This window comes from Marmota flaviventris, chromosome 14 (genome assembly GCF_047511675.1).
Source record: "Marmota flaviventris isolate mMarFla1 chromosome 14, mMarFla1.hap1, whole genome shotgun sequence".
NCBI classification, from domain to species: Eukaryota; Metazoa; Chordata; class Mammalia; order Rodentia; family Sciuridae; genus Marmota; species Marmota flaviventris.
This window is the reverse complement of record NC_092511.1, coordinates 6,997,482-7,140,571: the sequence shown is the minus strand read 5'-3', so window position 1 is coordinate 7,140,571 and position 143,090 is coordinate 6,997,482. Positions and strand designations below refer to the sequence as shown.

Genomic DNA, 143,090 nt, shown 5'->3' with positions numbered 1-143,090 from the left:
ATTTGCTAGTGTGGCGTCTGCACAGGATTGTCCCCACCCCCATTTTAGAGGAGGCCAGACTGAGTCATTCACACCATCCTCTAGGCATCCCCTTGTCATTATTGTTTTGCAGAAAGGAAAGTGACCCATCTCAAGCCACCCTGGGAACTTCCCTAGCCCTGGTGATAAGGAGTGCACAGGACTCCCGTTGCTCTAACCACAAGCATAACAAAAGATTTCTGTTGAGGCAGGAGGAACTCCTGACCTCCTGGGTATAGACAAGGACTTTCTCTGGGAGATGTTGGTGTTCATCCTGCAACCACGAGAGTCAGGCTTCAAATAAAACTGACATAGCCAAAAGCAGAACAAAGACACACACAGATGTGGTCTCTGTATCCCCGAAATACTTGATCAGGTTGATCCTGAAGGCTGAACCACACTTGGCTTTTCCAACCAGGAGAGCCACTGTGCCCCATTATTGCATAAACCACTTTGGTCTGCAACGCTCAGTATCCCCATTACCAAATTTTGTGCAAAGAAATATAATCATGGCGATAAAACTTAAAATCTGGCTGAATCAAAGCTGGCCAGTAAGCAGGATGCCAGGTTGATGTGCTGCATTCATATGTTTCAGACCAAGCAGTGTTTAAGTTGTCTGTGGTGAATACGCTTCACCATGGCTGTCGCATCAGGGAACATAGAAAGGAAACGTCAGAATATGGAGGTGGGGGCTGGGAATGTGGCTCAAGCGCGCACTCGCCTGGCATGCGTGCGGCCTGGGTTCGATCCTCGGCACCACGTACAAAAACAAAGATGTTGTGTACGCCGAAAATATTTTTTAATATTTATTAAAAAATAAATATTAAAATTCTCTCTCTCTCTCTCTGTAAAAAAAAAAAAAAAAAAACAATATGGAGGTGAGTTGGCAGCTTCCTGCAGGTTTCTGTGAGTTCCAGCCAGGGAAGAGGCTGGGGCTCAAGGGAGCCCATCCCAAAATCAGAGAGAAGAATGTGTGACTTTGATAGAAGAGGTATAGAGTGTCCCTTCCCTCTGTCCACTTCAAGAGTTTCCCCAGCGCTCAGGAACTCAGCGGCCACAGGCTCAGAGAGAACCTCTGGAAGGAGAAGGCACACCTGTCTGCGCATTCCCCACCTGGTGCATCCACTCCAAGGTGCATGGCCTGGTGTGCAGAGTGTCCAGGTGAACGCAGAGCTGCCCCAGGCTGCCCGAGGGCTGTCCTGCCTCAGGGAACCTGGCGTGGCCAGGGAAGCGTGACTGGTCCAGTGCCCTGTGAGCTCCCCTGCTCTCCCTTCAACAAGGACAACTGAGCAGAGGTTCAGCCTGTCCGAGTGCACACCTGCCTGCTCGGCTGTTCCAAAAAGCCTGTGATCAACTTGGCACATTCAAAGTATTCACAAATAGAAGGCAGGGGGTGTCAGCAACCTGAATAAGGGCTTCCAAAATAGAGTCCGACATTTAGAGACTGACTCAGTCCCTGTCTGCCCCTCCAGATTCGCCCAGCCTCTAGCTCTGGGCCATTTGTACAGCTGCATCCAGAATGCCCATCTCCTCCAGCCTCTGCCATGCCTCCCCGGTTAGCAACCTGGCTGGGCGCCTGGGGTGCTCGGCTGGTCCCCTGGGCAGCCTCAGACCATCCTGCTCAGACTCAGCCCGGGGGGTGTGGGGGGGGTGCCTTCCTGAGCCCACCATGGGAGCTGCTTCTTGCTCTGTAGCAGGACATGACCTGGCTCTTCCTGCAGCTTCCGGGCTCAGGTGGGCACAGTATGTGGTCTGGGCTCTCTGGGGACAGTCAGGCAGCCCAGAGGGACCCTAATGACAACCCAGCATCAGAGGAGTTAAAGACCACGAGGGTTAGCTTAAACCAGGGACAGGAGGCCAGGAGAGGTCGGCTGAATTTCTTGCCCTGCCCCCAGCCCGGGCGGGTGCACAGCTGCAAGACTTTGAGCTCACTTTTGAGCTCACTGCCGTTTCCTTGGGTGGCCATGGCCTGCCTGGTGGAGCATGGCTTTGTATTTGCCTTCCCTCCTTTCTGGTCCCACATCACTCTCCCTTCACCCCTGCTGAGCTGGAATTGCAATACCCACTCCCACCCTTCCCCAGAACTCTCCCCCAGGCTGTTTTCTGAGAGCCTGAACAGGCCAGCATCCCAGCAGCAAACACAGCCCAGCAGGACACAGACTCCAGACTTCCTCTTCTGTCTTCAGGCTGTGTCTCAGGTGGTCATCACGCAGCTATTGGACTCTGCAGCTCCACAGGGCACGGGGCCATGGTGGCCTCGAAACACTCATTATGCACAGTGTTGTGGGTTTCATCTGCACCCACCCCCACAAAATCAGGTTGAAGCCTCAGCCTCTGGCACCTCTGTTTGGAGTAATCTCTGCAGGTGTAACCAAATCAGGATGAAAATTATGGGTTATGGTGGACCTTAATCCAAACAACCAGTGTCTTTTTTTTAATATTTATTTTTTAGTTGTAGTTGGACACAACACCTTTATTTCACTTATTTATTTTTTTATGAGGTGCTGAGGATCGAACCCAGGGTCTCATGCGTGCAGGGCAAGCACTCTACCGCTGAGCCACAACCCCAGCCCCAGTGTCTTTTTTTTAGAGATTTTTTTCAAATTTTTTATTTGTTCTTTTTAGTTGTACATGGCAGTAGGATGTATTTTGACATATTGTGCATGCGTGGAGTACAACTTCCCCTTCTTTCAGTTGTACATGACGTGGAGTTACACTGTATTCCCATATGGACGTGGGAACTAACGTCTGATTCACTGTACTCGCTTTCCTGTTGCCATCCCCTGTCCCTTCCCTTCATTCTCTTTTGTCTGATCCAATGAACTTCTATTCCCCACCCCATATGCTGCTTATTGTGAGTTAGCAACCCTATCAGAGAGAGCATTCTGCCTTTGGTTTTGGGGGATTGGCTTATTCACTTAGCATGACAGTCTCCAGTTCCAACCATTTAACTGCAAATACCATCCTTTAATTCTTCTTTACGGTTAAGTGATGTTCCCTTGTGTATATGTAGCACAATTTCTTTATCCACTCATCTGTTGAAGGGCACCTAGGTTGGTTCTGTAGTCTAGCTATTGTGCACTGAGCTGCTATAAACATTGATGTGGCTGTGTCACTAGAGTAGGCTGATTCTAAGTCCTTGGGGTATAAACCGAGGAGTGGGAGAGCTGGGTCAAGTGGTGGTTCCATTCCAAGTTTTCTGAGGACTCTCCATGGTGCTTTCCAGAGTTGACTGGTGTCTTCATAAGGCTATGTCACCCCATCTCCTAAGGCAGGAGAAGGGAGGATTCATCTCTAGGAAAATGTATGGCGTCTGAAGTCACATCCTCCCTTATTCTGCCAAGTTGTTCAACCCCCTAAGTCTATAGGAATCTAAAAACTGATGCATCAGAATGAAACTCATCATAAGGACGTTGCAAGACCCACAGGAGACAGTGATGTGAAATCGTCAAGTCCAGAGCACAGGGTGTGGTGCAGCCTTACTGATGTGGCCAGTCCCCTCACCTACAGATGTGCAACTTCAGCACCCTTCAAACTTGAAATAAAAAGCCCTGGGGACATGTGCAACCATGTCCCACAAAACCACAGGTTTCTCAGCAATTCACTTGCTACAGGGCCTTTACTTGATGGCAGAGTTCCCTAAAATACGGCATCATAAACAGAACGTTGAACTTATCTCTCCTTGTTTTACTTTATGTGAAATAACTATGGAGATGGAGGCACCTGGTAACAAACAACCTCCTGCTACCCATAGGGAGTAAAGGAAAATGTCATCCCTGGATTTTTGGCATTAACATGTGGGGCTATGGGTCCATTAGTGAACAAAATAAGCCTCTGTCGCTCCTTGGGCATCTGTCGGTGTGCTCGTGGAACTAAACACGTAAACTCAGAAGCATTGGCCCAGATAAACACCACCTGCCTCTGCACCTTACAATAATATCACTTTTCATCCCTCCAAGTCCTAGACACTGGACAGCCTTTGCCGGGAAGATGGGACCCCCCTCCAGGCCCAGCCCAGTGCAGTGGCAGGTGTTAATTACACCCTGATTAGAGAGAAACATCTGCACTCCGTGAGTGGGGGTGGCAATTTGCAGCTCAGTGGGCGGTGGATGGGAAGTTGCTGGGGAGGCTTTCTGGTCGTGCATGGAGGGGCAGATGGGCTCTTTCCCTCAGAAGGGAACCCAAACCCTCTCTGTGGCTCCCTGCCTCAGCAACAGACTGGCCCAGGAGACCCTGGGACTGGTCAGCTTCCTGCTCTCTCATTAAGTGACTGTTTTCTTCTGCCACCATGAGTCTCCTCTGTTGAAATGTTGGCACACACAATGCCTTGTGGGCCACTCTGAACACAGGAGCTGTCTCCATAGGTTTGTGGTAGCAGTCCTAGACCTGACCTCTCCCACCTGGGGTGCCTCTGCTTGGACTGCTCCACAGAGTTTATGTTTGGTTACAGGGTGCCACCAGCCCTCTCAACCTGCTGGAGGTGTGTGATACATAAAACATAGGCTGTATGACTTTCTTTTTAACTGGTGGGGGGTTGATTCCAATATGCATCAGGCCTGAGGAAATGTAGACTGTACTCAGGTGACACTGGAGACCTCATGACTCTCCTCCCACACTCAGATGACCACTACCAGGACACCAAGAGTGTGTCCTGGAGTTTTCCTGATGCCCCTCTGAGTTGTCGGGGTTCTCCAGAGAGACCAACAAGAGCGTATACAGCACAACTCCAGGAGGGGGGTAGACTGACAAGAGAGAGGCCCAGGAGCCTCTCGGTGGCTGGCTGCAGGCTGCAGAGCGGGGAACCAGCCCGAGAAGCTGAACTTCAGAACAAGAGGGACAGATGACGCAGCCCTAGTCCGAGGCCAAAGCTCCTGGAAGGCCCTGGAGAGCCTCTATCTCAAGTCCACGTTCAGGAGCTGAAGAACCCGGAATCCGATGGCCACAGCAACAGCAGAGAAACATGGGCCCACTGAATTCAGAGTCGGGCGTGTGCCTGCCTGAGCTCCCTCCTCTGCTTTGCTCCCTCCAGGCCCCAAGCCACTGGACTGTGCCTGCTCAAGTTCAGGACAGTCCCTCCCCACTCGGTTAGCTGATCCACAGGCCAGTCATCCTTGGAAACCCGCTCACAGACACACCCAGGAGCATGTGTGACCTAAGCCAGCTAAGTCCATGGTCAAGAGTAGCCATCACACCCCAAGCTCTGCTCTGTGAGAGGGCTGAGTCCCACCTGAGGACACCACTGTGACAACTCTCACGTTTGTATCACCCCCCACCTGGGGCTCAGTTCCCTATCTACCTAACGAAGTTCTCTACTTCCTAACATCTAGTCCCAAAAGGTGCTTTGGGGGCTGTGAATTCCAGTGTTATGGATTAACTGTCTGGGTCTCCCCAAAATTCATGTTGAAACCCTACCCCCAGTGTGCTGTATTTGGCCTCCAAGGAAATAAAGGTAAACGAGGTCCTTCATGTGGGCCCTTCACCTGGTAGGACAGTGGTCCTTATAGGAGGACGAGACACCAGCATGAGCAAGCAGAGAAAGGACCGTGGGCAGCAGCAACTGCAAAGCCAGAGACAGAGGCTTCATGGCACCTCATCAGCCACACCGCTGACCTTGCACTTGAACTTCTGTTTCTTTCAGCAACCCGGTCTAGCAGGTTTTGTTATGCAGCTCAAGCTGACTGATACACCCAATGTGCTTGCTTGTCTAAGGAAAGAAAACTATAAAACACTGGAAAGATTTTAGCAAACACAACAAACAAAACCTAGGAACTAGCCTGTATTTCCTGGCTAAAGGAAAATGAAATTAAAAGTTAAGGGAGGTCTAAGAAGAGCCTAAACCCTGGCACTGAAGATGGCTGCACCCTCAGCACTGGCTGGGCCCAGGATCTCTCAGCAGCACTTGGAAGGGCGGGCCATGGCTGGAAGGGGACCTGCTAGGGACAGAGACACATCACACCTCAGCTTGGGCCCTGGGATGGTCTCTGTGGAACTTCCCGAGATGCAGTGGATTTGCTGCTAACACAGAAATGGTACAAAGAAGAAAAGGATTCCCACACTCGGTGCCAACTGGAAGAGATCAGTGTAAACAGTAGGCACTGCTGCCTCTGTACTCCTTTCTCTCTGTGTGGTTCAGCCATCCACTGAGTTTCCTTGTTCCAAAGGCCTTGGAATTTTCTGCCCTTGAATCAATACATGAAGGGACAGCTCTCCTCCAGGGCAGGAGGGTGCCTCTATTCCCCAGGGCAGCGACCGCCAGAATCTGAAGTTTGGGGATTAGAAGAAAATGTCATCTGAGCTGATTCTCTAAAAGATTCATTCGCCCATCACAAACCGCCCCTTACATGATCATTGCTGATTGCCTCCTGTTGAAGACCACCCACCCCCATTAGCCTCCCAGGCAGCCGGACTTGAAACTGTCTGCGGATTGCCTCCCTGGGGCTCACTCCTTAATTAATATCCCCTGCATTATTGCGCATGTGCGTGTGCACACATACCCTAAACCCACAAGTACTTGTTGAACACTTGTGCAGGGTGATGAGGCCTTGGAGAAAACAGTCCTGATTTCTGCCCTCAGGCAGTGACAGTTTGTTAGAGAATGTGTAAATAGTCTGTGTAAATATTAAAAAAAAAAAAAAAAAAAAAACCACTTGGCAGGCAAGAGTTAAATATTAGCAGCAAGGGAAGAGTTTCTCCATTAGACAGAGGCAGCTAATCTGGGATGCTGCTGCCACCCCCCTGTCCCCCCCAGGGGTCTCCCAACAGCTCTGAGAAATGCTGAGGGCACAGGCCACAGACCCCTGAAGGGTTAAGTCTCAGTGAGCAGAAATATTGCCCCCCAAAGCCATCAGCAGGTATAAGGACAAACCAAGCAAGGGCTCCTTTGTAGTCCTGGCAGCTCATCTGTACCAAATAAACAGCTTAACAAAGAGACCTTGATTTTGAGGGTTTTTAAATGGGAGTGGTTTGATTTACCCAGTGGCAGACTTTTACAAAAAGCCATTTGAGCTCTCAAGAGCTGGGGGGCAAATTGACTTTTAAATGAATGCAGCTACATCCCCAAATCTCAGTTAACCAGGAGGAAGGCTAAAAAGTGCAGCTCCCTCCCACACAAGCCTCCCAGTTGGTTTCTGAAGATTTCTCTGTGATGCCCTCGGTCCCTAGGGACCTTCCTACCCCAGCAAGCCCGAGAAAGCCCCTCTGCAGTCCAGCTACGGTGCAAGAATCCTAACCATGGCCACCTGCTCTGGGCAGGGGGTGCATGTGGCTAAATGGAGTCTCACGTAATGAAGAGACATAATTTGAGATCCCTTTCTGGAAAGTCCTGTGTAGAGCCGCCGTGAGCACGGTGACACTGAAGGAGGTGAGAGATGAAGCCCAGACCCAAGGGGCTCAGAAGGTGAGGTGGGCTGACATCCCAGGTCGGAGCTGTGGTCCTCCAGGCACCAAGGGAAACCAGGAGGGTGTGAAGGGGCGAGGCTGAGTCCTCCCGGCTGAGGCCGTCTGTTGATCAGGGACGGCAGACAGAGACGCTGGACCCCCAGGGCCTAATACTCAAGGGTATTAGACATTAGGAGAAAAGAATACCAAAGACCAACATCTCTCGTAAGCACATATGCAAAAATCCACAACCAAGTGGGGTGTACTCCTGGTGTGCAAGGCTAGCTCCACGTTTGAAAATTAGCGAATGTAATTCACTGCAACCTCGCGCTAAGGAAGAGAATCACACGATCACACCAATAGATGCCTACGGGTCGGTCGGGACGTTGCCTGAAGCATTCCCCTAGCACCCGGAACCAGACAAGGACAAGACAGCCCTTCTCCCCTCCTAATCAACATTTTACTAGACATGCTAGCTTCAGGACAGGACAAGGAACCGCTGCAGCTCTCCAGGCAGTGTGGCTCTGACGAAAGAGCGGATAGGTCAACGGGACAAAATTAAGATGGCGAAGCAAATTTTAGAAAGAGAAACAAAGTTGGAAGGATCACAATATTAGATTTTAAAACTAATATAAAGCACAATAGTCAAGACCGTGTGGCCTTGGCAAAAGATGTTGAGAGCCACAGCCGAAGGGGCCCCAGCAAACTTCCAGCTGCCAGCAATCCAGCTGCCCCCTGATGATTGGCTCACAGCGGCCAGCAACATCTAGCTGATTGGCTCCTCGGCCCCAGCAACATCTAGCTGATTGGCTCCTCTGCGGTGATGCTCATTGGACTGTTTCCCTGCCCTTTCAGACCACGGAGCTGCTCATTGGGGGACTTTTTGGCTCTGCCCACGTGACCCAGCCAATCGGCCTCAAGAGCAGGAGGATTGTGGGAGGTGAAAAGAAGCTTGTGGTGGGAGAGAGAGGCTTGTAAAAAGCCGGTGGTGGCAGTTGAGGCTCTGAGGGGTTTTCCTGAGGAGCTGTGTGGTTTGGTGTGTGGTTCTAAAAATAAAGTTAGATTCTTTTGACAAGTGGCTCCTGATTGTGCCCAGCCAGACTGCGGCAAAAAGAAAAGACAGAGACCACTTGAACAGAATAGAGAATAAAGAAGTAGAAGTGACCTCTGTGGCCCATTGACTGTAACTGAGGCAAGATGCTGATCCTTGGAGAAGACGAGTCTGGTCCACAGATGGTACGAGACCAGGATGTCGGCATGAGAAAGACCCTCGGCTGCAGACCCCCACCACAGACAGAAGTCAAACTGCACAGAGGCCTAGCTATAAGGACCCAGACTACAAGGCTGAGACCAAAGCATACTGCAAAATCTTTCCAACCTAGGAGTCAGGCAAAGGTTTCTTAGCTAAGACATTAAAAAAAAAAAAAAAAAAAAAGCCAGAATCCAAAGAGAAACTGGACTTCATCAAAATTAAAAACTACTCTCTGAGGAGCACCTAAGAAAATGAAAACAAGCCACAGACTAGAAGAAAATATTTGCAAAACATGTATTTGGTAAAACAGTGTATCCCAAATATTTTTTTTCAATCTCAAAATTCAAGAAAACAAGCCAATTTTTAAATTGTGCGGAACATTTGAACAGATACTTCACCAAAGAAGAAATATGAATGGAAATTAAGTGCATGAAAAGATGCTAAACATCATCAGGCGGTAGGAAAATACGGCTCAAAACCACAATCAGACACCGCGGCATACCCATAAGAACAGACAGACAAACAGATACTGACAACGATAAGTGCTCTGAAAGATATGGAGCAACCAGAACTCACACACTCCAGTGGGCTGACTCCTTGGGAAATAATGTGGCAAGTTTGTTAAAAAGTTAAACAAACTTCTAAATTATGATCCAGCCACTTCACATGTCCATAGAAAGACTTGTACATGAATAGCCATAAAACCGAATTTACGATGGTCCCAAAGTGAAAACAACCAAATGCCCTTCAACAGGTGAATGAATAAAGGCACTGTGGCACATCCATACAGTGGAGTACCACTCAACAAGGAAAAGGGATGAACCACTGACATGCTCAACATCATGGACGGATCCTGAAAACATGACACCCAGTGAGAGACATCAGCCATAAATGGCTACTGTGATCCCATTCATGTGCCATTCAGAAGGACGCAACCATCACGATCTGAAATCCAATCAGTGGTTGCCAGGAACTAGATGTGGGAGGAGTGATTGCCTTTAAAGGACTAAGAGGGTATTTGGGGGGACTGTGGAATATTCTGTCACATTCTGGTGATGCTCATACACTGTGTGGACGTGGCCAACCTCCCACAACAGCACACAGACCTTTCCCAGCAATAAATCCACTTTAATAAACGGACCTTAAAACTTTTTAAGTACCACCCCAATATTCATGGACTGTTTCCTCCTTTTTTTAACAAAAGTCTACCGTTCACGAGGGAGAAAGGGAGCGTCATTTGTGCTGATCTCTTCTGATCAGGACGTGACTGCATTCCATAGTTCACAGAGCCATGAACACCCACGCTCACCACAGGCCCTTGGAACGTGACGCACATCGCAGCTGAGAGGGACGTTCAGAGCCCTCTCTGTAGCAGTCCCCGGCCCAGCACAAAAGGAGGAAAGTGGCGGTTTGGTGATTCTTATTCTGCTTCTCACCCGTGACTCACTGCGCCACGGCCACGGGAGGGAGGCACGGCAGACTGATCGTTGCTTCAGTTCCTTTAAGGCAGAGAGGGGCTAAGGAGCTCATGCAGGACCCTCAGCAGGCGGGCAGCAAGCCCTGAACTCGAGTCCGTGTCTTTGGCCACAGAGAACCTTGAAGATTTTCCTTGATCTCTCCAAGAGCAACGGAGTGGGAGGCGGGAGGCGGAGGTTCGCTCCTCGGGGAACCCGGTTGAGGGGAAAATCCAGGAGCAGGAAGAACACGTGTGTACAGACCCGCGGTCTATTTGGGGCATTTTCCAGGAACCTGAAAAGGCCACCTACACTGGGCCCTGTTGGCCGTGAGGGCGGGCCCAGGTATGACTGGAACAGGAGCAGTCAGGGCCTCCGGGCTGGGCCAGGTGGGCTCCCAACCCGTGCCCACCCCTCACCTGCTGCTGCCCCAGGGCTCAGGAGGCCCAGGAGCAGGAACGGCCTCCTGGGCAGGTGGGAGGCCTCTCTGCAGAGGCCTTGGTGGAGCCTGAGCCTCCTTCTGCCCGAGAGGCTCCTCTACATCCCGTGTCACCCAGGGCTGGGTCCGTTCATCAGGTCCCAAAGGGAGCTGCTGTATCCATGAGGGGTGAGGGGCTGGGGCTGCGGCTGGGGCATCTTGGAGAGAGAGAATAACACCGTGGAAATGCTGGCCAAACAAAGTGTCCTGATTGAGTTGTTCCCCCCAAAAACGTGGCGGTGCCCCCAACTATGACCTTATTTGGAAACAGGAATTTTAAAGATATAATCAAATTATGATGAAGTCCTTCAGCGTAGGGTGTGCCTTAATCTAGTGTGACCAGTGTCCTGCTAAGGGAGACACCAGGAGGACACCACGTGAACTCCAGGCAGAGACAGGTGCGGCCACAGGAGCCAAGGAACACCAGGACGCACGCACCCCGAGAGGCTGGGAGAGGCAGGAAGGACCCCCCACACAGAGCCTGCGGAGGCCCCACCAACACTGGGTCTCCAGAGTTCCGTTGGTAGAAGTCACCCAGGCTTGGGCCGCTTTGTCAGGGCAGCCCTGGGAAGTGCGCTGGAAGCCCAAAGGCAGCCTCTACTCCCGAGACTGTCCTAGCTCACCTGAAAGAATCCCCCCCAAAAAAGAGGAAAAACCCTGTTTTCTCTGTTATGTCACAGAACTGTTTCCCTCAAACATGTTAGTGCTCCGTGAAAGGTACTTTGGGAAATGAGGATGCCCCGGGGGGTGCATGGCATGGGGGTTCAGGAGGGTGCCCCCTCCCACAGAGACCTATGCCCAAGCTCAGTGAGTGAACAAGCCACTGCCTGGCAGAGATGTCGTCCCATCGACGCACGTCTGTCCCTCTGCCTTCAGGACCAGCTCAGGGGCTCATTCCAAAGGGAGGCCCCAGAGACATCTGCTTGTCCCTCTGACCTAGTCTCCCACGCCTTGGCTACCCCTCGCCCACCCAGGGCTTTCTGAATACCCAACTACCCACGCCACGCTCTCTCCCCTCTGGGCCTTGGCAACGCTGCTCCTGTCTGTCTAGAAACAGCCCCAAACCCACCCAAACCCACCCTTTGTCTGCTTGCTGGATTATCACTCCTTCTCCAAGGCCAAGTTCAGGGTCTCTGGACAGCCCTGGCAGACCTCACCACAGCCCCACCCTCATGTGGGAAGGGCCCACTGTAGTCCTCACCCTGTGTCTCCCGCCAGTGTCCCTGGCTGCTGTGGGCACAGTGAAGAGAAAATGGACTTTGATGCCCCAAGACTAGGATCGGCCTGGCCTCCTCCCTTTGGCCCTGGGCAACCTGCCTCTCCTCTTCAAGTCGCTCTTTTCTCATCCATAAACAATTCCTATTAGCAAGCTGTTTGCACAAATAAAATAATGAAGGGGACCTTTGCTATCCCCCCTGAGCGATTCCCCAGGGCCAGCAGGGCAGCACACACTGGCACACGCCCTCCTGAGCCACCCATTGGCTCTTCACCACCACCGAGGTGGTGCCAGCTGAGCCCTCCGATTCTGAGTCACGGGGAAATCAGCATGGGGGGTCTCCTCTGAGCACCTCTACGAAGACACCCAGCAGAGCGGCTACCATGTCCTGCCTCAGAATGTCCTTGTCATTTGTGTAAGCAAGTTGGAAATTCCAGGACCAGATCCCACGAGGAAGAAGCAGGTGGGCTGGGAGCTGCACTGACCACGCTGGCTGCTGTCGCCAGGAGGGGAGAGCCTTCCCTGTGCAGGTTGTGGCCTTCCCGCTTTCCAGGTTGATTTGAACTGCACGTCCTAGGGTGTGACCACAGCCACGAGAGCTATGTGTTCCCCGGACAAAAGTCAAGTACCTTCCATTCACAAGCTCGTAGGAACTCAGGAGGCTCTATTCTAAGAGGAAGAAGGAAAGAATGGAGACCAGGTGTGTCAAGTAGATGGGATGGACACAGGCCGGTCCTCTGGGACCCGCTCACTGGAGGAGGTTCCTGGAGCAGCAGGTAGGCTGTCTTCTGTCATCTGTTGCACACTCCAGATCACACACATCTCTGATAGGTCCAGACTTTAGAATCTCTGCTATTTATTGCTACCCCTACCCCTGCTTATGTGATCAATGGCAGAATGTTGATGAGGCCACGTCAGGCTGGGTCCTCTTCCTGGGTGAGTTATGGCTTCTGGAAAGAAATTTCATCGCAAATCGCTCATTGGTTCACTCCTGGAATGCTGAACCCCGTGTGCCTGGCACGGGAACAGCAGCCAACAGAAGTGAACAAACCCCGCTCCCCTGGAGAGAGGTAGTGAGCATTTGCATTCTAATGAAGGAGACAGCATCCATCAAAGAATCCGTGAACATGCGATTTCCTGTTCCGATGGGAAAGGATCCCCGTAGAGCAAGACCCAGGGTCCTGGGTAGACAATGCCTGTGGCCGCTCAGCAGAGAAGCAAAGAGGCCAGCCACGGGGTGCTGGCCGTCAGCCTTGCCCGCTGCCATTTCTGCAGATGAGGGTCGCTGCCATCGTCGCCTTCTCCCTCCTGCCTGGCCATTCCACCAGCCTGCAGCAGCGACAGGGGAGGAGGCCCCCATGGCACAGAGGTGCCATCCAAAGCCCGCAGGTCCAAGAAAGGTAGAGAGGCAACGGGATGCCTGACTCCTCTGACAGACGCTGCAAGCCAAGGGACAGCACCATTCCCAAGTCAAAGTCTGTGTGACCTGATGAAGATGCCCCTCCTCCCCAAAGCCTCCAGCCTTTGACAAGAGGAAGGGATTGTCCGTGCTTGGGCCCCCGGGGGGGGCACAGGGCACTTTCAGCCACTATCTTAGTCTGTTTATCCTTCTCCCCTCTGGTTAGGAGCACCCGTCTGGCTCAGAGAGGTAAGCTAAGCAGGTGTTGCTATTTTGCAGGTGAAGAATGTGAGGGTCAAAGAGATTCTGGCCACATTCACTATGAGACGGACACTTCCGGGATCCACCAGATTTCATCGCCTCAAACACTTGGTTTTAGCCAGGTGGTTTGTGTGAACCACGCCAAGTGATGAAATGAAGTTTGTCTGATCCCAAAATTCAGGCCCTTGCTGTAGCACATGTCTTTAGATCAATAGAAAGTCTTAGTTGAAAGAATAATGATTTTTTTAAAAGTCATACAAGTCCAAACTCCTCATGCATTATGGAAATTTATGTGACATCTTTAGCTCTTTAAGCATCAAAAAGTTATTGAGAAAATACTTGCATATATATACATGACTCATGCCCACATCTATATTGAGAATACTTAAGCCATTGGCTTCACAGTAATAGCTTCAAGTTCTGTAGAGAGAGATTCAAAAACAATTAAGCCCTTGATATGAAAATTGCTGGGAGAAGTTTCCATTTCCAGCAGGGCAGCCTGAGGAGCTTGTGAACTGTTGCCCGTGAAACTGGCGAAAATAACTTCTTAAGAAAACACCACTCAAATACTCAACAAGAGTCCTAAGGGCACAGAGCAAATAGGGAAAAGTCATTGGAGGAAATCTACAGGAACTTAGAGAAGTGACTGTCTGTGGCATTTGGGCCACGACAGATACCCTCCTGTCCCAGCTCAGGGTGGAAACTCTGCTGCAGACAGGTGCAGCCCAGGGTGCGGTGCTCTGACTCCCCTCCCCCAGCCACAGCTTCCCCCTGGGAGAAGCAGGATGTCGGATGTCGGGGTTTCTCAAGTTGCCCTCACCCCTGTTCAGGGTGAATATAGTGGGGAGATGGGGGGGTCTCTTTAAGACCCAGGGCACTCTCTCAACACAAAGGAGGCTGAGATGAACAATGGAGGCTACCATGAAGGGCCATTAGGAGACCATTCCATTCATTAGCGATGGCAGTAAACCTCAGGCTGCCTCCTGTACCAGAGGGGCCAGGGAAAGACAGCCGAGAAGACCCCTCCACAATCAGAACAAGCCTCAAAGCAAGACCTCAAAAGCCATCTCTCAAAGGTTCCCAAGTTCATGGAATCAGCCAGTGGAGCACTGTATACCCAGGGACTGTTAAAAACAATTGAGAAACAGCCAGAAATTTGTGAGTTTAACACATGGGTGTGATCAGGGAAAGAGAGCAGAGCCCTGCCAAACCCACGGTGGCTGTGCATGTGCCCAGGGCTGAGCCCCTGCTGAGCAGCATGACGAGTTTAAACTATGTGGGCCGAGGAGGAGACTTCACTAAGACAGCACAGCCAGTCAGCACACACACACACACCACCCAAGACCAATAACACGCCCCAGAGGAGAGGGGACCACACCCAGAGTTGCCACAGTATGTTTTCTAAAATGTCTGGTTTCCAACAAAAAAACTAAATCATGGAAAGAAACAAGACAATCTGACCCATACATAAGGGGGAAAGGAGGCAGGAGATACTGAGGAAAGATTTAACAGACGAACTGCAAGGCATTGTTACAAATATGTCCCAAAAAATTGGGGTCAGTGGCACACGCCTGTAATCCCAGTGGCTCAGCTGGCTGAGGCAGGAGGATCATGCGTTCAAAGCCAGCCTCAGCAAAAAAGTGAGGCACTGAGCAACTCGGTGAGACCCTATTTCTAAATAAAGTATTTTAAAAAGGGCTGTGGGATGTGGCTCAGTGGTTAAGCACCCCTGGGACCAACACCCAGTACCAAAAAAAAAAAAAATGTTCCAACAACTAAAGGAAGTTGTGATTACAGCAAAGCGAACCACGTCACTTTGTGAGGGCATCGTCTCATCAAATATGACCATCAATAAAGAGAGAAATTCTGAAAGAGCATTCCAAATGGAAATTCTGGAGTTGAAACACATGATTCATGGAAATAAAATCTTCACTGGGCTCAACAGGTTTCGATGGGCAAAAGAATTACCAGATGTAAGGTCTGGGTGTGGCAGAGTGGCTGCTCATCAGTGAGTCCCATCCCGAGCACCAAAGCACAAAACAAACCACAACAAAACAAACTTGAAGTCGGAGCCGCAGAGACGGCCACTTGAAGAACAGAGAAACAGAAAATGGAGGAGGAAAGATGACGAGAACTTAGAAAAATGCTGGGTCCCACGAGCAGCCACAACCAGCCTATGTGCAGTGGGGTTACCGGAGGAAGAGGAGTGGGAACAATGACCAGAATCCCCAAGTTCATGGAACACCTCCATCGACACATCCAAGAAGCTCGGCAAACTCCACTGTAGGATGAACACAGAAACCCACAGACACTTCCTAGCACAAAGGAGCAAGAAATGAATCCTCACTCACAAGGGGACCATGATATGACCAATTGCGCCTTCTCATCCAAGCATCAGAGTCCAGGACACCAAGGACAACATTCAAAGCACACAAAACAGCACCAACAAAGACGTCAAATGACAATCGTGGAGAGAGAAAAACTATTTCTAGTTAGCAGGCCTGCTACACGCAATGCCAGTGTAAGTTCTTTAGACTGAAGCTACCCCGAGAAGGTCATTCAGAGCCACAGGAAAAACAAAGAACACAAGCATAGATAATTATGTCATTATAAATGACATTTTAAATGTACATTTCTTTTCCGTTCTTCCATTCACTGATTTTAAAAGCCAGGATGGAAGACCATATGTACTGACTTGTATTTTTGGCCTCTACCATATAGAAATGAACCGCATTCATCAATAGCAGCACAAACGTGGTGGGCGGGGACAAAGCTATATTGAGCTGAGCAAAAGACTCCATATGGCAACACAATCACCACGAACAAACCAAGAGCACCAGAAATAGGAACTCTGGGATCTAATATTCAAAAAGCTCTAAGCATATACTTGCTTTCCCCTCATCTTTCAACTTATTTCAAAGACATAAGATTACATAACATAAAACATAACAATGTACCGTTGGGCGTGTGACATGTGTAGCTGTAGTATGTTAAGCAATTATCCCACAGAAGGATGGGAAGTGGGAGAGAACTGTACAGGAATAAGGTTCCTCAATCTCACTGGAGTGAAGTCAGCATCATTCTAAACAGACTCTGATCAGGTCTCTATGGAGAAGCCTGGAGTAACCACCGAGAACGTGACTCCAAGATATCCAGGAAGAAGCACTGGGGTCATTCAGGTGCTACCTAGGAGAATGTTAACTGAATGTAAAAGGAGGACATCAGACGGGTAGGAGATGAAAAGAGGCAGAGCACACCATTGTTTCATTCAACAACAGCCCATATGTATAAAAAAAAAAAAAACAGCCCACAGGGACAATAGGGGTCCCCTAGGTCACAGAGGAGCGGAAGAGTTCCTGGTGCCTGGTGACTCCACAGCCATTGAAATGCTGCAGCCCGGCTTATGCTAGTGTTTGCATAAAGATGCAGCTTGATTTAATAAGAGTACAGTACAAATGATTACGTGTAGTTCACAATATTTGAGGATAATAAAGGGCCACGTTCCTGCCGGGCATTAGCGAGACCACTGTTGTTAGAGCGAGCTCCTGCCTGTGAAGAGAGTTGGCGGGGAAGCTGCGCGCCACACTAAGCCAGCAGCAGCCTCCGGCGTCTCACTGTCCACCGTGTCTGTGGACGTCACCAAGAGTAATTGACCCACACCATCATTCACTCTATGATGTTCACGCAACAATGGAAGCCCCCAGTGACGCACGCTGGGAACGTCTCCTGTCATTAAGAGACATGAGACTGTCCGAAAAGAGCAGCGTCAACTGAGGACGGGTTGGACAATCCAGGTGAGACCCAGGGAGGGCCAGTCCCACCACGGTGTCCGCTGCCTGGGGAGACACAGCTGAGATTCTCAGGCACAGGTTGACTGGATGCACTCTGCGGCACACAGGGAGGCCCGTGGCCCACACAGCTCTGCGCCTTTCCTCCCACGGTTCTCAGCCACCCCTTACGCCTGCCACTCGGGTTCCAGGATGGAGATCAAGGCCTCTGAGGTATGATTCCTCAACCCCCAGGAAAGCAGTGTTAGCCACTGCCCACCTGTTACCCAGGCCCCAGAACAGGCCAGAGAGAGGAGGTGAGGCCAAGCCCTCTGGCTCTGGCCCTTCGGTCCCTCCTGGGGGCGCAGAAGAGCAGGCTTCCTCCTGCCCCCAACCCTGCCTCACTCAGGAGTCCCTGTGTATTCAGTGAGCGCTCCCTGCAACTGCACATTTCTTTTATAATTGGGCCATTAAACTGAGAAAGTCCTCAAATTTCAACTTGGGAAGGGAATCAGGAGAGCTTACTCATTCCCGGAGTCCACCCCAACCAATCACCGCAAACTAGGTGGCTTACAACAGAAGTGTGTTCCCTCCAGTGCCGGGCTGCAAGCCCTGCATGAAGGTGTTAGCAGGCCGCGTCCCTAGGAGATGGAACATCGTCCTCCCTTGCCTCCTCCTGAGAGGTCCCTGGCTCAGCCACTTCACTCCAACCCCTGCCTGTCCCCAATGCCCTTCTCCTGTGTCTCCCTATGGCTCAGGAGTCGGGGCTCAAAATCTGCCTCCTCGAAGGATGCCAATCAGTAGATCCCCGGGATCCACTATGACCATCTCAACTTCATCACACCTGCCAAGATCCTATTTCCAGAGGTCACTTTCACAGGTACTGGGGTAGGACTTCAACCTGTCTTCCTGGGGAACACGACACAGCCCCTTCGGCAGGAGAGGGGACAGGTTCTCTGACCACTCACTACAGCTCACACTGCTCCAGCGTGTTCTCAAGACAGCCTCCCAACAACCCAGTGCCCCAGGGAGTATCTCTTCAGTTAAAAGGTGAGGAAACCAAGGTTCAAAGAGGGCAAGTGACAGTCTTGCCCTGTGACACTAATCAATCCACCTTGCTTGCTTTTTCGGGTTTAAACACAGCCTGCCTCCCATCCCAAACCCATACCATGCATTTTCTAGACTACAAACTCAACACCCCCAAGAGGAGCAGAGGCTTGCCCCCGTCATCCAGCAAGTGCAGGCAAAGCTGAAACCAGGGGGGACAGCTCTCAGCGCCCCGTGCAGAGCACCTTCAGTCACGGTGCAGACAGTACGGCTCCAGGTGGCTCCTGAACTCCCGTGACGTGTTTGTTATAAGTGGAACTCTCTTCCCCACTGAGAGTGGGACCAGGGTTAGGAAGCATCCCCATGACTCATGGAGACCTGCTGCTGGCTGCCCAGCGGACACCAAAACAGGAGATGGTCTAACAGACGCATAGCTGCAAGCTGAGCTGGCACTTGGCGAGGTGCCAGCGCCTGCAGCAGGAATGTCAGCACCCTCACCCAGGGCACCTCTCTCAAAGGGTTGGCTGGCAGGCCCTGAGGGGCCCCTCTAGGGGACACCTTCTATCAGCAGTAGGAGATGCAGAGGTCCCAGGCAGGTGGTCAGGGACCCAAGACCATGGACTTGAGACCATAGGAAGAACCCTGCTTCCTATGCCACACTGGCCCCAGAGGTCAGGGTACTGGGCCAGGTGAGGGCCTGGGGACCTGCATGCAGGTTGGGCCTTGGCTTAGACACCGGCCAGCTCACGCAGACGGAGATCAAGTGTCCTTCACTGGGACAAATCAATGAGACCAAGCCCTGAAGCCTGGCAGGGCGCTGGGCAGAGCCATGGACAACAGCATCACTGCTCTCCTCGTTGGAAGCAGGGGTGAGAGAACTGGGCCCAGCCTGCTCCCTCAGAGCCTCCTGCATGCACAGCAGGCCCAGTGCCTAAAAGCTGACCGTGTCTTGGTCCAGCCAGGGCCACTGTCCCTCAGAGTTGGCAAGGGAGACCGAGGGAGCTAACGGTTCCTGAGCACACGCGACAGATACCTTTGCCCAGCTTCATACTCAGCTGCCACATTTTGTCACTTTTCCTCAGATCAAGGGCAGGATGAAGAGTGTGGCCAACAGTTCTGTCCCTGCCTCCCACTATGTGAGCCCAGGAAAACCCCCTCCCTCTCTGGTGAAATGAGAGGGCAGCTGAGGGCCCTCCTCATGTCACATTTTCTGATCCTACTTGCAGCTTTATTTGAAAGGCAAAGAGGCCTTGCTCTTACTGTTCTTCACAGTGATCTTTCAAATGCCTCCCTTCTTCCCTAAGACTTGCGGTTCCATAAGGCCTGTGCCCGTCTGCTCTGTCATGTCCCTGGTACCTGGCACCTAGGGGAGGCTCCACAAATCTTTGTTGACTGACAGCCTCCCAACACAGGTGTCCTCTGCAGGCAGAGTGCAAGAACACGGCTTGAATATCCACGGCACACCAGCACTTCCCCACACAGGGTCGTACTGATGACCTTGGAAGCTAGGAATGATTCTCCATGACTGCTATGACTGGACTGCTATGCTGTGGTCTCAACATGACCGAGTTCCAGAATGCAGGAGCAGAAATATAGTGACACCCCCACCTGCCAAGAGCACAATGCCAGGAGGTGGCATCTCGGTGCAGGACAGGAAGGGAAGGCCTGCTGCTGCCTGCCACAGGGGCTAAGGGGGTGAACAGGGGCTAGCAGGGTGGACCAGTACCTCTGTGATTCTGTGACCCCCGTGCTACAGAGGAGGAATTAGCAGGATGTTAGCCTGCCCAAGCCCCACGGCTGCAGCAGGGCAGGGTGTGGTCATGGTCAGTATCATTCCCAGACCCTGGCTCCATCCACCTCTGCAGGCCACTCTGGACTGGATGGGGTGCCCTAAATTCATATAATGAAGTCTTAACACCCCCAGCAGGTGGCTAAATTGGATCTGGGCCCGTTGGGAGGAGATTGCATTGAGTGGGGTGATGAGAGGTGGAGCCCTGATCAAGTAGAACCTGGGTCCTCCTAGAAAGGGACACTGAGCGGAGCTCACAGTGAGAGGCAGCAACTGCCAGCCAGGAAGAGCCCCCATCAGAACCAGCCACACCCGCACCCTGGTCTCAAGACTTCCAGCCTCCAGGACTGTGGGAAGATACATTTCTGCCGTCTAAGCCACCCCCCTGTTATGGTGGCTGAGCTGACAGGCGCAAGACTGTCACACAGCATCCAGTGCTGCATGAACAGCTCTCAAACACTCTTTTCTCCACTGCTCAGTCTTTTGGAGGAAGAAAATAGCTTTAATATCTCCCAAGGGCATCGTAGAGTTTATAGAGCAGCTGGGAACTGGAGCCTATCGGTTAACTTCCTGATAAAGAACTTATGGGCAGATTGAGGAGCCTAAACATGGACACGCACCTGAGGAACTACTGGATCCGGGGGCTTAAACATGGACGTGTGCCTGAGGAACTTCCGGATCTGGGGGCCTAAACATGGACGCCTGAGGCATTCGGATCCTGGGGCGTAAACATGGATGTGCGCCTGAGGAACTTCCGGATGCTACGGCCTAAACATGGAGGACTGAGGAACTTCCGGATCCTAGAGCCTAAACATGGACATGACTTGAGGAACTTCCAGACCCGGGGGCCTAAACATGGATACCTGAAGCACTTCCAGATCCAGGGGCTTAAACATGGATGTGCACCTAAGGAACTTCCGGATCCTGGGGCCTAAACATGGACACCTGAGGCACTTCCAGATCCAAGAGCCTAAACATGGATGCCTGAGGAACTTCTGGACCCGGGGGCTTAAACATGGACGTGCGCCTGACGAACTTCCGGATCCTGGGGCTTAAACATGGGCATGAGCCTGAGGAACTTCTGGATCTGGGGGTCTAAACATGGATGCCTTAAGACTTCCAGATCTGGGGACTTAAACATGGATGTGCGCCTGAGGAAATTCTGGATTCTAGAGCCTAAACATGGATGCCTGAGGAACTTCCAGATCCGGGGGCCTAAACATGGACACCTGAAGCACTTCCGGATCCAGGGGCTCAAACATGGACGTGAGCCTGAGGAACTTCCGGATCTGGGGGACTAAAAATGGACGTGCACCTGAGGAACTTACTGATCCAGGGCCCTAAACATGAACGCCTGAGGAACTTCCAGATCCTAGATTCTCAACATGGACATGCAACTAAGGAACTTCCAGATCTGGGGCCTAAACGTGGACATGTGCCTGAGGAACTTCTGGATCCTGGGGCCTAAACATGGATGTCTGATGAACTTCCGGACCCGGGGGCTTAAACATGGACGTGCACCCAAGGAACTTCCGGATCCGGGGGCCTAAACATGGACACCTGAGGCACTTCCGGATGCTACGGCCTAAACATGGACACCTGAGGAACTTCCAGATCCTAGAGCCTAAACATGGATGTGTGCCCGAGGAACTTCCGGATCTGGGCACCTAAACATGGACGTGCACCTTTGGAACTTCCAGATCCAGATCCTAAACAAGGATGTCTGAGGCACTTCCGGATCCGAGGGCCTAAACATGGACGTGTCCCTGGAATTTCTGGGTACTTGTGCCTATAAAGGGCAGGGTGTGACTCTCAGAAGGGACATGGCCCATGAAGGGGAGCTGAGTATGGGGCCTGTTGGGGGGCAGACTAAGCTGTCGCACCCTGAACTTGAATGTGACGGTGGCCTCACTTCCCGGCCTTCCCCTGGGTGTCACTTCCTCCCCTTCTAGGCGGTGCCGGGAAGGAAGTGAGACCAGACACAGGGGCCAGGCCCTGAGGAGGGACACTGTCTTTCTCCTCACTTAGCCAGGTGCCCGGCCTGGCTGGGGACGGGGATGTCTTGGCTGCCTTCTGTCTCCCTGCCCCAGGACCTCAGGGACCACAAGCGGGGACAGTCGTTGACATGGATTCTCCCCTGGCCGCTGACCCTCAGCCCTGGGGTCTGCCCAGGGAAAGCGCTGTCTCCCAGAGGGTCAGGGGGCCCCTGTGACCTGCTGCTCCTTACCCACCATCATCCTGGGCGAGCAAAGGTCAGGACACCAGACACTACTGACAGTGACATCTCCTGGATAGGCGGCTGGGGACTTTGCCTCTGTCCCAGGCCTTGGACGCCGGATAATCCCCCCAGAGACAGAAAATAACCCCACACTGCCACTTATTTTTAAGCTTTAGATTCTGAAATTTTCCTGCTGCCACCTTCTTTGTGAAGCCAGTTTTTCAACAGAGACAATATTCCAGGGGGAAAAAACAACAACAACAACATGGAGTCAATCAAACCAAGCTGACACATCTGGTCCTCCAAGAGAACTCTGGATTGGAGGGAGAACAGCCATTCTCAACTGGCGAAACAGTGAAGCTCCCTTGTCCTTATTTTGTGTAAGCAAAATAAATAATCTGATGTTAACTCATCAAATTATTTTTGGTGAGTGCTTGGCTCATAGGAAAACTGATTCTGTTTTATGGAATGAAGTGTTACCTGGTTTTAAAATTAAAAATGAAGCCAATAAAAAAAAAAGAACTTCTGGGGTGCAGGTGCTCCACGGGAGCTTCAGAATCCCTTAAAGCCATTCCCTCTGGTCTGAAGACCCTGACGTACCCTGCTGTAAGACGACCTGCCCTCATCACCCTCTCTCTGAGGGCAGCTGTCTTGTCCCCTCTGGATGCTCCTGGTCTGCAAAGAACTCCTCATCTCTTGCACCATAACAATGAGCTTTGGGGGTCATGGTAAGGACCTGGGGGTGCATAATAGGAGTCCTTGAACCCTGTTCCTGGTTCTCACATCAATGCCACAGCCCAAAATTCCCATTTTGTGTAATGTAAGCCTGAACGTTAAAATAAACTTTGTTAAATAAGTGAATTAATTTATGGGCAAACAATTAAATGCAAAGTGACAACTAAATAATTAGAGCTATTTGAAGATCAGCCAGAGACAGAAAGAACACGAAAAATAAGAAGGTGGAAAGGGAAAGAAAAGGAGGGAAATAGGGAGGAAGAAGCATGTTCTTCGTCTCCCTGTTCATCTGAGGTTCCTAGTGACCATCATTCAGTTTCCGTCTACTCTTGGGCTTCTGCAAAGGGCCGTATGCCAGGCACTGGCTACTGCCAAGACTTGGAGATGACTCAGTTGAAGTCCCCTTGGTCACAGCTCCATTGCCTTGTGCTAACTAACCAAGCAGAACCTGAGGGTGGGCATCTTCTCCGGGGCTAAGCCCTGCCGGCTTTTCCACCACCAACATGCAACCTGATCCTGGTCCCCTGACATTCTCCTCACCCACTCCTTGGAACACACTAGGTTTGCTGGCACACTCCAAGGTGGTGTATTTGTAGGATTCTTCATCATTTATAAAGTACATCTACATTCCATGCTTCATCTGGGCCTCTAAGTGCCCTTGAGAGAAGGTATTAAAACCTACAGTGACTATAGGTCTCATAGTGTAGAATAAATTGCCCGAGGCCATGTAACCAGACCAAGCTCAGGTCTGAACTCACACTTTCCTGGCTCCAAATATAGTGCTCTTTGCACCCTTCCAAGTTGCTGCTAGGTCCCCTGCCAGACACCTCATTTATACACAAATACATATGTCTAGCTTGGCACATAGTATCTGGACAAATTTGGGTGCTGGACTCAACTCAAATTTGCCTTGACTCTGAGCAAGCAGTGTGTGCCCTTTGAAGGAAACTATTTGCACCTGTTTCTGAGGGTGATCTGAAACTCATGAAGTAATGCTTAAGATGAGCCCTGTAAATTGATAACCCATACAAATGTGGGTCAACGTCAAGGTCAAAGTCTTATCATCAGCAGGAAATAGAATTAGGGGTATACAGCTCCTGCTGCAAGGCCTCTGGGGCTCTCTCCAGACTCCATGAATCCCCACCCCAGTTCCTTCTACATCCTCACCATATTCTAAAACAGCCCCTTCTCCCTCGACAAAAATGTAACTTAAACTGTATTTGATAATTCTCAGCAACTAATAGAATGGCACCCCAGCCTCTTAGCAGATACCCGTTCTGCCAAAGCAGCCCCTCATGGCTTCCAGCAGTGCCAGGCACCACTTCAAAAGTGAAAAGTGATCTTAACCTTCTCAGCAGACGTGAAAGCAGAAATGGAGTTTCAGATCTATATTTTGAAGTGTTTCGCAAAGCGGTCCCCTGGAAATAGAATTGCTTTTGCTTTTTACCAACACGCATGAAGTGGCTCGCTTCTGAGCTCGGTAAGGGATCCTATTCTGCAGAGAGATGTGGTACCAGGGGACAACGCTGAGATTTATATGGAGCTCTCTTACAAATGCTTTTTCCCCAATATCTAATTATCCCATTCAAACCCCAGTACATTGTCTTCTAAATTCCTAAGTGGTTTAATAATAGAATTGCTTCATTAACTCCGATACACACTTGGGAATCAGACAGAGAAATTAAACAACGGGCAAAAAAACAAGCCACTGCAGACACGTGCGTTCCTGATTCCAAATGCTTATGAACTTGGCAGTGGAGACTGTTCTGTCAAAAACAGTGGACTTAGCCCGTGGCCATGTGGTCACAGAAGATTGTCCTAACCTCTCTGTGCCCCCAAGCCAGCCCCTGCTTCCTCACAGAGATGGGGCTTCTCCCCATCCACCTCCCCATCTCACCCCACACATGCTCTGGGCCCTCTTCCAGCCCTGAGTGGCCCAAGGTCCCTCCTGCTAATGCCCTGAGTGGCCTGAGGTCCCTCCTGCTGTTCCAAGCCCTTCCCAGGCACAGCGAGCAGGACAGTTGCTGCTCATTTCACAGAACAGCTCCGGCCTTCTCTCATTCCTCCTTCCTCTGGATAAGGTTCAAGAGCCCAATCCACCGGCTTGTAGGAAGCATCCAATCAGAGAAGGAAAACTGCACTTCTTTAAAGCTCACCCAGTGGCCTGACTCAAGGCCCAGGGGGCAGGCCCTTCCCAGCCCCCTGGCATAGCCCCCATGGTGTGCAGTGAAGGGCTTGTTCAGGGGTGGAAGTGTGGCGAGGGGCTGACCAACAGGGTCCCTCTCTGAAGAGGTTCCATATCATACCCACTTTGTGGAAGTCACAGGGTTTGTTTTTTTTTCAATTTTATTTCTTTTATTCTGATTTGGTATATATGACAACGAAATGCATTACGAATCACATTACATATAGAGTGCACAATTTTTCATATCACACCATTCGTGTCTTCATACCTGGACTTTGGATAATCCTGTCCATCACGTTCCACCATCATTTCTCACCCCATGCCTCCTCCCTTCCCTCCCACTCCTTTGCCCCATCTAGAGTTTATCTAATCCTCCCATGCTCCCCCTCCCTACCCCACTATGAAACAGCTTGATGCTGGTTATTCTAATGAATCATAATAATAGCCATTATTTATCAGGTGGTGAGTATGTGTCCAATACTGTTAAAACACTTCATGAACTACATCTCTTTTTAAAGTCATGTTTGTTGAGATATAATTTATATATGGTACAATTTACCCCATTTAGTTTTATAGTTATATGAATTTTGGTAACATAAATATAAAAAATGACATTATATATATGGATATATATATAATGCTATATAATGATATATAATGCTACCGTCAAGATACAGAATATGTTAGCTTGTTCTTCTTTTTTTAAACAAATAGAGAAATTAATTTTAATATATTTTCACTTAACCCACTGGATTACCAAAATAATTTGCAAAGAAAATAATTGTTAGTAAGATATTTCATGTTCATTTTCTTTGTCCTTGTAATTCTTTGGAATCTAATGTCTATTTAACACACAGCACACCTCAATTCAGACTAGACACGTTTCAAATACTCAGTGGCCTCATATAACCAATGGCTGCCATATTGGCTCCCTTCTCCATCTTTCACCTTTTGGAGAGACATATGCTGTAGGCTGCATGATAAGTCCCCTTGTTATGTGGTGTCTTGTTGAGTTCCATCAGAGAGGGACACCAAAGAGATGAACTTAGAATATACAAGAGTAGAGCAAAGTGTTTTATTCCTCCCTATAACACTCTATTAGACTGTGAGTTGGTTTCTACATGCTTTTGGTGGGAATAACTTGCAGTCAGGTCACCTTCTCCTACAACTTTTTCATAATGGCTCTCTTATTTCACTTCCTACCTCTCCAAGTTTATAGAAGGAAAGATGCTTCACAAAATTTGTTAGTTACCTTCAACCTTGCCCTTACCTTTATAAATACCTTATTAAACAATTTTTACTCTGATTGATCTTTTTCATCCTTGAATCTTGAATGAATTTTAAATTATAAGAGAGTAAAATATATCTCATCTCATAACACAGGCAATGTATATACACAAACCAGATTAATTATATATTAAAATATAACATATAAAATGCTAAACTTTGAAAGAATATATTTATGTAGCTTTGTGAAGAGAAATGGAAAACAAAAAAAAATATGAAATAAAGAAAAACCTGAAAAATTAGATGATATTGTAGTTAAAATTTTTATGTGTAAAAATTTATCAAAAAGAGTTCAAAGGGACATGAATTGTATTATAGGTTATTTTTGTTTATTTTTGATATTTAGCTTGACTTGGTTTCTCCTTTAGTTGGCTTTTCCTTTATTGTAGTTCTTCCCTTTGCAGATTTTCATTGTTGTTTTTTATTTCTTCCTCATGGAATATTTTGCCAAGAATGTTCTGTAGTACAGGCTTTCTTTTAGCTTTTGTTTATCATGGAAGGTTTTTATTTCATCGAATTTGAAGCTTAGTTTTGCTGGATATAAGATTCCTGGTTGGCATCCATTGTCTTTTAGGGCTTGGTATATGTTGTTCCAGGATCTCCTGGCTTTGAGAGTCTGGGTTGAAAAATCTGCTGAGATCCGAATTGGTCTCCCCTTATAGGTAATCTGATTTTTCTGTCTTGCGGCCGTTAAAATTCTATCCTTATTCTGTATGCTGGGCATTTTCATTATAATGTGCCTTAGTGTAGATCTGTTGTAGTTTTGTACATTTGGTGTCCTATAGGCCTCTTGTATTTGATTTTTCCAGTTCATTCTTCATGCTTGGGAAATTTCCTGCTATTATTTCATTGAAGAGATTGTGCATTCTTTTAGTTTGAATCTTTGAACCTTCTCAATAAATCTTTGAACCTTTCCCAATAAATCCTAAATTTGGTCTTTTGGTGGTATCCCATAGTTATTGGATATTCTGTTCATGGTTTCTCACTATCTTCACTGTGAGGTCAACTTTATTTTCAAGATTGTATATTTTGTCTTCATTGTCTGAGGTCCTGACTTCCAAGTGATCTAATCTGTTGGTGATGCTATCTTTTGAGTTTTTTTTTACTGGCTTATAATTTCTTTCATTTTGAGGATTTCTTTCTTTTTTTTTTCCCCCCAGTATCTCTCTTTCTTGAAGTAATCTCTTGCAACCTATATTTGCTCTCTTATCTCTTTGTTGGAGTGATCAATTTTTGCCTGTATCTGCTCCCATAGGTTGTTCTTTTTTTTTTTTTAAGAGAGAGAGAGAGAGAATTTTTTTTAATATTTATTTTTTAGTTTTCGGCGGACACAACGTCTTTGTTTGTATGTGATGCTGAGGATTTAACCCGGGCTACACGCATGCCAGGTGAGCGCGCTACCGCTTGAGCCACATCCCCAGCCCCCATAGGTTGTTCTTTAATTCCCAAATCATTTTAGTTATGTATGTTCTGAACTCCTTCTCTGACATTTCACCTACTGCGCTATCTATGGATCCTATTGTTGTGGTATCTTGGTTTGTTTGGGGCACTTTCCTCCCTTGTTTTTTCATGATGTCTATGAGTCTTCCTCTCTTGCAGTGTAGATCTGAGGTATTACGGCTTCTGCCCTATTGTCTTACAGTGTCCCTATAGGTTACCAATACCTCACTTTTAAGGGGAAGATCAATATTACAGCACTCAGTGTGCCCAAATGCAGCCATATATCAGTTAGCTTCTATTTTTGCATTTACAGTTTTGTCACTATAATCAGAAATGAAGATTTTGGTTATCTTCAACCTTACAATCAATAGGTTTGCATAATGGTTTACAGTTTCTGATGGTGCCTGAGATGTTTATGAGGTAGGATGTGAGAATATGTAGTACTAGACTATATGACTAGTGAGAGGGTGATCACAAGAAGTCGGCTGTTAGTAGGAGGAACAAGAGAGAGGCCACCCCATGAAAGACTCCCTGTGACCTCAGCAACAGGATAACTGTTAGCACCCCTAGCAGAGATACCTTTGGTGCAGCCAGGCCACAGGGACCTTGATGATGTTTACCAGGTCCTTATTGTTGTCCCTTGATATAAGCAGTGATATCCCAGTTTTGTGGCGGTGACAGCCTCAAGCCTATATGTCCCCTGATGTTGGCGGTGGAGCCATGCTTTGGTGAATAAGGAACCCCAGTGCTGGGTGGCTCACCGTGTATTTCTGGGCCCCAGGACAGGCCTCTCCTCCAGATCTCTGCCACAGGGTTTCTCTATATTATTATTTAATAAACTGTTTTCACTGTGAAATTCCTTTCAATATCATGACCACCTATGTCACCGTCCCTTCTAAATGCCTCCCTCCAGCTCCCTCGTGCTGGCCTGGATTGCTTCTCCCTCTGCTCTCTGCCACTCTCCTCTGCTGTCCCCTGGTCCTGTTTCTCCCGTCTGCAGTCAGCTCTCTCTGCCTGTCAGCTGCCTGGGCTCTCTCACCCCCGCCCACCCTAACCTCTGCCCTCGCACCAAGAACTTCCAAACCTCCTCTCCAGCCCTGACCTCTTCCAACAGCCTGCTGGACCTGGACCCTGCCCCCCTGTCCTGCCAGCATCTCAGTCACCCTACCTGGAGCCAAGCCTGTCACCTCCCCATGGTCCATCTCCCTGCTCTGGCCATGCCTCAGGGCCCCCAGCCCCCACCAGTCAGCCCCAGAGCCTGCATGGATTCCTACAGGTGCCTTTCACAGGACAGGCGCAGGGAATGCTGAGACCCCATGATGAGGAGACCCCGGGGTCTTTCCTCTTGGTTTGCACTGAGAACACAAAGGCCAGAGAAGAATCATGCTGTGGCCAGGTCACATCCCCCCAGAGGTCAACCCAGGACAAAACAACTTGACCAGCTCCTTTCTTCCCTAGGCGACCCCTCCACGCTGAGGGCCAGGTGCCTCCCGACTAGCTCCCTCCCACATCCTCCCTCTGCCAACTGCTTCCCCAGCAGCGCAGCTCCTGAAACCTCCGTCCCCATCTGAACCCTTCAACATCTTCCCCGTCACTGCAGGTCAAACAGGGACCCCAATCTTCTAGAGATTGGCGGCCTTGGGAGTCTAATTTAAAAATCGCTCTGTCCTTTCTACAACTTGGGAAGCAAATGTCCCCAGGGACCTGTCCTGCAATCTCACTTCCTTCCAACTCCGACTGCGGGGCAGCCACCAGCCCTCCACCCTTCTCCGCCCAGTGGTAGCACAGTACCACTGGGCGGCCCCTCTGCGCTGCCTCTCACTGTGCCGGCTGCGGCCTCTGGAACAGGGACCACATCAAACCCTTTCCCTGTAACTTTTCTTTGTGCCCAGATCTTAGCAGGCCCTGACGTCCTACAAGGGGCCCTCGCTTGGGGCTGGATGAGAGGTAAAGGGACACTCCTCTGCGAGGACAGGAGCTCACTGCACAGAAACAAAACCTCCTCCACCCGTCACAGGATCCCGTGTGCACTGTGAAGGGTTTTCAAGTGAAAGAATCCTCAAGGCAGGGAGGGGTGGTGGGGTGTTGTACTGCTACTGCCAGGCGGGAAACCAAGGCCTTCTAACGGGTCATCAGGGTCCCTCACACAGGGGGGTACCTCCCATAGGGAACCAGCTCTACTCTCATGACTTCTCCACCATGAGCCCTGTCATGAGAGTGGCCTGGGGAGGAGGGGAAGGGACAAATGCCCAGCACCAGGAGCTCGCACCCCACGGGAGTGGGGCACATAGGTGGACAGGACTCTGCCACCTGGCAGGAGGCCACAGGTGCAGTGGAGGGGACCCAGCAAGGTGCCACCAGGTGAGAGGCCCAGCTCTGCCTTCCCTGCTTCCACTCCTGTGGCCACCACAGGGAAGCAGACCAGCAGGAGGGGCCTTTCCTCCTGAGACAAGCACCTTCCCCTGCGGTGGCCCCACCCCCAGTGGCTGGGATTGGGTCACAGGTAAAGAACCACTAGCCACAGGAACAGGGTTATCATTACAACGGATCGCCCTCCACCCCCGGGCCAGGGGAAGCCCCCAGAGCTTATAGTCCCCAACACCTGAAGAGAACAGAGGTTCTGTTAGCCAGGAAGAGGGTGGGGGCTGGTGGAACCTCAGCCCAGCACACGCAGACCACTGGGGCCTCCAGTGAGGGGAGGCAGAGTGTGGGAAGGGTTCTGATCCAGGGCTTCAGACCCTGGGGCCTTGACCGTTCTGACACTTGCCAATCATCCAGGGCAAGTCACTTCTCACCCTCCCGGAGCCTGTTTTCTTGTCTATGAAATGGAGGTTGTGACCCTTTGCCCTGCTATGGGAACAACTGGGGGAGGAAGCGTGCTGTGTGCTTTGTATAACCTTATTAGATAGGAAGAGGCCTCCTTTACTTTACTTCCCCTCAAACATGTAATAAATGACGGTGACATGGCACGCAGTTCACTGGCTGCACCAATGGAGGCTATTTTGGGAGGAGTGGTTACTAAGAGACAAGAGGCTCTGGTAACCTTGACAACCATAGGTAAGAAGGAATCATGGTGCATCCACTTTCTGTATTCCATCCCATTGCCTCCCCACAAAGCTCGGTGTGTGCTGGCTTATTTATCCTCTCCAGTGCCCTGCAGGGCCTGGCATCGACCTGGCTAAACTGCTCCTGGCCAAAAGGGTCCAGATGGGCTCTAGAAGGACACAGTCCACCCCTTGCTCCTGAGGTCAGCAAAGTGCAGAGCAGCTTCCCAGGGATCCTGCTTTCTGCCTGCCTACTGGGGTGGGAGGGGGCTTAGGTGGTCTTATAAACACCAAGTGCAGAAATCAGGACGCAACAGCAGACCATGGCCAGCAGCCAGAAGCACAGCACAGTTACAAGGTGCAGCCAGGTCTACCCAAGGCGATGCTACAACAGTGGGCTCTTGCAAACTCAGTGTTTGAACCATCGTCTTAACTGAGTAGATATAAGATATTAGCAAATAGAAATAGAAGGATATTTGAAACCAGGGAATGGGGTGTAAAAACTGCTAGTACTGCAAATACCACGTACCCACAGCCTCGCTTAAGACCGGGAGGATGGCTGGGACCGCCACAGCCTGCCATGCCCTCTATCACACACCACGTGCTGACATTCCCCAGTGCACTCCACAGTCTCACCATGTTTGTACCGTTGAAGACGTAGTTTTGCGTAATTTTTACATAAATGAGATGACACAGACTCACTCTTATGCTTTTTTTTTCTCAATTATGTGTTTGTTTTTTAATGGACACAAACCCTACACTTTTGTGGGGTACCTTGCAAACAACCGTGTCTTCTGAAGCTCCACCTTCTTGAAGCACACAGTCGTGATGCATTTGTTCAGTCTGTTTCGTAGCATCCTGCTGTGTAAATATTCCCCAGCATTAGAAAAAGAAAAAGAAAAAGAAACAACCCTGGGGAAGCAGAGCCAGGGAGAAACCTGTTGGTCTACGTTTCCATTCCTTTGACGGCCATCTGTCTGTTCCCTCGCCACTCTTGCTGTCATCTCCGTGTCTTTGGTGTTCTGCGGTTTCAGCAGGGACGGATATGACCTCTCACTTACCTTTGCAACCATCTTGGGAGGCAGACAGGACAACTGTTATTGTAACTCTTGACAGACTCTAAGAAGCTAAGTCTCAGAGAGATTAAGACTTACAAACAAGTGGAGACGCGGGTGAGCTTTTTCTACTATGAAAATTGTTTCTAACAAAGATCCACTTAGAAGTGGCTTTGTTAGGTCAAGATCTACAAGAACTTATAGCAGAGAACTGAAATGAAGGTGTAGATGTGAGAAATATCCCTTAGGGAGAGAGTGGGCTTGTGGGCTGTGCATTTCTCCAAATAAGACTTTGGAGAATTAATTTGCGATTCAAGTTAGAAAGACCACAGGGATAAGACCCCTAGGGCAGTGGCCCCTGTTGTTTTCATGGGCAGCATATCAGGAAGAACATGTAGAGAACGCATCCTCAATCCAGGCACGGTGTGAGCAGTGAATGCGATTCCACAACCACAATCTGCACAGCCTGTCACATAAGCCCAAACTAGAAGGTTAGAGCAAGATAAGAGACAGATACCAACGGAAGTTTCATTTGTGGGCAATGAATCACGTTGAACACTCCCACGCACAAGTCCGAATCCGGGTCCTGTGAATCGTCTTGTCCTACAGGGAGCAGGACACCGAAAGCTAATGATGATGGTTGGCCGTGAGAGACAGACCCAGGGCCGAGAGGAGGCAGTGTGGGGTCAGCAGCTGGCCCAGCTACTACCATGGCCCAGGCCTGCTGGGGTGCAGAGAGACCAGAGCCCCCTCCCTCAGACAAGACCTGCAGACCTGGGCTTCTCCACTGGCCTCTGCCCTTGTTAACATTAAGTCCCAGGAGGCAGGGCCCTTCCCGTCCGGCTAGAGGCACATTCTCTGTTTTTAGAGACATGTGCAGAGACTGAGCTCATCCATATTCATCTTTCTCCATCATGGTACATTTCTGTGAGCAAATGCCCCTCCTCCGATTTCAAATGATCTGCTCTGCTTTGTAGATGATGGGCTGAGCTGGGTGAGGAAAGACGTTCTGAGTCCATGGTGGTGCAGGTTTCATACAATCACTTTGAAAACCTAAAATGACATCCAGGTCAATCAAGCCAGCAATCCTCCCGTAATCCCATGAGATAGGAATATTTCTATTTATATCTGAGGAGAGTAAAGGATCAGATATCACGAACCTGGACCAGGTCACACATGGTAAGGGACAGAGCGGGGACTTGAACCCAGGCATGCTCTTCTCACCTGTTACAGCCTCACCCCCAGGGTCAGGGTACTGCCGGAGTCTGGCGGAAGACATTGCTAGCGCTATCACAGTCAGGAATTACAAACTGAAACAGGCAAGACTTCAAGACCATATTTAATCTTTGTAGATACTTGGCTTTTTTATTGCCTATGAATAAAAGTGCCCAACACACTAACCAGATACCTAGAATTAGAAAATGGGACATTTTTAAAGCTTTGCAACATCTTCCCATATATAATTACTCACTGCCTACAGACTTCATATTTTTAAAAATAGTCACAAGGAGCAGGAATAATTAATCTGGCAATGATTCCTCCATTATCAGATAACCATTGTGCTTTAGTCCCGCCACTAACAAATTCCCTTCCTGATTGAAACTGAAACGCTGATCAAGATTAGTTAAATTTCAGGGTCAATCACAAAAAAACAGAAAACGTAAGTGGGGTTTTGATTAAACACACTCAGAAATTGGCAGAGAACAGAAGCAGGAACTGGCATGCGGTCCCTGATGTCTACGAGGTAACAAGTGAGTTTTGCTGAGGGCAAGTCGAGACGGAGACCATGGCAGCCTAACGCACACTCCCCAAAACCACCTGCAGAAGGTGCAGAGCCAGAGAAACGGCTGAAGGAAGAGGACAAGAGCCAGCCCTGGCCTCTGGGCACAGCCTGCGGGAAAAGAGAGCTGAGGAGCGGCGTCCCAGAGCTCGGCAGGGTCTAGAAGCCAGTTTCCGGAGAACTGGAAGTTTGATTTAAGGCAGGTCTTTCAAATGGGGGGGGGGTCCTGATAAGGACGGGGTAACTGCCATGATGCCCCGGTCGGGGACTGGGGGCAGAGCAAGGTGGGGATTCTGAAGCTAAGAATCGGAATACTCTCTGTTGATGTTTTCCTTCAAGGAGTTCATGGATCTTTCTGGAAGTTCCTGTAAGAATTATCAAGCTGTTTGCTTCATGTTAGTGAACACAGAGGAAGAGCAGCAACCATGTCATCACCGTCTCTGCTCTATGTCCAGGCCCAGTATGGGGACAGAGACTTCGGTTCTCATTGGTCAGAGGGGGCTGGTGCCCAGGTGTGGCACAGGGGGCTACGGCGTGGATGACAACTGGCAGTAGAAGACAGGTGGGTGAGAGGCCACTGTTCTGCGAGCCTTGGGTTCAGCCATTGCCTGGCCCTCCAGGACAGGCCACTGCTCCTAGCATCTGACATAGTGTCAGAAGAGCAGGAGCCCTGCTGGGGCAGGAACTTAGCATAAAGAGAGCACCCGACCCAGGCTTTCCCAAGAGCACCTGCACACAGGGATCTGGGGGAGGGGTCTCCCAAGACAGCCCTTTCCTGGTGGGTAACAGGGAAATACTGACGAGAGCAGTTGCCAGACAGGGGGACCACACCGAGGAGAGGTCCTCCAGGCCCAGTGTCTCCACCGGGGCCCTACCCCCCCACACCCCTTCCAAGGAACTCTGGGATTCACCCAGGCCCTGCCTTGACTCTTCCCGAGGCCTCAATTCCACGTGGGGTAACTGACATCCTCACAGGCCAAAGTCACCTGAGTGCTGAGAGGGACCCCACCGTGAAGCCAGGAGAGCCAAATAAATACCACTAGCCCCCAAAACAGAACTATCAGAAGAGGAGGACAAAATTTAAAAGAGCATAATAGCAAGTATATATATATATATATATATATATATATATATATATATATATATATATATGAAGATCAAGGAAGAATTGACAAGAATTCTTTGAAAGAACAAGACAACTTAAAGTGGGGGGGGGGGGGGGCAAAGCATGTGAACAGACATCTCTCCAAAGACAGATGAATAGCCAATGAGCACATACAACGATGCTCATGTCATTGGTCACGAGGGAAATGGAAATCAAAATGGCAATGAGATACCACTTCACCCCTTTAGGATGGTTATAAAAAAAAAAAAAAAAAGCCAAAATTGAAAATAAGTGTTGGTGAGGGCGTGGAGAACCTTTTGTGCATTGATGGTAGAAACTAAAACGGTGCAACCTCTATGGAAAGCAATTTGGCAGGTCCTCAAAAAAGCTAAACACGATTACCTTCGGTCCAGCAATTCCACCTGTGGCCATATACCCAACGAACCAAAAGGCAGGATTTGAACAGATATTTGTAAACCATGATCAAAACTTCATTATTCCTAATAGCCAAGAGGTGGAAACAGATGAATGTGACCATCAACAGACGAAGAGCTAAACAAAATGTGGTATGTACACGTACATTATTCAACCTTCTAGAAGAGTCTTTCTCTACTCCCAACACTTCTGACACCCAATTTGTGGATTTTTCCACATCAACAACCAATTCTCCCACTCTCCAGACACCACCTGGACATGCAATTAATCAGTCCTCTTCTGACACAGCCTGGAGTTAGCATGGACCCGACAGGCCACAGACCCAGTCCCACTGCAGACATCAGCCCCCAGCCCCTGTTGTGACTAGCACTTCTGACCTAGCAGCTACAAATTGGAAGTTTCCATAACCTTGTCCCCAGGTTCAATCATTTGCTAGGAAGGCTCACAGAACTCAGGAAGTTGCTTTACTTACCTGGTTTTTTAAAATAAAGGATACAATTCAAGATCAGCCTAATGGCAGAGATGCACCTGTCAGGGCCGGTGGAGGAGGGCCATTTCCATGCCCTCTCAGAACGCACTGCCCACCATACATCAGCCTGCTCCCAAGAGAAGCCTCCCACTCATTCTTCAGGTTTTTATGGAGGTTCCACGCACAGACATGATGACTCAACCATTGACCATTCCTTCCAGAGCCCCCACTGGGGTATGCATGTCCCCTGCTGGGTCTTCCCAGTCCTGAGACCACAGGGTTGACAGGGAAAGCACATGAGGGATTTGGGAAGTGATGGAATGTACACACCTAACTGTGGCAGTGATTACCTGGGGCCACCAGACGCCCTCCTGGACCCTGCTCCAGGCAACTCCTCCAGCCCTCTCCATGAGGTCTCCACCAGGGTCCCTTCCGGCTTCAGCCTGCCTGGCCCAGTCTTAGCAGGGGTCCTGCAAGTCACTTCCCCCACCCTCCCTCCTCTCCCCTTTGGGGACTTTGACCTTGACCTGTTTTCAGCAAGAATCCCCTGCTCTCCTTCACATTCTGCCCATGACCCCTGTGGCTATAAATCCCACTTAAGCTGATCGTGTTAGAAGCTGAGCTCCATCTCTCTCCCCTGTCATGACAGAGGGGACCTCTGGTGCAGGAGTGGTGAATAAAGTCTTCCTTGCTGTTTTAGCAAGTGTCAGACTAATGTTTTCCTTAACAATGTCTAAATTCATCAAAAGTTATATTTAGATGCATTGCTTATGTATAAATTATACCTCTATAAAGTTGATTTTAAAAGGGCGATAGATGAAACATAATTGACCAAATGTTAATTGTTGACATTGATGATGGGTAAGTGCAAGATCATGATCCAATTCTGTCTACTTTCCTCTGTATTTGAAAATCACCATAATACAAATTTTGAAAAAAATCAAAATACCCCTCATCCAAATACCCTCATTCCATCCCCAGAAAGATTCCCCTATGGAACTGAAAAATAGGAGCAGGAATCCCTGGGCAATTTACATACTGTTCACAAAATACAGTCCTGTGGGGCCTAGCCATGGAATGGATGCCTTTGGAGCGTGCGTTGATGTCTGGTTAAGTCCACTCACTAGACATAGGTGGAAGAGCCTCCTCTCCATCCATTGCTCCTAGGCTGCAAACCCATGCAACATGTCACTGCGCTGAATACTGAAGGCAACTGTAACACAATGCAGGTGCCCTGCATCTAAACACACACACACACACACACACACACACACAGAGAGAGAGAGAGAGAGAGAGAGAGAGAGAGAGAGAGAGAAGCAACTACCAGGAACAGGAGTTTCAGCTCCATGAGAATCTCATGGAAACACTGTCACATATGGGGTCATCGTTGACAAAAAAAACATTGTGCAGCGCATGACTGGATGACTCACAGGCTTTAACTCTTCGTCCACACGTCAGAGTCCAGGCAGCCATTAAAGTGGGAACTCTGCAGGACCAGGAGGGACCACTGGGCGGGCAGCTAGGCTGGGACCTGAGCCCAGGCTCTGACCAGAAGGAAGCAGGGCTTTCTCCCAGTGCTGCTATTGTGGTCCCAGTGCCACAGGAATGGCCCCAGAGGACTTCTGCCTCCCACCACAGCCTGTGGGCCACTCCTGAGGAAGCTCAGAAAGGGCTCCAGCAGGGCACCTGAAACCAGCGGCGGCAGCGGTGATTGGCATTAGTGCCTGTTAGTTACCATGGTTATGTCTAACTGGCCCCCTCTGAGCTCAAACAGGAACAAATTCTTGACTGTTCACACACTGACACAGCGGGAGGAAAGCAGCCCGGCCCATCAGACTCGCGCCCTGGGCTCCATCTCAGAACTGGCCCATTATCTCTGTTTCCGAGGAATAGGAAATAGTGGAATAAGTACCAGTTTGCAAGAGGAGCACCATTTCCATGCCCTGGGCCACAAGCTGCGTGTCTGGAGGTGTCACCCTTTAAAGAAGAAGCCAGTGGCAACCTCGTTCCTGGTCAAGGGCCACCTCACAAGTTGCCACAAGGTTTCAACAAGAAAACTGTTGACACACCATCGGCTCTTGGTAGACGCCCAGCGTCAGCGTCTTCATAAACATCACTATTTGAAATGTCTTCACAGGACTTATTTTAAACACTATTTAAAAATAGTTCTTATTTAAAATAGATCTTATTGCAGATCTCTGTCTCTACTTCCCCAGGATCTTATTCATCCACAGGACACAGATGAGGACACTCCTGAGCCCAAGCCTCAGAGCATCTCCAGAGGCTGCCAGGAAGTCACCCTGAGGTGTCGTCTTTACAGCTCACTCAGAACCAAAGACCTGTGTTCACATGACAGTGCTGCCACCGCTGGCTGTATGACCTCGGTGCTTATTAGTGAGCCTCGCAAAACCCCAGTGGGCACTCCCGGAAAGGTGGCTGTACGCAGGGTCAGCACTGAGCGCTTCATGTGTGCTGTTGGGGGGAGGTCAGTGGGTGTCATCACAGATAGGGGATTCAGGCTTGCTCAGTTTAACATGCACACACACCCACACACACATGTACGAGTGTACACCCCCATGCACACCCCCACACATATTGTGTCTGCTCAAGGCATGGTGGAGGTGCCTCCATGAACTACTGGATGGAGACGGCCTCCTAGGCTCCTGGCCAGAAAGTGGCTCTTGTGAATACTCCATCAAGGGCTGAAGACCCTCGGGCACCAACAGGAGGATCCGTGGAGCAGCCCAGGCACCGGACCAGCCGGGGTGAGGCTCAGCAGGCTCCTATGCACCTGGACACAGCAAGGCCCTTGCAGGGGCCTCTCTGGCTCCACCGCTCCATCCTTGGATGACTTCCTGGGACCAGCCCAGCTCCCGAGCCCATCCCAGAGCCCCTGCTACCTCCTCCAGCTCCAGGTTTCTCTCAGCTGCTCTGTTCTCCCACCCCAGCCCACCCCTCCCCAAGTGAACCTTGCTCTTTCACAGAGACCTCAGTGGCCCATTGGAGCCCGAGCAACAAACACAGGTTCCTCTTTCTTCCAAGACACAGAGAGCTAAAATTTCCTGTCTGTGTTATGAGGCAGGGGTTCTCATACTCCGTCTTTCTAGCCCAGCAAAGGGAGACTTTCATATAAAACAGACCTAACATTCCTGGTCTACCATTATTTCAATTCATCATTTTTTTTCAAATGCCTACAGTATGCCAGTTCTGGACGCTCTCATCCTGCTCTACTGGATTAACTTTGAATTTAGGGAGGTGACCCTGGCAAAGCATTTAAGTTCCTTTGCCATCACGAGTGGTCTGTGCTGGTAATTCAACCTCTGTGTTAAGGAGAGCGCCCTCTGGTGGGAAACTAGTGAACAGCTAAGGTGGCTGCGAGCCAGCGGCCCCTGCCTGGACCAGGCCCAAATACTCAGCAGGGCTCAGGACAGTCCTAAGGCAGTTCTTGAGGATGTCGGGGCTGGGCAGAAATCGTACTAGACAAAAGAGGGATGTTCCATGAGCCAGCAGAGGGGAGGACATCAGGGTGGGCTGGAGCCAGCAGGTGCCTAGGTGGCTTTAGGGGAGCCCTTTGGGCTGGGCCCAGCAGCCTGGCTGGAGCACTTGGAGGGCAGGCCTGTCCCCTGAGCAAGATTCCCAACATGGGGATGGGGGGTGGGGTGTCAGCCAGTGCTGTCTAGCGGCTTCAAGTTCCAGCCTTGGTGTGGGAAATGAGCCAGACCCAGAAGGGCCTGAGCCTGCCTGGAAACAACTGGTCCAGCTAGGGACCTGTGGAACTGGACAGTGTCCATCGGCTATATCAGGTGCCCTCTGTGAGGCACACAAGGGGCTGGAGTGCCCAAACAGGAAGAGGAAGAGGCTGAATTAGACCCCCTTCCAATTTTCTCTGCAGCAGCAACATGAATTTGGCTTAAATCTGCCACCAAAGCTGGAGGAGGATCCCCAGAGGGTGGGAAAGGAACGCAGAGTCAGCAAGTCTCCCGAGAACAGAGGTGAAGGGGTGCCACCAGAGCCCGGGCTCGTCTTCCCAGCTGGGGGCGCTCTCATCCTGCGCCCTCACTTAACTCTGAATTTAGGGAGGCGTCCCTGGCAAAGCATTGAAGTTCTATTAGCGTAATAAATGCCTGTCATCAACCACCTGGAAATGTGAGAGGAAAAGAGGGCAATTTTCGCTAATCTCCGCACGAGGGATCGCTGGCAGACTCCCGCAGACATTCTAGAACACCGTGTTCCAGTATAATTTGGTCCCGCATCTAGAACACTTACCCTGTTGAGAACGCACTGCTGCTAGGAGACGACCAATGGGTGGATACCCTGGCTTTCTATTATTGCTTCACAGAAGCCGAGACCATCTGAGCCTCCGGCTCTTTATTAGGACTGCAGGGACCTCCTATCGCATGGCCCTTGCGCCCCACGACACCTCCCTCCCGGCATTCCTTCTCTCCCTTCCCTGGGGCCTGCCCCTGAACACACCATCTTCTGGGCTCCCTCCACTGGGGCCAGGATTGGGACAGGGGAGGCCGGCCAGGGACCACAGTGAGTGGGCCTCACTCCGGGTGCGCTCGTGCAGGGGGTGCCTGGAGGAGGCCTGCTTGCCCCCCTGCCAGGGCCTGTGCCCCAGGGCTGTGCTGTGCCCCAGGACTCCCCTCTGCACTCTCCTGGCTTTGCAAGCAGGTTCTTAGACCCTCGGCCCCTCTCTCCTGGGCTTCCCGGGAACACCCTAACCTCTGTTGCCGCCAGCAAGATCGGCATCTTCCCACACAGCAAAGTGCCTGTGCAAGGCACTCCCTCCACTTGGCCACACTGATCAACGTCCGGAATGTGCATGCCTTTGAACTCGCGATTCCCCTCCAAGGGGCTCCGCCTTGGCATGTTCCTGCGGGTGAGGGTATGAATTGCAGCACTATTTCTAACACCAAGAAATTAGAAACAACCTCAGTGCCCAACAGGAAAGAAGTTGAATACAACACAACTTCTTCCGTGGAACATGGAACATTTTACAGGCAATAAAAAGACAAAGGCAGTTCTAACACTAATATAGAATGACTTTTGAGGCCTATCAATAAAAATCAAGGGATGGAGCAGTACACATCATGTGCTGCAACTTGAGCTAAAAGCAGGGACATATATAATTGGAAATTTATATATACATATATGCTAATTATCTATATGCTCTGATGTTCAGACTATCTCTGGAATAAAACTCTAAATCTGGGGATAATGATGGCTTCTGAGAAGGGGGCCTTTGGGGCAGGGTAAGAAGGGAATCAGCTTGCCACTGTCTACTCCTTTGTACTGGGCAAATTCTTTATGTGAAGCATATTTTACCTTCCAAATAAAAACACACTGAACCCGTCCTGCTCACTGCACCAGCAGCCTCCCAAGGTGCAATCTGGTCATGTCACTCCCCCACTGCCAGTCTCCAGGGGCTCTCTATGAGGTATCCCAGGAGGGTCACAGTGTATGCTTCTAACAGAGCAATTAACACCTATTATTTTTTAGCACCTTTTCCCCATTGAAAGTGTCCTGGTGTGGACAATAAATTATATCCCACTCTGGGTGATCCTAAAAATACAAGTCAGCCTCATCATGGACCACAGCTGTCTGCATCCTGCCTACCTCTGGCCTCAAAGGCCCCTGCCTGACCCTGCAAACTCTGGGAGCACTGCACTCAGAGCTACCCTGCGCACACACTATTTTTGGTCCCAGGGCCTTTGCTGATGCTGTACCCTCAGCTCAGAATGTCTAGCATCCCTACAAACTCCAGCTCAGGGCAGAGCCAGTCAGGCATCTTTCAAGACCCAGCCATGACCACTGCACCTCACGCCTGCACAACTCTGAAACCCACGCACAGCCAGAGCTGTTGTGAACCTATAGCAGCAACACACAATGAGCCACTACGGACCTGTCTTCTCTCCAGAGTCTTAAGGACCAGAACTATCCCTACTTAAAATGAAAGAAAATAGTAACACGTGAAATTCCAGCCAGCTCCAGAGCCAGGAACACTTGGTTCCGAATCCTGGGTCAGATTCTTAATAGCTGTGCAAACTTGAGCCAGTTCCTCAACACCTCTGAGCTTTTCTCAGCCCCCCCCTTTTTTTTTTTAGATCTAAGTGCTGCAGTCAGTATTGTTGGCACAGGAATGTGTGCATACACATAGGCCCATTGGTTTCTTTTGCCTAATATGTAGTAGTAACTGTGTTAACTGCTCAGGTTTCTCTATTTCTGCTCCCAGGGATCTCTGCCCTGACTTTGTAACTCAGTGGGCACAGGTGGCCCTCCTGCTGGGTTCTCTTACTACTCTGCATCTTTCTTTGCCCTGGCTTTCCATTTGCCCACATTTCTTCTCTTTCTGCTTATTACATACCTCATGTGCATTTGGGGATGATACATAAGATACTTGCACACCCCAGGTGGTCCTTCAAGGGTGTTGACAGGGCAGACAGGGACCAAGAGACTGTCATGGGCAAACGAGCATCGAAGGCAAGCGGCCAGAAACTGCCGGAACCCAGTTGTCCATAGTACTGCAGGGTGCTCATTTAACCTCCTGGAGCCTCGGTTTCCTCATCTGTAGACCAGAGACCATAGTGCCTACTTCACCACAGCACGTCGTAGGTGTCATGAATCTGGATAAACAGGATCCAGAGGGTTCCTAAAGTTTCCTAGAGAAATTCGTCCCAGTCACTGGGAGTACCTTCCCCAGAGGGCACAATTGCAACCTTGAACTCGGAGGTGCCTGCAACTCCCAGTCTTTCTCCATGGGGTTCTGACCCCCTCCAAGAAGGTCATCTTACTTCCTGCCAGGGTATGGGGACTCTGACCCAAGCTGGCACTCACTAGGATCCTGTTTATAGAGAAACAGTCTCTGCACCTGCCACACCCTTCCCTAGCCTGCTAGCAAGGAGCCAACAGGGGAGGTGTTCTGTGGAAGGGACACAGGTATGTCCCCAACTCACCCCCTTCAAAGCAGAAATCCTTCTACCTGAAGGAGAAACCAAACCAACTGAAAACAAGATTATACCCTCTTACAGGGGAGACCTACCCCCAGTCCTTCCATGCCCAGTGTGCCCAGAGCCCAGGCCCTCTGAGAGCTGAGATGGGCATTGTTCTAGCACTGGAGCTAAGGGGTCCAGCGCTCAGGCCAGTGTGTCCCCCGAGCCTAGGAGTACCAAAATCAGTGTCCCTGTTGCCAGGAGCCACAGGAGCAGCAGAGGGGCCATGTCACCAAAGAAGCACAAAGTGAGGGCCACACTGAGTCCTCAGGAAGTCCAGCTGTCCACAGGAGAGACAGCAGATGCAATAGAAGGACAGTTTTGGAGGCAGAGGGACACCACTTTTTAGTGGCGTGCCTTCAAGCACGTTTTTCAGCTTTGCTGTGCTTCTGCTTACCACCTATGCATTAGGGACAATAATAATCATGTGAATTAAGAAGGTAAATGACAAGGAGACACAGACTCTGTGATGAAACAGGATACGGTTTCATCCCTATCACAAAAATTTCAATGTTATTTTGTAAAGTCACAGAACCGTGAGGAATATAGGGGAGGCTCAGCTCCGTCCTCTCACTCTAGCCTCTCACCTTTCTTGCTGCCATCTATGCCATTGTGAGTTTACTGTCTCTAGGCTCCAAATACACCCTTCTTTGCCCTGCTTTGGAATATTATGGCCGGACCCTGGGGAAAACGGTTCCCTTTGGCCAGCTGGTGCAATCCCAGAATGTGTCGATAGAGGGCGCTGGAGAGACACCACTGGGTCTCCGCAGAGGGACGAGCTTCTTCAGCCACGACACGCAGTTCCTGCCCTGGTAGAGCTGCCCGCAGGGAGGGTGTCTCTCATTCAGCGAGGGACTTCTGCACCTGCAGACTGCATCAGCTCGGCCTGCTCTCCCTTCCTAGTGAGGTTTGGGGCCTGCCCATGGCCGGGTCCAGCAGGTTGCCCGCCCCCTCCAGAGCAGGTTCCTTCTGCTCCAGCAGCAGCCACGCCCCCTCCAAGAGATGGAGTGTGTTGAGGGTGGAAGCCTCCTCCACAGCCTTCCTTAATTCAGCCCTACAGGGGCTGCTACTTCCTGTGCTGGTCATTCCCAGGCTCCAGAGCCCTCCTGTACCCTTCAGTTGCTCACCACCTGTGAGTGGCCTAGGACAGCCACAGCAAAAGTGCCAAAGCCACTTGTTCTCGCCCCATTCTGGAGCCAGAAATCAAGGTGACCGCCTGCCACAGGGTCCTGGGAGCTGGGCCGCTGCAACCTCTTCCTCTCCTCCCGTGGCCGCCTCCCTGATTCTCCTTCCTCTAAGGACACCAGTTACCTAGATAAGGACCCACCCCCAGTGACCCGCCTTAGTTACATCTGCAAAGTCCCTGTTTCTCAGTCACGGGTACCAGTGGAAAGGACCCTAACATCTTTTCCAGGGACAAGTTCAACTCTAGCACCGCCTTTGGCTAGGTGACCACTCCTTTCATGACGTTTTTCCTGTTCAGGTTACTGGTACAGTCTGTCTCCTGACCAGCCCTAGTTGATTCGCCATCCTGATTCCAGCACTTGACTCCTCCCGGCTACACACCCCTGCGCCCTCACTGCCTCCAGCTCCTGCTTGAAACCCTCCAGAGACTTCCTGGCTCAGATCGGTCCAGGCTGGGCCCAAGGCCTGCAGCCCCCACCTGTCTCACACTGACACCTCTGGTTTTCTGGCTCCCAGACCAACATCATTCTACCCCAGGACCTTTGCTGATGCCACTCCCTCAATTCAGCCTGAATCCCGTGGGATGTTTGCAGGGGCCTCCTCCTCCCTCTGACCAACCCCACCAGCTAAAGCCGCCCCCATGCCATGTGGCTTTATTTTATCATCTTTCCCACAAGCATCTGTACCTAGGATTGTTATGTTTGTTCTGTCTGTGAGCCATCCCCCCCCAATAAAATGTAATCCCCAGAGCAAAACAAACCCACCTTTATTCTTCCCTAGAATCCCCAGCACCCAGAACAGTGCCTGACACATAGTAAATATTTGTTCCCTGTTGACACTTTAAACTTTATTATAATACAGGTGCAAAGAATACTGTCATATACCCAGTATTTTTTAAAAGTCAGATTTTGGAAATAAACAACCACCTGAAAGAAACCTTGTATTGTATGTTTTCTTCTTAAAATTCAGCACTTTTGTTCTCTCCCATGGGTGTTCTGGAAAATCCCTGTCAAGTCAGACTCGATGCTGCCTTAGACGACTTCCTGCTGACCCTCAAATGACCTTGTGTGATTTCTAGTGTGGACAAGGCCAGTCCTGGCACGGAGAGCCTCCACCCAGGCCTGTCCAGAAGCAGAGCCAGGAACCCAGACCTTCTCACTGAGTCCTGGGTTCTGAGGAGCAGCACCAGAGAGCGCAGAGGAGAGGGTCGGGAGCTGGGCTGGGGCTGCTGATAGGCACTGCCCCCCCCCGTTAAATCCTAACACCCAACGTGATGGTGTTAAGGGGGTGACCCGGGGAGGTGGGTTCTGAGGGTGAGACCCTCATGAGTGGGCTGATGAGGGCACAGTGAAAAGATGGCCGTCTTCAAACCAGAAGACAGGTCCTCTCGCATCCTGCCCGTACCTTGGGCCCAGCCTCCAGAACCGTGAAAAATGAATTTCTGCTGTTGATAAACCTTTCAGTCCACTGAACAGACTAAGATAGCTTTGTTTCCCAATTTGTCACCTCCTGGGTCCTTGGGTTTGTCACAGGCTTCCTCCTGGGAAAGAGTCCATATTCTCCATCTGGCCTGGATAGGAGGTCTCCATGATGGGGCCTCCTATCATCTGTAGCTTTCCAAGCTGAAATAAAATTACCACTAATTAATTAGCTGCTTCCCAATACAATGCAATGTGCTCATTAAGAAAACAATCTCAATGGTATTCACATTTGGCTAAACCATTAGGAAATGTTCACACACACACACACACAACCCACAACTCTACATGCTGAGAAAACTACTCAAACCTGCTTCCCTGCGCGCCACCCTGACCGACCCTTCAGAGAGCTTGCGGTCTCCAGGGGAGCCTTCCCCGCCTGGGGCCTCTGAGAACACAGACATAACTCAGGATCATGTCCGATGGCAGCAAAGATGGATCTCAAAGAGATTCCACTCCTTCCTTCTCCATTTTTGGAAACCAAGAGAAGATCATCAGAGTGGCAAGAAGAGGCCAACCCTGAGCAGAAGAGCCCAGTGTGGGCCTGGGCACCCATTCCCGTGGGTTTTCAGGGTGTCCCTGCTTACAGGAGTACATGGATTAGAGGCACGGCATGTGAAGCCCCCCAGCTTGTAGCAGGTGAACCCCTGATACTATTACCCATTCGTCACCTAGGACTGCTGCAGGGGGATCCAGGACAGGACCGCTGTCACTTCCCAAGACCAAGCAGAGCTCCCATCACCACTCCTCATCTGCTGGCCCTTGCTCTGAAGACGTCACCCTCCTGACTAGACTCTAAGGTAACAGAGCAATCTGTGCTGTCCATAGGATGGACTGGACCTCCATAAATGTTTGTTGAATGAATGACTGAGAGAGTAGCACCTCCAACACCACCCTCTTAGCTAGCATGTCACACAGCCTCTTAGCCATCACGCCACAGCCTGTCATGGTGAGAACCTCCTACGGGACTCGACATCAGATCCTGAGTCCCTCTAATTCCAAAGATGCAAGTCAGTCCGTCCAGTGGGTCCCCTGGAGGCCAGCCGGCACTGGGAAGGGAAGTCAGAGAGCACACCCCCAGGCCCTCTGGAGGAATCCCCGCACCGGCCTTGCTGACCACCAAAGCCAGCCTGTCCTTCTCCCCGGAGGCAGGTGACGCCCGGTCCTGACAGAAGCAGACCTAGGCTGCCCCTGAGACACGGCCCACCTAACACCTGCATTTGTCCCGCACCCTCTGGAACCCCAGCTGAACTCAGACAGTGGCGCATCTAATCTTCAACGGTCTGTTGCACGGATACGAACATCGCGGGGCTGAAGCACGGTGCAGAGTCAGGACTTCCTGGGTTTCTTGTTTGCTGTGCTCATGCTCAGACTGCCCCTCTGGGATGGGGTGTTGTGTGGTGCCCTGGAGGGGCAGGGGCAGCTTGGACTCACAGGACCAGGCTCTCCAGGCTCACATCCGGGGTCTCCGCCTGGTAACTGGGAGCCCTTGGGAAAGTTACATAATCCTTCTGTGCCTGGGCCTCGAAGCCTGGGAAACAAGGAATAAAAGGGACTTGTCTCAGAAAGTTGTTGGCTGCATCTTCCTCCCCTCGTTTCTGCTTCTGAGTTCTTTTAATCTTGAGTATTTTTTTTAATCTTGTTATATTGAGTGCATCTTTGCAAACTGCCACAAATACTTTGGGGATCGAAGCAGCGTATAAACAAATGAGGCATTTGGTGCTCTCCTTCCCGGTCATCTCCCTGAATGTGAGAATGCCGGGCCTCCCTACTGGGCGGGGGAATCTAGAGAAGGGGGTTATGCCCACCCCAGGGGCCTGCCTAAGAACAGAGCTGAGGAACAGACACGAGTTCCTCAATCCAGCTGCCGTTAGAAGGCTCTCCTCCTTGCATCAAATCTAGGCAGACTTACTTAACAGAGGTGGGATTTCCTTGTCGTCAGCGGGACACATCAACTGTTATTGATCCTTAAAAATGGGAAGTGAGAGGGATTTTACCACTCCCCTGTCCACCCATCACCCATCCTGGAAGAGTGGGACCCTGTGACCTGTCTGCTGCACCAGGGACTTATATGCAAGATGCATGTCCTTCTTGTTGACAGGAGGTAAGCCATTTTTTAAAATCCTCATTGAACACACACAGGAATAAAAAGACAACAGTATGAAGAAAAGCCCAAGTAGATTAGAGGTTGCTGGGCCTGAGCGGGGATGGCCGGTGCGTTTCTTTATGTCGTGATGAAATGTTCTGGAATCAGTAGTGGCAGTTTGCACACGTGTGATATACTAAAAACCACGGAATTGGACACTTTAAAGAAAGAATTTGGATTGGGGATGTAACTCAGTGGTAGAGAACTTGCCTAGCACATGTGAGGCCCTTAGTTCCATCCCTAACATGGCCAAAAAAAAAAAAAAGACTAAATTTATGGCATATGAATCATCTCTCAATTAGGGAAAAAAAAAAGGCTAAAAGAAAGTGCATTTACACCGTGGAGCCAGGCCCACCCTACACAAGGATGCTGGAGCTGACCGGTGAGTGGGGCGATGGACTTGGACGTGTCCTTGGGGACGGTGGCTTTGTGTAACAGGGCTACAGGGAGCCTGGCTAGAATTTGCTTCCTGCGAGGGACTCTCAAAGGAGGGTCCGTCCCCCCCCCCCCTCGACTCCACTGTGACAGAAGGAGTTTACTTTAGAGACGTGGAGAGAGCCCTTGTTAAGGAGGCCTCACCCTGGAGGAAAGCCGAGACCCGCCCACAGGAAGGTGTCCTCTCGGGGCTCTGGCTGAGTCCCTGGGACTCAGGGCTCTGAAAGAGAGCTAGATGAGGACAGTGGGAAGAAGGTTTCTTTTTCAGCTACTGTTGTCACTGTCCCTATCCTGTCACAGAGAAGTCAGCCAAAATGGGGAGGAGCCCGCCCAGGGCAAGAGATAACTTGCCTACACAGCACCTGGGTTAATGACAGGAACACCTCAGTGGCACTTTACAAGCGTCACCGATCCCACAGCGGCCCTGTGAGCCACAGGGCTGAGGCCACTGTCCCCAGTTGACAGCTGAGGAAAGGCGAAACTGAACCCAGGTGGAGGCCCACGCCGATTGATTTCCTCGTGGGTGTGAGATGTTCACACTTCTCCTACTAACACCTTTTCCTGATGTCTCCCACCTGGCAATGTTGGTACATGTGCCTTCTGGAGCCGCCTCCCTGCCGCCTGCCCGCCCGCCACCCATTGAGGCCTCCAGCAAGCCCCAGCCTGGCCTGCAGCACCCCCTGCTGGACTTGGCAGGCCTTGCCCCCCCCCCCCGCAGGCTGAGGACCGGCCTCCAGAGAGGCCAGGAAGACCAACCTGGACAGGTCAGAGAATGGAACGGTACTCACTCCCTGCAGGGTAGGGTGGCCAGGAAGGCAGGCTCAGGACGTGGCATGTGTCCCACCCTGCCCACCTCCGGCCCTGGGCCCTGTGGGAGTCGAACCTCTCTGCACAGCCAGCTCTGAAACCCCGCTCCTCCCAGAGCGCTTGTGGGGCGAAGCTGAGCAGAGTAAAGGCTCAGTAGGCGCCGAGTGTCCGTGGTGTCTGGGCCGCTGCCCCCTCCACACACGCGGGCTACAACCACATGCCATGAAATTAACCGGCTTCCTAGTGTCCACGTGCCTGCCTCTGGCTTTGGTGTTCCTAAACAAAGAAGACGTGGACACCGCTCGGCCACAGGAGCTCCACCCTGCGTCCCATCAACAAGTGTCTGCTGCGCACCTCCTGGGTCGCCGTCAAGCACGTCAGCCTTTTGGAGTCCCCCCCTGGAGAGGTGAAGAAGGGTGCCATAGGGCGGACACCTGCCCGACTCGTCCAGAGTGGTCTGGGCACAGTGGAGGACCCAGCCTCAGAGAGGGAGGGGAGCCTCTCAGAGGAGGAGGCGCATGAATCTACAAGGTTCCAGAATGTTCCCTCCCCTCAGGGAGTATTTTTCTCTCCAGAGCACACTGCTGCGGGCAGCATCCATGGCTTGCCGTGGCGAGAGCTCGCCTTTGATCCCGCTTGAGATTTTCACCCTTTTAATCTCTGCTCAGAAGTGGAGCTTGAAAGGAGGCCGAGGAGCTGCCTCCCTTTGAAATCGTGCAGCTGCCGCTGCTGCCAAAGCAAAGATAAAAATTCATCCCGGATGTTTTCTTCAGATCCTCATTGCGCTCTCCTATAAGCTGCTGGGATTTCGCAACACTGTTTAGAAAATTCCTAATGCCCCGGTTTTAAGTCTTCAGAAGTGTGTGGGGGTGGAGAGGGAGAGGACTGACTGAAGAAGTTGGTTCCCCTATAGTCTGTAAAAAGTGAGACGGAGAAGCACCCAAGGACCAGAGAAGGCAGACTCCTCCAGAGGTGACCACGTGCCGAGCCGGACACTGGCCACCCCTTCAGGATTCTGGTGCCCGAGTTCTACTTCCAGAGGCTTGGTGGCTTCTAGCCTGGGACATCATTTTCCCTTTCCAGCCTCCACTTCCACCATTTATTCCTTAAAGCTTGTTGGAGCCTGTGCCCCGGGTGCTGTGCCTGGTGATACACAGGCCCAAGTCCCCAGCACTGCCCTCCAGGGGCTCCGATCTGTTCATCCGTGGTGAGAATGACAGGTCACTCTTGGCAATGGCTCACCAGGCCCCAGTCAGGTCCATGGCGTTCTGGGAACTTCTGAGAAGGGGCTCCCACATGTTCCGAAGAGACAGCTTGTCCCTATTTACCCAGCAGAAGTCCAGTATTGGGCCCTCTGACGGTGTTTGAGGTTTGGGGGACTCTCACCCCCTCAACGATGTTGGTACTCACCTGACCAAGACCCAGGGGGAGTTGGGGACAAACTCAGAGAAATACAGCAAAGGAGAGGCTCTGGCCTGCCCTAGTCCAGAAATCCCAGAGGGAAGTGGTGGCCACTGTGGTGACAGGGCAAACCCACCACTGGTAGGAGAAGGACGGGCGCCCTGAAGCCCAGGCTGGGCCCAAGTTGAGACAGGAGGCCCAGCTGACACCTGCCCCTTCTGGGGAGCTGGCCTGCCCATGAGCTGGCTGGGTGCGTGCAACCTCAGCTGTCCCTGAGACCCAGCCAGGGCTCTGCATCTGACCCTTGGAACCAAGAGCAGGGGGGTGCTTGGGGGTGCTCTGGCCCCCGGGGGCAGGCACTCCTGACTTCTTTCTGTGCTCTAATATCCCTGGGGGCTCCCTGCTCTCATGCCCACTCCCTGCCTCACTCCTTTCCCCCCAAGAAAAGGGCTGGTGTTGTGGGAGCCTCCAGGGTTCCGGCTTCTGTGCAGCTGGGGCTCAGTGGGTGGAGGGAGTCAGACCAGTCCAGACTCGGCCTGGCCTTTCCTATGTATTTGTTTCAGGGCCCGTCAACCTTTTAAGGAGCTGAGTGACTGCACAGACTGAGTAGCCCTTAGAAATGAGCCACAAGAGGGCGCCGTTCATGTAAACTCCAAGGGGAACAGGGCCCTGGATTTGGGCAACACTGCAACCTCGGCTGCCAGGGTCAAGGGGAAGGTTAAGCCCATGGGGAGCTGGTGGCTACAGAGTCAATCACCTTAAAATCTAACACACTTGGCCTGCTACAGAGAACTCACCTGCAGCTCCAAGCATTGGGAGTGAAACCCACCCACGCTGTTGCCCTGGAAGGAGTCCTGGTAGGACAGGATTGGTGGAGGGAGCGCCTCCTCGGGGCCTACTGCAGAAGAGCTCCTTCCTCTCCCAAGGTCCTTCCCCAGGAGAGGCTCACAAAGCAAGTTGAAAAGGCCCACCAGAGGCTGGGGACAGCAAGGCTGGACCTAGGTAGGAAGGGGGTCACCCCCAGCCAGATGCTCCTCTGAGAGGTTTGGGTGGCTTCATGCCTAGAGGAGGCCCGGCCAGGCCCCATCTACCTTGTGAACATCCAGCTGGCAAGGTACCTGGGCAGGTGGACCCCAGGTGTGTCCAGGAGCAAAGCCACGCCCTCTCAGGGACTTTGGCTGCAGTAGTGGTGACCAGAGGCCCTATAAGAGTAGCCTGGTCAGCTCTAACTTGAGGTCACCATCTGCAGGTTCACTTGAGCTGACTTCTTTCACAGAATTTATATATCTTTTACAAAATTGCCTTGCAGTGCTGTGGATCAAGCCCAGGGCCTGGCGCATGCTAGGCAAGCATCCTACCCCTGAGCCACGCCCTCAGCCCTGTGAGAGATTTAACATGCTTATTTTAAATAGAATTAATGCTTTAAACTAAAGGATATGATTTTATCTAGTTGTGCTAGTCACACAGTGGCAGTACACACAATATGTGACCTGGTGACAGGACACAAGGTCAGAAGTCCGGGGTGTCAGGCTGGGGATGTGGCTCAAGTGGTAGCGCGCTCGCCTGGCATGCGTGCGGCCCGGGTTTGATCCTCAGCACCACATACAAACAAAGATGTTGTGTCTGCCGAAAACTAAAAAGAAAATAAATATAAAAATTCTGTGTCTTTCCTCTTTAAAAAAAATAAGTCTTGGGTGTGAGGACTTTGTTTTTTTAAAATGATTTCCAGCAAATAATCCAGAAAAATCAGTGGTCTCTTTGCAACGTGCTCCAGGTCCTCCTGAAGAAGGTGGATCACAGCTTTCCAGAAAGTGCACTTGGCGCCACCTGGTGGTACTTGTGATGATGACTCCAGTGCCACAACCTCACCCCCCAGGGACCTTGACCCTTGGGCAGGAACAGCTGTGGTCCTATAAATTTGCAAAGGCTCAAACATTCAGCCCAAACAAACAGAAAACCGATAAGCAGAGAGGTCTGTGACATTTTCTTCATTTCTATTTTCCTGTTCACTTGAGCATTCATTCATTGCCCTGTGCGGTGATAGGTGGGGAACGTAGAGTGGACTGTCGTGGTCATTGACTTCCATGCACACTGAGCACTGGAGGGGGCAGATAGACAAGACTGGAATGGTGCCAGGGCAGCCTCCTGGAAGGGGTGACGTGCTGCGAGGGGGTCAGGCGAGCCGTACTGACAGGATGGAAACCATGCCATGTTCATGAGACTTCTGACCTTGTGTCCTGTCACCAGGTCACATGTTGTGTGAACTGCCACTGTGTGACTAGCACAACTAGATAAAATCATATCCTTTAGTTTAAAGCATTCATTCTATTAAAAATAAGCATGTTAAATCTCTCACAGGGCTGAGGGCGTGGCTCGGGGGTAGGATGCTTGCCTAGCATGCGCCAGGCCCTGGGCTTGATCCACAGCACGGCAAAATAAAATAAAATTATAAAATACCTTGTAACCTTGCTTTGATACATGTTTGTTTTTCAGGATGGTAAAAAAACAAAATAAGGAAGAGCCAGGACCTCTCTCAATCTTCAGAGCCTCTGGGGAAGGAAGGAAGGGAGGGGAGGAAAGAGAAGAGACTGTTGGCAGCACCCAGGTCAAGACGCTCAAACCTGGGCCAGGATCTGTGCACATGGAGAGGAGAAAATGCTACTACGCTTTCAAACTTGGCAGGATTTGGCGGTTTTACGAATGGATGATTTTATGTATAATCCCTCCTTTGCTTCCTGACCAGGCAGATCATGGCGAGGACAGGATCTTTTGTTTGGAGAACACAAAGTCAACATCCTTGGTTTTGTGGGTTTTGGCAAAGTGTCAAGCAACAGAGGCCGCGGGGGTGTGAGGATGGGAGCTTGGAGAAGAGGGACAGCCCAGGTGCCCCGCCAGGAAGGAGGGGGCACTGGCGCTGCACAGGAGCAACTGGGGTCATTTTCCTCTGTGCACTTCAGGGATGGGGGATGAATACTTGGAGCGCAGAGGATCTAAGCAATCCGCAATCTGTCTCCCTGCTTAGGAGCTGCCAGACTGTCCCAGAGAAGCCGCTCACTGCCCCACAGCAGGGGAGGAGGGTTCCTCCGATTGTTCCAGACTTGCTTTCCTCTGACTTCTAAATTCTAGCCACACTAGTAAGTATGCAGTTGCCAAATTGTCTATTTTTTTTCCCCTTTGAGGTTATTGGAGACTTAAATAGGGGAGAAGAGCACGATCTAATTCAAACTTTATCAAGAATTGCTTGTGTACAACCAGAGATAGGAAAAATTGTGCTGTGCTGTATATGTGTAATAAGAATTGTAACGCATTCCACTGTCATATATAAATTAAACAATTAATTAAAAATATTTCGTAATGTAGGAAAAAAATTATAAAAAGAGTTGCTTGCTTGGTGAGACCCCCTCAGAAACCCAGCTAGAAATCTCGATGTTGGTGAAAAGGCCTTGATAGTTCCACTGAGGGCAGCCTGCAGGTGCCACCCAGGGCTTGATCCCCTCTCCCTGTGACCTCCTCAGCTCTGCCCTTCTCAACCTCGGGCTCACTTCAGGTCTGCTCAGGCTGCTGGTGGCTTCTAGGAGCACCTGGGACTCCAGGCTTCCTCCAGACCTGCTCCTCCCCAACGGCCCACCACAGCTTTGCTCTGATTGGCCCAGTCAGGTCACATGCTTACCACTGAACCATTAATATGATCCTGGAACCGTCAGGCCACCTGGCTGGAGTGTGGATGGTTGTTGATGGGCAAAGGTGCAACTTATGCAGTTGAGGGGGAGAAACAAAGAATGGCCACGCGTTTTTGCCCTTTTCAATGTTTTATTCACTCAAAATCACTCAATACAATTCACTCAATAGGTTTCTAATCAAGAAAATGACAATCCTTAATGCTGGGCACTACGACAGCCATAATCAATTCAATGCAAAAAATTCTAAGTTAACTCTAAGCACTGTAAACACACTTAATCATGACAGAGTTATTGCAGACATTCCCTCTGCATGCTAAGATCAAGTGCCAGATCTAAAGTCCAGCAGATGCACACTCACTCAGACCACGGTGATCAGGTCAGGAACAGATGGAGGCTTCTCCTGGTGTGGAGTTGACGGCTGGTTGAGGGGATGGTAATAAGGAGAAGTGGCCGTTCTCACTAGGGTCAGGAGGCTGCTGTAGAGTTCGAGAGTGGTGAGGATGATGCAAAGGATCAGGCAGATGATGAGAAGAGTTGGGCTGTCAGTCCAGGTCCTCGTCAGGCTCTCGGGTGTGTGCATCAGTGTCAGCCGGTCCCAATGTCTGTCCATTTGCAAAGGCTAATGACCTGTGACTTCACCCTGGAAAGTGACTTTTCTTTATCAGGCTATGCCTGATTGACATATTGGAGGGCTCTGTAGGATGGTGCCTGGTGGGACTGCAGGTTTATTTAAAATGGCGTTGCTTAGGCCAATGCCATCCTTACAGTTAGGCTAAGGCCATCCTTACAATTGTGGTGACCGACCCTTTTCTGGGCCAGTCACTGAGGCAAGGGAGTAGAGTCTGGCCAAAGGAATTTAGCTAATAAGACTCCATTCCAGAGCTGTCTGTCCCGTCCACATCCCCTGCTGGCCACACCATGGGGGAAGCCGCAGGAACAAGGCCCTGGAGACGGTCTTGCCTGCAGGGAGTTTATTGGAGCTGGTGCTTGGTGACACTGCAAGGAAATGGGGGACAGACCAGGCAGGAGAAGATGAGCAGGGTCACAGTCCCTACATGGCTTCAGTGGGTCTGCAGGGGACCTGGACCTGGAACTTCAGAATTGTCCCAAATGAAGCCAAGACAGCAGTCCTTCATGTCCCCTATTAACCACCCACTGAAGGAGGACTGTCCCGGGAGCAGGCGTAAGCTTGAGGGAAAGGAGGGACGCAGTTGTGGGGGATCAGCACTCAAGGCTCCCATCTACTGGAGGAGTAGGGCTTCCTCCTGAGGGGTCTGGTGGCCCCGCAGGCGTCCACCACAGTAGGGCGATACAAGCTGCTCTGCTAGGCGACTGTGCAAGTCCCCATGAGCACTGGAACCGGGGTGGTAGTTGTAAAGACGTGGGGAAATGAGGCCAGCCGGCTTTGGCTGTGTGTTGGCAGCAGAGAGAGAATCTGCTGGTGGAGCCGTGCTGGAGAGGAGGCGCATGTATGTGGCTTGAGCCACTGGACGGACAGTGGCGCCATCTGGCGGGAAAGCAGGCCCTGAACGAAGGGCTGCCTCCTGCTTCCCTGTCCCCTCCCTTGTCACTGTGAATCACGTGGGGCCCTGTCAGGGACCTGAAGGATTGGAGCCAGACGGGCTTTGCCAGCAGCAGGGGCGGTGGGGACTAGAAGCATGACAGAGAACCGGAAGCCACTGCTCCTTACAGAGGGCTGGCCCGGAGGGCCTGGTCCGTGGAGGAGAAGGGAGAAACTGGGCTGTGGCTCTGGGCCACACCCCGCTGTTAGAATAAGCCTCAGTTTTTGCTCTGGGGATTCTTCAGCATCAGATTGTAACCTTTGAAACATAGGAAAACTGAGCAAGGGGATCCATACAGACTGTCCCCACTCCTGGGAAAATAAGTCAGAGAGATTATCCATCACAGCCCAGCCCCAGGCTGGTCAGAAGACGCCAGTACAGACACTGGGCGTCTAAGACCAGCCCCAGGGCAGCCATGGGGGTGTGGCCTGTATTGGTGCTCCAGGAGGTAGGTTGGGACAGGTGGGGCCTTGTCACCATGGGCAGGAAGGTTTGCCTCAAGCTGCTCTCCTGAGCCAACTTGAGGGCCACACCCTTAACAGAGGCTCGAGGTCAGGCTTTATTTTTTGGAGAAGGCACCATATCATATTTCTTTTTGGTTTTAGCTTTGCCTAAAAGACGTTTGACTCAGGCTGGGTGGACCGTGGAGGTGTGGTTGTTACTAATGGATCCTAGGAAGGTTCCTGATAAGGGGCCTAAGCCCACTTATCTGTTTGCTGTGTACATTCAAAACACATACCACAATGTCTGGCAATAGTAAGTTCTCAATAAATAAATGCTTAGTACATTTTTAATAAATTCTCAAAAAAAATCTATTATTGCCCTTGACTAGGATCCTTAAAGCCCCAGAGACACCCTGTTGTGGGGGACACGCTGGACTCTCCTACAAAGCTTCCTCTTTCCAAATGTTTGTTTAGCATACATTTAGATAGGGCTAAATAGAAGGCACCCAACCACACAGAGGCCATCAAGGAACATTGGGGACCAGCCTTCCCTGTCCGGGCACGCCACTTCTGCCCTCCTTTCTTGGGCAAGTCCTTGGGCAAACACCAGGTGAACTGGGAGCGCAGCGCAGTAGATAGCCGCAGACCTGGCTGGGATTCTGTCACCCTGCAGGAAGGTCAGCTCGAAGTCTCTGCCACAAACTCTAAAAACTAAAGTCCTTCTCCATATTGGAGCTTGAGACAGTTCTTTGTGCCAATCTAGAAAGAACACACGACTGACCAGGGCTCAGAACTATTCCCTGGGAACCCCGGGAGCTAAGCTAGGAGGTTTGCAGCCAGGCCTCTGCCTACTGCGTCACACGTCACTGGCAGCTCCCAGGTGTGAGGCAAGCGAGTCATTGCTAATAACCCGCAGGACTGATGTCTGCACAGCGTTCACTACTTTATCTAAGTTAGAGTGTGAACAAGTTGGACTGCTAATGACATCGCTGTCACTCACAGGAACCTGTGTGGGCTCCCTGGATGGAAGAGAAAGGTGATAGCTAGGCTGGAGTCACAGTGGCTGCGTTCACACGGGGGTGGGGTGGGGTGGGAGTGGGGGCTGTGTTCATCGTGCATATCACCAAAGGACCTTGAACTTGAAGCAGGGGCAATCCAAGGAGTCCTGCACCAGTAGCAGGCCACATGGAATCAAGGAACTTGGCTTCTGGACTTTACATGCTATAAACTCAAATAAGAACATTTCTAGAACACTGCACCATGCCAAGCACAGACACAGTAAGTGTTCCTGGGCAGGTCACATGGCATCTCTCCCATCCTCTCTACCTTCACCCCTTCCCTCCATAAAGTAGAAGGTTGAATTCAATATCCTCCTTGGAAACCTTCTCAACTCTTCCATGATCTGATCCCACGAAGTAAAGCTCAGCTGCTTGATCTTGGAAAGTGAAGTGGAAGATTCACAATTTTTTTTTTTCAGTAATAGGGACTGAACTCAGGGGTGCTTTACCACTGAGCCGTATCCCCAGCCCTTCTTATTTTTTATTCTGAGACAGGCTGTCACTGAGTTGCTTAGGGCCTGGCTAAGTTGCTGAGGCTGGCTTTGAATTTGTGATCCTCCTGCCTCAGCCTCCCAAGTTGCTGGAATTATAGGCATGCACCACCACCCCTGACTGTTTGAAATTTGTAATATGAAACATTGGGAGGCAGGAGGGGTCATGACTTGCTAAGAATGAAGCCTGAGGAAGTAGTCAAGAGAGGGACGCACTGTGGAAGCATCTAGATTCCAAGGTGTTTGTGGTAGACACAAAGGGCCTCTCTTTCTGAATGATGCCTGGTGTTTGATAGACTGTGGGTGTCACAACTTAAATCCCAGTTCTGGCAAATACCTCACAACCACATACAGCTTAGGAAAACCCCAGGCTGGGGTCGTTCAGTAAGCCATGCTCAGAGCAAAAGCAATATGTTAAATCATGACAGAAGAATCGGTTGGTCTGTGGAGCTAGGTGGGCTGGGTCTCTAAAGCTGTAATGTCCTAGATACGGTGGGGAGCACAAAAGAAATGAAAATGTTCCCACCACCAAAAAGCAGGTTCCTCAGTCCAATAGTTGGGCTGTAATCTAAAAGGGGCTGGCTCCTCCGGAACGAAGGCTTCAAAACTAAGAGCTAAAGTACAGAGAAGTCTTTGGCTATAGGTGCAAATGAAGAAGGGCCCACCGTGGCCACTCATTCACACATTCCGCTTTCCTGCCTTCATTTGACTGAAAACCCATTGATTTCAGGTCCTGTGCTGGATCCTGGGTCTTCAGGGACAATCATAAGACATAGTTGGCCCCTAGGAGCTCACACTCTAAAGTGGGAGCAGGTCAATTAACAACTGCAATCAAGGTCCACATGGAAGTTCTGTGGGATCAGTGTAAAGTCATTCATAAGGGGAGTCTGATGTGGACGAGCCTCCTGGGCAGTGGTGGGCTTATGAACAAAGACGTGGAAGTGGATAGCACTGGTGAATCTGGAGGAGGCACCTGAGGGGGACACAGCCACTCACTGTCTTCACTCCACAGTCAGTTTTAAGGACAGAAGATTAACACATCCTATATATGACCAAAGTTCCTTAGGGTCTAAGACAATATGTTTCTTTGGATGCCCAGGAAATAAGAATGGGCCAGGGTCAAGTGACCAGGATTGGAGACAACTTCAGAAAATCCCCTTGGCCTTGGCTATAAAGTAGGCCACCAAACAGCAGTTCTAGGACATTGTTCCTGGAAAAGACAGAGGACAACCACAATATTTTCTTCCTATTCTTGCCTTTGATGACCAATGAGAAAAGAATAAACCAGGGGATTAAAGTAGGGGAAGGACGACCTGGCAAACCTTTTTTGCTTCTTTCCGCGCTGACCAATGGAAATCCCACCGCACTTCATATCGTCACTAACGGTGATGATACATAATGTTATGACTTTGTGTGCACTCTCCCCAGAGTTTTTCTCACATGGGGGGTGTTGACAAGTAAATTGGAGAGCTCATTTCTGGCAGAGGAGAGGAAGGCAAGAGGGCTGGATTGGAATGAGTACCCCATGTTTGTTACATTTGCTTACATGTCCTTGAGGAAGGAAGTGGCGATGTCCTTGAGGAGGCCCTGCCTACCTCACTTCAGCCAAGGATTTCCCAGGTGGGGAGGGCGGGCAGGAAGGTAGGGTGGACAGGAAGGTAGGGCAGGCAGGAAGGTAGAGTGGGCAGGGAGGGCAGGCAGGAAAGTAGAGTGGGCAGGGGGCGCGGGCAGGAAGGTACGTGGCTTTTTTTTTCCTCAGCGGCTACATTTTTCTTAAAGCAGGTGACTAGAACTCACAGTCACAGGGACCAGCCGTCTAATGCCTCCTATGCATCCAGCCTGAAGCTAAGTTATTACCTCTCAGGATCTACTCCGCCTCCCATCCTCAGGGCTCTGCTTACACCTCGGACCATACTGACTAAGGTTCATTCCTCCCTGGCTCCTGATTTCCTATCACTTCCTGTTCTTATTATTACTTGTGTAAATTTTTTGGCTGTTGCTACAAACGACCACAAATGGAGTGAGTTGGAACAGTGCCAGTTTACCACCTTGCAGTTCCCTAGGCTGAAGTTTCAACACGGGTCTCCTGGGCGCCAGGTGCGGGCTGCTTATGCACCTTCTGGAGGATGAGGGGAGGAACCGCCTCCTGAGCTTTTCCTGCTGCTAGAGGCCACTGCAGTCCCTGGCTCATGGCCCCTCCATCTCCAGCACTGTGTCCTTCTTGTGCCACATCCCTGCTGCCTCTGTCCGACCTGCTCCTCCAGTTTTAAGGACCCTTTATGGGCCACCCAGAGAAGCCAGGCTCATCTCCGTTTTAAGGACAGCTGACTGGCAACCCTTACTTCTGTCAGCCAACAGCACTCCCCTCTGCCCTAGAGTGTCACCTACTCAGCAGTTCTGAGGGTTGGAGGATGGGCCTCTCTTCTGCCTACCCTGGCAATTATCTCAGCTTGTCAATATTTACTTGTCCTTTCCTTTTGTCTTGTTTGTGAGGTACAAGGCACAGTGCCCATGGGGATCTGTGCTGAGCGAAGGAACGAAGCCTATCAGGGAGCTGTGAACACACCCTTTTCTACAGAAGAAAACACAGGCTCAAAGAAGTAGCCCAGAGTCCGGTAGCTTAGATGCTAGAGTCAGGCTGGGCTGGGTTTTGCTGCAGTAACCAAGGGCTCTAATCTCAGCGTTCAGTCCTGAAAGTGTTTCTCACTCACACTGCACATCTACCTTGGGTTGGCCACACTGTTTTTAGTTTATTGTGAAACAAATGAATGCTCTGTTAGCATTTACTGTGATGTTCATTTCATAATAATATCTAACATTCAAGGGGCCAAGTGCCGTGCAGAGTGTTTTTCACGGCTTGTCTCATTGAAACCAGGCAGCCGTGCTGTGACAAAATACAGTCATATCCCTGTTTACAACCAAGGAGACTGAAGCTCAGAGAGATCAAGCCTGAAGACATACAGGAGAGAAAGGCGTTGGGGGATTTCTCCAAAGACTTATCTGCCCCCAGGCCCCTTGGGCTCCCTAACCTTCCCTGAGCTCCTCTCCTGGGTTCCCTGCTGCTCTCAGCAGGCTCCCCACTTGGGCACATCCTCAGGAACTTCCACATCTGGTCTCTCTCTGGTCCTGCAGCCTTGGCCTCCCCATCCTCCACTCCACTTCAAGTTCCCCGGACCCTCAGGGACTTCCTGCCTCTGCAACTGGCTCTCTGGGTGGCTTCTCTCCCTCCCATTCTTTGTTTGCTTCTACAAATCCTTCCCGACTCAACTCAGAGATTGTTCTTCACACCCACTAGGATGGCTAAGATCCCTAACATGGCAAGTTCACACGGGCGAGGCTGGGGAGAAACCGTGTTGCTCATGGGACACGTCGCTGGAGGCGTATAAAATGGGGCCACTGCTATGGAAAACCGACAGCTCCTCAGAAAGTTAAATGTGAAATGGCCACAGGAGCCCACAGTGCCCCTCTTAGATATGTGCCCAAAGGCATTGAAAACGACGACTCAGATTCGTGGGTGCCCACGTTCAACGCAGCATTACTAACAGCCCAAAGGTGAGAACCACACAAATGTCCATCAGCAGATGACGGGAGAAGCAAAGCGTGGTCCACCATAAAACGGAAGAGTATTCAGCCTCTGAAAGAATGAAATTCTGACACCTGCTGCAGCACAGGCTGACCTTGAAACACAAACGTCCTCTGTATTCTGTGCATGCAGTAAATGTTGGACCCACTGTGAAAAAGAAGGGAGGTAGGTTAAAATGACAATTTGTATGCATATTTTACCAGGTCAGCAAACAAACACAGAAGTTATCTTTTCTGGGCTCCATTGTACCAGAGGCTTCTCTTGGTCAGAATGCTGCAGTATAATGTGCCTTTGTCTTCTCTGGCCTCTGCTGGCTGTGTGCTCCCTGAGCCAGTGGCTGTGCCTGGGACAGTACCTGATATAATTAGGCCATTAATATGTGCTTTATTTTAATGAAAAAAAGAAATGAATGACATCCACCCTGGTACGCTTTTGGAAGTCTGACACTGTAGGGGGTGCTTCACAGAGGCACCCAAGGGGTGCTCTGCATTTATCCCACAGCCCAGAATGGCCCTATGCCTGGGAACAATTTAGCAGGTTTGCTTGTGTCTGTTTCTCCAGGACAATGAGCTCTTAGGCAGATTGAGACAGAGACCACCCGACGTCAGGGAAGGCATGAGTGGGCGTTGGCCACTCTATCAGCAGGCCTGTTTTGAGCTGGACTGTGGCCCTAATAGCCACAGTGCAGTTGTGCAAGCTGTGATGTCGGGGGTCCCTGGGGCCCAATTAAGACACTGCCATGAACTTGGAAAAAAGGGAAAGGAGGGGGCCCCTGAACGTGGGAGGACTTAAACTCCCACAGCAGTCAGGAAAGGAACGACTTTCTAAGTGAGAGGAGAAGGGCCTCACTGTCATTCAGTCCTGCAGAGTGGGCACATTTCAAGGGGAAACGTGTAAAGCACAGAAGGGTGTCAGGAAAAATAAGCAGCTTTTCACTCCAGCGCCACCCAGGTGGAGAAGAGAAGCCTGGCTGTGTCGTCACAGACCACAGCCTGTGCTCTGACTCCACAGAGCCCTGGGATGACTACCTGGGCTTCCCTATGACTCCAGTGGGCTGAGTGTGGCTGAGTCTGGTTTGCTGACAGAACTCCAGGGGCAACTGTAGGGCCACTTCCTCCAGGAAGACCACCAGCCAGCCATCACCACTCCCGGACGCCTTTGCCAACGAAAGCTTTGGCCAAAGTTAGAGCCCGTTTATGCAGTAATTACTACAGAGAAACTACTAATACAAAAATAAATTGACCACGTGTCCACCCCAAACACAGGGGAGGGATCAGAACGCAAAGACCCAGGGGTCTCGCTTAACTTTCTAGGTCTAGAATACTTTACTTTTGCACATTTCACAAAACAACTGTCCACGTGAGCGCTGGTCCCGACCCCCACCCCAGGACCAAGAAGGGAGCCTGCGCGGGAAGAATCCTGCGGTTCCAGCGCAGGTTCCAGGTTCCAGGGTGACTGGGGTCCTGCATGGGAAAGGCTTTGTAGTTGTGGGCAGAGGACATCGGAACTCAAAGTAATTCAACAAAATAAAGACGTGTTGAATCACCTGGCACACGGACGTGCTTAGCAAGCGGCTTTAATTAATATACGTGGGCACAAGAGGAATTACTGTCCTTTATTTAATAAGGGTGGGGACACACCGAAGGCCCCGAGTTCTACTCTCCCGTGGTAAACAGGATGAGGACCAGGAGGCGTGAGGACCGGGAGGGTCACGTGAGAGGCAAGGGAGAAAGGAACGAAGAACTGAGAGAAGAAACCCCCAGCGCCGGACTCAAGGCACCCACAGCTCAGGCAGGAGTGAGGCGGCCTCGGAGTCCGGCTGGCCCCGCCCCGCCCCGCCCCGCCCCGCCCCGCCCCCGTCGTTCGTCACCGCCCCGTCGGTCCCGCCCCCTATCGTCCGTCACCGCCCCCTTGAAAAAAAACCGAACCGGTGCCCTCTACCCGGCCGCTTCCCATTGGTCAAGCGAGTGAGCGAAGTCCGCCGGGGCCAATGAGCCGCGGCCACGCGCGGCGAGCCCTTCCGGCCCGCCCCCGCCGGCCGTCCCGCCGCAGCCAGAGCGGCCGAGGGCGGGACGCGATCGCGGGGGCGCGGCGGCAGAGCTGAGGCGGTGGCGGCGCGGACGGACTGACCGGTGCTCGGCATGGCTCGCCTGGGGCTCGGTAGGCGCGGGCCGGGGACTCGACCTGCAGGGCCGCGCGCCCCCTCGGCGGGCTGCGGCCGGGAGCGCGCCTGGCGTGCGGAGACCCGCCCCGCCTCGCGCACGCGGCCTGGCTCCGGGGTGGCGGGCGCGGGGCCGGGAGGGCGGGCGAGGCGCCTGCGGGCCGGGGGCCGCGAGGGGGAAGCGGAGCAGCGCCGGGGCGTCGGGGCCGGGGCCTCGCGGCGAGGCCGGCTCCCGCTGCGGCCTCCGCTCCGGCCCGAGCGTGCGGAGCCCCGTGTGTGCGGTCGTGCCACCTCCCGCGCGGCTCGCGGTTCTGAAGCCGAGGTCCGCGCGGCTGCCGTGCGCGGGGAGCGGAGCTGACGACGCAGGAGCGCTTTCAGGGGGTTGGACCTCTGAGCCGCGCGGCGGAGCCCAGGCTCCGGAATTATGTAAAGGTCCGTTTTAGCCTCGACCGGGCGCGAAGTCGAGGGTCCCGGTCGCCGCCCAGGCGCCCTGACGGTGCCTGCCCAGCTCGGGATCCAGCCCTCCCTAGCCAGGCGACCGCAGCGAGTCACTGGACTGCTCTGTACCGGGGCTTTTCCAACCGTGTCCACCTTTTAGGGTTGGCAGTAGTACCCCACGGGTGTTAATGAGTTTGAACAATCTAAAGAGTAAGATTTTAAAAACTTGCCGTATTAACTGTCGAGAGAGTAGATGAGGGAAAAGATTTTGGGTTCCCACGAGCGAATTCAGACTAGAAATTCTGCTTCTGTTAGTTAATTCATTATTTTAGTAAACGCAGTCAGCCTTTGGAGGGCCCTTTGGTTTCTGATAGTGGGCTGCTTTGGGACCATATACTCTTGCCCTCAGATGGGGGGCAAAGCTGGTCCTGGTGTGAATTTGTACCGCCCTGAGTGCTGGGGAGGAGTGGGAGGCCTCGGCTGCAGAGCCATCCGCTCACAGATTCTCCACACTCACACTTTTCGATCTCCGATGCTGTTCATTATCACTGAGTTGATTGGCCATGTGAATTTTAGAAACAGCATCACTGAACTACTTTGTCATCTTAAATGAGCTCAGTATTTTTGTTTTTAGGGAGGACTGGAGGGGAGCAGTTATTGGCTACTTTTATGCTGTGAGTTTTTACGTGTTCACCGTAATATGTTTGACTTCTTTGTAACCCCATCAGGTTAAGTAGTACGTGTCCTTTTAAGTAGCTTAGGCCTCCACCTTTTACCATTGGATAGCCATGTATAGAGGGGAAACTTAAAATTTAAAGGCAAACAAAACTCCATCACCATTACCAAGGAAAAAAATAATCCAAGACCATATTATGCTGAGTGTCAGTAGTTTGATTGTCTTTGTGTTGAAAAAAATCCCACATGCCTTTGGTGACTCCAGCCTGCAGAGGAGAGTAGGTTGCTTATGGCTGTCCCTGATTGCCATGAGAAGTGGAATAAGGTATTTCTCCTGCTGTGGTCTACCTAGTGATGCTCCAGGGGAAAACACCACTACATTCTCAGGTCCTTTGGTCCAGAGAAATTTGGGTTGCTTACCCCTGTTCTATCTCATTCTAATTATGTGACTGCAGCAAGTTATACTTTCTATGTCTCCGTTTACCAATCTACAAAATGGACAGTATGGTACACACCACATAGAGTTCTTCACTGAATTAATATAAGTAAAATGTTGACAGCATTGCTGGTATACAACAATATAAATGTTATTGCTATTTTTGTCTCATAAAAAAAGTAAAGAACCTAGTTTCTGGCTGGTAGGTAGTTGGTCAGCTCTCAAAATGTTAGCCATACTTACTGATCTCCCTTGCAAAAATTCCTCTTAAGGAAACAGTAATATTTTGGGGGGTGGGGAGTTTAACAGTTTTCAGCGCTGAGCTACTAATAGTGAAAACTTACAGTAGTAGATAGAGGCAGCATGGTTATACCACTGTAGTTGCATGTGTAGTCCATAATTATGGAGTAGAATTCCATGGGGAATTAGCCAGGGCCAGTCTTCATTTTACCCTTATTTAGAGTTAGAACTCTCTCTGCTTGATTTACTTGCTTTGTAAATACATCAAATTCTACTAAAACTTTTTTGTAAACAAAGGAGATTATTTGGAACTAGGTATTGAACTCAGTGGTGCTTCATCACTGAGCTACATCCCACCCCTTTTTATTTTTTATTTTGAGACAGGATCTCCCTAAGTTACTGAGGCTGTTCTGGAACTTGGGATTCTCCTGCCTCAGCCTCCAATCACTGGGATTACAGGTATTCACCACTATACCTGGCACAAAGATTGCTAAATAGCACTTCATAGAAATATAACATAAACTTTGTATGTAATCCAATTTTAAGTTTTCTTGTAGCCACTTTTTTTTTTTTTGAAAGAGGAAACAAAACAGGTAAATTAGTTTTCATGCAGGCATGTGCCACATAAGGATGCTTCAGTTAGTGATGGATCACATCAAGGGTGGTGGTCCCATGGGGTTACACCACCTAATGAAGTCCTAGCTATTGTAGCTTGTATAAATTTGTTCTGTGATATTTGCACAATGGTGACACATTTTAGTATGGTGGCACATTCCAGCTACTCTGGAGACCCAGGCAGGGGGGTCATAAGTTTGAGGCCAGTCTGGGCAATATAGCAACTTATTTCCTATGTAATTGTTTCAAAATAAAATTTAGAAAAGGGCTAGGGATGTAGCTCAGTAGTAGAGCACTTGCCTAGGATGTACAAGTCCCTGGGTTCGGTCCCCAGCACCAGAAAAAATAAATAAATGATGTGTTTCTCAGAAAGCATCCAGTCATTAAGCAACACATACTTTTATTTACCCAGTATTTTTCCCCCGCCAAGTCTTTGAAATGTAGTGTGCTATTTTTACGCTTAGAACACATCTCCGTGTGGGGTAGCCATGTGTGGCTAATGGTACCATTTTGGATAGCACAGTCTTTGAGGGAATCTCAGTGGTTGATTTGATCTCCAAACACCCTCAACCTTGCCCACCTCTTAAAATAGGTGAGAAAGTCATCCTGTGAAAGTCTCCTCCATCACTGACGGGGTTCCCTGTCTCCCCCTGGACGTTCAGGTGTTCCCTCTTAAGCCTCCCCACTTAACATTTTTTTCCTTTCATGCTCAAATCACTTCCATCTTTAAAAAGAAACCCTCCTTTTACCCCACACTTGCTTGCTCTCCCCTGCTCATTGTAATGAAATGTTTCAAGATCATCTATATTTTTCTTTCCAACTCATTCCCTCCACTCTCTCCAGTCCTCTGCGGACTGGCTGCTGATTTTCACTACTCCCTCACACCTGCAGGTGCCCCTGACTTGGTTGTCATTAAACCCAGTTGGCCCTTTCTGTCTTCCTGTGTTATCTCCAGGTAGCATTCATTACTGTTGCCCACTCTGTATTTCTCTTGGTTTAGGGGCTATGGCTTTTGATGAGTAAAGTCTGCAGTTTTATTTCATAAGTTCTTACAGCATTAACTGTATCATTCAAATACAATATTCTTGAATAATATAATTGTTATTCATGCCCAGGCCTACTAAACTATTTTATCTTGAGCACAAAAAGACAGCATGGTTTAATGGGAAAACTTGGAAATTGGAGTCCGAGAGCTGTTTTGCCACTTACTATGTTGCATGACCCCAGGTGGGCATTCTCCTCTTCCTCTCTGTTTATTTGCAAAATGAGCATAATTCCTGCTTTCTAGTAGTAATGCTGTGAAAAAATCAAGTGTTTTAATATATGTGAAGTGATGTGGAAGTTGAAAGTACTGTATGGAGGATTTAGCCACATGAAAATCAACACTAGTATATACTTCTTCCAGAAGACATTAACCATTGGGATTCTGAAAAGTTCTATTTGAAATCTTCCAATTTCTGTTAGGAAGTAAGCATATGAAAACATGACTGAGATGCCATAACCACACTACTTCAAACTACAGGCCAGTATCACTTAATATGCTGAGTCAACAGAGTAAAAGAAAGAAAGAAATGATGATCTTCACACATGCTGAAAAGATGGGAATAGACGTTTTTGTTAAATTTTTCTATTTGTTTTAATTAGTTATACATGACAGTAGAATGCACTTATGCACTTTGATATATCATACATAGATAGGATATAATTTCTCATTTTTCTGAGTGCACATGTTGCAGATTCATATTGGTCATGCAGTCACATATAGACATATAGTAATAATGTCTGTTTCATTCTACTATCTTTCCTATCCCCACATCCCCTCCCCTCCCCTCCCCTCCCATCATTTCCCTCTACCTAATCTAAGGTAACGCTACTCTTCTGTAGTCCTGTCCCCCACCCCCCCATGCCTTATTGTGAATTAGCATCCACATATTAGAGAAAACATTTGGCCTTTGGTTTTGTGGAATTGGCCTATTTTGGTTAGCATGGTATTCTCTTAACTCCAACCATTTACTGGCAAATGCCATAATTTTACTCTTCTTTAAAGCCTAGTAATATTCCATTGAGTATTTCTTTATCCATTCATATTGAGGGACACCTAGGTTGGTTTCATAGTCTAGCTGTTGTGAATTGAGCTGCTATAAACATTGATATGGCTGTGTCACTATAGTATGCTGATTTTAAGTCCTATGGGTATAAGTCAAGAAGTGGGATAGTCTAATGGTGATTCCATTCCCAATTTCTGAGGAATCTCCATACTGCTTTTCATAGTGATTGCACCAATTTGCAGTCCTACCAGCAATGTATGAGTGAGCTTTTTTCACCATATCCTTGCCAACATTTATTGTTGCCTGTATTGGTACAGAATAGAGGACACAGAGACAAACCCACATAAATATGGTTATCATACTAGACAAAGGTGCCAAAAACATTCACTGGGGAAAAGATAGCCTCTTCAACAAATGGTACTGGCCAATCTGGAAATCCATATGTAGCAAAATGAAATTAATCCTCTATCTCTCACCCTGCACAAAAATTAACTCAAAGTGGATCAAAGATTCAGGCACTAGAACAGAGACCCTGCACCTAAAAAGAAAAAATAGGCCCAAATCTGCACCACGTCAGCCTAACAAGACTCCTAAATGCAAGAAGTAAAATCAAGAGTTAATAAATGGGACAGATTCAAATTAAAAAGCTTTTTCACAGCAAAGGAAACAATAAAGTGAGGAGAGATCCTACAGATTGGGAAAAATTTTCACCACTTTCACCTCTGATAAAGCATTAATCTCTAGGATATTATATAAAGAACTTAACACACACAAAAAAAAATCAGTGGGCTAAGGAACTGAACAGACACTTCACAGAAGAAGAAGAACAATCAACAAAACTTAAATGGTGGTGAAACTTTAGTATTGCCAGTTCAAAAACTAAAGTTCTTAATATATTAGTAAGTCAGTTCAGAATGTTTTCCTGTATAATTGTTAAAAATTGCATTTCAGCTCCCAGAGTAGCCAACAAAAATATACTTGATCCACACTGTTGCTAAACTATGCTATTAATAAGAAACCAATATTCTCCCTTTTACATCTTTCACATGAAAATGCTAAGCTCATTCAAGAGTGCTAAACATTTTTCTGAAAAAGTAGAGACAAAAATATTTGCAGTAGGCGCAGTGACGCATGCGTATAATTCCACTGGCTTGGGAGGCTAAGGCAAGAGGGTCACAAGTTCAAAGCCAGCCTTAGCAACTTAGTGAGCCCTTGTCTCAAAAAATAAAAAGGACCAGAGATGTGGCTCACTGGCTAAGCACCCCACAGTCATTAGTGGGAGAGATGATTCTTTTTCACTTCAAAAAATTTAAAAAGTAGGGTGCTAATACTGCAGGTGAATAACATGAGGGATAAATGCTGTGTGGATTATGCAAGATCATGCAGCTAGAGGTGATTTCCTAATGTAGGTCCATGCCCATAGAGTGGTAACAATAGTCATAGGATGGTTGTAAAGGAATGAAAGTTAATTTGTGGAGTGCACTAAAAGTGGTGCTTAAAGTTTTTTCCATTGAAGTTCAAGAAATGTGAATGGAGACTCTCCTTTCACTTCTTTCTCAGCGCAACCCATGGGAGTGAAGTCCAGAGACTCCAGTGACAGTAGGGAGGGCAGAGGGCAGTGTTGAGCCCAGGCCATATTCTGTGAGAAGGGCCTGGGTGGGTTGGAGAGGTCTCTGGTGGCTGTGAACCGTGCCCCATTGGTGTGCTTTTGTCTTTATTCTAGGTCTGGTGAGCTGTACCTTCTTTCTAGCAGTGAATGGTCTGTATTCCTCCAGCGACGATGTCATTGAATTAACTCCATCTAATTTCAACAGAGAAGTTATTCAGAGTAACAGTTTGTGGCTTGTAGAATTCTATGCTCCATGGTAAGTGCAACAAAATGGTGTTATTTACGGTGCTTTACACATTGGTAAAAATTCTGTATAAGTGCCTGGTTTTATTCTGACGTCTAGTTTATATAAATTATTGCTTGCTTAAAAGAAGAAGAGAGGGAAAAGGGAGACTGCAATGTTGAGTCTGTTAAAGGCCCTAGAGTTGAGTCAGTTAAAAAAAAAATGGGTGGGGAGGTTGAGTAGATAATCGTTATAAAAAATAAGAAAGGAAAAATTCTTAATTTAAAGAAAATCTGTCCTTATAAGGAAGCTAGTAAGATAAGGGTGGAAGGGAAACTAATTTTATGAAGAAAGAATCTTGAGCAAAGGGAAAAATAAGTGATGGATTCCTTTTTGTCTCTTGAAGAAGATTGTTTTCTGAATATGTAATTAGAAAATCTGGTTTAATTTAAAAATTCTTTCTTGGGCTGGGGATGTGGCTCAAGCGGTAACGCGCTCGCCTGGCATGCGTGCGGCCCGGGTTCGATCCTCAGCACCACATACAAACAAAGATGTTGTGTCCGCCAAAAACTAAAAAATAAATATTAAAATTCTCTCTCTTCTCTCTCTCTAAAAAAAAAAAAAAATCTTTCTTGCCTTATATTCATTACTGGAAAAGCCCTGTGATGATATAATTATTGTTGAACAAATGGTACATAATTGTATGTGGTCAGAATACAATATTGCACCAATGGTATTGTTTATGTGTTTAATGCCAAAAAAAAAGAATAGAGGCAGATCAATGAAAACTGCAAAATATGCATGAGACAATCGCTGCTGTAAAGCAGCAGGCCACACGAGGGGGAGACGCAAGCCCTGCCACTGCATGTCTGTGAAGATGAACTGTACAGTGAGCTGACGCCCAGAGGGACCTTCACAAATGTGAACAGTGCCTTGAAGCTTGAGGAAGGCATAGCAAAGGAAATTATTACTATAAAATTCTCATAACTTGATGAAAAGTTTTTTTCTGTATTACTTTAATTTTTTTCCTTTGGTAGACCATGAAACTGAGTTTGGGAAGCTCAACACTGATTCTCATGAAGTACTTTACTGATGGTTCAGTGTAGCAAATTGAGATAAAATTTTGCTGCCATATTGTGAATTATATTTGTCTTAATGCCTTATTTTATTTATTTAGGTACCAGGGATTACATTCAGGAGCACTTAACCACTGAGCTACATCCCCAGCTCTTTTTTTTTTTTTTTTGTATTTTATTTAGAGACAGGGTCTCACTGAGTTGCTTAGGGCCTTGCTAAGTTGTTGAAGCTGGCTTTGAACTCACAGTCCTCCTGCCTTAGCCTCCAAGCTGCTGGGATTACAGGCTTGTGCCATCATGTCTGGCCTGCCTTTGCTATATTTTAAAGGCTTCTTTCTTTTTGTTTGTTAAATATAAATGCTAATTTCAATATGGTTATCTTGTATAAATAGTAATTGTATAAACTGCTATGTTGTTTAAAACTTCTATGTAATTTTTGCAAGTTCAACTTTTTAATCATTTGTGTCATGGGTAGTTTATTTTGTTTCTGATAACTGCAATACAAGAGAACATTATTATAAAATTATACCAGACAGCCTAATTGAGAAGGCAGGATTTGGGGTTGTAGGTGTAGCCCAGTGGTAGAGTGCTTGCCTAGCACCACAAAAAATAATAAAGTTGCACTTGAGAAGGCAGAATCTGGATCTGGTGGATTATTATTGATATTACACTGATGAAGTTTTACCGCGTACTGTTCTAAATACGAAAAATGTCTAATTAGAGCAGTTTGGTGTTTGGACTTCTTTGGCAGACTGGTGAAGGATTCCAAAGGATTCCTTCATAAAATAAAGACTTTACATGTGTATCCTATGGGATTGCAAAGGAAAACTAAAATGTTGAAACATGGTTCTCAGAATATTGAAATAAATCTTGACATGGTAATGTAGTACAGATAGAGAATCCCTTATCCAAAATGCTTGAAACCAGAAGTATTTGAGAGAGAGAATTTTTTTTTTTAATATTTACTTTTTAGTATTTGGCAGACGCAACATCTTTGTCTGTATGTGGTGCTGAGGATCGAACCCGGGCCGCACGCATGGCAGGCGAGCGCGCTACCGCTTGAGCCACATCCCCAGCCCAAAACCAGAAGTATTTGAAATTTTGGAGTTTTTCAGGTTTTAGAATATTTGTTTATGCTTCCCTAATCCATAAATCTAAAATTTTGGAGTTTGTGTCAGTGCTCAAAAGTTTTTAGGTTTTGGGATTTTGAAATTGGGGATTAGAGATGCTCAACCTGTACTTCTTTACTAGGACAGTAAATCTGAGCTGTGGTTTTTATTAGTGACAGAGTCATAGTACTCATTGGCTTTGGAATGATATTTACATTCACAATTGAAGGAAATACTCAGTTTCACTTACAGGTTAGTAAAAAATAGATATTTATTTATATAGTGCATTGATTTGTCTGCATATTGCCTAACATTTAAATTGAAAAGGTATTTGCTCTGATAGTCTCTGGTTTGAGTCCTCTTTTCTTATATAATCTGAAGTCTAAGCCCTGTGAAAATTTGACTTCTATATTCTGAATATCTCATCTGAGCAACAAAACATACTGTATATAAATATGTAAAAGCAGCATTTCAAATATATTTCAAATATTAGGGCTGAGATTAGGCCCCTGTAAAGTTATACTGTGTAGTGATTAAGAATGTGATATCTAACTGGATATAATGATATCTGCCTATAATTCCAACTATTTGGGACCTGAGACAGAATGATCACAAGTTCAAGGCCAGCCTCAGCAACTTAGTGAGGTCTTGTTGCAAAATGAAAAGTAAAAAAGACTGGGAATGCTGCTCAGTGATAGATCGTGCCTCTGGGTTCAACCCTGAGTACCACAAAAATAAATAAATGAAGAGGATTGGATCAGGGAGTGTCAAGCTTTAAGAGGTGTAAGATGAGTGGCTTTATTTAAATTCCTGATTTATTGGATCTCTTTTATTAGGATGATATGAAAAATGATTTTTGTAAGTATCATAAGTATTGAAATGTTCTTTAGTGAATTATAAGACATTTCATTACTCGTGACCATCACTGATTCTGTTTTATTAGTGCTAGTCCTCCTCTCCAGCTCCCACCCTGAGTGCATCTTACTCAATAAGACCATTGATGGATGTTGTATGAATTATAGATCAAAGACTTTAACTGTCACCCTATTTGTGTTTTCACCCTAAAGGTGTGGTCATTGCCAAAGATTGACACCAGAATGGAAGAAAGCAGCAACTGCATTAAAAGTAAGTTTCAAGCCAGGCATGGTGGCACATGTCTGTAATCCCAGCAACTCAGAAGGCTGAGAGGAGGATCACAAGTTCAAAGCCCGTCTCACTAACTTAGCAAGGACCTAAGCAACTTAGCAAGACCCTGTCTTAAAATAAAAAAAGGACTTGGGATGTAGCTCAGTGGTTAGGAACCCCTGGTTTCAATTACTAGTACCAAAAAAATAAATAAATAAATTTCTGAGATGCCCACGCTCACCTGTGTGTGTCTAGGTGTACAGATAAGTTTAATGCACAATAGGAAGCTGATTTTCACATCAGAGTTTAAAACACTGGTTCTGCTGCCAGAATCACGTGTGGGGCGTGTAGAAACACACATTTTAGTTTTTATGTCTGTGTTCATTCTGTTTCCCAGGTAATGCATATCATTAATGCTGGCCAGACTAATTCTGGGGGCTACAGAGTTACCTCCCTGAGCTGGGCTTGGATTCGTCCTTCCTGCCATTTAGGTCTCTCGTCTGGTGTTCAGTGCTACAACACTCAGTGACCGTATTTGTCAGCCTCACCCAGCCCTTTACCTGTGTGTGTGAGTCAGATGATGCTCTAGTTGAAAGAAAAACAGATTAGTTCTTTTCTATTTCCACAGGATGTTGTAAAAGTTGGTGCAGTTGATGCAGATAAACATCAGTCCCTAGGAGGACAGTATGGCGTTCAAGGATTTCCTACCATCAAGATTTTTGGATCCAACAAAAACAGACCAGAAGATTATCAGGGTAAATACCTTTTCTCACTACTCCATTCCCCTGTAAGTGAGAACCTGGGATTCTATAACTTGTCAGCCCTGCTACCACAAGTTTCTCAACCTCTTTGTTCCAAGTTTTCTTATCTATAAATGGTGTAAGAGAGATTCCTACCCCCTCTGTGGGGGTTCTGAACATTTAAAGTGTCATGCAGGTAAGCTTTTAAATTATGTGTTTTATTCAGTTGGTTGTTGGTTTTGTTTTGTTTTTTTTCTATTATGACAAAAAGATCTAAAAAGAACAAATTTTAGAGGAGGAAGAGTTTATTTAGGGGCTCATGGTTTCAGAGATCTCAACCCATAGATGGTAGGCTCCATTCCTCAGGGCTCAAGATGAGGCAGAACATTATGGGGGAAGAGGGTGGTGGAGGGAAGCTGCTTACATGATATCAGGAAGCAGAGAAGCTCCACTCACCTGATACAAAGTATATACCCCAAAGGCACGTCCCCAGTGACATACTGACTCCAGCCACACCCTATCTGCTTTCAGCCACCACTCAGTTAATCCCACCAGGAGATTAATTCACCAAAATTGGGTTAAGGTTCTCATAACCCAATCATTTCTCCCTAAACCTTCTTGCATTGTCTCAAACATGAGCTTTGGAGGACACCTGATGTGGTAGAGTGGTCACAGCATGTACACGGCTCTGTGATACATCTCCAGTACCATTGAAAGAAAGAAAGAAGATCACAGATTATTATATTTAAGATCATCAGAATTATTAGGTTGGTCCCAGGTTCGTGGTTTTAATGAAAGTATTGGACATAATGTATTTAAAGCTTAAATTGTGGCTGATTTGATTTAAAAATCCTTTCAAAAATTTGCTCACATGGGACATAAAGTGGCTAAGCTTGTCTGCTACCATAGTTTTACTTTGTGTGAGCATAATGTGCCTGTGGAGCTGAGTAGGAGAGCCAGCATCACAGTAAAACACAGAGTCATTGTGATCCCTGCTGTCCACCTAGCAGAACAGGGAGGCCAGGCATGCAGAATCTGAGAGTACTAGCTCAGAAGGCTTAGCCCTGCCTTGCATGACTGCTGGCCTTGCCACACTTGGGCCTGAAGCTAAATAGGACTTACTCCCTTTGAGCTTGCTCCTTATCTGTAAAATGAAAATCCTATTTTAAGCTGTGAGAAGTTTGATTGAAGTAGTACATAAAAAGCATAGGAGACAAATAGCTGGTGGATATCAGTGTAGTTGGTACATCTCCAATCTGAAGGTTAGAATCCTTGGAGATAAGGTCTTAGACACAGGATTTCTTCTAGACTCTTCAGCTCCAAATCTCAATAAAATGATCAGTTTCATATTTCTGAATAATAAGCATATGTTTTGGAATAATAATTTGTTAAGTTTGGCTATTTTGAATAAAATGTTTAGAGCATTCTACTTGCTGCTATTTTTGTAAATAAGCTTTTTCATAACACACTGCTGTTCTTTATATATTATTCATGGCTGCTTTTACAGCAGGACCCAGGGGTTGCGGTGAAGATACTTATGTCTGGCCCCTTAGAGAATCTGCAGCTGCTCACCTATTGTGGAGAACACCTCCCTTTCCTTAGTCCAGTTCTGGGATTTGGCATATTCCAGATGAAGGATTGGGGAAGGGGCCCTGGTTCAGGTGGTGGAGCTGTCTGAAGTAGGTGAGGGGTGGAAGGCTGTGGTTGTGGTGAGTCTAGCCCTTCTTTATGAAGGTATGAAGGAACCGACTAGGTAGCTGCAACCCAGCGAGCACTACACTACCTAAGCCTCTGGAGTGTCACTGTAGGTGGTCCCTTTTCCTCCCTCTATTTGCAAGGGGTACATTCCAAGACACCCAGTGGATGCCTGCAACCATAGAGCATACTGGGTTTTCCTACACATTCGTGCCTTGATTTATAAATTAGGCACAGTGAGCATTTAACAATAATCACCAATAATAGAATAAAGCAGTTACAATATACAGTAGTAAAACTTATGTAAATGAGGTCTCCCCACTTGAAAGAGGCAAGACAAATATTTTCCTACTATTTGATCACCGTTAACTGAAGCCATTGAAAGTAAAGATGTGGATAAGTGGCTACTGTACTTTATTTTCTTTCTGATGTGAGTTCTGAGGTGTTCTCACATGTTTTTATCTCTTCCTGGGCAGTTTGATTAGAATGCTAAATAAAAGGAAAAAAAGAAACTTTATGAAGAGATTATATTAGAGCTTCAGGCCTTTGAGCTCTGAAGATGGTCTCAAAGCGTTTGTAATCTCTACCCTTCTGGGCCAGTTAATAGCCCTTCACTCCTGAGCACATAGTTCTGGGCAAACTTCTAAGAGCTATTGTTATTTTGTCTCATTGAGTTTTAACAGTGGTCTTTAGTTCTTATAGTAAGTGCAACACAACAGCTGGCTTTTAAGCAGATGGGGAAAAAAGAGGACTCTAGTTACTTGGTTTCAAAGGCACCTTATGTCCTACCTTTTCCACACTTTTATAGAATAGTTTTTTCTCTATTTGGCAATTTTCCTGCTTTCCTAACTAGATTACATTTCTTATTTATCTGTGTACACATTAGTTGTTCAGTAGACATTTGTAGACGGTAGTTACAAGTGACCAAACGGACTTCTTGTATACATTAATAGCCTAAAGCGAAGGATGAAAAATTGGCTTTCCAAGTCTGAAGTGTAGTCGGTGCTGAGCGTGTTCTGGGAGAAAGGTTTGGCATAAATACTTGTGTAGTTTGAGCCTTTTGCCATCAGGTGGAGGTCTTGAGACAGTGATTGAGAGACACTTCCAGGAGTCTGGGCTGAGGATTGCCTGACTCTCCTTTGCTGTCCTGCAGGTGGCAGAACTGGTGAAGCCATTGTGGATGCTGCCCTCAGTGCTCTGCGCCAGCTTGTGAAGGATCGCCTCGGGGGAAAGAGTGGTGGATATAGTTCTGGAAAACAAGTAAGACTGCATAATGTCAGTTTTTAATATGTGTCATGATTCTGTAGCCTCAGTGTGGACTTCTTGTAGAAGGTAGATTTTTCTCCCCTAATATTTTAAAATCAGTGAACTGTCCACTAAAAAATAATAGGGAGCTAGGCACAGTGGCAATCTCCTGTAATCCCAGTGGCTCGGAAGGCTGTGCTTAGGCAGGTGAATTGAAAGCCAGCCTCAGTAAAAGTAAGCAATTCAGTGAGACCCTGTCTCTAAATAAAATACAAAATAGGGCTAGGGGTCTACCTCAGTGGTCGAGTGCCCCTGAGTTCAATCCTTAGTATTCCCCAAAAAATATATAATAGGGGATTAGGTCAGCTGATCTTGGAGGGAGCCATCCCCCAGACTGCTCATTTGGACTCCTTAAAATCACCAGTCTTGCCATAAATCCAGTCACTAAGAATGAGGTCCCATGATGGTATCATAGGCCCAGGGATGAAATGGGAGAATTTGGACTACAGAGGAAGAATAAGCTTTAAGCCAAGGGAGCCGACTCTGGGATCTCCTGGCTGTCACCATTCAGGGGGGAAAGGGATACCAGCTCCTCTCCAGATTGCCTGTGGGCAAACACAATGAAATCTGTGTGAGTTCTTGACCAGTATCTGTGGCATTCCACCTGAAATCCATGGAAAAGTCTACATGAAAGAATTGGAAAGAAAAGGAAGAACTAAGACATTCTTGTTTTAGAGATTATTGTTTTAGATGCCCTTGTATGAAATATGAAGCTTTCCATTTAGAAGACCAATAAAACTAGCTTCTTTATACAGATTGAGAACTACTCAAAGATTCTAAGATCTTGCCTTTTATTTCAGACTTAGACGTTTAAGGAGCACAGTAGCCTGGCAACAGAAAATAACAGCGTTGCTGGCTGCTGCTTAAGTTAAGTGCCAAAAAAAATTCTTGGAAGGGAAAAAAGAAAGAAAGAAACAGGAGGTCTGGCAGTGTGGCTTAGTGGTATAGTACCTGCCTCATCTGTATGAAGTTCCTTTCCTAGGACCACCAAGAAAAAAGAAAGGAAAATGTTCTTTTTAGCTTTCTTGAATGATAGTGACTTTACATATGAAATGTAGTGAATTTTAGTCATGTAGAATATCCTGGGCCAAAGCGGCAACTATGCTTAAGTCTGAGCAAGAACAGTGTTCTTGTGGTTATGTGGACTATCTTGAGGTTTGTCTTTATAAAAATACAGCAGGTGAAAGAGTTTGAGTACAGATTACACGTTACACTGAATGTATTCATAATTATTTGAAAATGAAGACTTTACCAAGCAAAACTAATAATAAGGAATACCCCCAATTTGAATAACAACTCTAAAACTGTTACAATGTAAAGCTGTCATCATGTATATTTATTTAGAATAGGAATGATGTTCTTTGGGGCCAGGTTATAATTAGACAATGTCATAAATTACAGGGCAGAAGTGATAGTTCAAGTAAGAAGGATGTGATTGAGCTGACAGACGACAGCTTTGATAAGAATGTCCTTGACAGTGAAGATGTGTGGATGGTTGAGTTTTATGCCCCTTGGTGTGGACACTGCAAGAAGTAAGTACTTCCCTGGAGCTGTCTGTCCGGCACCATGCTTTCAGTGCATTCTCCCCCTGCTCACTTTGAAGGAGGTGAACTAGAGAGCAGATAATCTCTGAGCTCTCCAGGAAAACTTGGACTCTAGATGAGTGTTTAGCATTGACATCAGTGTCCAGGGTGGGCAGTGAAGGGCTGGGAAGCAGTTGTGAAGGCTAGCATCATTTCTTTTGTGAAGCTCCACAAGATGTTACAGGGATTGGGCAGAAAGGCACTGATCAGTCAAAGTACCTGTGCTGTGAGTTAAAAGCACTTCTAAGATGCAAATTTTTCTACAGCCTAGAGCCTGAGTGGGCTGCTGCAGCCACAGAAGTAAAGGAGCAAACCAAAGGAAAAGTGAAGCTGGCGGCTGTAGACGCCACTGTGAATCAGGTGCTAGCCAGCCGATACGGCGTAAGTGCATAAGGCTTGTTGATTTATTACTTCAGGCCTCCCCACAGGCTGGGAGTGGAGATGTCGAACCATTTTGTAATGAACAGACTTAAGTCCCATTATTACCCTAACTCTTGAGTCTGGCACTCCCGGGGTTGGGGTTCTTCATACCACTTGAACTGAATGAAGCCTAATGGACGACTTCAGCTGCCCCTGCTTTTTCAAGTTGTGTACCTGGCTTTTGGAAGTTAGTCTGTCTGTTTTAGAGCATGTAGACTGTCTTAATCAAATATCAAAGGCTTGAATAAGGTTTGGCTGAACCTTGCAGTCAGATTATTAAAACTCCATAATTGACAGCACTCTTGAGCCTTCCATCTGACATTGATGCAGACTGGGGAATATTTTTGTTACGGTAAATGATATCTTAGAAACCATTAAGATTGCTTGGGTTTATTTGTTTGTTTTTTAATTAAATTTAATTTGATTTTAAAAATAGATTAGAGGATTTCCTACAATCAAGATATTTCAGAAAGACGAGTCTCCTGTGGATTATGATGGAGGGCGGACAAGGTCTGACATAGTGTCCCGGGCCCTTGATTTGTTTTCTGATAACGCCCCACCTCCTGAGCTGCTTGAGGTAAACTACTTGATCCATTGGTAGTAAGGAAAGATTTTCCAGTCTGATAATAAGGAATATTAAAGCAGAAATGACATGGGCTTTTTTTGTTTGTTTTAGGTCTGTTCAATTTAAGCTTTTTTTTACTTCCTTTTAAAAATATTCTAAAGTAGTTTTGAACTTCCAAATGGAAAAAAAATCTGGTAAATTTTGCTTCTTTTTGTAACTTTCAGCATTAAAATAATTGCACTGTGAGCAAAAACATACATTAGTTTCTTAAAAATAGAGTTAATTCAGTTATTTTTATGCTTAAAACAATAGCCAACATTTATTGAGTACCTAATCACAGAAGGGGCACTACGTAGTGCTTTTAGGTAGATTTTTCTCCTTTAACTTTCACATGAATGCTGAGAAGTAGATACTGTTTGTATCTCTTTTACATATAGGGAAACCGAGGCATGGAGCCTCAAGCTTATGAAAATACAGTCCATGTGGGTATAATCTGTTTAAATGAGTGAGTATTCATTGTGATTTCAGATCTGTATGCAGTAGGTGCTCCAGAAATCTTGTATATTGGGTTATTGGTGTTTCTATACAAGGAAGCATTATTTGGGAGGAGTCTCCTCGTCTCTAATGGAAGTGCCAATGCTAAGCCTTTGTTTTCATGCTTACGTGGTGTTGTGTTGTGCAGCCTTCCAACTGTCCCTTGTCTTCTGGGTCCTACAGATAATCAACGAGGACATTGCCAAGAGTACGTGTGAGGAGCACCAGCTCTGCGTTGTGGCCGTGCTGCCCCACATCCTCGACACAGGTGAGCCGAGAGAAGCTGCTTCCCATTGACTGTCCTGTGCCAGGGAGAACACTTTGTAAATGGCTCAGTCTTATTTTTTTACCTTTAACATTATTTTGTTCATTAAAATCAGGAGCTTCAGGGAGAAATTCTTACTTGGAAGTTCTTCTCAAGTTGGCAGACAAATACAAGAAGAAAATGTGGGGGTGAGTTATGCAGCTTCCCAATGTGTGTTGGTAGATAGGGAGTGTGGGACTTCCTGAAAGTGGTGCCCTCTGTGTTTTCTAGGATGTGCTCCTCTCTTTCCTACTGTGTGTTTTATTTAAGATAGAAAAATAATTGGCATTTAGGAGGGGGGAAGTCAAGGAGCTCTTGACTCACAGTATATATTTTATTTTTATCATAGTTATCATATTTTAACTCCAATTGTGACTGGAGTTCTAGGTTATTAACAAGCAAAAATTAGCAATGTAGCTGAATTGTAGTACTGCCTTCAAAGACTAAATAAAGAAGAATACAGGAGTAGGGATGTACTCAGTGGGAGCCCTTGCCAGGGAAGGAATGAGAGAAGGAGGGAGTTTCCTTATCCACCTTTTGTGGGGTTTGGTTTTGGTTTGGCTTGGTTTGGTTTTTGGTACTGGGGTTTGAACCCAGAGGTGCTTTACCACTGAGCTACGTCCCTAGGCCTTTTTATTTTATAAAACAGGGTCTTAATAAGTTGTCCATGTTGGCCTTGAACTTGCAATCCTGCTTCAGCCTCCCAAGTTGTTAGGATTACAGGCATGTACCATCATGCCCAACTTCCTTACCCACTTCTGAGTGGGGGGGTAGATCTAAGCAGATTTACAACAAAGTATGTCTCTGTCTTCCCGTTTCTCTTCTTGCTCCTCATCCTTAGTATCTATTGTTTCCCCCAGGTATCTAGTGCCCTCTGCTGTCCCTGTCACAATGACTTTGCCCCTCCTCCATTTGTTCAGCATACATGTCATACACACCAAATGCAGGAGTATGCACTATAACACAAATGATATTGGTGGGATTCAGGTAAAAATGGGAAATTCATAGTTTTGTGGACATTATGGGGACTGGGACAAAAAGAGTCTTAAAATACAGCCATCCACTCCGGGGACTTTATTAAGATCTACTAGCTAGACTTCTAACTGATTTAAAAGACATCTTTGCCCTAAAAGCCCATGTGCTTTTCTAGGTGGCTGTGGACAGAAGCTGGAGCCCAGAGTGAACTTGAGAACGCACTGGGTATTGGAGGGTTTGGATACCCTGCCATGGCAGCCATCAATGCACGCAAGATGAAATTTGCGCTTCTAAAAGGGTCTTTCAGTGAGCAAGGCATTAATGAGTTTCTCAGGTAATTTCTTATTTCCTTAGTTGTTTATTGTTTGATCTATTTGGTTCTATTGTGGTTTTTCATTTTAAACTAGGTATGTATAAACCAGCAATAAATGGAATTATTTTTTATTCAAACTTACAATTCTGTGTTCCTAAAGTAGAGCTTTTAAATTGGTTTCCTATGCTTTATTCTCTTTTCTTGGAAATACTCTACATAGTGTGCATAGTCATCCTCAGGCCTCCTTGTTGCCCTTCTGTGCACCCGGCCTTGGGTTCATTCCAGTTCTCATAAAGCTACAGGCAGCCCTGTCTCACCCATTCCCACCCTAGTGTGCTTTGTACTGCTGACCTCAGGTGATGTGGTTTCCATTCGTTTTGGAATGAGTTACTTGAAAATGGGTGTGCTTACTTAAGTCACTCCCTCATTGTGCAGACAACATGCATTCTCAAGTCACAGCCATTTATAGAACTGACTCTCCTCTGCTATGCAACTTATGCTAAAACTGCCTTGATCGTGTTTAGGCAAATATGAAGCCTTGCCCAAAGAGATTTTGTTTACCAATTCTTGCTTCCTTCTTTGTTCATTTCTCAGCCACTATATGAAAAAAATGACATAAGTTTTATACACATGCACACACCCCACCTCCTTATTTATTTTAATGGGATACTAGTACTACCTCTTGTAGGACTCCTATATAGACTTTGGTAACTATATAGTTACCAGAAAAAGTGCCAGGGACAGAGTACACATCTACATGTAGCTGTTATTTTTAAAATCTTAGAGTATTACATCCATCATGATTTGAATAATGGGAAGAAGGAGTTACATTAGAGGGTTTGTTGTAAATCTGCTCGTTTAGAAATAAAGCGGAAGGTAGGTGTATGTGAGAAGCAATAAACATGACATCAAAGTGGACATTTTAGGGCATCTTTTTAGTTTGCATTTGCCCTAAGCATTGTAACAAATGGAACTGAATGTATTACATTTTTCCTTATTTTTTTTTTTTGAGTTATTATGGAAAAATTCAGTCATTGCAAAAGCAGAGAAACTAAACTAAAGGTCTTTTTTTCCTACTTGTTTTCAACTTCAACAGCTAGCAACTAAAGCCTTATATTATCATCTGCTTCTACCAACAATATTTTAAAGCAAGTCCCCTCCTGTCAGCTGTAAAATATTTTATCATGTACTGCTAAATGACAGCTTTCAAAGACAGTCATAGTACTATTATCGTACCTTAAACAACTAAATGATTTGAACTGTCAGTCATCTTAATTTTATGGTTTATTTCATTTCCAAATGAAACTATACATTCTTGCCAGTTAATGGGGTGTTTTCATACAAAGTTTAGGGACTGCTTAAGTTTGTGATTTGTCAGAGTTCTGTTTATTCAGTTGTAAAGTCGGGATTTTCAGAATTTGAATACAGCTAAATCTTGTTGCTGTTACTTCATCCAGTTAATTTCACTGCTGTTGCCTTGAGTTTCTGTGGGTTGTTGGATGGTCTCTATGAATCTGCAGTGACAGTATTTTGAGCTCTGGTTTTCCAGTGGCCAGATTACAAGAAGCCTATGGTATTTTTCAAGTGCAAATGCTCACGCCTCACTGCTAAACAGATATGTACACCAGCTCTCTGCCAGCCCTAGCCCTGGGTTTGCTAAAAACCACTCACCTCACTAGTGAGTTGACATGCTCTATACAGTTCACAGTCTTAGAAAACAACATTCACTGGTAGCCAGTGTTCTAAATCAACCTGGGTATGTTGTATGTACTTTTGTTAAGGCTGCACAGCTTCTAGGTTTTTAAGAACTGTCTGATGCCTGGCTTTAGCAGATGCAAAGGCCTCAGGAGCATCCTTTCTGGCTCTGTGGTCCTTGACTGGAAAATAATACTGTTCACCAGCTGCCTTTCAGGAACGTACGATAGCAAGAAATGCCTCACACACACAGGGGACATGTCATTCCTCTGCTCATCCTTTTTGACAGTTCATTGATCAGTAGTCCATCATAAATGTGTGTATTCTGGTCTTTTTCCCCAAGGGAGCTGTCTTTTGGGCGTGGCTCCACAGCACCAGTGGGAGGTGGTGCCTTTCCTGCTATCACTGTAAGAGAGCCCTGGGATGGCAGGGACGGTGAGGTAAGTGCTGGTCAAGGCCAAGCTGCCCAGTTGAAAAAGTCCCATTTTCTTTCCTGAGGCTTGTGTGTTTCTGTGGCCAGACCCTGGGCTGGGAGCTCCTAGTGTTCTGAGTCCTGTACCTCTCCAGAGGCTCTTTCCCTAAAGATGCTCTTGCCTATCACATGAAAGAGCTGCACAGCCTTTTGGGCTGTCACCAGTGACCATTTATTAGGCTGTCTGGTTATTCAATTAGCGCAAGTTTTTTTATGTTTCACTGATCGCCTTAAATTCCCATAGAGACACAAGCAGCAGCTTACCAAATAGTAGGCAGTTTGGATCTATGTAAATCTGGGTAAGCTTGACAAATGTCCACCTTAAAGTCCAGTGGTAAGGCCGCTTTCCTTATTGTTCCCCCTAAGGGTGAACACATGACCTGGAATTCATATATTTTGTCTCTGAGAAATGAAAAACAATTCTTCAAATTCACATTTCTATACAATTCTGTCCCTAGTACCCTCCCCTGGCTTCCCAGTTCTCAGCGTTTACATCTGTATGATAATGGGCACAGAGGAAAAGGAAGAGTTGGCCAAGGGGACACGAGCCTGCCATCTGGGGACCTCTAGAACTTAGTTTGTTCCTTGTTACAAGAGAGGGAGGACTGTCGGGGGGTCTCCACCTGCAGCTCTGACCATGGCTTTCTGTCTCCCAGCTTCCTGTGGAGGATGACATTGACCTCAGCGATGTGGAGCTTGATGACTTGGAGAAAGACGAATTGTGAGAGCCACAGCCCAGGCTTCAGATCATTTTCTTTTCTTGAGAGTGAACAGATTTTTCCAGCAGTGAAGAAACATTCTTTACAATCCGACTAATCTACCAGGGGCCTTTTTAACCAGGAAGTAACACTTGATTGGTCATTTGAAAGCACTGCGACAGTAAGCTTTTGCATCTCAAGAAAACTTTGAAAAATTCTATGAATTGTTGTAGTCAGTGAATTGGATTGTATTCTCACATAATATTTTGAAGAAAACTGGGCTGTAGAAACATTTCCCTCCCCCTGATGGCTGCTTGAATGTTCTTGGAGGTTGTTTCTTATATATAGGTTTTTTAAATGTGATTCCTCATTTGAATATCAATGGCTTTTTCCATTAAAGAATAAAATGATATTTTGGACAATGCCAATACATGTATGAAATTAGTGTCCACATCATACAGAGTCAGATGTTCAGCAGTAAATTAATGTCATGAACTGATGACCCTGGCTCCTTCTCCCCATGAACCTTTTTTAAAACGGAAAACAAGACCTCTTTGACTCAAATGCTGCCTTGGGATGCCCACAATGCAGAGTGCACAAGGAAACTTGCTTGTCAGATGAGATCTGCTTCTCCTGCTCCCAAATTTGTCTTTGGGCTGTCACCAGTGACCATTTATTAGGATACCTGGTTATACAGTTAGCTCAAGGTATTTTATGTTCCTACTGATCTCCCTTAGAACTTAGTTTGTTCCTGTGCTACAGGAACAAACATGAAAGCAGCAGGTTACCACATTATAGGTCATTCAGATTTACGTAAACAACTCAGAAAAAAATCAAGTTTTGAATTATGTTAGAACATAAGAGACTTCAAAGGACTGAGCATTTTATTGTAACTTAAAAAAATAAATACACTGTAACTAACTTTTGTGAGCACTTTCTCTGAAAATCACAGTTCTGTAGGCCTTCATCCTTTGTCTTAGAGAAAGCAGTGTCTGCACCGACAGCCTGCCTGTGAAGCCAGCTGTGCCTGCTGGCCTTCCTAGTCAAGAAGGCCGAGGTCAATGTGGAAGTAGACGTAGGGGAAGTAGTCTTGGTTACTGAGTTGCAGCCCAGGGATCTCCACAGACGCCTAGGAGAGAGGACACGGTAGTGTTCTTAGTATAGAAACAGCTTTTCCTTTGTATTTTTGAGGAAACTTTCCAGGCACTGACCACATGTTTGGGCCTGCACAGTGCTTCTCTCTCACACACAAACACACACACACACACACACACACACACACACTCAGCCCTCCTTGGTGTGCCTCCATGTTTGTGAGGGTAGGTTTTCCCAACAGGTTGGCAAGTGCCTTATGTTTCAAGTATCCGTCCTGTGGATATCCTGGCCGCAGGCTTGGGTTAGATACCTACATCCAGGATACTTGCTGCCGCCACTTCATCCAGGTGCCGGAAGACAGAGTTCAGCACCTCCCTCAAGCGTTTGGTGGCTGACTTCTTGTGAGGCTGCAGGAGCACTGCCTGGAAGTTCACTGGCAGCCCGTACCTGCCCAGACAGACAGGCATTCAGCTACTGAGCACAGACCCAGGAAGACGAGTTTGACAGAATAAAGGAGTTCCAAGAATGAGCAGCTTCAACCAGTGTAGCTTGAAGAAAAAAGGAACCTCAGCTGGACGAAATGACCAGGGTCAGAGGTGAGACTGACCTCTAGACCTCTGCACAGAAAAAGCTGTAGAGCATGCTTAGGACTAGAGGTGAGCAGTCGCTCCCTGGCCACCGACAGGATGCCTCACACTCACTCAGGGTTTGGCTTTCAGGCCTGCTGTGGACATGAGTCACAGGGCAGCACCTGTTGGCACTGGTGCACTCAGTCAGACCCTCACTCCAAGCCTTCCCAGGCCTCACTTCATGCAGAGGGTTCCTGGGATACAGAGCTCTCCTGTTAGAGCTGCAGAAAGGCCATGTGAACCAGCCAGTGAAGCAGCCACAGGTGCTCCCGCTTGGCTGACAGCACAAGCCCAACCACTTCCTGATGCCTTTACTTCCTAGAAGCAGGTGCCATAGTGGCTGGCAGGGTGACTGGCATTTGGGTAGATCCCAGGTGAGAGGATAGGCCCAGTTAATTGCCCCCCAATCCTTTTGTTCCATCTGTGGTCAGCAGAGAGGCTGCTGTACCCTCTGGAGAGCCCTCTACCTTGGATGTGCTGCTCAGCTCCTTCCTAACCAGCTCCCATGGCTGGCATCAAGCACTGCAAACCTTGACTCCACCTGGTGGCTCTCCCTCTCCTGTGCAGCCTCTGGTGGCAGAATCCCTAACCCACGCCAGGCAACACGTCTGCTCCTGAGGCAACTGCTAGGCTCTTGCTCTGCCACTAGGATGCAACCCTTCCATTTGCCACCCTGCTGTGTCATCCTTCAGCCTGGTCACCCACCAGTCAAGGCCACTTCAGCCTGGAGGTAGCTTCAGGTCCCCCATCCTCTTTCAAGACCCATCTAGTCTGCTTTCTGCCTCTTGGTGGCAGCATCCCTGTCCTACGCCTTCCCCGTCTCCCAGAACGTGGCCTCCAGCAGTAGCTGTCCAGCTCTCCTCCTCAGACAAGATGCTGCCCAGGCTGTTGCCCTGGCCTGCCTGGGAGAGGAGCCACCACTTCATGATGGCGGAGGTCACTGGTGGGAGCTGTCCTGTTGCTGCAGAACTTAGCCTTTCCCCATTACCATCCCCTTCCCTTTACCATAGTGACTTCATACCTATCAAACATGAAAGCTTCTCAACTCCAGAGCTCTCGTACTCAGAGCCAAATCTGAGAGTAATGTCCTACATTACTTCAACCACTGCCCTTCAGCTTCTCTCAATGACCTCCTAAAGGCCAAATCCAAAGGACATGCTAAACCTCAGCCTTTCATCCTGCTCCCTCCTCCCACCACGGACTTCTCCATTCACCCCTTAAATGTCAGGGCTCCCCCTTGGCACTTTTCCTCCATGCAGCTCTCCGAGTGATCTCATTCCCCAAACCTACCACCACGATAATATCTTTTCCCCACCAAAACCCAGCTCCCAGCCAGCTGCAGTAACCTCATCCCAGCCTGTTGCTCTCAGCACCTGTTCCATCTGCGTCTTGGGTCACTGAAGCATCTGGTGTCCTTCATCCATGAGGGCCAGCCAGCACCTCCTCAACTGAGGGCTGTGTCCCCTTTACCTGGATTTTATTCAACCAAGAAACATTTCCATCGACCCTAGGCTGGATAACAGATGGAGAGAGGAGCCAGACTTCCCACTGCAGGGGGGACAAAAGCCACAAGCAGCCAGGAGTGAGCCATGGTGCTAGATGGGGGCCCGGGAGGCGGTGGCTCACTTCCTCCCCTTACATGTCTTTCCTCCAAGGATCTTGTTGGCTCCCTATGTCTTTAGATTATGGTATCTCCATGTGGCAGGCTATGAGAAAGCCTTCCAAAAGAATCAAATAGCTCTACACATACTGATCTGAGTGGAATATAAAATAAGTTATAGAGCATTAAGTATAAACAGGAGAATAACGAGTCTCAAAGCACTAACCGTGGTAATCGATGGGCACTGAGAATAGTACATATTTCTGAGCTTGAATTAAAAAAAAAAACAAAACTCCATTATCAAATTTTTTTCCTGCTGTACTTTAAATCAAACCCAGGACCTCATGCATGCCAGGCAAGTGCTCTACGACCAAGCCATAATCCCAACCCCTGAACTTGAAATTTTTTACAGTGCACATGAATTATAACTATATTCAAGAAAAATGGGGAGTAAAGGATGACATGCATTGATAGTTTTCAAAAGGAATTATTTTTGCATATACTTTCAAGGGAAACACTTGAAAGTTTTACTGAACTTACTTAAGATTTTTAGGGATATATTCTCTACCTGTCTCTTGAGCAGATGGGCAACCCATGTGGCCTGGACAGGCCACACTGCATGGGGCCTGAGAACACATCTCCAGCACCAGGAGGGTTGGTCTGGGCTCTCTCCTACACACAGCTAGACCAGGTTAGCTGGTGCACCCTGTAACTCAATGCGATGATCTGTCGCAGCAGGCCTCTAAGGAGGGCACGAGTATCATGCAGAGGTGTGTACATGTGTGGGTGTCGGGAGGAAGAACAAGGAACCAGAGTTGGGTCTGTATGGGGCAAAAACATACATGGACACTTATGTAGAAGAGGAACTGAAGCCGAGACCCACAGAGGCTGACGGCAGCAGGGAGAGGACAGGAGAGTGAGGACAGAGGAGGCCGGTGTATCACGGGGTGCAGGGCTGAAGGTTGTAGGGCCTAAGGATGGGAGGTGTCCAGGCTGGCAGCCAGACTCGGGGTGTGGGATGGAAGGGATGGTGAGGCCCTTGGCTGAACCAGGGATGCCAGAGGAGGCGTGAGGGAGAGAGGATGAGCCAGCTGTCCAGGAAGCACCTCCAGCAGCAAACGGCAGACCCTGGAGACCAAGAAACAGGGCAAGTTGGGAACCGCCGGCGGAGACCAGAGGGATCCAGAGGCACCCTCCAGAACAGGCAGGGAAGGGGTCCCTGGAGCTCACCCAGAGGGTCATAGGGAACAGAGAAGCCAGCAGCCTGCAGGGCACAGCAGCCAACATGTGTGACACTGCCAAGATCCAGCACACTTAAGGGAACAGACATGATCAGAGTAAGACAGAGAAGCAGGCTTCAAACAGCATTTCCCGTAATGAAGTGGTGGTGCTCCCCAGGATCCCAGTAACTCAGGAGGCTGAGGCAGGAGGATCACAAGTCCAAGGTCAGACTTGGCAAATTAGTGAGACCCCCAGAGACCTGTCTCAAAAATTAAAAACAGAATAAAAAAGACTGGGGATGGGGGGAAAAGGCATTTCCTGTCTGATAAAATTTCCATACAAATTATATATTAAAAATCCTTATATCAAGAAATATCTATTAAAAATCACTTGGGTGCAGGGATAGAGCACTTGCTTAGCAAGCATGAGGCCCTGGGTTTGGTCTGCAGTGTACGCACACACGCGCGTGCACACCACACACACACACACACTCACACACCCCACTAGAAACCAAAACGGGCATGTCCCAGGATATATTACAAATAACTTTTTTTTCCTTTTCTTTTTGGTCCTGAGCAGTGCTTGGGATAGAACCCCAGGGCCTTGCACTTTCTAGAAAAGCCACACCTCTAGTCCTGTACAGGTGATTTTTATTCATCCTTTGTGTTTGTTTACCTATAATTTTCAAATATTCCACGGTGAACCTCTTTTGGTTTTATTAAAAAAAATAATAAGGCAAAACAAAATTCACCGGTGATGGTTTGGCTTTTATTTTCTTTGCGGGCCACCCTAACTACTGGTCTTAGAGGTTGAGGGCTGAGACAGTCTGGGACATCTTCCAGGAGCCACTAGGCCCCTCAGGCCCAACAAGTCCACCCAGGGTAGGAGAGTGAGGCACGAGAGGAAGCCCAGGTGACCCTGGCCTGAGCCTGGCCCGACGGGAAGGAGCAGCAGACAAGGGGCGGGGGGCACGTGGCCGAGGGGGCTTCTCTGGCCTCAGGAAGTCAAGAGAGCTGCTGAGAACCAGTCAGGAGGGCAAGCAGAGGGCAAGAAGACGGTAGGAAAGGGGAAGGCGGGAGCTTGGTGGCCCAGAGCTGGTCCCTCCTGCCCACCCTCAGGACAGCTGGGCCCCCTCACGCACCTGAGCACGGACTCCACAAACACTCTGAGGGCCTTTATGTGAATCCAGGCAACAAAAGCCTCGCTGAAGTTCACCTTGAGCCAGCGCAGCAGGGGGCCCTGCAGAGACAGGACAGCCACATGACCCCTCCAGCCACTGGCCGAAAGCGACCCAGGAAAGGACTCAGGTGTTGACAGAGCAAGCCCTGAGCTGAGAAGAAATGCCCAGGAACCAGCAGAAGCAGAGTCGGAAGAGCCCCAGGGGAGGCTCAGGGCCACCGTGTCCAGGGCGTCGGGTGCTGGGGAAGCTCAGCCGGTCAGCCACCAGGCACATGCGAGGGGCCACCACAGACTGGGGCATGAGGGCAGGGCAGCCCCTGACCTCAAGGCTGTCGGTGGGCAGCTTCTGACATTGACCAGCCAAGGAGCCCACCTTCTGGGAAGGCCCCGCCCTTGGGGTCCTGGTACCATCCACCAACTGCCACTCCAGAGGTTTCTCAAGCCCCATCTATGGCCACAACAACAGCCACTGAGACTGGGGTGGCCGGTCCTCTGGGGGAGCTCAAGAGCCCCAAGCTTCCATCCGATAGCACCAACTGCCCACCAAGGTCAGGGGCAGGTCCAGCCAGGGCAGCCAAACAAGGAGACTGAGAGCTGCCTGCCACCACCCCCACCAGGGCCCTGCCCATCACCAGCCCCAGCCACCTGGCCAGGGCACAAGCACGCTGGCCCACAAGCACCATTCCCTGCCGGGAGGGGCAGCTCCAGAGGGGCCTGCAGATCAGAGGAAGGCGTGATTCCGGGCTCCTCAAACGAATTTAAGAACTCACAAGCCGGATGAGACAACAGAAATGCAAGGACGCGTTTTCTCAGAAGACACCTGAGCTGGCAGGGAGATGCGCGCAGGGACCCCCAGGACTCCCGGGGGCTGCTTACCTCGCCCTCGCCCTCACTCTCTCTCTCTCTGTCGGTCTGCCCCGCAGCAGGCCTATCAGGGTTCCCTAGCGGGGTTACCTTAACCTTGTGGTCCCGGAAGGTAGATGATCCCTTTTTAAGAGCAACACAGGAAGTTTGCTAAAGGCACAGAAATGATTTATTAATCTTTCAGCAAACATGCATCACAAACACACAGAATAATTCTCATTGCCCGAAGAGCTGTGACAGCAAGCACAGACACCCTGGCCCGCCCAGGCACTCATGTACTGCCTGTTAGGATGTGGCAGAGCCAAAGCATTGGCTCCCGACGCCAGCAAGTGGGGCTGGTCCCACGCCACCTCCCTGCCTGGCCTGGGTCAACACCTCCACTGTCCACCATGGGCAAATAAGGACAGCACAAGAGGCACTAGTAGAAAGGGCCCTGCCTGCAGAGCTGGTCTGCCCGGGCTCGGTCACGGTGTCCCTGCCACACCCGCCACAGATGCCTCCTTGGCATTCACAGAGCACTGACGCGTGCCACGTGCAGAAAATTAGTCAGGCATGCTTGTGAGGCCACTTCACCCTCCATCTCCTGTCTCTGAAAGCAGGTGGAAAACAGGACAGTTCCACCCTGTGCTGTCAACGCACCCTGAAACTTGGGCCCTCTCTGTCGCCTCTGATGGAGGAAGCAGAAAGGATAACGATGCGGGGTGTGTCACTTCCAACCAGGCCAGGAGGAGAGCCATCTCCAGACAGCAGGGGCCACCTGCAGCTGAGCCCCAGTCAGTCTCTGCTCACTGGCACGGCTTCCTGGGGCTCCACTCCCACCTGCAGGGAGCCCTGGCAGCCTCTCTGGGGCAGCGTGGGGGTGCTGAAGTCCACACCTCGTGCAGACAACACATGGCAGCCTGGCACTCAGTGGGCAACCTGAGCCCCACATGGCAGGTGGCAGGCGTCTTTGTGTCACCCTGACTCAAGAGAGCCTGGCAGATCTGCCAGCATGGAGGCGGGTGCCAAAGGTCCTACTTCACCACCTGTCCTCTGGCAGGGCTCTAACTGGACACATCTGGCCTCATCCAGGAACACCGTGGCAGTGTGGGGTCAAGACCATAGCGACCAGGGAAGGCCCAACTGAAGAGAACAGCAGGGCATTCGTGAGCAAGCGGGCATCGAGCAGGGACACCCTTGGGCTTGCTGTTCTCGGGCACTGCCTGGGTATGCCAGGCCTGTGACACTGCTCCAAGGACAGGAGCAACCTCGGGGGCACAGGGCCCAGCAGCCTTCCAGTCTGAGGAGCACAGGTGCACATTCGCTTGGTGCACACACGTGTCTCTGCTTTCGCTCCCGGGGAGGCGGCTAACCGTCCCCAGGCTGGGTTCGACGTCCCCGGCCCTGGCTCCTCCCCAAAGGGAAGCACCAGGGGGCTCCGGGATCCAGTCTAGGGGCTCCATGGCTCATGCTCTCTCCCGAGGTGGTGGCTGCTTTCCTGCCAAAGAGCACTGACCCAGGTCAAGGTGGACGTGTAGGTCCCCGGCCTTCTGCCTGACGTGGGAGGAGGCCCGGGGCGAACACCCGGCCACGTGTGCAACACTCCTGCCTGCTCTTCTCCCCAAGCACAGACACACAGCCTTCTGTTTACACACACTCCTCAGCAAGGCCTGAGCACATTCTACTCATTCTTCCCTCCTCTCTCCTCCTAAGAACCCTTCCCAGTAGGGATGGGGGAGAAGAGGCGGAGACCCTCCCATCCAGATGGGCTCCTTGGGATGCTCATCCAAAGAGAGGTTCCTCTGGGCTCTGCAGCTACAGGACACCCAGTCTGCAAGGTGCCCATTTTACAGAGAGGTGGCAACTCCCTCCAAACTACACTCTGGTCTCTCCAGTTCTTCTCCCTCGTGAGCCAGGCTGCCCCCTCCACAGCATTTCCAAGTGGCTGTGATCGGAAGTCCCAGCTAAGTACCCTCTCTCTGCTAAGAGCACAGGGGAGGTCAATACAGGCGCTGGTGACGCCCTGGAAGCCACACAGCCAAAGTCAGCAGATGACTGGCGCCATTCATGCTCCGAGGAGATGGCCACACTGGGCACAGAGGATTCATCTAGAGCCCACCTGCCCTGCGTGACCCTGGGGCTGCACTTCCCACCTGCAGGGAGACCTTAGGCAGGGTCCTCTAGCCAAAGGAGGGGAGGGCCTCAGTTTTGGTTCTCCTCTGCAGGGGGCTGATGACCCCTTCTGGTAAGTGCAGAGGTCAGGGCAGGCGAGAGCCGGTGTAGCGCGGCACAGTGTGGGCTCACAGTTCATGGCCCTTGGAATCACCTGTGTTCCTCCTTACCATCCTTTCCCAGACCTGCTCTCGAGGCCCTTGAGACAGCTGTTCCTGAAGGGGTGAGCCCAGGGGACACTGTGATTTAGAAGAGGGCATTCGCCCCAAGAGCCTTCAGGGGGCAGCTCAATTGTGTGAAATTCACCGCCTGCCTGGGATACTCACATACTGTTGCTTCTTATCAGACAGCAACCTGGTCATCTCTTCCCTTTCCCTTTTAATTTCTTTCTCATCATAGAAAAATTCACGAACAGTGAACCTGAAAACAAGAGCTGTCACTAAGAAGCTTCCAAAAGTGGCAGACACCCCCCACTCCCGGGGACACACACCAAACCTGGGGAGCCCACAGGGTGCGCCCTTACTTGTTCTCTTTGGCTTTGATTTTGAAATCATCAATCACTTTTCGAAACAGAGTCACTGTGAAGAGGCCACCCTCGTTGTCCTCGGCAATCAGTCTGTTGGGGAAAAGAATCCACACACTGCACCGTCTACCAGTGTCCCCTTGAGCCAGCTGCACTGGAGCTGGGCTCCCGGGAGGTCAGCCACTGCAGAGCTGGGCATGATGGCCATGCTGGGGGCCCTGGCAGCCAGGGGACGGGGAACCACAGGTGACCCTTATCGTTTCCTTGCTCCGGGTTGGCTCCCTCCTTCCCTTCCACACTCCGCTCCAGCCAGGGCCCCAGAGCCTCCAGGGATCTGAAGGTGGGAGCCGTGGGGAGTGAGGAGGACGGGCTGCCTCCTGCTCACTAAATGGCTTTGGATCAAGTCCCTCTGGGGCTTCGGTCACGGAGGCTGGGCCAGGGAGTCCTCGGCACTCTTGCTTATAAGGAAGCAGGGTAGATTTCCAGTTGGTAGAAACCACCCCACAAGGTCCAGTTCACTTCCAATGTCACCAAGTGCCATATGGCTACCACAGCATCCCCAGCACGCCTCAGCACAGGACCACTGGTGTCACTGTCCCCAGGAACACAGGTGCTCCTGAAGCCAGTGGTCTACGCACCTCCAAGTCCCATTGGCCAGAAGCCCCTGATACTGGGAGTGCTGGCCAACGGCATGCCCCGGGCACATGCGGGCCTGGTCACCGCTCCTGTTTCTCAGAGCTCAGACCCACAGGAGCCACTCCCGTGCTCCACATCTTTCCAGAATCGTCTGCGCAGGTGCCCTCTGCCAAGGCAGCCCCGCCTGGCAAGGCTAGGATTCCTGGGCCCGTGCAGCAGGGAGCAGCAAAGCGGCCAGGCCAGTGGGCAGCTCTGAGGCCTCTCCTCCCCTGCACACACGCTGCCGGCTCACTCCTCCCCCTCCCCTGTGACCTCAGGCAGTGACCGTCCTGTTCCTTGGCTCCTGATGGCCATCTCCAGTGAGTTAGTGGCCCTGGGGGAGCTACCTGCCACGAGGGAGCAGGCAGGGCAGAGGCCTCTAGGAGGGGAGGGGAGCAGGCAGCTCCGGGTGGGGTAAGGTAGGTGGGTGGGTGGCTCCACTCGGCGGCCTCCAAATCACAAACCAGCTCAGACTCACAGAGAGGCCTCGAGGACAGCACACACCTGCGGACCCGCCACCCTCTTAGGAGAGCAGCCATTGCCGCACAGCAGAGAGGCCCCTGCTTCCTGGCCCAGCTGCACTCTGCTTAGGTCCCAAGGTCACCACTAGCCACCCTGAAGGTGGCGTTTCTCATCCCCACCCCTCCCCAGCTTCTCCTGTGCACTGAGTGTGCCCAGGGCACAGAGATGCCATCTGCCTACTCACAGACCTTTAGGAGACAGCAGGGCACTGGTGGCCTCCTGTGGCTTTTCCTCTGCTGCTCACTCTGTTCCCAGCGCTCTGTCCCTGCTGACGCCAGGACTGGCCTGCTCGTGTTCCCAGCTCCGTGGCTCTCCACGTGGACACTGGCTTAGCCCGCTCCTCTCCTGTGCCTTTTCCTTTTTGAGGCACTGGGACGGAACCCAGGGGTGCTCCACCCCAAGCTACACCCCGGCCCTTTTTATTTTTATTTTGAGACAAGGTCTTGCTAAGTTGCCAGGCTGGCTTCAAACTTGCAAACGCCCTGCCTCAGTCTCTGGAGGAGCTGGGATTACAAGCATGTGCCACCACGCTGGGTGTCTCCTGTCACTTCTGGAGTGGCCACTGACCACTCTTCTCTGACCCCAGCAGATCACACACACTGAGCCCATCTTCCTCTCCTGCTGGGGGCGGTGGCCACTCCCTGGTCAGCCACTCCAGCCAGGTCTTGGCTTGACCCTCAAGTGGAGAAGATGGGCGCTAAGCCACAAACAAGAGTCAGGGGGCCCTGGAGGAGCCCCTCTGCTGGACAGCAGCCAGGGCAGCCTCCCAGAAGAGGGGCAGTGAAGCAATTTCCAGAGACGGCAGTCTGGTGTGGGACCAAGAGGGAATTCCAGGCCAGGGACCTGGGGACCCTGGGCCAAACCGGGCTCTCACTTACTTGGTCGACCTGGGGACCACCATGTCCGAGAGGGATTCATAGGTCTTCCTCCACTGTGCATAGCTTGGCCTGCGGGAGCAGAGTCACACAACGCTGCTGGCAGAAAGGCTCCCAGGAAGCTGCATGGCAGGGACCAGGGAGAGCCCCTAATATCCCCAAGCCTGCCGAGAGGGTCCCAGGGCTCCTGCAGAAGGTCCCTATAGGAACTCAGCTGTAGATGTCTGCCTCTTACAAATGACTTCCTGATCCTGTCCCAGGTGACCTGTGACCAGGACCACAGGATGAGGGAATGATCACAGATCTCCCAGGACAGGAGGAAGTAAGCTCACAGCAGGTGCTCAATAAATGGCTGCTTCTCCACTGCTCCATCTCCCTCCTGCCGTTACGCAGACACAACTGCCCTCCAGGAGCCCCTGTGCAGGAACGCCAGTGCCTTGGGACCCTTAGGGGCATCCTCTTCCTCACAGCTCCAGTCCCCAACGTGAAGCAAGGTTGGTGGCAGCAGAAGGGGCCCACCCTCCTCTCCACCAGGCAGTGCCAGTTTCCCTCTGTGATCCCCAAGCACAGGCCAAGACACCCCCCAACCCTTCACTCCCGGCCCACGCACTTGGGGACGATGACCAGAAGTGTGACGAGATATTCTGAATCCAGCACAAAGTCTTCTTTGCTCACAATGTCACTCAGTGTCCGAGTAAAGAGGTTCCCCCTGAAAGGCACGCGGAAGGAAAGGTGTGACCAGCAGGAAGGGCCACTGACCCTCACCCAAAGCCAGGCACCAGGGTGGGGCAGGCAGTAGCGGAGGCCTGGGAGAGGCGGGGCCAGGGCGAGCACAGGTCCCCACAGGCCGTCACTCACGCTGCTCATGCTGGGCAGCCAGCGTCCAGCCTCCTCCCCTCCGGGGACAGGGAGGCTGGCAGGGCCTGGGCTTCTGTCACCAGTGTCTTGAGGGGCTGCTGAATCCAACACCTAAGTGACCTGCACTGCCCAGCACAAGCCACAAGCTATCAGGAGGGGACCTCAGGTAGCAGCCGCCGAAGCTACTCAAGTGTCAACACAGCGGCCAGCTGCATGGGCCACCCTGGGCAGAGACAGGCTTAGACAGAGCTCCGTGTCACTTTACAGGCCTTTCTGTCCAGCAGCCAGGGGACACTCACCTGAAATAGCTTTGGACCTGCCCAGTGGACCTGGCCTGAACAAAGGGCACTGTGTTCACAGGGCATGGATCATGGCGTCGTGTGGGCCAACACGATACGCAGCTACCAAGACCAGACAGCCAGGAAGACGCGGGAGTGGAAGCCGAGGCCAGGACTGCTCCTGCCTCCGGGCACCTCCAAGCCAAGGCCAAAGCTTTCAAGACAGCGGGAAACACCTTCCTCCAGAGCCCCACCAGCCCAGGAGCCTGCTTGCCTTCCTTCCTGCCTGCCCTGGCTTATAACATCGCCACACAACTGTGTGGCCACGGACAAATCCCTCGGAAGCCCTCCAGAGGCACCCAGCTACCCTGGCCCAGCAGCAGACACAGTCTTCTCAAGCTGGGGGACTCCTATTTGCCTCTGTACCCAGCGCGAAGCAGACTTTCTATCAATGTCTGTTGAATGAATAACCGTGACTCTGCAGGTGCAGAGAGTGTGTTTTATTCTGCTTTTCATCTTTAGGGCCTAATATTAGGCCCGAGGGTATAGTAAGCACTTGCAAATGTGCATTGAAAGAAGAAAGGAAGCCGGCTGGGCTCGGCAGTGCAGGCCTGTGATTCCAGCTACTCAGAAGGCTGAGGCAGGAGGATCTCAAGTTGAGGAGAGCCTGGGCAACTTCGTGAGGCCCTGCTTCAAAATAGCTCAGTGGTAGAATGCTTGCCTAGTATGTGCATGGCCCTGAGCTTCATCCCCAGTACCAAGAAAGAAAGAGGGAAGGGGAGTGGAGGGCAGGGGAGGAAGGAGAAAAGAAGTATCAGAGGAGGGAGACTGCTTCATCACCCTCTTTGTATGTTGCCCTCCTTCACTCAGTGTATGTGCTCAATAAATCAATCAAAGTGGCTAGGCCAGGCCCTGACCAATTTTATTTTTTTTTTGGTATGGGGGATTGAACCCAGGGCACTCAAACACTGAGCCACAGCCTCAGACCTTTTTCTTTTTTATTTTGAGACAGGGCTTCATTGAGTTGCTCAGGGCCTCACTAAGTTGATGAGGCTGGCTTTGAACTTGCGATTCTCCTGCCTCAGCCTCCCTGACTGCTGAGATTATAGGCGAGCGCCATCAACCAGTTAAGAAGCCTACAACTTGTTGATGCAGCAAGGAGGCGGCTCAGCATGCTCCAGCCCCAAGGCCACCATGCCACCCTGGACCTGTGCCAAGGTCACCATTTAGAGCTCACTGCCACACCTTCCTCCCGTCCTCTCTCATGTTCTGATATGTAGTCGGGCAGCAGTGATGGCTTCTAGATGAAGTGTGCTTTTCACTCTTTGGTTCTTATTTTACACTGAAAACTACACCTTGAATATCCCTTCTTTGAGATGCTTGGGACCAGGAGTGTTTTTTGCTTTTGGACTGTTTCAGATTTGGGGATGGCAGCAGGTACATAATGAGGTATCTTGGGGAGGGGGCCCAAGCTCAGCGGAAATCCTTGAGTTTCACATGGACCTTACACACCTAGCCTGAAGGTCATGTGGTACAGTGATCTCAGTATCTCTGCATTTCACTGTGACCAGAGTCATGAGGTCACATGTGGGATTGTCCACTCACGGCCCCATGCTGGGACTCAAAAAGTCTCCGATTTGGGGGCATTTTGCATTTCAGATTAAAGACATTCAACATGTATTTGCTCTTGTCACCAAAAGAGCTAGCCCAGGGGCCCTCCAAGAGGGAAGCCCAGTAGGAGGTGACATTCCTGTGCTTGAGGAAGGCCATCAGGGGCTGGCAGCTGCTTCTGAGCCCTTGGGCCACTTCCCTTCTCTGGAGAATCTTCAGAAATCACCAACAGCGGGGCCCAGGGACCAGGGAGACTCGGGAGCTTCCCACGCCTGCCCCACCCAGTCCAGAAGCACCCCCGGGCCCCGCAGCAGCCTTCCTCCACCACCGGGGTCACCAACTCAGCACGGCAGTTCCCGCGGGGGTGGGTGGAATGGGCCTCACTTTTCTCCCGACAGCTGCACCGCGTGGGTGACGGGTCTGTCTGCCGGGCCCAGCAGCCCACTGCCTCACCCACCGTTCAGGTGGACAAACAAGGCACCCGAGTCCCTGTGGCCACTCTGCCAGGCAGGAGAGGGAAGATGCACCTCAGGGCACACGCTCCCTGCTGGCCACATACGAGGGGGTGCAACCACCTCCTCCTGCCCCAGGTCCCCTTAACGCAGCCCTGGCTCACGTTCCTCAGCTCAGGCACAGACTCTGGGTGTCCCCGCAGTGGGAAAGGCAAGCCTGAGACCCCCACGGTGGCGGTGGGCAAGGGTACGCACGTGGACCTCTTCTCCAGGTTTTCCAGGGTCGTCTTCAGGGCGCTGTAGGCTGCCGTGCGGGACTTCAGGTCCGACTCGATCTGTGCCAGTTGCTGTCGGGGTAGGAAACGCTCTGTCACCCCAAGTGATGAAGGAGGTGCCCGAATGTCTCAAAATAACCACCAAGTGCTCAGGGGACACGTGAGAAAAGCAGCAGCCACCACCAGATGAGATGGCACTCACCTGTAACCCCAGCAACTCGGGAGGCTGAGGCAGGGGAATCGCAAGTTCAAGGCCTGCCTCAGCAACTTAGTGAGGCCCTGAGCAACTTAGTGAGAAGCTGCCTCAAAATAAAAATGAATAAATAAATAAAAGAGCTGGAACATAGTTCAGCCGTAAAGCACCCCTGGGTTAGATCCCCAGGACCAAAAAGAAAAGAAAGAAAAGAAAAACAGCTGCCCCCCAAATGGCAGGAAGAGGGGGCTTTGACCTCCCCTCCGTTTCCCTGTCATCCCAGCAACTGGGCCTATGGTGAGCCCACGCCTGGGAGGAGGAGGGGACAACACACCACTCTGTAGGCACTGAGGACCAAGTCACAATGACTTGTCAGCATCACACTCTGAGACCAACTCTCTCCATTTCCAGCCCATGCCTCCCCAGCCGGCGCCCCGAGGAGCTGCGCCAGAGGAGCTGCGCCACACTCAGCCCTCACGGTCACCATCTCCAGCCTGTGTGGGCAGGAAGTCGCTCCAGCTTCCAGGTGGACCCCCTTATCCTGGAGTACATTCTGGACCCAGGCCCACCTCCCGTGGGCTGGCAGGGAGAGTGGTCCAAGCCCACCGCTGGACGCCGGCCATCAGCCCCCGCGGAGCCGTTACACCCTAGACACCAGCAAACACAGCAGACCATGGTGCCATCACTGAGATGGGGACACGAGATACAAAACATGGACAATCTGATTCTAAATATATATATATATAATATGTGTGTGGGAGGGAGGCTCCTCTTTGAATACCAGTGACCTTTAGAATGAAGGGCACAGGAGTCGGTGACGATCCTGCACTTACTGCACAGCCACACTGCACAACTGTACTACCCCCGCTCACTGCACACCTAAAGTGCACAAATGAACACCATGCTGCACTTGCTACCCAGCTGTGCTGGCAACTGTACAACCCAGTATACCATTCACCTCCACCACGTGACGTTCAGCTATAGCGCTCTCTACTGGTGCGCGGACAACTGCGCTCCATGCAGAAGACCCCGGAACAGTGTCATCACCAAAATGATTCTTTTTTTTTTGGTGCTGGGGATTGAACCCAGGACTTTCTGCATGTGAGGCAAGCCCTCTACCAACTGAGCTACATCCCCAGCCCAATCTTACTTTCTAATAAAATATTTATACTTTTTTTTTTTAAGTGAGCAGCTGTTCAGTGGTAGAGCCCCCGCCATGCAGAAGGCCCTGGGTTGATCCCCAGCACTACCAAAAAAAGTAAAATGAAAACAACAACAAAATCACTGTTTATCCTTTTTTTTTGATTACACCATAAGCCAGAGAAAAGCTGCTGAGGGTGCTTGGACACCAGCCAGACAGAGAGAGCTGAGGCCTGGGACCCAGTGAGGCCCCATACACGCCAGGTCCAGCTCCTACTGGTGGGACCTGGTGTAAGCTCCAGGACCCCCCGAGCCACATCCACAGGACACTGAGGCAACTCGGGGGCTTCCTTGGAGGAGGAGGTCTCTGGCTGGCAGAACCAGACCTCTTGTTGGAAGAACTGGGGTGTCACGCAAGGGTTCCTGGTGCAGGAAGGACAGAGGGAGCTGCTACCCCACGGCTCTGCCCCAGCTGGCCCTGTGGTGGAGCCACCAGGGCTTCCTCGGGCAGCAGCGCCATGCACACAGCTCAACTCCTGGGCTTTGGTCCCGGGAGCCGGGCTCCCCTCCCCGCATGCACCTCAGCACTGCTGGGCACGCCTTGGCCTCCCAGCTACTTCTCATCTGAAATCAGAGGACACTGGACCCACTTGTGGGTGAGGAGGGAAGTAAGAGAGCCTGGCAGGGCTCCCAGCGCTATCAAAACCAGCGCCTCCTCCCCCTCCTGCCCTGCTGTCCTGCCAAAGCCACTCAGGTACCTGGACTAGAGAGAAGCCTGGCCTCCGCCCCAACTCTGCTGCCTGCTACGTGGGGCCTCCACTGGATCTAGCATCCCTGGACTCTGAATTCCAAGCTGGTACAGGGCGAGGCAGGGCAGGGCAGGGCCCGCCCCACAAACAGCCATGTGCTCTGGCTCCACGGTGGACGTGCACAGTACCTCCCAGAAGCTGCACCTGGCACGGGCACCTGGGCAGCCCCCCCGTGAAGGGCCTTCCAGAATCACCGCCTGATTGTCGTGGGAGGAGCTGGGACCCTGTGATGTAAGCACTGCTCGCAGGAGCCGAACGAACCCAGATCCCCAAGCAGTCTGGCCTCACCCCTGTTCTCAGGGGACCCGCAGGGGAATGGAACCCATGTCCCCCAGTGACCCACCCGCCACACTCAGGGGACACTGTTCCTTGCAGTAGAGAGCAGGACAGCTGTGTTTCTGGCCACGCGGAGACCTCCTTCCCAACTACCAGGTCCAGCAGTGGCTTCGTGCTAGTGGCAGGAGGGAGGGACGGGCCATCAGCAAGTCAGCGTGCCCTGAAGGCATGCAGGAGCCATGGTGTCCCTACAGGCCTGCACTGTGCAGTTTTTATTTCATCAAGTGTGAGCCGGAGGCCACAGCTCAGTCTGTCACAGGTGCCATCTATCCATTCATAGTTGTCACGGAGGCCGGGTGACAAGCGGGCACACCATCTCTGAGGAGTTGGGGCTCCTAAGACAAACTGCTAAAGCAAGTGGGTTTTGCACGTAGATAAGCACCCAGGGGCTGGGCAGCTGGTGCGTGGGGTGGGCGAGGGTGGGGCTGAGCTTCCTCCGCTGAGCTTCTGTAAAGAGAGGCAGGGCAGCAAGGCCAGTGGGGACTGCGGTCAGGGACCAGAACACAGGAGACTTGGGCCCTTGAGCAGATTGTCCTGTGAGACCACAGCCAAACCCCAGGGTAGCAGGGACAGGAGGGGTGTGACACGGCCTCTCCCAGGTTCAGATCTTGCCCAGGCCATGGAAGGAGATGCACCTCAGAAGCCCAAAGACCCAACGGAGCAGGGTGAGGGGCCTCTATGCAGGGTCACTCACTGGACTCCACATCTCAGATGGCCGGATGTTCTCAAAGGCCCTTCTCACCTTGGCTAGTGTGTCCACCACGTTCACCAGCGGCTGCTTCGCAGGGTATTTGGCCATGTCCCATTCAAAATGGGTCACAAAGGATGTCAGGTCAACTGGAGGGACACAAACACAGGTTGATAAATGGATGCCACTTTCTGTGTCTCCCAGGGTGGTGGCCGCCAAATTCAAGTGAGCTCACCACTCACACCAAGGAAGCGGCCTGAGAAGCCAGCCGCAGGAGCCCCCTCTGGGGATGCACACTCCCCGTGGGCCTAGAGGTCTGAGCCAGTGGGGCCACCAGCCAGAATCCAAGTCCTCAGCAGCCAGAGGAAGGGGCCTCGCCGCCCCAGGGGCCTGCGTCAGGAGGCCTGCCTTCCAGAGGCCAGCAACATCCAAGGAGGGCGCAGCTGCTCCTCGCCTTCCCGAGCTGCTCTGGCTATCCTCCCACGAGGTCCAGTGAGCCCAAGGCTCACCAGAGAGCATCAAGCCAGCCAGAAAACCACAGAGTCCACGGCCTGCCAACAGGGGACACCGGCTCAGAGGACCGTGTCTCCTGCCTCCTGAGCCCAGGCAGGAGACAGGGCAATTTCAACCTACGTGGTCCACTTTAAAGGCATTTTAATCATTTGCCAAATGGTGTTTCCTCCTGGGACAGAGGCGCGATCAGCACATCCTTCTCACAAATGCTTCCGCTGAAAAGAGCACACGGGTGATCCCATAAATTCCCCTTTTCCCTTTTTTTTTCTCCAAAAACAAACAATGCCTGCTGCCCTCGGGGTGCATCTATCTCCCTCTGGCAGCCAGGCTGGGGACAGCTGGAACTGGGTTAGGCTTCTGCTGGCCCAGAGCCCCTGGGCCTCAAGCCAGGAGGAGCCCCGTGGGTTCCCACCTGAGGAATGGAGCCGCCCGCACAGGGCCTATCTGGATGTTCTCTATGCACATTCAGAGAGCTGAGGGCTTATCCAGGTGCTATGCCTCTTTTTCTTTTTCTTTTCTTTTCTTTCTTTCTTTTTTTTTTTGCAGTGGTGGGAGGAGGTCTTGCTTTGTTGCCAGGCTGGCCTCAAACAACCCCCCTGCCTCAGCCTCCCGGGAGGCTGGACTACGGGCACCCACCACTGCGCCAGGCTCGCTGCATCTTTTCCGTGTCTGCTCTGTGGCAAAGCAGGAAGCTCAGTAGATGATTCAGGGCTCAGAGCCCCTAGAACCCCCCAACCCTAGCAAGATGGCCCTTTTGAGGTCAGCTATCACCCCGCCTTGCTTCCCAGTATAGCCTTTTGCATAAGAAAGTGGATGGTCCTCTCTCAACACTCAGTCCCCTCTGTCTTCATGGAGCCCAGCTCCACCCTGTTGGGGATACAGACAGACTCCCTGGCCAACCTCAAGTGCTCCGAGTGCAGGGCACTCAACTAGGAAAAGGCACACAGTGAACTGCTGAGCTGGGGACAGGACGCAGGTGCCAGGAGACTGAGGACAGGGTTCCGGCTCCTCCTAGGGAGGGCACAACTGCTTCCTGGACCCAGACTCACACAGAGGCTGAAGGGAAGAGGAGCCAGCCGTGTGGCTGGTGAAGGAGGCATCGGAGTCAGGAGGACTGGCAGCCCCACGTGTTCATGGGAAGTAGAGCCTCTGAGTGAGGCTGAGGGTCCAGGGAGATGGATGAGAACTGGACAGGAAGGCCAGGCCGGCCCGAGGGTCCTAGGGCCTGATCCTGTGCATGCCAATACTAGAGCCCACGTACTCAGCCCTATCGAGTGCCAAGTTGGCCAAGATCACTCTCACAGCTGCAGTGCTGAATGTGGGCACCTCTGAGCCCCCAGAGTCCACCGGACTCTCGCCCACTGTGGAGACCTCTCTGTGGTGGTGAGGAGAGAGGACCACAAGGGTGTGGGAGGAGAAGGCAAAGCTGAGAGGGACCAAAGAAGCCCTGGGAGGAGGGAGGAGGGACCCACTTGACGGGATGCAGGGCTAATGACACATGGAGGTGCGAAGGCGGCCAGGTGACACCCAGATTCCAAAGCTGGGTGACTGGGTGGAGGGAGGGAGGTGCACGGAGCTGGGCACCCTCGGGGGCAGTGGCAGGGATGGGGCAGAGGGCAGGGGGATGATTCCAGCCCAGGATGAGCCTGAGTTTGATATGTGGGTGGCAAGTCTCAAAGAAGCCGATGGAAACCCAAGGAAACTCAGGCAGGAACTGGTCGGGTGGCAGAATTAAGGGCCCTTAAGAGAGAGAGAGGAAATGCCTCTGAGTCATGCAGATGGTGATTCTGTCCATTAAGGTCGCCAACATTTACTGATTGCTGGGCTTGGGCCAGGACACGTGAATCATTTCATATAACTCACTTTCCAGCCCTATTAAGTACGATTATTCCATGAGGAAACTCTGGCACAGGGAAAGTTACGTAAGCTCCATGACAAAAGGAGAAAATGCTTGCAAAGCACCCAGCGCCCTGGGTGGCACACAGCTCCCTTCCCCATCAAGTGTAACCCTCCCCCTTCCACTGCAGGTGGAAGGGGGAGGGTTACACTGCCACTGTCCCTTTCCCAAGAGCCATATCAGATATTTTCTAGAATCCCCAGATTTGAAAAAGATCCTTGGGAGAATTCTTATGTTTCTAACATTGGTGCCAGAATCGATAAGATCTGTGCGTCTGTAAGAAGGGACATCAGAGAACTCCATCCACACACATAGCAAGGAAGGTAAGGGACACAGTGAGGAGGTGGCCATCTACGAGCCAGGAGACCGCCCTGTCAGACGCTTGGTCTTGGACTTCAGCCTCCAGAACTGTGAGAAAACAAACGTTGTTCACGGTGCTCAAGTGTGCAGAATTTGGGGACAGTAGCCCAAGTGGACGAGACAGATTTTGGTGCTGATTTTGGCCCTGACACACCATGGTGGGAAAGTGACTTCGTAGAAAAGACTTGGGCCTGGGAGGAATGGGATGGGTATGGCCGATGAGAGCCGGAAACGCATGCAGAGGCTGACGGAGAAGGTCACGGGGACCCCTCGGGGCAGTGATGGCAATCGATCCCCCTGGCTGAACCCACTGTGGACATCATGGAAGCTGACCTGCCACGGTGGTCCCAGTCCATCCCCAAGGTGGGCAGCCAGCCTCACGGCGGCCGAGCAGCAGCCCGCGTCGGGTGACAAGGCAGATGTGCGCATTTAGATCCTCCCGGTCCTCCTTGTCACTGCAGCACCCTGGGGCCCTTCCACTCCAGTGGAGCCACTCTCACCCCTTCCCCCTCTCGCCGCTGCTTTTATCCTTCAACCCACAGGTTAGATGGAGGCCAATTCCTTCTGGAAGCTGCCCTGATTGTCCCTCCTGTCTGGTTCCATGATACTAAGGACATGCCAGGCTACCCGCCCCTCACTGCTCCTTTAGGGTGGAGCCTCCGACTCGCCTTCTCTGTGCCTCCCGGTGCCCACGGAGCTCTGCGCAGGGTGACTGCTCCACTGCCCGCTCTGAACACTGAGAGCAACCCCCGCCCACCCCCCGCCCCGGGCAGCAACTTGCACTCACGTTTCTGACCAAGCTCTTCTCCCTGTGCCTTCTCACCAAGCCCTAAGCCTTACGGCACCCACACCAAAGGGGTGAGTTCCATGCTGGCACACAGGGCAATGCACGCTCAGAGGCAAAGGCTGTGGCCATCACTGGCAAATGGCCAGCAAGAGCTTGGTACCCACAGATGCTCAGCAGTGCCCAACACGATGCTGGGCAAGGACTTCCCTGCAGGAGCTCCAGGAGACCTCTGGATTTTTGACCATGTCCCCCTGCTCCTCCACTCTCTCCCATGTCCTGAACACCAGTGCCAGCTCCGGACACTGACCCTTGCCCCAGGCCAGACACCCAAGGGCACTTCCCTGTCCCTGTGCACTGCTTCTGGTGAGAACGCTGTTGGAAGAAGGCCCTCCGCCATCACGGCCTTCCTGACTGCGGTTCTCTTTCCACTGCTCAGGAAAGGAAGGCCCCCCACCCTCTGCCTGCGCTGGAGTCAGTGAGGCCCGGTCCCTGGAGCAGGCAAGGCGGAGCCTGGGCTGACGGCCTGCTAGGTCAGGCCGTGACCTGGCTGGCTCACTGTGCACAGGCTGCCTGTTGTGAGCAGCAGTGGTCTCATCTGAAGACCCAAACCAGGCCTTGCCAGCACACAGGACTGTGACCACAGGGGCCGTGCCCTTGATGGGTTAGCCAGACACGCCCAGTGTTTCCATCCTCTGCAGACATTTTAGGACCCAGGCCAGACAACGTGCTCCTTCTCCACGGCACTCACGCACATCTGTGTCCTGCCGTGCTTAGCTCAGCGGAAGCAAGGAACGAACAAAAGCAAAAGGTGCCCAGGCAGAGCTAAGGGCCTGTCAATGGCTATTAAATGCATTTACAGGTGAGAAAAATAAGACCAGAGAGACGACCAGCCAAGGTCCAGATGAACACTGCGTATCAGGGCTGGTCTGACCTGCTGCTGGCCCTTCATGGGATCGGCCGGCCATGAATTCCCCTAGAGGAAACTGGATTACAATCCCACTTTGGGGGGCAGGGGCCAGGGGGTCAGCAAAGAGCTTCTCTGGTTGATTCTGTCAATCACTAATCTGTGGATGCCTTGCAGGAGAAGATTTCTTCATTTGGCTAGCACTGCAAAAACTCCAGTCAAACTCGCTTGTAAAAGGTCTCTGGCCTGCAGGACTCTTCAGAGATTCTAATATGATAATGTGCATCAGAAGGTTCAGAAGCTACTGTGAGTCCTGCCTCCCATCCGGGTCTTGGGGCAGGGACGGTTTACAGAGCATGCTTTGGAAACTCTGATCCTGAAGTCGTCAGGGCCCAAGTCGCAGGAGGCCTAAAATGGAACATTTTAAACAAAGCTGTTTCCTCCTGTGGAGAAGCCAGCTGCCCCTCAGAGTTCGTGCCATCGGACCGGGGGTGACACCTACCTTCCAGCAGCATTAACTTTGAGTAACTGCTTCCTGCACAGCTGGCAATGCGAGGCGAGGCGGTGGCCTGCCGTGGAGCCAGCCCCGGCCCCAGAATGTGAGCATCTCAATCACTCTAACGTAAGTTTAAACCCTCGCGCCCTACACGCCAGGTTTTTGACAGAACAGTGACTCTCCACCTGGTCAGCTTTTCAGTCCAGGGCCCTAGAATCGACTGCTGGGAAAAAAGATCAGCTGGTCGACTTGACAAGACATTGCTACCTTACCGTCAGCAAGAATCTCAGTGTGACAAGCAGAAGGCATTGGGGAAGGCGATTGGTCACCTGCGATTTGTAAAGGTTTTTAGTTGCCCCCAGATGACTTGCTCTTTCAGTCCACCAGTTGAAGCACACTGGAGCAAACCCAAAGCAAATGGCTCCTTCTGGCAATGGCACCAGGAGGGAGCGCCACCCCGGGAGGCTGCTCGCGTGTGGGAAGCTCGAGGCTGCCTGGCAGAGCCTGGCATTTAAGGTGCTGTGTCCACTAAGCAGATGGCCTCAGAGAGCAGGCCACAGGCAGAGGAGCAAGAGCCCAACATCCAGGGAGCAGGCAGAGCTACCCCGGGAGGGCGGGGTGCCAGAAGAATGAGAAAAAGCATTTGGCTAGCACTGCAAAAACTCCAGTCAAACTCAGTTTTAGAAGGTCTCTGGTCTGCAGGACTCTTCAGAGCTTCTAATATGCTAATGTGCATCAGAAGGTTCAGAAGCTACTGTGAGTCCTGCCCTCCCACAACAGCTGCTGTGTCCTACGGATACAGTGACCAAGCCACCAGGCTCTTACTGGAGAAACTGCCATGACCTGGTCACTGTGCCCCACAACCAGACAGATTCCACCTCCCCAGGGACATGCAGCATCACTCTGAACACAGGCACAGCAAACAGAGCACAACCTACTCTTGAGACATTTCATGTTCTCCTTCACACCTGCAACACAACAAGGCGGGGTTGTTAGACCACGGAGACAGACGAAGCCAGGCCAGACTTGCAAGAATGCACATTTCTACTTATCCGTTCAAACCAGCAAATTAAAAGCCTTTTAGTGTTTCTAGAAGGAAGGAAGTATGAATATATACATATATATACACACACACATACATTTGTGTGTATATATTCTGTGCATGACAAATGATATAAATTTAAATGTTTGCTCTCATTTTCAATGAACATGCACAGTCACAGGTTTAATTATCTCTGTGGATATTTAAACATTTAATTCTAAAGTTTCCAAAGTCTCCAAATTTTTGTCTTGAACATTTTAAAAGCATTCAAATTGCACACATGCCCAAGCATCACTGGAATCTAAAGACACATCCCGTCAGCACAGGGAGACCAAAACTCCAAGCAGGAATACACTACCCAAGCATTCTGGGGGTGGCTCTCTGTTTCCTATTTATTGCTCAGCAACTAAACCCTCGCTGGAGGCCCGCCTGGGCACATCGGGCATTTCCCACAGGTTGACGTGACCAGAGTGCAGGGAGGCGCTCCTGAGAAACCAGAGCCCTGGGCACCTACCTCCGTTGGCCAGCAGGTTCTCCTGGACTTTCCCCTTGGAGTCCTCCATGACCTCCACTACACTCTGAGCCATTCTCTTTATGAGGCTGTGGGGAGAGAAGAAAGAGCCCATGAGAGCAGGAGCCGCCGGCAGAACACACCTAGGACCGAGGCTGGCAGGGCCAGGCACAGGCGGCCTTTGGGGGAGCAGCTTGGCATCCGTGAGAAGGGACTTAAAATGTGAATAGCCTTTGAACCAGTAATTCCACTTCTGGGAAACCATCGTAAGGAAACAGGACAAACAGAAAAAGCTTTCTGAATAAAAAGATGTTCTTTGCAGCATTGTTGCTGACAGTGAAAAGCTGGAAACAAGCAGAAGGCTCAACAATAGGGAATTGTTCAGGGCGTAATGGTATATCCAGCTGAGGGATTATTAGGCAGCCATTGAAAATAAGGTTTACAAAGAATTTTGAATACCGTGGAACAAGGCACGCATTATGAAGTCAGGCGGAAAAAACCAAGAAGTGAACTTACACAGACGGTTATGGTCGCTGGCTGCACCTGCGAAACTCTTCTTCCTACCTGACGTCTCCCTATCGTCATCTGCTATTGCTTTTATATGAGAAAATTAAAACCTGGCCTCCACAAGACAGACACCTTCGGGAAGTACAGGATTTAGAAGCAAAGGGCTCAAATTCGCCCTGGCTCTGCCAAGTGCCAACTGTATGGTTTGGGCCAAATTGGGTGAATTTCTTTTGAGCCTTGGTTCTCCTACCCATAAGATGTGGATTATGCCCCATTTGGGGGATTACTATTGCTATAACTAACAGCAATGATTGCCCAGCGGCAGGAGGCTGAATAAAGAGAAATCCAATTGGAATCCAATTGCCAAGCCAGGACTGACTGGGAATTTCTAATGTTCGGAAGCTTTGCCTTAGGCCCTCTCCCCAGGGAAAGAGGACCCAGGTCGCCAAATCCCACATGGAGCCCAGGGTCCTCCACTGTCACAGGCACTGGCCACATGGCCACTTAGAGCATGGAGGCTTGGTTCAAAACATGGAAACGGAGGCAGGAGACTACCTGGAAAGGACCATGATAGAAGCAAGGAAAGGAAGGAGGGCAACAACTTGTTTTCCTGACTATTAAATGAATGCGCACGTGATCAAAAACTGATGAATACAAAGTTTGTTTAAAAATAACCACCAGGCTGGGGAGGCGGGCTCAGGGGTAGGGCATCTGCCTGGTGTGCACGAGGCCCTGGGTTGCATTCCCAGCACCAGAGGCAACAGCAAACTCTCCACACCCAGGAGGAAACACAGCATCCTGAGTGTTTCCAAGGCTGAACCCCTGCGTAGTTTCAGGGAGCTGCGGTCTCCCGGCAGCACCTCGCTTCCCCTAGAGCCTACCAAGTGTCGACATCCTGAGGCCATCATCTCACTTAATCCTCACAGAAGTTTCCAAAAGGTGGAAATCGTCCCACTTCACAGATAGGAAGCTGAGGCTCCGAGAAGTAATTTTCACCCTCCCATCCAGTCCGTATGAGGACTTCAAAGGCACGACTCTCAGCCAGCAGGTCACACCAACACCTGGACAGTCACTGTGACCTGGTCCATGTTGAAACTTCTACCTGGCTGGCAGCTCTGAGAATAGTGGTTACGGTGTCTCACACATATCCTGAGCCAAGGCACCTGACCATCGCAGGATCCTGAGCCAGAAAATAGATAGGACGACACACCTCACAGGGTTCTTCGTGGAGTCTGGGGCAATACATGTATGCAAAGTCTGAGTCCCGTGGGCTTTTGTGACGGAGACCTTGAGATATGCTCAGGTGACTGGCGAAACTGTTTGGGGCTCCTGGCTTTGCTCCCAGGCGGATTCCACAGAGGTTAAAGGAGGCAGAGCCCAGGTCCCTCCCTGTTGGAGTAACCTCGGTCCTCCTGTCTCCTCCCGCTGTGTGGTTGGGAGTCTCCAGCAGCTGGGGACCCTGCACTGTTCCTTGTGGCTTCTCTACAGCCCACACAACTCGGGGTCCCTCTGTAAGTCCACCCTCCTCAGGTTCTCTTACCTTTTCTTTGTGGCACTGGGGGTTGAACACAGAGCCCTCTCCCACTGAGCTACCTTCCTAGCCCTTTTTATTTTGAGACAGAGTCTCAATTTGCTGAGGCTGGCCTTAACTTGTGATCTTCCTGCCTCAGCCTCCTGAGTTGCTGGGCACCACCTGGTTCAAGTGATCCTTACATGAGTGGCCTTCTGTTCTCTGTTGGGATCCTGATTCAATAAATTTAATCATTCATTCAGTAATTCCCATATATTAAGCAACTACTGTATACCAAGCACTGTACAAGATGCTGTGGACAAAACAAAGTCCCTGTGGTCACTGAGCTCCATTTTAAAGCTGCCAGTGGTGTTTTTTTAATCCCTATGTTGACATGTGCAAGTTACTGTCGCCGGTCACCACATCTGCTAGGACACTTCAGGAATTATCTGTTGATGTGACTGTGGTAGTAATTCCAGCCCTGACCACAGTGCCTGACTCAAGGTGGCTAGCTGCACAGCCTCTCCATCCCTCACTCCTTCCTTCTGCTCTAACAGACAGAACTCACCCAATATTGTGTTAAGGATCCTTCACTGCTCTGTGTCCCAACCCTGTCAAGGTGTTCACTGTGGCAAGTGAGGCCCTTAGGCATGCACAGAACACCTGAAACCTCTGAGAGCAGCGTGCTCTGAGGACGCTTAGCTGCTAGAAACGTCTCTTGTTCCACCTAACACACACAGCCCCACCTAGCCGTGGCCATTAGCTGTGGTCATCAGTGAACTGCAGCTATGGAGCCAGACAGCTGGTTTTCTCATTGGGAGGGACCCAAGCACCTCCACACTTGTCAAATCCACTGTCCCCACTTTGCAGTCATTAGGAACACTGACCACGGTCACACCCTCCTCCACCCCGTGCTGGATGCACAGCATTCCACTAACTCCCCCCCTGGACACCTGGGGTGCCTCCTTCTTTTTCTTTTTTTGTACCAGGGGTTGAACTCAGGGGAGCTTAACCACTGAGCCACACCCTCAACCCCATTTGATATATTTTATTTTGAGACTGGGCCTTGCTAAGTTGCTGAGGCTGGTTTTGAACTCAAGATCCTCCTGCCTCCTGAGGCCTCCCGAGGCTGAGGCCTCCCGAGTCACGGGGATCTGCCTCCTCTTTGACATGACGCCACATGATACATTTACGCTGCCCATGCACGGGTGCATATGTGGGACATGAAATAAAGGATATGACAGCTTCAATTTTAAGAAGTAAGGCCGACCCCTCTGACCACACGCCAACGTCCGCTCGCCAACGTCCACTCCCACCAGCAGTCTGTTTCCCTAAGCCTCGCCAGCATGGGCGTCAGGAGCCACCGGAACCTCCGCCAATCTGACAGCTTAGAACTTACATCTGGCTGATGCCCCGATCTGCGCTTCGACCCACTGGACGTCTTTCCTCATGTTTATTAACTCTACCAAAGGCTGTTCGCGTCTTCTGTGAGTGACGTCTTTATGTCCCCTGCCACTGTTTCTGTGGCTTGGTCCTCTTTTTATTCTATTTCATTGATTTGTATGAGCTCTTAGGTATTTTGGAGACCAATTCTTTGAGACAGTGTTTTGTTCTAGGTGACATTTCCATTGTAAGATAAAAATATTAAGGCTCAGGGGCACAGCATTTGCCTAGCATGGGCAAGGCCCTCTGTTTGATCCCCGGCATCTCACACATGCCAAAGCCAGTAAAGACGAAAAAATTAAGGCTTAGTTAAAGGTAACAGTAAACAAGTGCCATTATTATTGTACTTTTGTAAACAGGGAATTTGACAGAGTAAACAAATGTTGAACCAGACACTGATCACAAATGTGCACAAAGCCCATGTGCTCCAAAGCCCATGTGCTTCAAAGCCAAAGTAAATTCTGGCACCTTTCCCTATAACACCTGGCAATAATAATTATCAACTCATAAGGAAGATGTACAAATCATGAATATCATACAACATGTGTATATATACATGCATATATAAATATGTGTGTGTATATATATGTATATATTATATGTATGTGTATATATATATATATATATATATATATATATATATATATTTGGTGTTGCTAGGGATTGAGCCACTGAGCTACATTTCCAGTCCTTTCTATCTATTTTATTTTGAGACAGGATCTCACTATGTTGCTCAGGCTGGCCTCAAAATTTTGATCCCCCTGCCTCGTCCTCCAGAGTGCTTGGGATTGTAGGCGTGCACCACCATGCCCAGCTCAAATCATATTTTAGTGAAGAGCAACTGCAACAATACACAAAGATCCCAATTTGGCTGTTGGTTACATGAAAGTACATATTTGTCAAAACTCATCCAACTGTTCACTTAAGATGTGAATATATAACTTTCACCTTAAAGCAGATAGTACCTTAATCATGTGAACAAAGTTAACATCACCCACACAGAAGCAACCACGTGTGCCCCCAAAGGGTGCACCAAGGACATGGTAACCCTTCTGTGCTCTTCTTGCCAGAAATACACAACCTGAGACTAAGCTGAAGGAAACATCAGGTGAGCGCAAATTAAGGAGTATTTCACAAAACTGACCTGTACAGTTAAAAAACAAAACAAAACAACGTGGTGTCATGACATACAGAGAAAGTGTAAATACATGTTCCAGTTTGATCAAAGCCAAAGAGAACTGATAATTCATTACAAGACAGGAAGCCACCTCAAGGTTCATCATTGTCTAAGAAACTGCAAGGTTTCCTTTGGCTGGAAGTATACCATGGAGACACATGGTGATATCCAAGTGACAGCTGTTAAATATCAGTATTGCCATCCTGGCCTGGATCACCACACTAAGACCGTGTAAAAGAATGTCCTTGTGTTTACACAATACACACTAAAATATTTAGAAAAGACATTGTGTCTGCACCTCACCATCAGAGGGATGGGGGAGGAAGAGAGAAAGGAGGTGATAAAGGGCTTACGGGAATTCTTTAAATAATCTTGCAACCTCTCTGAAGCTTTGAAGTTAGCTCAAAATGATAAGTTTTAAAAAATATTAAATATGTTAAGCATGTTATAATACCACTTTAAAAATGTCAGTATGGGCTGGAGATGTGGCTCAAGCGGTGGTGCGCTCGCCTGGCATGCGTGCGGCCCGGGTCCGATCCTCAGCACCACATACAAACAAAGATGTTGTGTCTGCCGAAAACTAAAAAATAAATATTAAAGTTCTCTCTCTTAGAAAAAAAAGTATTAAAAAAATAAAAATGTCAGTATGTTCATAAATAAGAAGCCCGGAAGAAAAGACACCAAACTGACATTCCTCATTACCTTCACATGTGGATGAAGAGGGACTTTCAATTTCTACACGTTTATATAATGCTGTGCTTGAATTTGTTGAAACATGACTCTTGCCAGGTATGGTGGTGCGCGCCTATAATCCCAGTGACTGGGGAGGCTGAGGCAGGAGGGTCACAACTCCAAGGCCAGCCTCAGCAAGAGGCTGTCTGAAAATAAAACTTATAAAGGGATGGAGATGGAGCTCACTGGTGGAGCACTTGCCCAGCACGTGTGAGGTCCTGGGTGTGATTCCCTAGCACCACACACACACACACACACACACACACACGGAAATTCTGACACAGTCACCCTTGAGGACACCATGCTAAGCGAAATAAGTCAATTGCAAAAGAGCACACACCGTCTGATTCCACTCACAGGAGGTGACAGAGATGACAAGAACAGCCCCGCTGCAGGCCAGGGCAAGCAGAACGGAGACCGAGACTTGCAGTTTTATAAGATAAAAACATCCTTTGGCTGGAAGGTGGTGCCGATCGCAGGCTGATATGCCCACGCTGACAGAGCTGAACACTTCAGGTGGTGGGAAGGGTAACAGCTGAACTACAAATTCATGTTTAAAAATAATAAATAAAGATGAATAAATTCCTAAGCCAAGCGGGGCAACTGCTGCTGTAAGGACGAGACCTGCTTCAGTAGCTCAGTGCCGAGCAGAACAAGGCCAGATGCTAGACGGCCCCCAAGATCAGCAGCTGCGCACCGAGGGCGGGGACCTGGAGAAACATTCACCTCCAGGTTCCAGGGGGGAGCAACGGGCGGCCCCTGAACATGGAGGGAAGCTCCGCCTCATCGCTCTGAAATATCATTTTTCACAGATCCATGGGCATATTGAAAAGATTCATAATTTACAGCCAGACAAGTCCTCGGGGAAACAAAACGCACCACCCTGTGGCCCTGGGTGTGGACCGGGACCCACTTGCCAAGGGAGACACAGAAGATGGCAGCAGGAAGGAAGTGCAAGGAGGGCAGTAGGGGAGGGAGGCCTCGTGAACTGGGCCAGCCACATCTAGTCACCTGACATCGAGGTGGGGGACAGTCATGCGACAGGGGCTGGCCAAAGCAGCTCTGCAGATCTGCCCGCAGCCAGGGACGTGCTGCAGACGCTCTTTCCTTCCTTCCCACGAGAAGGAGAGAAACTCTCAGCCCCGCTGGTGTTTGGACCTGGGCCTTGAGGGGCCTACAGCTACTCAGTCCTTGGGGTACAAAAGGCTTAGAGGTAGGAGCTCTCCTGTTCCCCCTTCTCCTGCAACCACAAGGCAGGAAATTCCTACCAGCAGGGCCTGCAGGAGCCTTCCAGTCCTGCGATGTGGGTAGAGGTGCAGCCAGGCAGGTGACCTGAAGCCACTCAGCCCCAGGAAGGCTGCAGGCAGGGATCTGGAGGTCAGGGCTGACCTCTGCATTCCTGGGCAATGCACCAATCCTGAGGGCACACACAAGAGTCCTCCTAAATGGCCTTAAGACATGGTGTCTCCAGGGAAGCTTCCCTGTAAACTTGTGCAGCAAAGCTCCCAAGGTGTGGGGGGGCACGCTCTCTCTCTCTCTCTCTCTCTCTCTCTCTCTCTCCCTTCTCTCCTCCCACAGTTTTCTGAGCAGCACTGGGAGCCAAGCTTTCAACAAGGCCCACCTCAGCCAAGAGGTACGTGCCCCGCTCTGCTTTCCCTGCTTTGTGGGAAGGAGGACTGGGCTCCTCCACCCGCTCTCTCCAGATGGTGGATACAAGGCTCCAGGTTCCTGAGGGCAAGTCCAAATGAAAGAGAGGGGCTTCCCACCCTTCCCCAGATTTTCTGGATAATTCTGGCAAAAGTGAGGCAGGGTTGGTTGGTGTGGTTGTCAGAAATGACCCAGGTGCCTGGAGGAGGCTAGACAGATTCCAGGGCAGGGCAGGGAGGTTTTCAAGGTCCCCAAGTAGGAATAACAGTGACTCCCGCCTGGGAGCTTTCCTCAGTCCTCAGAAGGGCGCTTTGCACGGATTTACCCAAATCCTCGACAAACAAGACTAAGTCCCCGAGAGCAGAGGAAACTGAGGCTCAGAGAGGCAAGAACACTGCCCCAGGTCACTTTGCTGGCAGCCACAGCACCAGCCGTACTGTCCCCATGGCCCTGGCCCTACAGCAGGCCTCCATCCACGGCACCAGACGCTGACAGGCCCCTCTGGTCAACCTGAAGCCCCAGCCCTCTGTGCCTGACGGTCCTCGATGAGTCCAGAGGAGACAGCCACAAGGGAGGAGCACTTCCGGGGAGGAGAGTCCAGAAACCTCTGCAAAAGGTGGGGCGAGCCCCGGGCACCTCACCCTCTGTCTCCCTGCTTCCATCTCTGCCAAGGGACAAAGAAATCAATGAGCTGCAGCAAACACACCAGGAAAATGTGACTAGGGAGCCATTAAATGGCTTTATAGGAAACCAAAGGTCCAAGGAGACTTCTAGGAGGGTCCCAAAGTCTGGCCACACACACATCCCTCATGCTTCAGAGGCCAACACTGGTTGTCAGACTGGATGTTTAAATAATGGACCAATCATGAGATTTTTTTAGAGACATTTCCCCTGCATTCTGTGTGTGGAGCCACCCGCAAAACTGCCCTGTCATTCAAAGAAGAGCTTTTGGCTGTGCTGGCATTACAGAGCTTGATTCACATGCTGTGGCCCAGGACAGCAATTTTCGATTCTCTTCAAAAACAAATTGAGTCAGGTATGGTGGCTTGTGCCTATGGTTCCAGCTCCTGAGAGGCTGGGGCAGGATGGCTTGAGGCCACAAGTTCAAGGTCAGCCTGGGCAACATAGTAAGACCCCTTATCAAAAAAGTAAAATAAAAGGCCAACCCACCCTCAGAAATTGTTTGCCCCTTGGGAGGCACAGACAGGAGGGATCCTCATTCTGCACTCAGCTCCCAGGCGGGTGACACCAAAGCCTCAGGGTCCCGCCTTTTAGGAGAAGCCGGGCCCTCCCCTAAGCATCTGGGTTGGAAGAACATGTGTTTAAATTTTGGAGACTGTCCCCAAGCACTGTGCCCAACACACAGCCTGCCCCAGGGGCCACCTGAACAAAGCCAGACACAGGCCAGTCTCCAAAATGGAACTAGGACTGGCTGATAAGCGCTTGGAAATATGTTTACTCTGGCTGGGAATCCAAGAAATACAAATGAAGCCTCTCACACACCCTGCTTCTTTGCTGGGGAAATGGCAGAGTTTCTTAAAGGCACTTAAGTGACTGGGGTATGAGGAAAGGGCGCTGCGCAACCTTGTGGAAACAATTTAGCAATATGTACAAACCGCTTAAATATGCCCATGTCCCCTGACCCCGTGATCCCTGTGTGTGTGCCCTGGAGCATTTGTTACGGGGGATCAAACGCAGGGGGACCTGTAATTTCAATTTACAGATGCAACTTTAGGACAACCCACAATGTAGCCAGAAAGTATACAGAGAGGTGCGCTAATTACGAAAGTCATGGCAGAGATAGTTGATTTCTTCAGGGAGTTCACTGTAGTAGAATTAAACGTTCATTTTATCATCATCAAAAACAATAGCAAGAATGAGCCCTCCGTGAAAACCTCCTTACCACCACCGCTTCAGATCACGCCTAAAGTGTGACCGTCACAGGCACTGTGACCCAGACTCATGGGAGGGGACACAGGTGAAGGGCCTCTGGACCCAGGAGGGGTGGAGACTTGTCTAAGAACACACAGCTCCTTAGTGACTGACCAGGGCCAGCGGGCTCACCCGCCTCAACTTCAGAGTAGTCAACTGGACTTTATCAACAGCATTTCCCACAATGCTCGTCATTTCCATTGCTTGTCTGTCTGCCCTGAGAGCTTGTTAAGAGTCAGAAGAAGGAACAGACTGTCAGACAAACCTCTTCTCAACCCTGCAGAGGCCCTGGGCTCCCTAGAAGCCTCCCAGCCATACCTGCCTCACATCCTGTCAATCAGAGCCGCCTTCCAGGGCCATCCACGTGCACTTCCTGGCACATCTGCAAGGCATATATTTCTTTTCCTGGTTTCTCTTAAAATATCCTGGTTTTCCCTCTGCACTAAGTGTCCACAGAGATGGTGAGGGGACAAATGGTGGACTAATGGTTGCCGATAATTTGGGAGAGAACTGGTCTGTGACTGCTGATGGGTACAGAGTTTCTTTTGTGGGTAAAGAAAATCTGGAACCAGATGGTAGTGACAGTTGCATTACTTTGTAAATACATTGGGAACAGATGAATTACGTGGATTCGAAGAGTGGATGTCACCGAGTGTGCGTTATAGCTCAATTTAAAAGTGCCCTGCTCTTCCCCTGGATTTAAGGGTGGAGAGCCAGCCTGGATGGGGAGGTCGAGAACTGATTCAGCCCTTCAGATTCGAAGGGTTGAATTCACATTCTCCAAAGTTCGTCGGCAACCTGAAACCGGTCCTTTCCATCATCACAACTGTTTTTTGTAGCAACCAAAATTTGTCAAGCCTACCCTGGGTCACTATCCTAGACACGTCATGGTGTCTTTCTTTAGGCTTCCTTCACCCACCTGCTCTCTGTTTTCCCCATGGACCTTAAAGGGGCCCCACCTGTCCATCCATCCCACAGCAGCCAGAGGGATCTCAATAAAAATACACACCCAAAACACACCCCCTGCCATGTTGCTGTACTGCTGAGACTGTCAGTGGTTTCCTGAGAAGTTCAAATATTATGTTCAAACCCCTTAGCAGAGTTTACAAGGAATACACCTGCCTGCCCAGCCGTGGTTTTTGCCACCCCACCCTGACCCTTGCCTGTCCTGAGCAGGACTTTGGGAGCACCTGGGATAGCCTGAGCCACATGGGCACTGCTGACCCTTTATTACAGTCCCAGGAAACCCTGCGCATACCTGACACACACAGTACAATGCCTATTATTTCTGGCAGTTAAGGAAAATGTACTGCATGCAGGGAGTATTACACATTAGGGAATATTACAGGGGAGAAGGTGGACAAAACAAACCTTCATTGCTATATCTGAAACTCCGTCGACCACATTAAAAGGTTGCTTTCCTCATCTGAGCAAGAAAAAAAAGAGGTCTCTGAAGATCTTTCAGAACTACTCATTCTGGGCTTCTGCAAGAACGCAGCAGCTCCTGGGAACGCCCAGGAGCAATGAGAACCTGGGTAGCAGTGGCCAGCTAGACCAAGGCTTGAGATATGGAGGGGGTGGCTTGCTTCAGTAGCACCGATCCTAAAACTGGAACAGCGATTAGTTTGACTCCCGCACAAGGATGGCACACAAACTGGTGAAGGAGTCCACGTTAAAAAACAGAGAGAGAGATGTGGAGCAGGACGTGGGTCCAGGGCTGATCAGGGCCACGTGGCTCTTACCATTCCTTCATCATGCACGTGTGACCCGGCATTGAGACTGCATTTGTGTCACCTCCTAGAATCTGAGACTTTCAAAGAATGAATACTACTACCTTAAGACAACAAAACAACAACAACAACTCACCACTCCCTGTGTCTACAAAACACTAAGCACTAGATGCAGATGAGCTGCCCTGGGACCCGGTGTACCCTGTGGTCCTCTTCCAAGCTGTGTCTGCCACAGGGCAAGGGATCAGTCCCAAATACCAAGAGCTAAGAGGACGTCTGTATCCACACTTAGGGTACCCAAGACCCCAGCTATGTCATTTACTTCAGAGAAATGAAAATATGTCAATTCAAAGACTGTACATAAATGTGCATAACAGCTTTATTTTTAATAACTCAAAACTATGTTAATGTTCTCCAACAGTGAATGGAAACATTTTTGCCATTTACTTATTTCTCAATAAAACCATTAAAAAAAGAGAGAGAGAGAGAGAGAGCACTACACTGAAGTAGCAATTCATACCTATCAGGCTTATAAAAACCCAAAAGCCTGATGACATGCTCTATTAGAAAAGTTACAGGAGTCAGTCATGGTGGCACATGCCTGTAATCCCAGCAGCTCTGGAGGCTGAGGCACAGGATGGCAAGTTCAAAGCCAGCCTCAGCAACAGCAAGGCGCTAAGCAACTCAGTGAGACCCTGTCTCTGGATAAAATACAAAATAGGGCTGGGGATGTGGCTCAGTGGTTGATCGACCCTGAGTTCAATCCCCGGTACCTACGCACCCCCCCAAAAAAAAAGAAAGAAAAGTTATAGGAAATAGGGGCTTTCCCTCATTGCTGGTAGAAATGCAAGATGGTCACTTCAGATGGACAGAACTCTGGAACACTTATCAACAATAACAAAGGCACATGACTCCCGGACCCAGCAAATTTCCTCCTGAGAATTTATCCTACAGATACACCCGCATGCGTCTCCCTGAAGTACTGACCCATCTGTAAGGTTACAGCACTGCTGGTAACAGCCTCTCTCCACAAAAGTCTGCCACCCGAGAGTCCCCCTGTAAGGGACTAGTTCACAAACCACAGTGAGATGCTAGGTACCTGAAATAGCAAGAAAGGTCTTCCATACTGATGGGAAAGTTCTCCCAGGATGTTAAGAGGAGGGAGAAAACCAAGATGCAAATCAGCACGTGTGGAATCTCATTTTGTATTTCACAAGGGAAGAGCCGGGAGTGGAGGTGCACACCTGTAACTCCAGCAGCTTGGAAGGCTGAGGCAGGAATCTCAAGTTTGAGGACAGACTCAGCCACTTAGAGAGACCCTGTCACAAAAAGAGGGCGTGCATCCTGGGCATGTAGTCTGGCTGGGAGAGCACCTCTGGGTTCAATCCCCAGTACCAGAAAAAAAGGGGGGCATATAAACATATACAGAATTGTCTTGTGTTTGTATGAAGATGCAATGTATCCAAGCAGCTCATAAAAGTGGCTTCCTTAGTGTCTGGGGCAAGAGGCAGGGAGACAGTATAAGGAGACTTCTCCTTGCAGAGCCTTTTATATCATTTTTATCTTCAATACATACAAATGCATTACCTGTTCAAGAAAAAAAATCAAACTGCATTATAACCTTTTTTTTTTTGTAGTAGTAGTAGTAGTAGTAGTATTGGATGTCGAGTGCAGGGCCTTGCACATGCTAGGCAAGTGCTACATCCCAGCCCTTTTTACTTTTTATTTTGAGACAGGGTCTCACTTGGCTGAGATACTCAGCCTATACTCCTGCCTCAGCCTCCCAAGTTTTTTGGATTACAGGCACATTCCACTGTACCTGGCCCTAAGCTCTCCAACATGTGTTTAGAATCCTGGCCTTGGACTGACTCTTGGAAGCACTTTAGGATTAGGTGGGAGGATGGCTGTGATTGCACTCAGCGAAGACAACAGTGCTCCCAGCGTATCCAGCCCCAGGTGCAGAATCACAGGTGCCCAGTCACTTAACATGCAGATTCCTAGACCCTGCTCCAGACCTGGGCAAGGAACCCTGGAGCTGCTGCCAAGGAACTGAACTTTCTAAACGCTCCCCAGGGTCCTGCGAGTGGAGACAGGGGAGACATGTGTAGGCAGCAGAGACTCTCAGCCCCTGCCACGAGGCAGGCACTGCTTGCTGTCAGAGAAGGGGCGAATCTGGTCTGTTTTCCCATAGCTCATACTCTGTAAGGAATCACAGACAAAAATGGACAAGAGAAGTACTTAGAGCGCAGCTCAGGGCTAGAGCATGTGCTCGGCATGAGCAAGGCCCTGGGGAGGGGGGAGAGGAAGGAGGGAGGGAGGAGGACAGGTATTCAGTAGTGGTATATGGCATGTGCAAAATTAAAACAGCGTGTCCTTGAGCAACTAGGCTCTCTTCTTCCAGCAGTCTGGAGAAGTCCCTGGGGGAGATACCATTTGAACTGAGCCTGGGATAACCAGGGGCCTGCCATGCCAGGGTGGGGTGGTGGGCAGGAGCCTTCAATGTTCAGGAAGACGTTTGTGTACAGACCTACGGCAGGACAGAGCCAGGGTGGCTGGAGGAGAGTGGTCCTCCTTCTTCTGTGAAGAAAAGGCCGGGATGTGTAAGCTAGGGATCTGGCAGCCAGGGTCAAGGGCCCAGACTTGATACTGAGGGCACTGGAAAGCCAAGGGAGGGTTTCAAGCAAGAGAGTCATTTTTTAAAAAGACCATTCTGGCACTGGGAGTGTGGGAACACATTGGCTAGTGGCTAGCATGCCCTGAAGGCCCTGCATTCCGTCCCCAGCACCACAGGAAAAAAAAAAAAAACAAACCCTCCTTCTGGCTCTGGGGAGAAAGCAGATGAAAAGGAAGCAGCAGGCAACTGCGTCTGTTGTCAGGTTCAGGAATGGGTCGAGGGCAGTGTGGACAGAGGTGCAGGGCTGGGCATGTTGAGACCTGGATGGACATGGGACAGGTTTTGGCGAGGGAGCCACAGGATTTGGTCCTTCCCAGTGTCTCAGGTGGAGGTGTGGACAGGTGACCTGTGAGCAGCTGTGCTTGGGGCCCAAGGACCCCCGGCCTGAGGTCCCAAAGGAAGAGACTCTCCAGAAGCAAGCTGTGGACACTGTCAAGAGGACGTGGCAGTGCAGAAAGAGGCAAAGAAAGGACATTTGAGACCCTCCGTGGCTGATGAAAATAAGGAGTACCTACACACCTGGCCTGAGCCAGAGCACCCGCCCAGGGCACCAAGAACTAACTGGACTGGGATTGGGGAATCTGGGAGCCATTGTCCCCGCAGGGTCCAAGGAGGAAATGCCTTATGCTAAACTCAGCCTCCAAGGATCTCACATGGCAGCCTCAGGCTGACCCTCACTGCAGGCATGCTGTCCTAGGGCAGCCAGAACTCCCCCCCACCCCGTGGCTGGGCTTCTGGTTTGGGAAAAGTGGCTGGGCGCTGGGGAAGCCTGTCAGGTACCAGGCAATACAGACTGTCCCAGCAGGGCTGAGCTGAAGGATGAGGGCAGAAGAGGCAAAGGAGCACTGACTGCCACCTGCCAAGGCCTTGACAGGGCAAGGCAGGGGGTTGGGGTGACCAAGGCAAAGGCCAGACACTCCACGCTGTACGATCTCGCACAAGTGACTTACATCTTTGAGTGTCGATACTCTCATCTATCAATCATTGGAAGTTACTAAAATAGGGAAGTGACAAACATCAGGTGGTCTGGAACTCAAAATAGAATACAGTATAAACAGAAGCCTGGAGAACGATAAAGGGACAGCCCTCAGTGGAGTCAGAACCAGCACAGACCTTTACAGACCCCGCAAGAACAGCAGGGCGTTTACAATATGAAGTAGGGAATAGGAAATATCACAGATGATGTCATTCCAATAGAACTCACCCTTCCCTAGATCCCATGGAAAACACAGCAGCCAGGCATGGCAGCATATTCCTGTAATCCCAGTGATTTGCTGAGGCAAGAGGATCACAAGTTCACGGCCAGCCTTAGAAACTTAGTTAGCCACTCTCTCAAAAAATAAAAATAAAAAGGACTGGGGATGTAGCTCAGTAGTAGAGCACTCCTGGGTTCAATTCCAGTTCCGAAAGAGAAAAAAGAAAAATCAGCAATAGATGAGGTCACAAAGAAAATATCAAATTCCAAAGGCAGACATAGTACCCAATTCATTCTCTCACAAGGCAAAAGAATTAAGGGAAAAACAAGCCTGGCACCGTGGCACACACCTGTGGTCCCAGCTGCCAGGGAAGCTAAGCCAGGACCTGGGCCACTTCATGAGACCTGGCCTTAAAAAGGGTTGGGGAAGTGGCTCAGTGTAGAGTAAGCACCTCTAGGTTCAATCTCCGTACTACAAAAGAAAGAAAGGGAAGGAGGAGCAACAACAAAAACCCCAACTTTCCAGAAACATAGGATAAAAAAAAATGAGCTAAATTAAAAAAAAATGAAAACACCACACATCAAAACTTAAGTTATGTAATATTCAGAGAAAAACTCATTACCTTAGCATGAGAGAGAGAGAGAGAGAATAAATGAACTAAGTATGCAATTAAGTAGGTTTTGCAGAAAGAAAACAAACCTCAATAAAGCAAGAAGATGAAAATCAGGATATATGCAGAAATTTAAAAATCAGAAATCAAGAAAATGATAAAATTGGTAAATGAAGATAAGAACTGCTCCTCTTAAAAGCAAAACAGGTAGACCATGGGTAGCATAACCAAAGAAAATGCAAAGACCAAAATCAATGGGAAATGTGCAGCTACAGCAGACCCTGGTAGACTTCATGCAAATAACCTGAAAAAGTTCATGAAACTGATTCTTCTCTCCAAAAACACAATATACCAATATCAGTACTCCTTCCCCAAGAGAAAATCAACACACCAACAGAACTGGAAAATTTTGTATCATCCAAGAACCAGTTCTAAAAATGCACATGTCATAATGACATCTTTTGGGCCATGGGGAAACAGATCACCCCACCACCAGGTGAAAAAGCCATTCTCAAAGCTCAGCCAGGACCAGGAGCACTGCCACCACTGGGGAGCTTAGAGAATCAGATTCTCAGGCCCCTCAGAATAACAAATTCTAGGGATGAGGCCCAGTAATGGATGCTCTAACAAACCTTCCAGATGATTCCGATGCACATTGAAGTTGAAGAGCCACTAATTTAAAGTGTTGAGCCTTGGTAAGCCAAGTGCAGTCTGCAGGCCAGCAACATGGTAAGAAATGCAGAATCCCTGGCTTCAGATCCCCTGAGTCACAACCGAGTTGTCTAAAGATCCCCAGGGCACTCACTTACATGTTCAAGGTTGAGAAACACTCAGAGCTATGGCCCAGTGCTGCCCAATACAAATATTACAGGAGCCACATAAGTAATTCAAGAACTTCTAATCACTACATTTCCAAAAGTAAAAACAGGTGAAATTAATTTTAGCAACCTACTTTATTTCATCTAATATCCAAAATATTATCATTTTAACAGGCAGTTAACATTAAAAAGTATAACAAGATATTTGAAGTTATTTTTCCCATACTGTCTTTTGAACCTGACGTGTGTTTGACACACATCTGCGTTAAGACTGGTCACATTTCAAGAGCTCCGCTGAGCCCGGTGCCTAGCAGATGCCATAGTGAACAGCGCAAGGACAGAGAAAGGAGGACAGCCTCTCCTCCCTCCCAGGTGGAATCTAAAACAGTTTAATTCACAGAAGCAGAGAACAGAATGGGGTCAGAGGACGGCCTTAGACGGCCTCTCTCAGGCCTGTCCCTGGGGGTGAGGGCCGTGGAGGAGGGAGCGGAGCGGCACTCTGCTTGGAGAAGGCGAGCAGGAGGTCCAGAGGCATGGGGAGGAGCTGGGAGAGGTGTCAGGGGGGCAGGTGGAAGGGCGGGTGCAGGACAGGCCTGAAATGTCCACAGATAACCTCAACCTGATATTCTGCATGGACAGAGAAGAGAAGCCTGGGCACTTTTTTCCGTTCCAACTCACTCCTGTTTAGAAGGTCCCCACAAGAACTCACTGGAATCACCAAGTGGACATCCACACTCAGATCCGTGATCTTTGATCAGCCAACCCTCAGACAGCTTCACGAACCACGTGGGTAAAGAAAAAGCCACCAGCTATTCCACAACACAGGCAACGCGCTCAGGGGCAAGAGGCAGTCAACATGGCCCCGGAGAAACCATGAGGCATAGCTGAATGCCAAGTGCCTGTGAAATGTAATATTTCAACCAGGACCGCAGGACAGGCCACGATGCTGGGACAGACTCACACGCTAAAAGGTTGGGGCGGGGTGGGGGGTGGATTTTAAAAGATAAAAGCACTGGGCTTCTCAAATGTTCATGAATCACCGTGTAAATGCAGAATAAATTAACACAGTGGCATGAAAGAATGAATCAAAAAATAATGGGAAAGCTCGCATAAGCCAAGGCTGCCTTCCAGCGACATGGAAAAACACTCCAGTCCCCGGTAAATAAATAATAAAAGGATAGGGAAACAATACACCTTGAAAACCCTTGTCCCTTCTCTGTCCTCCTGGGCAGAAGCAGTGCTGACAGGTTTATGCTGCCTAGGTTACAGGCCCAGCTGGGGTTTATTTATCTAATCACACTGGAGCACTTTCCACGGAGCCAGGGAGGTTGTTTCCAAATGGACCTGGGAGTTATCAGTTCCAGGCCCTGGACTAGAGCAAAGCTAAAACTCTAAGGGCACTCAAACCTCACTATTTTTCTTCACCCCCCCACCCCAGGAAAGCTCTTGGGAATACACACCTACAAGCAAAACTCAAAACAATGCACAGTGATTTTCATTCTCGACCACACCTAGTCCCTGTTTGTAAAAACACTCTCATTTGTACAGTTTCTGTGTTTCAAAACGAGAGCTCACGACTCGCTTGTGCATGCATTTTCTAGTTTTTTTTTTTAAGCATATGCTACACCATGCTGGGTGTGGTGGCGCATGCCTATAATCCCAGAGGCTCAGGAGGCTGAGGCGGGAGGATTGCAAGTTCAAGACCAGCTTCAGCAACTTAGAGAGGTCCCCAAGCAACTTAGTGAGAGCCTGTCTCAAAATAAAAAAGGCTGGGGATGTGGCTCAATGGTTAAGTACCTCTGGGTTCACCTCATTTCCAAAAACAACAACAATAAACAAATATGCTATAGAACCATCCGAGGCAACTCGTACAACAGATACGTACAGAACAAAATACAACTGTCTATTGGGAAGAAAAAGACAATCAAAAAAAGAAAAGGAAAGAAAGAAACTCAGGTGGAACCAACAGCAATAATCCAGGCCCACAGAAGCTCAGAGCGGGGGGCACTGGTGAGTGGGACGGAGGGAGAGAAAGGCAGCCACTGAGGGCTGAGACCAGAGTGCTGAGCAGCTGCCACGGAGCAGCTCACCTTCCTTCAGCTGGTGTTTCTGCCGAGGACTGAAGAGCCTCGTGTTGTGGTCTGTCAGGGCTGGCAGGGAGCACGGAAGGCCATCCCAGCCAAAGGCAGGGGCTGCCCTCGATGGCATCTGTCAGAGCCCTTGCTTAGGGTTGGGGTCCTCCGATTTGAAGATCTGACTAGCATCTGTCCTCTTGCTACAGAAGGTCCATCAGACCTCAGAGACAGAGCAGCCGCAGACAGGAGCTGGCACTTGGGAATCCAGCCACATCTCCTGGATGGTGATTTTTCACAGGACATGCCCTGGGATTTGATGACACTTAACATTATTCTACTGCCCTACATTCCTCCCTGAAAGCAGAGAGATGGTCACTGTACCTCGCTTTATAGATGAGAAGGACAAAGTTGGTTTTCTTTCTCAAAGACTATGACCTGCACACCAATTGCAATGGTGCACATCTGTAACCCCAGGAGCTCAGGAGGCTGAGGCAGGCTTGCAGGATTAAAGCCAGCCTCAGCAACTTAAAAGGCTCTGAGCAATTTAGCAAAACCCTGTCTCAAATTTTTTTTAAAAAAGAAAAAAAAAAAAAAAAAAAGACTGGGGATGTGGGGATGTAAGTTAGAAGTAAAGTGCCCCAAATTCAATCCACAGTACCAATTTCTACCATAACAGTTCAAAGACTAAGTTTAAAAAACGATTTTTGCCAGGCACAGTGGTGCACACCTATAATTCCAGCAGCTTGGGAGGCTGAGGCAGGAGGATCAAGAGTTCAAAGTCAGCCTCAGTAACTGAGCAAGGCCCTTGCAACTTAGCAAGACCCTGTCTCAAAATTTAAAAAAAAAAAAAAAAAAAAGGGCTGGGGATGTGGCTCAGTGGTCAAGTGCCCCTGGGTTCAACCCCCAATACATAAAAAAATCTAAAATATGAAGAGAACAGCAAAATATGGATTTACATGTATAATGTATATAATATGGGCTTACTTTTATTAGTATATGTATATATAAATAATATATGTGCTGGGAAAATTGGAGGTACAGGCTGTAAACACAATGTAACAGTGTTTGTCTCTGGACTACGTGATCATGGGTGAGTTGTAGTTTCTTTTTCACGCTATTCTATGAGCTATAACTGATTCCCAGTGATTATGCACCAAATTTGTAATAAACTTATTTAAAAAGAAATGTCATGCTAAGACCATACGATATTTCATACACTTTTGGAGAGCGTGTGAATGGAATGAACAACTTCTTGGCAGGGCACTGGGGACATATCTGTAAGCTGTCCTTGCAAAGACTCTTTGACCCAGAACTACCAACCACTTTTAAGTGTTCCACTTCTACATGTGCACAAAGGACAGGCATCACCACCCTGCCTGTGATAGCAAAAGACTAGAAAATTTAAATGTCCAACAACAGAGAAATCAAATAAATGAGGGTACATCTATTTAAGGCCATACAGCTAGTAAAAAGAATGTGCAGCAATGAACTGACATGGAACTATCTCTAAGGTATGCTATTAAACAAAAAAGCAAGACACAGGTGTTTGCACTTTATGAGAGCACATATGAAATACATGCATGTTGACTTGTGCTCAAATAGGCTCTCTCTGGAAAGTTCGCCTAGAAAGTCATAGCACTGCCTCAGAAGAAGGGAATGAGGGGACAGGGGACAGGAAAGAGGAAAACATATCAGAGGGAAACTTAATTTTCACTCTACATTCTTTCTTTTTTGTACTTTGATTTTTTTTTACATATATTATCAAAAAAACCAACAAACTTAAAAGCCTTGAGGGGAATTGCACCAATTATTTTTCTAAGTGACTCAGCTTTATGCATGATCTTCATACTGAAGGCAACCCCTTATAGGATGCTGCCTTCTAGCTGGTGGTGGGGCCCGCCTGTAATCCCAGCAGATCAGGAGACTGAGGCAGGAGGATCAGGTTCAAAGCCAGCTTCAGCAACTTAGCAAGACCCTAAGCAACTTAGAGAGACCCTGCCTCAAAATAAAACATTAAAAGGTCTGGGGATGGGTCTCAGTGGTCAAGCACCCCTGGGTTCAGTCCCTGGTACCAAAAAAAATAAAAATAAAAAGATGCTATTTCCGGCAAACAAAGCAAGGATAGGCCCAGCATGCTCCTGCTGACCCCATTCCCCCAGGGGACCCACCTGATCACTCTGTTGACTTTTGGAGCCAGGTTTAGAGTATGAGTCCATACTTTGATTCAGCCAAAGCAAGAACACTGTGTCCTCTGACAACAATGTCAAATTCTCACTTGTATGTAGTAAATAAGAAATATTTTACCTTTCAGCAAAGGTATCGAGTTTCCCCAACTCATCAGAGAGACCAACAAGAGAATCCAAGGTCCCCACCTAGAAAGATCATAAAATAATTAGTGCTGGCTGGCAGAGAGGCGTGGCTGTCGATTCAACAGCAGTGTGAGGCACTCTGCCTTCATCTGGAGTTGGCTGCTCCTGGCCAACAGCCAAACTGAGAAGTGGGAAGAACTCCTAAGGGAAACCCAGGGATTTAGGATTTTTATTTTATTTTAGGGACCAACAGGATAAACTGTCATATCTCCACCATAGGAAGGACTATTACGTCATGGGCTGACCTCAGCTCATTTGCCTCTGAGAGAGGCAGCCTGCTATTCATGAGATGAATCCCCAGCAACTTTAACAAGTTATCCTTTCTAAAAGCCTTTCTTCCCTAAGACAGGACCACCATCCCTTTCTCTGTTCTTTGCTGCTATTGACATTGATCTTGATTAGAAGGGAGCAGCTTTTCTTCCCACTCATTTGTAATGGTCCTTTTCTTTCTTTTGTTTTTGTTTTTCTTCAGTATTGGAGACAGAACCTACCGCCCTGTGTGAAGCAAGCACTCTACCTAAGCTACATCCCCTCAAGGCCCTTTTCTTTGTGGATTATGCATGATCTGTCTCAGTGCAGAAATGAGTGCATCGTCGGCAAAATTGTATTGAAAGGTCTTTTCACAGAATCAGAAAGAAAAGGTTTGCCATCCTGTGATTAGACCAACCACACTTTAAGAGCAATGAAGGAGGGCTGGGGGCATGGCTCCGTGGTGGAGCACATGCTTAGCATGAGCAAGGCCCTGCATTAAGTCCCCAGAATCCCCCAAATTTAAAAAACTAATAAATCTTTGATGAAGCCTGGAAATCTCCACTGGATATTGGTGAAGTTGCTTATTTTCAAAAAATTAATTCTTGAGGGCAAAGGGTGCTGAGGATTTAACCCAGGAGCACTTTACCACTGAGCTACATACCTTTTTCTAAAATTGTGAGGCAGGTTCTTGCTAAATTGCTGAGGCCACCCTTGAACTTGAGATCCTCCTGCCTCAGCCTCCCAAGTCTCTGGGATTATAGACATGCAAGCAACTTAGTTTTAAGCAACTTTTAGTAGGGCCATGTCATTGTTTAACTTTGTATCCTCCAGAGTCTAGCACGGTGCCCTGCTCAGTAAATGAGTGGAGGCTGGATTCACTAACCTCTACAGTGTCTGTCCCCAGGGTTAACAGAGGCAGGCTTGAAGAAGCAGCAAGCCCTGGATACAGAACCCCAGCTGCATCTGTCCTCTTGCCAGCCCCACAGCCTAGCAATCACTAAGCTTCTCTCAGCCCATCCCAACCTTGTCAGGGGGAGCCTCGAAGACTCCACAAGGAATCTTCTGTTTACAGGACCTGGCTGCCAGAACATTGCTCAATAAATGCTGGCACATGGAGCAGCATCACCAACAACTCAGGGTGACAGTGCACTCTTTTGGCAGAGGGGCAAACTAAGGATTGGAAGAGGATTGATTATAAGGACTCTGGGTGGTTGGCACTCTCAGTGTGTGTACATTGGTGTGGTCCCAAAGAATTCTTTAGCTACCTCTTCCCCTTGGAAACCTACAGTCTTAGGAAATACTGCCAGTCTGTGTTCTGTTTATGTGTGGTGCTAAGGATCAAACCTAAGACTTCACGTGCCAGGCCAGCCCTCTACCACTGAGCCACACCACCAGCCCCAGTCCACTGTTTTTGAGGATTGTATATATCTTCCTCCTCTTTACCCTTTTATCTTCATTTTGCTGTCCACTAAAGAGTCCTCAGATACTGTGCACTACCCCAAACCTCTGCCACTCTGCCAGCTGTCTGTACAGCCCCCCCCCCCACAATAAAATCAGAAAGATCCTGGATTTCCTGCCTTTCCCCTAGGTCAGGAGTACAATCGAGGCCTGAAAGCCGGAATACCCCAAGTCTGGGGTTGGTCTTCTTAGATGTTGCAGACAAAACAGGAAGGTCCCCAGGACCACGGTGAGGACCTGCTATTCACAGGTTCTTCCCACTTATACGAAGCATTAGATGCTGCCACCACCACCATCTCCCTCTCCTCATTCTCTCCTGGGGCTTCAAAGCCAAGGTGCCACAATTAGTTTGGAGCCATGGCCTGAAGACCCATGGAGCCCACCGACTCCCCTATCTATCCCCTAGCTCAGGCTTGTCCTCAATGTCCCCACTTTGACCTGTTATTTTCTCCTTCACTCCCCAGAGGCTGCTTCCTGCCCACTAGTCCACCATCTCCTTTCCCCTCCCCAGGAATTTCACCTTGAAGTCAGGAATAGCAAATTTGGTGTTGTAGGACAGGTTGGACTTGGAGGTTACTGTATTCATCCTCTCCAGTGCTTGTAAATTCTCCTTATCACCAGGGGCCGAAATCAACCAAAACTCGGACATGTTTCCAGTCTTCTGTTTCCCAGTCACTGTCTAGAACCAAGACAAACGCACACAAACAGAAACAGGAGGAGAGATGTGTCAGATGTCTCTACTTGTCACCACTCCCTGCCTTCAGAATTAATCCTCTCTGGATGAGTCTAGCTCCAAAGACACCCATAGGAACAAAGCAATGTGCTTATCTCCTCCGGAGAAGCCCTCAGGAGACTCACAGGCTCTCATCCCCAGGTGGCCCTGACTGGTTTTAAGCAGGAGGGCTGGTTCCTTTCACTCTCCCCAGGACCCAGGTCACAACTGCTGCCTGCCATCGTAAGCTGCGGGGACAGAAAGTCAGACTTGGGTGCTCTCTGGGATATTTTTCTTCCTCACACATTGCATCTTGCGGGTGCAGGATGGGTGGATGAAGGAAGGAGCCATCACAAACCCCAGATTAATCCACCAACCTTGAGTTTGGAATTAGTTTCAAAAACTTTAGGCCAGTGCCTGTTGGCATGAACGCCTGTAATCCCAGCATCTCAGGAGGCTGAGGCAGAAGGATACCAAGTTCAAAGCCAGCCTCGGCAACTTAGAGAAGAGCTAAGCAACTCAGAGAGACCCTGTCTCTAAATAAAATACAAAGGGGGAAGGGGTAGGGGATGTGGCTCAGTGATGAAGTGGCCCTGAGTTCAATCCCGGTACAAAAAAATAAAAATAAAAACAAAAAACAGACTTTAGAAAGTCTCTTCTTTTTTAAAATAAGAAGGAGGAAGGGGGCTGCGGAGCACGACTTTTTTGACTAGAGGAGGTGACGACTCTGCAGGGATGGGTAACTCGAAGTTTCAGTGCAGCGCAGGGGCCCAGAAAGTCGATTCTGCTCATTCAAACGCGTACCCACCCACCCACTCGGTCCCCCTTGCGGGTTCTCCAGGCCCGTTGCCTCCCGAGTGTCCCCGGACTTCTGGGGGGGAAACAGGAGAATAACATGGACTATCCGGGGTCCCCTGGCCTTTTTCTCCTGACTCCCACTCATTCCAGCCTGAGATCCTCTTAGTCCCTCCTAACCCTGACCAAACGCAGTTCTTTCCGTCTTCACTGCCAATGGCCTGGGGACAAACTGTCCCAGAGCGGCACCTAGGGAGATGCCACCTGCTCAGTCCCGGAGAGCGCGGTGTGGGAGTCGGCTTCCCACGTTCCCAGTGAGAAAGCGCCGACTAGGGTCCCTTGGGCGCAAGGAGGCGCGTCCCGACCGAGGGGACGTGGGTCGCCGGGTGCGGCGTCGCAATCGCGGCGTCGGCGCCTCTGGCCCACCTCCTCGCCTGGTGTCTGCGCTGCCGCGCGTCCTTACCGGGGGCCGCGGGGAGGACCGCGCTGTCGGGGCTGCGGGCAGGAGCGCGGGGGCCTGAGCGCACGGCAGGCTCCCGGGAGGCAGCGACTTCTGCGGCCCCGCGCGCCTCACCCCGCCTTTTATCCCGGGCGCTGGAGGCGTCCCCCGGCCCCCGCGGGACATTTGCATACGGGCCGCCTGCCTCCCGCGGTCGCGCCGGGCCGGGGCCAGCGGCTCGAGTAGCAGGCGCTGGGCTCCGTCTGGGCCTTGGCGGAGAGGGGACGCGGTCCCGGACAGACCCGGCGAAGCTTCCCCGAGCCCGATGCGCGCGGGCTGGGCCTCTGGGTGGTGCCGGAGAGCTTGGCCCGGTCTCCAGCCCCACGATTGAGCGGGGCCCACCGCGAGTGAAGACGACTCCGCGAGGCAGAAGCGGGGAAAGGATTCCCGGCGCGGGGCGACTCCGCCCTCCAGCTGCCGCCGCCTCCCACCCCCACCTCACGGCCGCCGGGCACCCGCACGGGTCTCCGGAAAACACCTGCTTGCGGGTGTTTCCCAGGCCCGTGCCGGACAGACGGGGCTGACCTGTGGAGAGCAACGCAACAGGTTCAGATGTTCGGAACACACACCTGGGAGAGGAGCGACTTTTCCCGTCCGTGTGGGCGCGAGCTTGTCACTTGTTACCCAGGAAAAACCCAGCTCCCCCCACCCACCTCCCGAATTGCGCTGTGTATGGAGAGGATATAAAGCTACTAGGATTGCGCTGGAGGTGCCGATCAATGATAGAGGTTTTGCCGGCGTGCGCTCGGGTTCAGTCCCCAACACCCAAATAAATTAATAAATAAAATTGTGTTCGATTTCAGTACGACTAGTGAGGTCTAACTAAACTAGCCCAGTCCTATTTATTTTAGAATTTAGTCCCCAGCACCATACATACATGCATAGCTACAACATACATAAAATAAAGCTGCTGACTTCGCGGGATGAATCCTGCACTGCCTGAAACCAAGACAGGAATCTCAGGAGCTAACGAGGAATGTTAAAAACAAGACAAAACCTGAGGATTCGTCTTCTCTGGGTTAAAGGAGGAAATTTTAGAGTTGGCAATGTTTTCAGTGGTTTCTGGGAAAGATAATCTCAGGGCTAAGGCGGAGGGGTGTAGCTCAGTGGCCTCAGGCCCTGCCTTTGATCTGCAGCACTGCAAAAAGGAAAGAAAATAACAACCCCCTGGGGTTGTTCTTTGAGGGGTTAGGGTTAGTGCTGAAGAAGGCACTCCTGGCTTCCTAAGAATGGACTTCCCCTACTATATAAAACTAGCCATATCCATCTATCCTTGTGAATGCTTTCCAGTCCCTGGGGAAAGTGACATCATCTGAGACTTAAGCTGGAACCCCAAATGGTAGGTTTGGAAAGCCCAGATTCAAGACACAAAGGTGGCTTTGCGGTCACCACAGTGCTATTGTGGCTGTGGAACTCCCAGCACCTGCACTGCATATCATTGTTATTGGGACACTAATGTGCATTAGTCAGTCCTTGCAACATCTTCCGAGGGAGGACACCTGAAACCCAGGGATGAGGAAACCCCACTTGCACAGGGGTTGAGTGGCTATTCCAGGGAAGGAGTGGCCTGGTTGGACATTAGAGTTGGGGTGGTGGCAGTCTTGGACTTTGAGTCATGCCATTCTTAGCCAGGGAAAACAGAATGGTAGATCTGGGGCCCCACATCGTCTATAAACAAGTGTAGAGGTGCCTGTGAGGCTGTGCGAACTGCTCAGTGTCAACTGGTCAATGGAAGAGTTGCATGGAACTGGGGCCAGCCATCCCAGGATTGGGTGCTTCTGCTGCTCCCAGTGAACCTGCAGGAGAGAACTTGAGCTGTCCCTTCCGTCAATATTTTTCTACTCTCCAACGTTCAAAATCATTGACTTGACTTGGATTCTCAGAGATTGGCAACACATTTAATGGTGTCTCCAACATTACTTATGGCATTGTGTGTGTGTGTGTGTGTGCGCGCGCGCGCGTGCGTGCTGGGGATTAAACCCCAAAATATTCAAGATTTGTATGTTGAGTTCTGCCTCCACTACTATTAAAAAAAATAAAAATCAGATGCAAATAACTCCTGGACGTCTGCTGAAGAAAACAATAAAACAATAAGCTCCTTGTCTTCCTTCAAATCTTCTTTCTCAAAATCTGAAATTTTTCTGTTCTTTCACATCTTAAATTTCCTATTAAATATCTGAATTTATAATAGGTGATGTCTATAGCTGCAGAGGTAACTTGGCTTTTTCCATATAATCTTTCTTCCTGAGTATAAAGATAATTCTATGCTTATTATGAAGAAATTGGAAAATGAAAAAGTATAAAGAATAAAAATAGCCTTTAATTTTTATGATATGAGAATAACTGAAACTGGTAATCAAATTATTTTTGTTAATTTTAATGCATATTTAATTATACAGGTGTGGACTTTTTGCATGATTGAGATTATTATATATTGTACAATATTGTATATTGTATAAGTTTGGCAACCTGTGGTTGGTTGCTTTTTAAAGACTAAAAATTATCAAATGTATATTATCATTAAGGATAATTTAGAGTTATCAGCAATTTATCACAGCCCTGAACTTGAATCAGATTTCAAAGCCAAATAAAGATATCTTTTTGAACAATTTACATCTTGAGAAGGAGAGAGAATATCTTGTCCAAGAGATTTGAGGTTTTGTTACGTTTTGTTTTGAAGTACTGAGGATTGATATAGCTTTACCACTATGCTATATCTTCAGACACTTTTACTTTTTATTTTGAGACAGAGTCTCGTTAAGTTGCTGAGGCTGTCCTTGAACTTGTGATGGTCCTGCCTCAGCCTCCTGAGTAGCCAGGATTATAGGCGTGCGCCACTCGCTGTTCTGAAATTTAACCACCTATGTGTTTAGATGAGAGTTGTGCACTGACGGGAGGTTTCCCCAAGCTTCCTTATAAAGCGAGATCAGACTGTGACACAGAGAAATCGGGAGAAATCCACCAAGATATGTGGCGCTTGCTCCCATGGTGCAGCAGGAGCCTGGAGCATGTCATTTCCACGCTGTGATGCAGGCACTTCTCTTCTGTACTTTGGCCTAGAGTGGCAGTAAACTATCCATTTTCTATCCCCTTCTCACACATCTCAGTCTTTGACATCTGCTTGCTAAAAGGCTAAAATGTCACTGCTTTTAAAATACTCCCCAGGGCATAAAAAAGATGAAGAACCAGGCATAATGAATACTCTCCCTGGGAATAAGGAATGGGGAGCAAATCCGCCTTGAGTCATCTCTGTCTCCTTAGGAGCTTGACTCTGGTTAGCTATTCCTCCAAAGTATCTGCAGTTGGCACGGGTCATGCATTGAGCCAGCTGAAGTCTGCGCAAGAGCGAACAGTCCTGTCAGGTTTGGGAACCAGAAGGACCAGGCTGGCCCAGTCGCTCTGCTGCTCTCTAGCCGCTCCCAAATGGTGTCCCCTGTCAGACAGCAGCATCGGAGGGTGCTCTTTCGAAAAGCTCACAACTAAGGGCTTGTGGAATTTCCAAATGCATTTGCAAATGCAGCTTCAAGGGCTCGTGGCATTGTCTAGGTTTTGCTGAGAAGAACCCAGAGAAGTTTTTCTAGAGGGACAGCTCTACGCAGGGGGGAAAATGTAAGTGGAATTGTCCCACGAGAGTTGATACGGCGTTCTAGGGACAGATTAGGCTTTGGAATCAGACAATTGGATAAGCTGCTTACCCTAGCTGAGTTTCAGGTTTCCCATCTGAAAAAGAACACAATTGCGCCCACTTTGTAGGTCTGCTAAGAGGGGAAGAGAGAACAGCACTTTTGCAAGGGCGCCTGAGTCCAAGTTCCCCTCTCCTCTCACTCTCCCACCTGTTCAGACATGCATTAAGGCTTCACAGATTATGTATGATGTGCTATGGTTATGCCTTGAAAAGCATCCTGTTTTTCAAGGGGCCAAAGTACTTTGTTCTTTGTTTTCTTTCTGCCCCAAATGCTTATGGTTTTAGGAGAGGGACCATGATGGTAGTTTTTTGTTTGTTTTTGTTTTTGTTTTTAGCTTTGCAGTAAGGATTGAACCCAGGGGTGCTTAACCACTGAGCCACATTCCCAGCCCAATCTATCTATCTATCTATTTATTTATTTATTTATTCAGAAATAGGGTCTCACTAAGTTGCTTAGATCCTTGCTAAATTGCTGAGACTGACCTTGAACTTGCAATCCTCCTGCCTCAGTCTCCTGAGAAGGTGGGATAACAGGCATTGGCACCATGCCCTGCTTGGTTGTCACTTTTTCATTGGAGAAAGTAAGGCCGGGGAAAATGTAGACAGTTAAAGGAAAGCCTCCTTATTCTCTCATTTAACAAGGTTTTTTCCCCTCCCTTTCCCTAGTATCTGAAAGGCACAGAGGGGCATACAAAGATAAATCCATTTCCAGACTAGAGTAGAGCAAAGTAAATCTGGTAAACAGGAGAGTGAGCAGCTCCAACTCACTAAGGTCTGAGTACAAAACACCAGCAGAACGTGATATCTGCATAAGAATGAGGAATAAACATTCACAAAATGCCAGGATCCTCATTTCACAGATGAGGAAACAAGCTTAGGGAGATTAAGGGATCTGATCAGGAACACAGTTGGTGGTAGGCCTGGGACTTGAAATTCAAGTGCCTGCTGTCCTGAAGGTCTAAATCACTCCTCTCAGTCCTGCCCAATGCTGGTCACTACCTCTCTGCCTGCAGGTGGGTTCCTGGGCCTCCCATTCGTTCACTGAGGGAATGTACACGAGTCTCTTAGCTTGGGTGGACTTTTCAGTGGGCTGTAAAGTGCAGACAATAAAAAAGTTTCTGTCTTACGTTTTCCTAGGAATTAAATTCAGCAATAAGCAAAGGTGTGCTTTTAGTAAGAGCTACCTTTAAAGGTTCTATCCTTATCTGCTTCTTTCCTCCTCTTATTCATTTCCAAATTCCTGTTTCTCCTGCCTGGAGTCTTCAGGGAGGTACTGATTCTGCCCTGCTGTAAACATATGGCACTCTTGTCACTAATGAAGTTGCTTCAAACACACCTTTGATGTCATTAACCTGGAAGGTTAACAAGGCTGGGGGCGCCAGTGGGGGGATTATCACCTCAAGATCAGAGTCTTGAGCTGCGGAAAGCTGCAAAAAAAACGGAAGTCAAGTGTAACCAGGGTTTTGGAAGAGTCTGTGGGCTCCAGCGAAGAGTTACCCGCTCTCCCTGATCATTGAGGTTGAGCTCAGGCTTTGGAGTCAGAAGAAGGATCTGACCTCAAATCTCAGCGTTGCCACTTATTAGTTACTCAATCTCTCAGCGCCCCTCTACCCTCATCTATAAAAATGGGGACTTCAAGATCTGGTTAGAGCCAGGCCTGATGGTGCACACCTGTAGATCCAGTGACTTGGGATGCTGAGGCAGTGGGATCAGAAGTTCAAGGCCACCCTGGGCAATTTTGCAATTTAGTGAGAACCTGCCACACACACACAAAAAAAGGTGGAGGCTGGGGATGTGGCTCAGTAGTAAAGCACCCCTGAGTTCAATCTTCAGAGTCAAAAAGAAAAAAGTCTGGTTAGAAGTTGCAATGAGCCCTGGGTTATATCCTCAGCACTGCAAAAAGAGAAAGAGTTAAATGGATTAAGTCTTGGAGTGGGATGTAGCTCAGTGACAGGAACTTGCCTAGCATGAGCAAGGCCCAGGGTTCAGTCCCCAGCGTTGAAGAAGTAAAGATTTGTGATGAAAATGGCATGAGAGAATGCACACACAGAGGCTCAACGTGCCTGACCTGGGTGTGCACAGTGGGGCAACCACCACTTCACTGCAGGCTTCAGGAACCACCACGATTCGTTCACTGTCAGGTTCTTAGTGCTGAATGCTCAGGGCACAGTTTGGCTCATTGAATCTAAAACAAGAAGCTATTTAGTTATTTTTAAATTTTGGTGTCTCTCCTCTTAGTTTTAAATTTTATTTATTAATATTATTTTGGGGGATATTGAGGATTAAATCCAGGGGCACTTTACCGCTGAGCTACATCCCCAATCCTTTTTATCTTTTTATTTTGAGAGAGGGTCTTGCTAAATTATACAGGCTGACCTTGGTCTTGTGATCCTCCTCCCTCAGCCTCCAGAGTCACTGAGATCACAGGCATGTACCACCCCATCTGCTTTGAAAGCAAGGCGTTTAAATGCTTGAGACTCTGGGAAACTAAGTGAGAGTGTTTTGTCCTTAGATCTATCATGTTTTAGAAATTTCAAATGGTTTGAAAGGGTCATGAAGATATATAACACAGTAGAACAGTATCAATTGTCTATTTATGATTGAGTAACATTCACACTCAATTATGTTTCTAAGGCTGAAAATTGGAAATAACCTTTGTCCAACAAAAGGGGATTGAATAAATAAGGATATAATCATGATGTCATTAAAAAATGCTTTAGGGCTGGGGCTATAGCACAGTGATAGAGTGCTTGCCTAGCACATGCCAGGACCTGGATTTGAGTCTCAGCATCACACACACACACACACACACACACACACATACACATTTTAGAAAAATATCAAAAAACACAGAAGCCCTGTGAGGTAGCACACACCTGTAATCCCAACTACTCAGTAGGCTGAGGCAGGAAGATCACCAAGTTCAATGCCAGCCTAGGCAACCTATCAAGACCCTAAAGGACTGGGGATGTAGCTCAGTGGTATAAGTGTCCATGGGTTCAATTTCCAATGCCATAAAACACACACACACACACACACACACACACACACACCAATTATCATAAAATATTGAGTGGAAATCCAAAATCAAGATTTCAATTTTGTAAGAAATTCTATGTATAACGATGCTGCTGTGGTTGGAATATGTCTTGTCCCTTCTGAAACTCTAATTGAGCTGAATCCCCATTATGAGGCATCAGGAGAGTGGAAACAATGGTATTTAGAGGTGGGGCTTTGGGGACATGATTGACACTGAAGGCTTTATAAGAAGTTTACCAATGGGGGTCTGCAGAGGAGATTTTCCTCCTGTTGACTGGTAACTTTTTATTTTAATATCATTTCAATCTCATAGAGAAGTTCTAAGACTAGTATAAAGAACTCCCATTGATGGGTGGGGATGTGGCTCAAGTGGTAGCGCGCTCGCCTGGCATGCGTGCGGCCCGGGTTCGATCCTCAGCACCACATACAAAAAGCAAAGATGTTGTGTCCGCTGAAAACTAAAAAATAAATATTAAAAAATTCTCTCTCTCTCTCTCTCACTCTCTCTTTAAAAAAAAATAAAGAACTCCCATTGATGTATAGATATATGATGGGACCATGTGTACAGAGAGAAAGATGTAGGTATGCATTTATGGGTATATATGTGTGTAAACATCAAATAGTGCAATTACCATGTGTATTTGATTCTAGTTACATTATTATCATTTTGAACCTTTCAAGAGTGAGTTGAAGGCATCATGAGCCTTTGCTACCTCCAGGTCTGGCATTGGAACCACCTGTGTCTCCAAGGTGTCCTGTTTCCATTTAGTGGACACTGGTGTTTAGGAAACACCACCTGGACCACTGGTGCATTCAGAGCTGCTGGTAAATCATTGCTCAGGGCCCTCGACAGGGGCGTCTCCACCCCGCGCCTGCCAGCACCAGTCCTGGCTCCTTCTTGTTCCTTCCAGGCCTTTCTCCTCACTCCACCCTCACCAACCACCCCACCCAGCTGTGAATCTGCAGTGCAGAGTCCAGTTTGGCCATTAGAACCTTCTGTGATGGTGGGAAGGTTTTACGTCTGCACCACCCAATACGAAAGCCATTTGCTATGGTGAGGCTAGTGAAGCCGAGAGTGGAGGGCAAGGCTTCACTTTAATTTTTTTTTAAAGATTTATTTTTTAAGTTGTAGTTGTCATGATACCTTTATTTTATTTATTTATTTTTAGTCCCCGCACGCACTAAGCGAGCGCTCTACACCGAGCCCTAATTTTTATGTGCCGGCCACTGCACTAGACAAGGCAGCTTGGCCATGCCGCCCACCACCCCTCTTTTCACCATGACCTACAGACCCCCAAGCTGCTTCTTCTCCCTTCAAATCCCCCACCTCGTGCCATCCCTACCCATGTCTTATGCTTGATGATGTCACCGCACACTGAAAGGACTCTGGCCACACCCTCGCCTCTTGTCTCTTTATATGTGTATCTTGTCAGGACAAAAAATGGAAAAATGGAACTGTTCTTATTGCCAGAAGAGAGGGGAGCCCTCCAGACCCCTTGCCATCTGTGAGAGCATTTGCTGGAGAAAGTGTTTTTGTAGACTCTATGACTATCTCTTTTAAAATCTTTTAAAAAGCCAGCTAGACCTGCAGCCAACACTACAGTCCACAGATGTTTTACTCAAAGGCCTGGGGCTACTGCTTAGAAATGTAAGCTTCAGGAAGACAGTGCCCTGCTCCTTCTAGCCCCTGAGGGTCACAGAGGAGGAGAACTTTCATTCATTCTTCAGATAAAGGCAATTAACCAACACAGATGGCCACTGTGGACCAGTGAAAACATGTATAATATATAAAAATGAAGCCCTCCTTCTTGAGGACAGGTCTTGTCTTCCCTGAAAACATGCATGTAATAGATTCTCTCTGCTTGAGAAGGGTACATTTCTGTCAGCAGCTGATCACCTGTGATGTGAGTTACAGTCTGGTTTAAGGATGATTAAATAATACTATGGAGGCAAGCATTGTTGGTGCACACCTATAATCCTAGTGATTTGGGAGACTGAGGCAGGAGGATCACAAGATGGAAGCTGACCCGGGCAACTTAGCAAGACCCTGACTCAATATTAAAATATAGATAAAAATAAGAAGGGCTGGGGTTCAGCTCAGTGGTAGAGCACCCCTGGTTTCAATCCTCCAGTATTGATCAATCAATCAATACATATATAAATAAACAAACAAAATTAAACCGCTTTCTTTTTCTGTAGGAAGGGTTTTCTGGGCTAGTAGAATATTCTTTTGAATTTTTTCCCAATACAACCACACCCATTTCTACCTTCTCTAGTACTCTACATTTCCAACCCACCAGGATCAAAATCCATCCATCCTCCTCTGTCTGTCCATCACCCCTCATGCCTTCCCTCCACTCCTCATGCCGCATGGTCCTTGAAACTCTCTTACCTGAGCTTGCTTTGTTTTACCGGATGGCAAACATCCAACTCTAGTAAAACCCGACTCTCTGCTGTCCCATGCCTGCCCCATGCAGCTGCAGGGCTGGGTAAAGCAAAACTCTGTACTGACAGCTCATAAGCTCTGTTTATGACTCAGAACCTAAATTTAGCTTTCAATGCAGTCCAGTAACCAGGTTGTACAGCATTTCCCTGGTCCATTCCCTCTCCTGCCCTCTCAGTCTGCTCTTTGTCTCCTCAACCATCCAGTGACTCTCCTCCCAGCTTCCCCTCAGCAGAGGACTTTGCTTCTCAATTCCCCGAGAAAACTAAGTCACAGGAACACCTCCACGAACTCCCATTACCATTTACAAAAATTAACTCAAAGTGAATGACAGGCCTAAATGTAAGAGGTGAAATGATGCAAATCTAGAAGAAAATATAGGAGCAAATCTTCATGATCTTGTATAGAGAACAATTCTTGGCTATGACATCAAAACCCACAAACAACAAAGGAAAATAGATAACATGCACTTCATCAAAAAAAAAGAAAAAAACTTTTGTGAGCTGGGCCTGGTAGCATGTGCATGTAATCCCAGCAATTCAGGAGGCTGAGGCAGGAGGATTGCAAGTTCAAGGCCAGACTCAACAATTTAGTGAGACCCTCTCAAAAACAAACAACCTTGGTAGCTAAGGTGTACATCTGTAATCTCAGTTACTTCAGAGGCTGAGGCAGGAAGATCACAAGTTCAAGGTCAGCTTGGCAATTGCCAGTACCTGTCTCAAAAAATGAAAAGGACTGAGAATGTAGCTCAGTGGTCGAGCATTTGCCCTGTATGTGTGAGGCCCTGAGTTCAATCTCCAGTATCATAAAAAAAAATATTAAAAAGTTTGTGCTTCCAAGGATGCCATTAATAAAGTGAGAAGCCAGTCCACAGAATGGGAAAAGTATTTGCAAATCATAGATCCAGAAATTTGTTGTGCATGTGCTGGGAATTATATCCAAGGCTCACATGCTAAAGAAGGGCTCTGTGAGAGGCCTGCCCCAGCCAGCAAATTCTTCATAATAGCCTAAAGTGAACACAACCTGAATGCCCACCAGCAGATAAAGAGATAAATAAAACGTAGCATATCCCTTTAATAAAATATTACCCAGCAATAAAAAGGAATAGAATATCAATATATTCTTCTACATGGGAACCCAGAAAACAGCAGTAGAGGAAGCCAGGAAGCCATAGTGT

The 143,090-nt window shown here is 49.4% G+C and overlaps 2 protein-coding genes across 4 annotated transcripts; one reads left to right on the top strand and one right to left on the bottom strand.

Annotated features, from left to right (window-relative positions):
- The first annotated feature begins 63,128 nt into the window (after nt 1-63,128).
- Pdia6 (protein disulfide isomerase family A member 6) lies at nt 63,129-84,554 on the top strand. The gene is made up of 13 exons (XM_027937792.2): nt 63,129-63,232; nt 69,409-69,550; nt 72,770-72,827; nt 73,456-73,582; nt 76,416-76,522; nt 77,969-78,099; nt 78,417-78,531; nt 79,007-79,147; nt 79,853-79,937; nt 80,050-80,122; nt 81,124-81,282; nt 83,300-83,396; nt 84,085-84,554. The coding sequence occupies exons 1-13, from the start codon at nt 63,214-63,216 to the stop codon at nt 84,151-84,153; spliced, it is 1,323 nt and encodes a 440-aa protein (XP_027793593.1). The 5' UTR covers nt 63,129-63,213; the 3' UTR covers nt 84,154-84,554.
- Nucleotides 84,555-84,964: 410 nt separating this feature from the next.
- On the bottom strand, nt 84,965-132,788 carry Atp6v1c2 (ATPase H+ transporting V1 subunit C2). Of its 3 annotated transcripts, XM_027937793.2 has the most exons (14): nt 132,711-132,788; nt 131,261-131,419; nt 128,966-129,033; nt 108,614-108,699; nt 102,155-102,249; nt 98,915-99,006; nt 96,071-96,169; nt 95,464-95,532; nt 93,389-93,481; nt 93,192-93,285; nt 90,727-90,864; nt 89,813-89,910; nt 85,536-85,668; nt 85,067-85,255 (listed from the first exon to the last, which is right to left on the bottom strand). In XM_027937793.2, exons 2-14 carry the CDS (start codon nt 131,387-131,389, stop codon nt 85,166-85,168), a joined length of 1,284 nt encoding a protein of 427 aa, XP_027793594.1. In that variant the 5' UTR covers nt 131,390-131,419; nt 132,711-132,788; the 3' UTR covers nt 85,067-85,165. The 3 variants fall into 3 exon arrangements, with proteins under 3 accessions (XP_071457435.1, XP_071457434.1, XP_027793594.1); XM_071601334.1 differs by lacking the exon at nt 90,727-90,864 and having other exon boundaries at nt 84,965-85,255; XM_071601333.1 differs by lacking the exons at nt 85,536-85,668; nt 90,727-90,864 and having other exon boundaries at nt 84,965-85,255.
- Nucleotides 132,789-143,090: the final 10,302 nt, after the last annotated feature.

Bases quoted from the DNA above. Each gene is read 5' to 3' on its own strand.
- Pdia6 (XM_027937792.2), top strand. The intron at 79,148-79,852 runs GTAAACTACTTG...TGGGTCCTACAG, and splicing joins CACCTCCTGAGCTGCTTGAG to ATAATCAACGAGGACATTGC. The intron at 83,397-84,084 runs GTAAGTGCTGGT...TCTGTCTCCCAG, and splicing joins GGGATGGCAGGGACGGTGAG to CTTCCTGTGGAGGATGACAT.
- Atp6v1c2 (XM_027937793.2), bottom strand. From the start codon at position 131,389: ATGTCCGAGTTTTGGTTGATTTCGGCCCCTGGTGATAAGGAGAATTTA. The intron at 102,250-108,613 runs GTAGGTGCCCAG...GTGTCCCTCCAG, and splicing joins GAACCTGCTGGCCAACGGAG to TTGACCTGACATCCTTTGTG. The intron at 90,865-93,191 runs GTGAGTATCCCA...CTGTGCCTTTAG, and splicing joins CTGATAAGAAGCAACAGTAT to CAAACTTCCTGTGTTGCTCT.